At 39.5% G+C, this 144,179-nt stretch overlaps 1 protein-coding gene and 1 long non-coding RNA gene across 4 annotated transcripts; one reads left to right on the forward strand and one right to left on the reverse strand.

Moving 5' to 3' along the window:
* Nucleotides 1–29,814: 29,814 nt before the first annotated feature.
* KCNN1 (potassium calcium-activated channel subfamily N member 1) lies at nt 29,815–113,046 on the forward strand. Of its 3 annotated transcripts, none has more exons than XM_075206852.1 (9): nt 29,815–30,002; nt 40,737–41,189; nt 44,778–44,873; nt 53,994–54,412; nt 85,540–85,681; nt 85,883–85,993; nt 88,429–88,556; nt 96,064–96,133; nt 109,406–113,046. In XM_075206852.1, the coding sequence occupies exons 2-9, from the start codon at nt 40,818–40,820 to the stop codon at nt 109,688–109,690; spliced, it is 1,623 nt and encodes a 540-aa protein (XP_075062953.1). In that variant the 5' UTR covers nt 29,815–30,002; nt 40,737–40,817; the 3' UTR covers nt 109,691–113,046. The 3 variants fall into 3 exon arrangements, with proteins under 3 accessions (XP_075062953.1, XP_075062962.1, XP_075062946.1); XM_075206845.1 differs by lacking the exon at nt 29,815–30,002 and adding an exon at nt 30,272–30,847; XM_075206861.1 differs by lacking the exons at nt 29,815–30,002; nt 85,883–85,993 and adding an exon at nt 30,271–30,847.
* LOC142151337 (uncharacterized) lies at nt 84,803–88,434 on the reverse strand. The gene is made up of 3 exons (XR_012691181.1): nt 88,288–88,434; nt 86,126–86,235; nt 84,803–85,943 (listed from the first exon to the last, which is right to left on the reverse strand). It is a non-coding gene; the product is annotated as an uncharacterized LOC142151337 (long non-coding RNA).
* Nucleotides 113,047–144,179: the final 31,133 nt, after the last annotated feature.

A 144,179-nucleotide genomic window follows, 5' to 3' on the forward strand; every position in this document is an offset into this window, starting at 1 on the left:
CGACACGTTCTGGTTTTGAGGTAGATACTAACTCCTGCAATGGTAATGCCAGAATAGAAAAACCCGGGATCCAGGATCTACAGTATCCACACATCCCCAAGAAAGTACGGATTTGCTTCTGGCTCTGCGGCAGAGTCATGTGTTGTATGACCTCAATTCTGTCCGTTGTCAAGTGTCTTAGCCCCTGGGTGAGACAGTGTCCTAAGTATTTGACCTTAGTCTGACATGGCTGTAACTTGTCCTTTGCCACCTTGTGCCCTGTTTGCAAGAGATGGAGCAACAACAATTTAGTATCATGTAAACATGACATAAAAGAATCAGAGCACAACAACAAATCGTCGACATATTGAATCAGAACAGAGTCATTGCTTTGTTGAAAGGATTGTAAACAGTCATATAAGGCTTGGGAGAAAATACTGGGACTGTCAATGAACCGCTGGGGAAGTCTAGTCCATGTGTATTGCACCCCCCTATAGGAGAATGCAAAAATGTATTGGCAGTCAGGGTGAAGAGGGACTGAGAAGAAAGCAGAACACAGATCAATGACAGTAAAATGACTAGCAGACGGTGGAATATGCATGAGGATGACAGCTGGATTGGGCACTACGGGGAATTGGCTGTCAACAACTTTATTAATTCCCCTTAAGTCCTGGACTAATCTATAGCCCCCCCCCCCCCACCCCCACTCTTCTTCACAGGGAAAATGGGACTATTTGCTGTGCTGGATGTACAAATTAAAATCCCTTGTTGCAACAGCCTCTCAATAACAGAATATACCCTTAATTCCACCTCCGGTTTTAATGGATACTGTGGGATTTTTGGAGCTATACTAGCACTTTTTAGATTTACCATCACAGGAGCTACATTTGCACGGGCAGGTGTGAGTTTTCTATCCTATGTGAATTTCTATTGATGGGTATCTATGTGACCCTCCTCTAGAATTGTGTCTTTCCTTTCTACAATCCTTCCTAACATGTCCTTCTTCATTGCAATTGTAACATCTCAATATCCTAGGTTTCCTGTTATGTAGGTTATATGCTGGTGGTCATGTATGTATTCCCTCTAGAGCTTGTATACTTACCTATCACTTTTCTCTTCCTTCTTCCTAAAAAATATTTTTGTCATGCTCCACAGCAGACTCCCTAAGGGAATCTACTGTGATGCCTCTCCAGTTAGGTAATGAGGTTTGTACCCTTGTCTTCAAATTTTCCCTGAGACCATCCATTAATACCCCTACAGCCACCTCCCTGTGATGTGGATCCTCACTTATGTTTGATATCCCAATTAACCGTGTTATCGCTGCCAGACCTCTAGTGAAGTAATCCGATGCAGTTTCACTATGTTTTTGTTTAATGGTGAAAATTTTACTCCAATTTACTACTACTGGAAAACAGATGGCTAAATGTGAGACAATTTGCTGAATATTTTCTTGATTATCCTCATCTGTCAAAGTGTTGTCTTCCTTCAACAAACAATCTTTAATACATTTTTGTATGTTAGTATTGGGAGGAAGGCATGCCCTCAACACTACCTGCCAATCCTTATTGGTTGGTTCGTGTGCGTTTCCTAAGTCTTTAACAAATTTCTGACACTTAGCCAACTCTTTTCTAGGATCTGGGAATTCAGTCATAATGGAACGTAGTTCTGATCTAGTCCAGGGACAATGCATTGAAACATTTCTTATAGGGACTATACCATCCTTATCCGCTTTCCCATTAGGAACTGCTATTGTGCGGACAGGATAAGTACCAACTGGTTCACTACCTTCAGGATTAGTCACAGGAATTGTTGCTTCAGTATCTTGGATGTTTTCCCTCCTAGTGGTCACCCCACTACTCTGACCTATCTCAGCCACTGCCCCTGCTGCTCCCTTTCCATACTTACGCTGAACCTCTAGCATGTTAACAGCATGAGCAATGGCTGAAATTACAGTGGGTTCATCCTCGTCTTCAGAAATACTTGCTTTAATCTGACTTAAAACATTTCATAATATCATTTTTAATAACGGCTGTACTTACGCCCCCTACCACATAGGGCGGCGGGGGCACGCTTGCGCTAAGTTCTCCACGCTTCTCAACGGCTACTTCCGTTGTGCGCACGCTTTTCACCACGCCTACTTCCGCTGTGCACTCGCTGCTCTGCCATGTGTTGCCTTCCATTGGCCACAGATTCAAACAATCATCATGTTTAGTTCTCACTTTTGTTGACTTAATCAACCACACCTTATCTTTAACATTATTCAGTACCTCTGAATTAAAACTCCCTATTGTTGGGAAAGGCCTAACACAATCCTTCGTCATCTTGACCCATGTGTGGTGTGTATGCACCATATTTCTTACACATAAGAAATCTCGCTGAACCAATAGGCCCTTCCTTAGGCAGTACATTGACCATCTCTAGCGTATGCTTGGCACCCATGTTGAACAATTATCAAACCTCAGGAATACCGCAATACCCTATTTATCCAGCCACTACTTTCAACACTCTGCCACCCGCAATCTACCGCTAGAGATCTTTACTGGTCATGGATGTATTTGCTCAAGCCACGTCCACTCGCTTCTTCTTGAACTAAACAAGGACCTCCTAACACAGGAATATCACTGTGAACCACAGGAATACCGCAATACCCTGTCTCTTTCACAAATCTGCTGAGTTTATTATCACTGGTAGCACAAAGTCAATACAATCAACCAGCCTTTCCAATATAATTCCTCCCCGCGGCTCTCCCAAGTCACAATCACGGCCTTACCGTGCCGGTCCGATTACACCGTTTAAAGATACTAAATATCAGTAAACATTGCGATTACTATTGGGCGCGCGTGCGAAAAAGCTCCCTTGTTTTCGTTCCCGGTATACCTGCCCCATATACCGTCCTTCAGTTGGGCAACCTGCCTCGTCAGACAGCAACTGAGACCAATCAACAATAAAACAGTGTATCTACGTCATAAAATCACACAATATACACCTTTTCTGTGCAGAAAATCAAATTCCAACAATAGTAACAACGTTTCAGAGGCTTTAACTAGTGATTATACCATGCATGTATAACAAACTATCAAAACGATTGTTTAAACATGTGGAAAATCTACCGGAAGTTCACATACGCAATGCAGGAAGTACACATACGCTAAACAATGCAATACAGTAAAAACGCAAAATGACAATAAAAAGAAACAGTTTTCTCTTTTGTCCCCTAGATTTAAATTAGCGCTCCTTAGAAAATGTAAAAACGGACATTCGGTTTCACAACACAGAATGAAAAACAGGTTTTGAACACATTGCGTTCTTACCCGTATATGATGCGTCAGTCCACCCTTTGTTGGGGAACCGAAATTCGTAAGTCTTGCGTATTGTCCGGTAGCGTAACTTCCGCCGCGAGCTCACAAATTGTTATGCACATTTTGTCGCTATCCAATAACGATTGTCGTCTCTCGATTTGTGTTTTCAAAGCACAAAATAATTTATTAACCGAAAGTAGCAGAATAATTCAAGCGAAAATAATAAGCCGTTACTTTTCGCAGGCGCTCTGGATCCAGTGAACAGTCATTCAGGTCTGAAGGCTGTGGTCAAGGAAGACTGGTCACTAAGCTCAGAGCTCCTGCTTATATGCAGTCAGAAATACAATAAAACAATGTAGATGATGTGGCTTGCTTCTATTGGTTCAGGCTTCAGGAAGGTCCAGTGTACTGCAGGTCATAGTCCAGTTCAAACCAAAATATCCAAAGGTGGGGGTCATCTCTCCAGAGGATGTGCTCCGACTTTCACGCCAAGAATCCAGTTTCAACTAGTCTATTAGCATTTTACAGTTGGTATCACTTTAATCATTTCTTCCCTAACATCAATAACCAGAGTATGCAATGTGTGATCTCTTCGGCGAATGAATCGGACAGCTGCTGATGAATAGCGGATTAAAATGATACTAAACATGACACAGTTCCTGCAACCTGAACCTTGAGTTTCACTGACATGCATATAACGTATAATCTTAAATATAAATACTGCTATATTTTGACATAAATAACTATGTGTTGCAACTACAATTAATGTGTACTAATTACAAATGTGTGTGTTCGTGTGAATATGTATAAAAGTGTAAAAACTGTTTTTGCCATGTGTTGCGGCTGGATATGCCCTTCCACGCCGTAGCATTCTCCACGCATATTTTCAGACAAAGACAACCAAGTTTGCTCGATATTAATTGAAATGACTTTATCCAATTTGCTGACTTCGACAGGACATTAACTTTCCAATTGGAGAAAATGGCTTGCATTTAGAAAGATTGTATTGTACTTCTGGAAAAGGATTCATGTACAGTGTCCACCACATATGTATGCCCAGTTTTCAATGGCCTTCTGTAGTTCTTTACACATTCTTTTGGACTTTTCCTCAGCATTTCATCCCCAATCTAATGACCAAACAGAATTGTTAACCAATGCCTGGAACAGGACCTTTGAATATACACCAGTTTTCAACAAGATATTTGGGCCGAGCTGCTGTCTCTAGCAGAATTTGCCTATTAACAATATGGCCTATTCTTTAATTCAGCTAAGTAAGTTCTTTGTTAACTTCTGATATCATCCCTAATTCATTCCAGCTGCTGTCTCTGGGAGTAATTTACCTATAGTCAAAGACCTTCACAAGAAATTAAAGGAAATGTATAAATAATTATCCATGAATCAGCCAGAAGTAATAAATTCAAGCAGACAACATTGGTGACATGCTCAAGCTTTTTCTGTATGTGACACAGTTTGGCTGTCTACTAAGAATATTAATCTGAAATGTCCATCACACAAATCACCTGATTTTTATATTGGACCATTTGCCATATTGGCTACAGTCCCGAGGAACATTTGTGGGAACCAAATAAAAATGTTCATGCTCCAAAGCTTATTTCTATCTCCAATACCGTGGGCAGCATGGTGGCTTAGTGGTTAGCACTTCTGCCTCACAGTACTGGGGGTCATGAGTTTGATTCCCGACCATGGTCTTATCTGTGTGGAGTTTGTATGTTCTCCCTGTGTTTGCGTGGTGTATAAGTTATCTTTAAGTAGGTAATAAATAGATGAGCAAGTTTCCAATAATAGTTTGTTTTATTATATTAATAATGAAATATAATGAACTGAACGGAGCAGGTACGTTCAGTATATATCAAGCCAATCTGAACAGGTATATTTAGTGTTCACATTTTTATAGGGTAAAATAGTCACTTTTTCCAAAAACGTTAATTATCATTTGCCAAACCAAACCTCCTGGCTCATAATAAGACTGACATCATAAAATGTCATGCCCTTGGAAGGGCTCTTGGATGGGTAATCTCAACCTTTTTTTTTTTTTAAGTAACAATGTCCTTGGCTTTGTTCGGCAATTGTGAAATAATGGAAATTTACTAAAAACCTGTTTCTTGTTATTTTGTTCTATTGTGTAATATATAGAGTTAAGCTCAGTTCTTTTCCTTCTTAAAAGTACAGGCACTAATCTTAGATTATTTCGATATATTAGTAGTATATGAGTTTATATGTATTTTTGTTAATTTTGTTAATTATTACTTTGACAGTTTCAGCCCTTTTCATATACACATAAAAACTTTTTTTTTTTCATGTGAATATAATTAATTAAATGGGTGCATAGATTTCTGTCAGCATTATGTTTTCAGGCCCTGGTTTGGCTTTCGTAAATCTTTGACTACAGCATAAACCACATTTAAAGCATGCATAAAGAATCAATATTCCCATTATTATGACTAGAATAAATTTCATGCATGAATACAATATACTGGATAACCATTTTCCAAGTCCAGAGAACCATGTGCTTGGATTTAGCCATGACCATGATGAGTTCTTTATCAGAATTTTGATGGCGGAACTCCTCCTTCATATTGTGGGCCTCATTCATATGATTAGCAATTACAGTTTCTAGATCAGAGTTGTTGGTCAGGTAATTACAACAATAGACAACAAGTTCAGTTCTGCATCCTTTGGTTCCTTTAAGCTTGGGTCTTTGAGCTGTTTGCAATGAGAACTGTGGATCCAAGTGTCTTTTTTGACAACCTTTTCAGCCGTATCAGTTGTTAAAAAATGTGCCACATCCCATCGATCTGTAAGGGAACCAGAGCATAAGAAATTTCTAAACATAACATAGTCCCCAGGTTGTATCTTGTGTGCAGGCCAAAGAGCTCATTCCGGTTCAATGTCCTTCTGGGCCTGCCGAAACTTCTGCAACAGTTTAGACAACTGTATGACATATTGAACAGTTAGATAATGATGCAGAGTTAAATCAGTATGTGGATAAGTAACATATCTTGGCTGAAGTCCAAATAACAGTTCATATGGAGAGAGATTGAGTGAAGGCTTAGATGTGATTCTAATACTATGAAGCACTAAAGGAAGCGCTTCCACCCATGCCATTCCTGTTTCTTTGGTAAGCTTGGCCAACCTATTTTTAATTACTCCATTATTAAAGTAATTTTACGGTTTTCCAATAAGCATTGTCTAAGAGATTTCTTTTGTTTCCAAAGCACAAACAATTTATTTACTAAATGCAAAAGTTTTAGCAGTTCAATACATAATTATAATACAGTACAGCCAATACCAAATGCATACATACCGCCGCGCCCAATGCGCTCCGCTGGTACCAGCTACAGTACTTCACTCCAGAAGACTGTGGTCAGAGAATGACTGCCATAGCTGGTCCCAGGGAGCTTGTATATATACACACTCAGTGCTACAGAGAAAACAATACAGATGACATGGCTTGCTTCTATAGGTCCAGGCTTCAGGAGGGTCCAGTGTAATGCAGGTCATAGGCCAGTTCAAACAACCCCCTTTAAGGGTGAGGGTCAACATTCCAGATGATTCTCCCACCCAGAAACCAGTTTAAGCTAGTCTATTCATAATACACAGTCAGTAACATTTTAAACATTTATTCCCTAACATCGCTAACTAGAGTATGCAATGTGCGATTCCTTCGGTGAATGAACCGGACAACTGCAGTCACATTGGGGATTAAAATGATACTAAACATGACATGTTTCCGGTAACCTGAACTTTAAATATCACTAAAGTGTATATATATATATATAACCTTATAATATATATATAACTATAAACCAAATATCATCTGCTCATAAACGACTGTAGAATGGAACCATTATAAATATGAAATATATAAATAAATGAATGTGGGAGTGGGAGTGTACGTGTGCGTGTTTTATCGTGCGATCGCGCTGTGCACGTGTTACGTAGCGTACTGATCACAATCGATAAAACAATATTAACCAATATACTTTCGTTCATCCAATTATACGACTTCGACACCATTTATTCTCTTAACCTATCCTGATGCCTGGGGATGATATGGGGTGTGAAGTTTTGACTCTATTCCCATCATGTCACATATTCTTTGAAACACTTTTCCTGTAAAATGAGTTCCCCTGTCACTCTCAATGACTCTGGGTAAACCATATCTACATACAAATTCTTGCATAATCTTTTTAGCAGTGAACTGCGCTGTGTCTGAGGCCATTGGCCAAGCCTCAACCCAACCAGAAAACATGTCTGTACAAACCTACACATACTGTAAACCTCTTATTTTTTTCAGTAGCCTTTTCCTGACATTGTCATAAGCGGTGGTACTCATTACCACGGCACTGTCAACAATACCTTGACCTCACGTCTGTATAATCTGGGTATTGCCGCTTTAAAACCAGCATTTTCAGTCTCTCCACAGTAAAACACGTCATTTGATAGTGTACATGTTTAGGCCAATCAGATTACACACTGGATGGCGATTTGAAAAGCCAAACAAAATGCAGGTCTGACATTTGGTAAGTATTCATTTCAGTAGTGTAGGAGTTATAGAAATCGCGATTCCCCTGTCGTTTTAAATCTTGTCGGGGTTCACAGTGACAGATTCACGTACCCCACCCGTCGTAAGTACTCAAATGTGATATCATGAAAAATCATCAATTGGGTGTGTGGCTGCCTTTCTAACGCTGCTTCTCAAGCTGCTGAGTCTGCTAGTTTGTTTCCTAGTGAGACTTCATCTGTCTGTTTTGTATGTGCCTGGCACTTAATGACTGCAACCTCTTTTGGCAACTGTATAGCCTCTATCAGTTGTTTGACTGTTTGTGCATGTGATATACAGTTAAGTCTATAAATATTGGGACATCAACACAATTCTCATATTTTGGGCTCTATACACCACCACAATGGATTTGAAATGAAGCAAACAAGATGCGCTTTAACTGCAGACTTTCATCTTTAATTTGAGGGAATTTACATCCAAATCAGGTGAACAGTGTAGGAATTACAACGGTTTCTATATGTGCCTCCCACTTTTTAAGGGACCAAAAGTAATGGGACAAACTAAACAATCCTACATCAAACTTTCACTTTTTAATACTTTATTGCAAATCCTTTGCAGACAATTACAGCCTGAAGTCTGGAACGCATAGACATCACCAGACGCTGGGTTTCATCCCTGGTAATGCTCTGCCAGGCCTCTACTGCAAATGTCTTCAGTTCCTGCTTGTTCTTGGGGCATTTTCCCTTCAGTTTTGTCTTCATCAAGTGAAATGCATGCTCAATCGGACTCAGGTCGGGTGACTGAATTGGCCATTGCATAACATTCCACTTGTTAGCCTTAAAACTCTTTGGTTGCTTTTGCAGTATGCTTCGGGTCATTGTCCATCTGCACTATGAAGCGCCATCCAATGAGTTCTGAAGCATTTGACTGAATATGAGCAGATAATATTGCCCGAAACACTTCAGAATTTATCCTGCTGATTTTGTCAGCAGTAACATCATCAATAAATACAAGGGAACCAGTTCCATTGGCAGCCATACATGCCCACGCCATGACACTTCCACCACCATGCTTCACTGATGAGGTGGTATGTTTTTGATCATGAGCAGTTCCTTTCCTTATCCATACTCTTCTCTTCCCATCACTCTGGTACAAGTTGATCTTTGTCTCATCTGTCCATAGGATGTTGTTCCAGAAATGTAATGGCTTTTTTAGATATTGTTTGCCAAACTCTAATCTGGTCTTCCTGTTTTTGTGGCTCACAAATGGTTTACATCTTGTGGTGAACCACACCACTATATTCACTCTTGTGAAGTCTTCTCTTGATTGTTGACTTTGACACATATACACCTACCTCCTGGAGAGTGTTCTTGATTTGGCGAACTGTTGTGAAGGGGTTTTTTTTCACCAGGGAAAAAATTCTTCTGTCATCCACCACAGTTGTTTTTCGTGGTCTTCCGGGTCTTTTGGTGTTGCTAAGCTCTCCGGTGCATTCTCTCTTTTTAAGGATGTTCCAAACAGTTGATTTGGCCACACCTAATGTTTTTGCTATCTCTCTGATGGGTTTGTTTTGATTTTTCAGCCTAATGATGGCTTGCTTCACTGATAGTGACAGCTCTTTGAATCTCATATTGAGAGTCAACAGCAACAGATTCGAAATGCAAATGTCACACCTAGAATCAACTCCAGACCTTTTACCTGCTTAATTGATGATGAAATAATGAGGGAATAGCCCACACATGTCCATGAAATAGCTTTTGAGTCGATTGTCCCATTACTTTTGGTCCCTTAAAATGTGGGAGGCACATATAGAAACCGTTGTAATTCCTACACAGTTCACCTGATTTGGATGTAAATACCCTCAAATTAATGCTGAAAGTCTGCAGTTAAAGCACATCTTGTTAATTTAATTTCAAATACATTGTGGTGGTGTATAGAGCCCAAAATATGAGAAATGTGTCGATGTCCCAATATTTATGTACTTGACTGTAGGTGTTCCTGATGATGTTAGATAACCCCTATGTTTCCAAATAGCTCCAAAATCATAAACTATGCCGAACGTGTAACATGAATCTGTGTAAATGTTAACTCGTTTTCCTTCAGCTAGCTGACATGCTCTGATAAGTGCTGTAAATTCAGCTATCTGAGCTGAGTGAGGTGAACCTAATGGTTTAGCTTTAATTACCTCATCTGGTGTAGTGACTGCATATCCTGCTACTAGTGACCCATCATGTGTTTGTCTGTGACAACTTCCATCAGTGAAGTAAATCAAATCTGGATTCTCCAATGGAGTCTCAGAAATGTCTGGTCTTACAGAAAAATTTTGACTCATGTACTTCATACAATCATGATCATTATTTTCCTCTTCCTCGTCTTGTGAGGTGTTGGAGGGCAACAATGTAGCAGGATTGAGATTTGGACATTTGTGTATTATAATGTTAGTAGGTGTTAGTAATGCGATTTCCGATCGTGAGAACCTTGCGGAAGACACATGTCTTGTCTGTGCATTATTCAGGAGTTGAGCGACAGCATGTGGGACAAACAAATATAGCTCATGCTGCAACACAATATCCTGTGTCATTTTCACTAAAACGGATGCTGCAGCCATAGACCTTAAGCATAAGGTAATGCTTTTGATACTGTGTCTAATTGGGCACTGAAATAGTCCACGGGCAGGGCCGGGCATGTCAGGGGGCCCGGCCCGGGCCCTAGCGCCGACAATTTTTTTTTGGGGGGGGGGGGTTCGGTCATTGGTGGGGGGAGCAGGGTAATTAAAATAAAAAAAAAACATACTCACGTGATCGCGGCGCGGGCATCCCTCCTCTCTGTTACTCTGTGCTCCATTGCTCCAGACTGACTGAATGCCGGGTGTGACATCATCATTTCAGACCCAGCATTCAGTCAGTCTGGAGCAATGGAGCACAGAGCAGCAGAGAAGACCAAGAAAGAAGGGAGAACAAAAGGTAAGTGCAGGGAGGAAAACGGGGGGGGGGGGGGCAGAGGGGTTAAAAAATGAGGGGGGCTCTGATGGGTTAAAAAACGAGGGGGGCTCAGATGGGTTAAAAAACGAGGGGGGGCTCAGATGGGTTAAAAAATGAGGGGGCTCTGATGGGTTAAAAAACGAGGGGGGCTCTGATGGGTTAAAAAATGAGGGGGGCTCAGATGGGTTAAAAAATGAGGGGGGCTCAGATGGGTTAAAAAATGAGGGGGGCTTTGATGGGTCAAAACACGAGGGGGGCTCTGATGGGTTAAAAAATGAGGGGGGCTCAGAGGGGTTAAAAAACGAGGGGGGGCTCTGATGGGTTAAAAAATGAGAGGGGCTCAGAGGGGTTAAAAAATGAGGGGGGCTCTGATGGGTTAAAAAATGAGGGGGGCCCAGAGGGGTTAAAAAATGAGGGGGGCTCAGAGGGGTTAAAAAATGAGGGGGGCTCAGATGGGTTAAAAATGAGGGGGGGCTCAGAGGGGTTAAAAAATGAGGTGGGCACAGAGGTGTTAAAAAACGAGCAACAAGCAGCATGGCACAGGGGGTTAAAGAAAAGAGGGACAAGCAGCATGGCACAGGGGGTTAAAGAAAGGAGGGACAAGCAGCATGGAGGGCGCAGTGTGATTATAAGGGGGCATAGCGTGGTGATGATAAAGGGGTACAGTAATGTGTGTGTGATGGCACAGAGCTTTTGGCAACGTAGTGTGTGTGAGGTAGATGGTGGCTAATTAATGGCTGCTATTTTGTTTGCGGGGTAATGGGAATACTATTTTAATGTTGGGGCTGGAGGAAGGCCTAATTATCAATCATGGATGCTATTGATTTAACGGTGGGACTGGCTGTAATTTTCTAAATGTAGCCATTTTTTTTTCCAAATAGGTTCTCCAACATTCCAGGATCCAGACAAGCCACAACTAAAGAAACCAGCAGCCACATGTGGTAAAAGTGAGAAGAACAGGTAGGACAGAGTAGCATAGTGTGTGAAATGTTGTGATTCTAGTAGGGATAATGCCAATGTTTGGTGAGTGTTTGGTGAGCCCAGTGGGCGCAGGCCAAGACTAAACTCTTTCTGTACACACTGCATTCTTCCTATACTACACAAGGGTGCTAGATGTCCTGAAAGTCGGGAGTGCTTGGACAAATGTCTTTCCTTACTCAACTATAAGGGGGGGCCCCATCAATTTGTTGTACCGGGGCCCTGAATTCCTCTTGGCAGCCCTGTCCACGGGTCTATGGTTTCCTCCATGAATTTGCGTAAGGACTTCTAAAGCAGTGTTTACATCATCAGTGCAATACAGCTGAAATTATTTCTTGTAATTAGGAATGCCTAATGCAGGGGCAGAGGCCAAGAGTCTCTTAATCTTTTCAAATGCCTCAATGGATTCAGGAGTATGCTCAACTTTGATCAGGCATGTTTTGTAAAATTAATTGTTGAAGTGGGAAAGCTATAGCTGAAATTCCTGGTATCCACTGGTGACAAAAATGGGAAATACCAAGGAATGAGCGTACTGCTCTCTGATTTTTAGGTAATGGGTGTTTAAGAATAAGGGCCACCCTTTGGGGATCTAAGTGTCTCTGGCCAGGATTCAAACAATGGCCTAGGTATTTAACCTTATCAGTGCATAACTGAATTTTCTCCTTGGACACTTTGTGGCCTGCTTCTGCAAGGAAGCACAATAGCTGTTTAGTATCTTCCAGTGAAGCCTGGTAAGCTGTGAAACACAGCAAGAGATCATCAACATATTGAACCAAGACAGATTCATCTGTGGGTACAAAAGATTGCAAATTATTCTGCAAACATTGTGATGAATAATTTGGACTGTCTATATAGCCCTGGGTGAGTCGAGTCCAGGTGTATTGAACTACCATGTAGGTAAAATCAAAAAGATACTGTGAGTCAGGATGTATTGGTAATGAAAAGAATGCACTGCACAAATCTATGACAGTGAAATATTTTATGTCTGCAGGAATCTGCACCAAAATTGTTGCAGGATTAGGTACTATTGGAAAGTGTGACTTCACCACTTTTTTTAGGGCCCTTAGATCCTGAACTAGTCTCCAAGAATTTCGGGTACTCTCGGGTTCCCTCTCTTGGGAATGGGAAAGATGGGTGTATTTGCGAGACTCATGCATTTCTTTAATATCCCTTGCTTCAATAGTGCCTGAATAACAGGGCATATTCCTTGTTCTGCTTCTAATTTGAGTGGATATTGAGGTATGCGAGGTGGAGACAGTCCTGGCTGTAATTCAATGTGGATGGGTACTACGTCATTCATTAGACCTACATCCCGTGAGTCTTTTTGTCCATAATCGGTCAGGGACTTCATCTAACATGTCCGCTATATCTGAGGAAACAAACATTGAGTATTCAGGCATCAGTATGTGAGCTGTGTCTAAATGAGCCTGCACTTCCTCTCTGTTAAGTTCTGGAACATGTAAAAATACATGTACAGAACAGAGTACATAAAAGTTGCATAACAGGTCTCTCCCTAACAAATTTGATGGAGTTACAGCTGACAAAACAATAGCATGTGATGTAGAAATTGGACCAAGGGTTACATTCTGGCAAGTAGATATAGGAATTGTTAAGACCTGCCCCGTTATTCCCAAAGCCTGAACTGTTTGTGAAGTTTTAGGAATATTACCCCTATTCTTTAAGACATATCTGGCCGCGCCTGTATCCGGTGGTAGTCAGTTTCACGGTACTAACTACCCTGACAGATGACAGCACGACATGAAGAGTCCGACTGAAGGTAAGCGCGCCGGACCGCGGGCGGGGAGCCCGGATGTCCGGCATGTGACACAATTTCCGCATCTTGGAATATTACAGAAACAATACTCTTAATTGTTGTGTCTTAAAAGTTGCTCCCACGTATAGTACTTGAGGATGTCATGTATTAAAGTCCACATGCCAGATCACCAGGTTCTGAAGATGAATCACTCCCACGTTTATTTAGTCTCTCCTAAAGAAGCACAATTAATTAATTATTTAGGGTGACAGTTTGGCTATCTCACCTGTATGAATCACGGTGGGGGTTTTTGTTTTTGTTTTGTTTTTTAATAAAAAACTGCAGTATGCTTTGCGGTATGGAAAACTGCCACTTAATACATGGTACAGTTTGTATAAACAAGGATGCAAAATTTTGAAATCACTAAGAAATGTATTGGGTTTTGAAAGAATTCATACCATTAAATCGATTTAAAAATATAGTTAAGACATTACTAATGCTGTAAATGACTATTACTGCTTTAAATGACTTACTTATCATTTAGCATTCACATATGACGGCAAAGCCCCATTCCAGCAGCCATTACTCCAGTGTACTAATTCTGGGTTGAAAAAGGGGCAAAACAAATCAACTTTCGCGTCATAAATATTGTTTTGAGAGGGCTATGCCATGTGTCATATTGCTAAGAAATTGAAGATTTCATACTGTATTGTGTCCACAACTGTAGAAAATAAAAGTACAAAATAGAAAAATAAAGGTTAAAATGGATAAATAGCATTGGATGGTGGATAACTGGAAAAGAATATTAAGGACAGATGAGTGGTGGCTCGCACTGTTCCTGTCCTGTCTGTTGCCTAGCAGCCAGGACACTGTTCTCTGTGGACTTCATCTTTTGTCCCAGCTGGCTGTCACAGCTGGGACCTGCTGTTCTGTGATTTCAGTCACTTGACTGCAATCACAAATCTCTGTCTGGGGGGTCACTCCTATGGAGCATTCCTATAGGCCCCAATGAGTTTAAATGGCAGGGAGGGCTTAACCTACCTGTTGGTTATAGCATTTTTGCCCTGCATTATGTTTGCCTGTTGTGTTGCTGAAATCCTATATTGCTGATTGTCTACCTGTTGCTTGACCTTGCTTGTTCCTCGATTCTCCTAGTCTGCTGCCTGTCTTGGTCCCTTGGCTCGTTCTTTGGACCTTGTTCGCTGCCTGACCTTCTGGCTTGACCTTTAACTTCCTGTTCGCTGACTGTCCTCGACCATTTGCATCATTTCTGGCTACCATGTGTCCTCTGTGCAGCCCTTGAAGAACATGAGGTTGTCCATTACTGTTCTAGAATGTACTAGATAAATTATAGCTAGAATCTGATTGGTTGCCATGGGCAACACTTTTATTTTTAGAAGTTTTAGCAGATCTATCCCCAAGTGTCATTCAGGTGCCAAGATTATACAACATAGATTTAAGGTAACAGTGGTTAAAACTCTCAAATGTCAACTCCAAACATACAAATCCTAGTGAAGGTTTGTGTAACTAGTCATTACAGAAAGGGGAGGGCAGATTACTGTGAAATAACATATTTTGTATAGTTAAGATTAACCTGCTTCTAAAATAAAAAAATATTTCCCATTCATTTCAATGTTATTTCCACACTAATAACTCTATTGAAATGCTTTTTAAATTAATGTGAAAAGCTCAAGTATATTAAAGTAAAAATAAAACAATCTAAATGCTTAATCAGCCCGAATGCTATTCAGTTTTCCACTATAATTGAGAGACCCCCCTCCTATATTGGAAACCAGCCCCAAGCTTGTCATTGAACAGCTCTGTAGCACTGTACAAAATCGAGACACTCAAGGGGTCCACTGACTATTATACCTGTTAATAAACACACTGACACATTTTTAAAATAAAGTTTAATTTAACAAAACACTTCATAAAACCCCTATTTCATCACTTATAAAAATATATTATTTATAAAATAAAATCTTATGTCTTCATCAATCATATTCAATATGGGGGGCAAACAACTAAAAATTCCAATAAAATAGTACACCTGCACACTAGTGCAAATGAACAAAACTGTGAGTAAATTACTGAACCTAATTAATTAATGTAATTTGCAATGTCCTTAAAGCTTCCAATCATGGTATTGCAAGGCAAACCTTTTAATGATTTGTTAAGTGTAATAGTATAGTAAGGCAAAGCAAAATCATTATATTTTAACAGCATGATGCGATATAATCTTGGTACATAAAATATTTGTTTAAAGCTTGTACAGCTGTTTGTTGACCTTCTGAATTGAAGGATAGCTACTGTCTTGTTTGTATCTAGGTGTTTAGGGTGTTGAAGGTAAGAATGTGCACTGCTCTTCCTTTAAGGTGTCCCAAATAGTGATCACTAGTCTCAAAGTGTTCTGCACTTTGGTACGCCAATTGATAATACTTAGTTAACATAGTAACCCTAATGGTACTGCTCAGTGTCATCCAAGGGAGGGTGTTCAGGAATCCGGTGACTGATAAAATGACAGCAGTAAAAAAGATACAGGCTGTAGACTGGGACTCACACCAAAATAAGAACAGCCCTCATGTAGCAGAATCTTTCAAGGATGCTAACAGTTCAGGTACCTCACAATCAAAGATATTTTATTACTAAATGTCTTGGTTTGTTGGGATGAAGGTTGGACTCTGTTCATTCATGCTGATAAGAGTATTCTATCCTGCCAATAGTAAGGGCAAAACTGCCTTTCAGGGAAGGTTCTGTGTCAGCCCAAACCTGTGTAATACTCTAAGAACCCAGTAGGTAAAATATTGACGAAAAGGACTGCCATGTAAATGAAATTACTCAGAATCTTATTTCTCTGCTACGGATCAATGCTACTAATCAATTATGCTATTAGGACATTGGGAGAATAAAGTGGATTAAAGCAGTGACCGTACAAATATTTATTGGTATGAAATATGGTTTCAAATATTGTTGAGCTATCATCACCATTAAGAAATCTATCTATAGGCTAATGTATGATTGATATACTTATATGTGTGTCATCTGTCCAAGTGCATGAGACAATTACCACCCACTCTCCCAAAATCAATATGTTCGCAGATATGAGCACTGCACACCCGTGATGATGCGTGTTTATTAGTTAGTTGCAGATACACATGTTCAGCCACATGCTCATGATGCCATGAGGGCTATTTTAGCAACTCTGCCCTTTCACCAGTGCCTTAACAATAGGTTATGTACCATAAATATCTGGACTTCTCTACCTTCTACTGAATTACTGTTTACTGACCAGACTTGTTTGACTTTGGCATTTGTTTTCTTGTGACTCTGATCATCTGCATTGTTATTCCATTTTGCAACTGTACTGCCTAATACTAACCTCAGCTCAGATTAGGATCTTGAATATGAGATGTTTGTCCTTACATCAACCTGTATATATCTTTCTTCTCTCTGTCAGCAGGCACCTAGCAAGACGGATTGTAAAGGTGAAAGGCTGCTGAAGGGAAGGCTTTGATACTTCATAAGTGAGAATGGTGAAGAAGGGACACATTTTGGTAATGTTGTAGGACTGCGAGAAGGAATGTGAGTAGAGAAGCTGAACGTGGAGTCAATGATTACATCAAAGCAGGGGGCGTGGGTATGAGGGAGGATCTTCATGAGGGAGATGGGGAAGGGTAGTGACATTAGTAGTGGTAAAAATAAGGACCTTAGTTTCGGACAAGTTAAATTTGAAGAGTAGTTGGGTTATCCAGGTAGAGATGGCAGAGAGACAATTAGACAATTTGCAGAGAGATAGTAGTGGAGGTCAAATGAGTGTAGGAGTTCACCTAGAGTGGAGGTGTAGAGGGAGAAGATCAGAGGCCCAAGAACAGTGCCCTGAGAGAGGAAGAGGAAGGGAACAAGATTCAGCGGATACACTGAAGGAAAAACTTAAGGCGAACAAGGTGAAGGCAGCATCACGAAAGCAAAAGGAGCGAAAAGTGTCAAGGAGAAGAGAGTGATCAAAAAGTGTCAAAAGCAGCAGAGAGGTTGAGGAGTATGAGAAAGGAGAAGTGGCCCTTTGACCGAGCTAGGCCATTGGTCACTTCAGTGAGTATTTTGGTTGTGTATTGATTGCAGAAGCCTCAGTAACATCACCATGAGATCAGTCCCTCAACCTTTATATCTGAGTTACTTGATTGGATCCTTGGAGCTAAGGTGTTTACAACACTTGATTTAAATGTAGTCTATAATTTAGAAAAAAAAGGGTGATGAATGAAAAATACCTTTTGTAAAGCTCCAACAGTTGTTCAAATATTTGTTAATTAAATTTTTTGGGACATTCCTTATCATTTCATGATTATCTACTTATACAAAATTGTAATAGTATCTACTTTTTTGTCTTCTAACAGATTACATTTCAAGTATGGAGGCATCTGCTGGAAAAAGCACTGGTTTCTATTACTATATTTACTGATCAGCAAAAGTTTCAGTATCTTTTCCTGAATTGACTGCCTCTTGACTAGTTCAAAAGATGTGGATACCAACACCCTTTCACGTTCAATTGATTCCATCCTTGGATGACAATTCTTGAATCCTTGCTTCCACAACCATTTCTTCATTAAAGATTTCTAGAATTAAATTTGTTGTAGCAAAGAATCTTTAATTTAAACTTAAGGTACACCATTTCAACAAAAAATACATTGGAAGGTGTAAATTGGAGTCTCCAAAAGGTTGTCTTGGATGTTTTGTCATTTTGGTCATCAGTTAACCATTTTTCTTTTTTATTCATTTAGATGGTCTTTTTATTGCAATCCTCCTTCATTAAGGAATTATATGGTCTCTTGCATGAAACTGTCCCAGACCATGGAGAAGTTTGTGTCCACATTTTGGACACATTCTGGGAATCAATTTGAGCTTCACCGTTTCCTCTGACATTCCACCCTCAGTCCAAAGGTCAGACCGAAAGAATGAATCAAATCTTGAAATATTATGTGAGGTCTGATATGTCACTATCTTAAGGCGACAGGAGAGACTTAAGACTTTGGGTGAAGCTAGCTAATAATAATCATAATAATAACTCCACTGACAATATCCACATTTCCACTGTTCAAGGTATCCATTGTAGACTCCCAGATCCTCTCCCTCTTTCTTATGGATTCCCTATTACTAATTTCCTTCAAAACTAATTTACTAAACATCTGGGGGTAAATATATCAAGCTAAGAGTTTTCCGGCTGGTTTGAAAAGTGGAGATGTTGCCTATAGCAACCAATCAGAATCTATCTATCATTTTAGAATGTACTAAATAAATGATAGCTAGAATCTGATTGGTTTTTCAAACCCGCTGGAAAACGCTCAGCTTGATACATTTACGGTCCAGGGGGGTCTCAAGTCCGAGAAGCCATAGACTAAGATCTGCTCCACAACTAAAAACAATAGGAAAAGATCTGCTCCACAACTAAAATCTGGATATAAAATCTGTCTTGCTACTTATAACATCAGATTAAAAGTGCTTTTTTATGAAAAGTGTGTTATGAAATAATTAAGTAAGTTAACACCACTGATTTCCATCATATCCCCAATGTTTTGTATGTTTCCTTACTAAAATGTTTGGCAATTAATTGCAGCAAAATTCATTACTTTTTTTCGGGGGTCCTTGGGGAAGACTACACTCTGTAGCTTGCACCAATAATTAGTGGCATAGTAGAGCTATATCTTGGACGCACCAGGACTGTCACACGTGTGTGTGTCTGTGTGTGTGTGTGTCATTCAACCCTCATTTTATTATTAAGCTACTTAAGGAAGTAATGGAGCAAAGGCACAAAAACAGCTTTTGCACTATACTGCTCTCCATTTGCTCATCATAAATGACACATTTATTATTCTGTATGATTTGTTATTTACAATAAAGTAATCCTACCATATATTAACGTGATCTCCACTTGTTCTGTCACTTCTCTCCTGCTTATTTCCTACAGCCTTGGCAGCTGCTTTGCTGCCTGCTCCCCAGATGGGAGGTGAGGGATCAGTAAATTATTTAGGTGTCCCAACAGATAGTATGTGGAGCTGATACAGTGCACTCTGTCTGCACCCCCTCTCCTCTTACCTGCACTTCTAATGTTACTCCAAAAGTATGTGAGAGATGGGTACCCCCTAACCAGAATGAGCAAGCAGCCTCTTTACTGCTGTATGTTTAAGCATTTATTATTGAGTGCACATATATTAAACCTTAAATTACAATAGAATATGACTGAAAGTTGTAAATAGTATTGCAGCTTTGAAAACACTGTGTTTAAAACAGATCTTCTCTTATGCAAAACAAGGACTCTGACAAGTTTGGTTATAAAGGTTGTCTAACATTTAAAGCTACACTACCATGCTTAAATGCATTGTTATGTATTGAAATATGGGAAGCCATCACACTGACGATTATGGATCAACCGCCAAAGGGAATGCATCATACTAATAAGCAGGGTTTACTCTTTTTTATTATTTTTATTTGTTTTTATATTTTGCTACGGGGAAAAATATTTTAATGGTATACAGATGGACAGATATATGAGAGGTAGGGGATATAGAAAATTGATACAGGGAAGTCAATGGGGAGGGAGGGGTGAATAGAGATGGGATAACGTCAAGGCAGTATATATTTTACACAGAGTTTTCAGCTTAGCAGAAATAGCCACATACGTTTTTCACATCATACAGAAAAGTAAATTACACTTTAAAGTATTACTTTATTTTGTTTCTATATGTCCATTAAATGCCAGAGAACAAAGTACCTTTTCCTTCTGTGCATTGTTATTTATTAACAAATGGCAGTCACCATACTGTTTTTTGACTGATGTAAAATGACATTTCATCCACAGTTTCTATTAAGACATTGCCACTAGTGACCAAATTATCATGAAAAATTGTACAATACTTGTCTTTACAAAGCAATAACTTTTCATCATACCATCTGTTAGCGCTGTGTACCCCTACCATAACATAACACTGTTAGGCCCCTATTTCACATAATTTTCCCATTAACTATCATCTCTTATCATCGCTTTTCACGGCGTTAAGAGATGAATTGCAGGATCAATTTGTCAATTCGTCAATTTGTCAATTCTTGCAGTGACAGCACCTCCAATAAGTTGCTGTCCTGGCAGACAGATTATCAAGGAGATATATTTTGCCCAGATATATTTTGCCCAGCAGCGATTGACTACTTTTCCAGTTTCTGTCCCGATATATTTATTGCTCATGGCTGGCCATCAGTCAGTGCATGCCCCATAACAATTAGTGACAAAAAGGAGGTGAGGAGAGTGCAGCCTGCTGTGGAGGGCTCAAATGATCCCTTTCCAGCAGGGCTATAACTATAAGTAAGAGCTGCTAACTGCATCATCAGATAGCGTTACAATTGGAGACAAACTGCAAAAAACCCCTGAACCAATGGCTTGGCATGGCTTAGAAAAACAGTCTCCAAATTTTAATTTATTTTCAAACACAACAATTTTTTCATGCCTTGAAACGGGACTTAATATAAATAATTTGTGACATTGTGACATCTACTTTTTTCTTATATGTTGAAGTGGTAATAGTTGAATTCTCTATAGCCACTGTAAGATCCAAAAAATCCATCACAGTGGGATTATAATGGTGAACACATTTTAAATGATGCTTATGTTCGTTAAATGATTGAACAAAAGATTGATCATGCTTTTCCATCACCCCAAATGATAAAAAGATCATCTATATAACGGACTATTAAGCCCCCAGCCCCACACACACAAGCCACTCTATAGCTATTAGATTTTTATCATTTGTTTTATTTTTACTTTCATTGTTATTTGAAAGATTATCATTTGTTTTAACAAGTTATTATGGTATAATAAACTTTAAGGTCAGCTATGTTTTAGATTATTGTTTAGATTCTTTTTAGATTTTGACTACAGCTGCAAGTGATTGATAACTAACCACGATGGTGTATAAATATCCCCGGGTTTTCAATTACAGGTCATTATCCATTTCGGTTTTCCCTGCAAAAACTTCTTTATCTTCTGACCAAATCGCTGAGTGGTGATGAAAAGCTTCAGAAAAGATTTGTAATTGTTTGCCTAACTGGTGCACCACAAACGATATTTGGGACAATGTGTAGTGTTTGAGCTGTGTCTAAGTTATAAGATAGTGACCACAAACATTCTGTCCGAGTGGTGATTTCTACTCAACTACATGATGATTCTCTACACAGGAGAGGGCTGCTGCCAGACCTGGATTGAAAACTAAAAAAGGACACATGAAGAAAAGTGCAAGCATTTGCTAATTAGTGTCTACAGCTCTTTATTTCTGAGTGACTGTGTACCTCTGAGTCCTAGACTGCAAGAAATAGACTGCTTGATACTAGGTGCTCACTGTCTGTATTTCAGACCTTTCTGTGTTGGATTTTACAGAAGTGGTATTTTTGTCCTACACATGCAGGCATGAACTAGAAGGAGAGAGCTGCATCCTTATATATAGCCGGTTTAGGTACAAAATGTTTTGATTGGGACAAATGTATCTTTACTTATATGAATAAAGAGGCGTCATGTATTTGATCAAGGCTGCCAAGAGATATATTGGGTCCAGGTACATAACCTTCTTGGCAGGGCTGTCTTTCCCATTGGGCACACTGCTCGGGGGCCCCTCGGGCAAGAGGGCCCCATAGGCAGGGCTTTGAAGTAATAAAAATAAAGAAAAACCTTAGAAAAGAAAAAGAAAAGAAGAGACATCTTCGATAGAAAGGTAAGTGAAGGGGGACAAATAGAAGAATAATGAAGGGCACATGCACAGTATCTGATACATAGGCAATGGGGCAGACCATATGTATGATGAAGGGGGACAAACAGGAGCATAATGGAGGGCACAGTGTGTTGAACATTTTGATAATTAATTATTAATAGTTTATAATAATTTTGTTTATGTTGAACACTTGATTAATAATAAATAATTCATAGTTTATAATTATTTTGTTTATAATAAAAAAAAAAATGTGGATTAGTACAGCATGTTTTTTTTTAATGTTTAAACCTTTACTTTTTTTGCAGGTAACAATAAATATAAACTTAATTTTATCGATAATTTACATTTTGTATTCCTGTGAGTGGTTGTGTAGATAGGGGCCCCAGTGCACTACTTTGCCCTGGGGCCAATAATGTTGTTAAGCTGGCCCTGCTTCTTGGAGCCCCTGGTGTGACTGCACCAGGTTGTTGGCTCCTCACAGGCAGTCCTGACACAGGCAGTCCAGGGCTCTCAGGCAGGCCCAGGTCCTGGCACTTTGTACTTGCTCTCCCCCAAATTAGCACATTTGATGCTCTAATTTGGCATTTATATTGGTATGTATTTAGATGTTTTCATGGTTGGAAAATAAACATTGGTTTTAACTATATGAATAGTATGGTAATCTGGATGTTTCAATCAAATTGGCTGGTCTATTCCCAGTGCTGTACATATATATATATATATATATATATATATATATATATATATATTTATTTTTTTCTTGTAGATTTCTTTTACTTTAGGAAAGCAACAGCTGTGAGACTAGACCCACTGATTGTTTTGTGAAGGCCAATATAACAGAGGGACATAAAGAGTTTTTTTCTTTTTGTGTCCTTAAAATACATTATTTAAAGTATTATAATTATTATATTTTAATGATATTACACAAATATTTTCTGTAGTGCTGTACAATCAGAGAACTGCATTCTGGCACATCTCTCCCAATGGAGTTTGTAAACTAATTTAACAATAACACAGGAACAACAAACAGGCCAATTTAGTAAGTAAAGCCAGTTAAGCTAGCTCATTGTCTTTTATAATGTCTTGTTGAGTAAGATAAAAAAGATATTCTTGTGTAACAAAGTACGGGATAATCTCAATTATCTACACTAATTGAGTGTAAGATGTTTATTATTAACCAAAATATATAACATTGAGATTTTTTTCTTTCAAGTGTAGTGCCATTAAATATTATTATTGTTGTTTATTTATATCGCTCCAATCATAGTACACAGCTCTGCACAGAGGATATTTAGTTATTCTAGTCAATCCCTTCCTATTGAAGCTTACAATCTAAATTTCCTACCACACACATTCATTTTGTCAGAATGCAATTAACCTACCGACATGTTTTTGGACTGTGGGAGGAAACCAGAACACCCTAAGGAATCTCACGCAAACATGGGGGAACATATTAACTACAAGTTAACCCGTGCATGATACTTATGCATTCTAGTCAAATCAAGCTACTTAAGGTGTTAAAAAGGTTCTTGTCATGCATTTGGGCCTAGCCCAGGCCTCCTCAGGGGAAGAGCGTTACTTCCCGATGCAAGCGCCCTTTTTTAACGTGGTTTTGTCCACATGTCACCACCTCATCATTTTTCTCCATCACCTCATCCTTCATCTTCATCGCCACATCCTTCATCAAGCTACTTAAGGTGTTAAAAACTCCCCACTGTCACCCCCGGCAACCACCAACCACTCCCAACTGTCACTTCTCCTTCAAGAAATATATAGGTCAGTGTATAACTCTGCCCAGCAGGTGGCGCTGCAGCTTGGTTTTTTTTTCCACACACGCCACTAGGCATTTATATAGTAGATAGGGCCCTGGTCAGAATTAAACTCATGACTCCAGTGAGGTAGCAATGCTAACCACTGCACCAGCATATTTCAGAGTCCTGTGGCCTGGATAAAAGCACTAGACCTTCGGCCTCTTACTTTTATATTAATATTGTTCAATCATATTGCACAAGGGGCTCCATAGTCATGCGCACAATAACATATAAATATGGCTCACACTCTACTACACAGAATTCCCTTGAGCAGTTCTTATACTATTTGTGTTCATAAAAGATGAATAAAATAATAATCTGATAGATTAATAGATAAATCGGTTGATGACTTGGGTATACAGACAAGGTGTCTCCAATATCTTTCTGCAGAAATATAGGAAAAAAAACAGAACACCTGGGCAGAAATAGTAAAAAACACTCTATTAATTCAACTCACCAAATTATGCACTCACAATGTTACAATGGTGAATTCACATTTTCTCAATATCTAATGCTAGCTAACACAGTCTGTGTGGCCCCAAAATGATGGTGATGCCCTTAAATGATCTTATTGCAGTTGATAAATATAGATGGTAGATGACTACTTCCGGCCCCTGTATGCATTCATTATCTAGCCACACTAACAGGCACAAGTGACATAAGAAGTGATCCAGCCATTCTCCTAGATCTTGTGAAATTTGGCCTATTATGTGTGGAGCTAAATTGGACAGAGGTTCTGTTGCTCAGGTCAAGTGGAATGATCGCAACTTGTGTAGCTGCTATAAGGCTAACATCATTTTCAAAAAGAATACCAGAAAAAATATGTAAATGTCTATAATTACTATATATTGCTTACTTCTCTGTGCCATATACAATAAGACAGTTATAGTATTCCATTCCTTCCCCCATGCATACATATATAGTCTGATTTTTAGAAACAATCTTAAAAATTTCCAGATGCATAAAAACAGTGGCTGACCAGGGTATAGAAAGGTGGTGGCAGACAAGTCAAAGTTCCACTCTCAGGCCAGCTTTCATTTTACTAATATTTTTCAAGAAGACCTGAGTGAAATCATAGAACTGCTTTTGTACCTTGTTTTATTCATTTTGCTACAAGTTGCCAAATTGAATTTTTTTTGTTATAGATGATGATTGGCTCAAGCTTTGTATGCATAGTAATGTACTGCCAATTTGGTGCTAAGCACAGCACAGTGATGTTTTGATTGTAACCATCAACCACCATAATGTACCATGGTCACAGATAAGGTTGGTCAGGAATTGAACTCATGACCCCAATGCTGTAAGGCAGAAGTGCTATCCACTTAGCCACTGTGCTGCCCAAAGATTGGGCTGATAGGCAGGCGCCATATCTAACTGGCAAAGTTCAATGAGCTTATATGGATCTGCATAAGGACTGGCCTCTGATTGTCTTGTTTAAAATAACAGATATTGGCTGGCATTGGGGTTTCGAGGGCAGGCCAAGCCCAGTGCTATCACGAGTGGTGCTATGACCAAGAAAAAACGTTCAGAGCACAATTGTCTAAGCTTTCCAAAAATTTTTTTTCAAAAAGACTGCAGCCAGACGTGAATTAGCTTATGCAGATTATTGAAATTTTGACTATAGATCTCTGCATCCAAGGGCTAGACAGCAGTCTGCAAAGTTGGGTGCTGCAGTCGAACCCACAGACTTATGAAAAACTTGCCACTGGGGTTGAGAGGTTTGTTGCATTACAGCAAATGACCACAGCACTTGCAATCGTGCCAAAACCAATGCCACGTCAAAAACCAGGCATGACAATCGTTGCCACTGGGTACAATGGTAAAGTTGCTATTGACACAGGGCCGGTTTCAAAGGTGTCTAATCTGAAGTGCTTCAAATTTGGGGAGCCAGGTCACTTCCGGGCTAAATGTTCTACACTACTAGAAACTATGGACTGTTCTTTCATGCATGTTGGGCCTGCATATCCAAGCTGTTGTACGATGAGTTCTGCATTAGGAAGTCCTTGTTTGTTCCGACTGAATCTGCTTATCAACCAAAATCTTGTCCTGACTTCGGTTGACTCTGGGAGTGGGCTTACGTTAGTGTCCAGCTCTGCTCTGCCCGAATTCATAACTACATGATTGTCTAAGGTGAAAGTCTATTGTATCATTGGACGACTGAGGTGTATGTATGGTTCTGCTAGTAACCCTTAACAACCAAACCGTTATGGTGGCGACTGCCATAGTGCCTAAGCTGGTGTATCCGCTTATTCAGAAGAGAGAATTCCCACAGTTTATAGAGGTTCTCCGTGAGCAAGTCTGGCCGGAGATACCGGCAACTATATTCAATGGTTGGAAGCCCGGTCTTAAAGGATCTGCCCAAGAACTCACAGTGTCAGGACCTTAATCTTTGGGAACAGCCCATATGGATTGCTATCCTGGGGGTTACGGCAATGAAGGTGTCAATGTTCAGGGAAGTCTGGACAGTTGGATGCAGTACTGGCTGGTGACATTGCAGATGAGCCCTCCCCGCCTGTCGGTGAGGATAAGGACTGGTAAGCAATAACTTTATTTAATTTGCAGGACTTTTCTCGCAATCAGCTTAATGATGCAACCTTGGAACATGCATTCAAAAATGTGACTGAGGTACATGGTGTAATAAAAATCACACAGCCTGCAAAAGGTATACCATATATTGTTGATAAAAATTATTTTCAGGATAGAATTTGAGTTGCACAAGGGGAAAAGTTAGAACAATTAATGGAACCTCAGGTTTATGTACCTTGTTGTTTGCTACTCAGGAGGTACCTCAAGCCTCAACAGGATTTTTTTTTTTTTTAGTTACTGTTCGTGAGACAGCCAAGGGTTATCTTGAATATGTTGAAAAAAGGGTTGGAACAACAAGAACCCAGAAAGCCAATTCTGGTACAATTTGTGGCCCAAATGTATGAGTGGTTGGGAAAGATATGGCCCATTGTACAACAACATGTAAAAGCGGTTTAGGAACGGCAAAGTAGAAGTTATGATAAAACTGTTGTAGCTTGATCCTTCAATCCTGGGAACAAGGTCCTGGTCCTGGTCCCAACCCAGGAAAGCCCACTGACAGCGTCACTATAAAGTCAATTACAGGGTTGATCAATTGGAGAGGAGAAGGGAGGAACAAATATACCACGTCAATCTCCTTAAACCTTGATATAATGAGGACTCCTCTACTTGGGTAGTGAGTACTGTCATTGAAAAGCCTAAAGTTCCCATAGAGCCAGCTCTATCTGTTAGGCACAAAAAGCAGACGGAGGAAATGATACACTGGAACAGGGATGTCTTCTCTCCCATTGCTGGGCCCACTACTTTAATTGAACACGACCTTGCCACTCCGGTGGGTGTTGTCTTGAAGCAGAAGCTGTACCACATTCCTGAAGCCACATGGGCTGCGGTGAGAAAAGGGATCTAGAAAATGCTCCTGCTGGAACGTAATCGAGGAATCCTCTAGTGAGTAGAACAGTCCTATTGTGCTTGTCCCAAAGCCCAATGGGAGAATTTGGTTCTGCAACGACTTTAGGACTTTAGGCGGTTAAAGAGTGTATCCCAGTGTGATACCTACCCTATGCCACTGATTTACAAACTAATAGAAAATGTATCTGGTAGCAACTATCTGACTACTCTCGATTTAACAAAGAGGTATTGGCAAGTTCCCTTTACTTCCTCAGCCAAGCCAAAGACCGCATTTTCCATCCCTGATGGTCTCTTTCAGGATACGGTTTTACCCTTTGCATGGGGTACCTGCCACCTTTCAAGGGCCATGGATAATTTGCTACGACCCCATACAGCCTATGCAGCTCATTACTTAGATGACATAGTGCTTTATTCCCCAGACTGGAAGTCACATCTGTCCAAATTCGAGTGGTGTAAGCTTCATTGAGGTCCATGATTTGACAGCTAATCCAGAAAAATGTGCCATAGCTATAAGAGAATTCAACTATTTGGGGTAGATTGTCAGACAAGGGCAAGTGAAGCCCCAACTAGACTAAGTTGAAGCAGTAAAAAACTGGACAAGATCAGAAAAGAAACTGGAGTTAAAGACCTTTCTAGGTCTTGTAGGTTACTACAGACCATTCATAAGCCATTTTGCCACTAGAGCTGCTCCACTTTCGGACATGCTAAAGAAAGCTGTCCAGATCGGTTAGCCTGGTCTGATTCTGCAGAGGCTACTTGGTCAGATCTTCGCTTAACCCTCTTTTCCTCTCCAGTACTACAAGCACCTGACTGTACCCGGAGGTTCTTCCTCCATGATATCTACTGCATTAGGTTTTTCTTACATGATTTTATAATTCATTATGTTATAAGTCAAAGCTGCCATTTATAAATAATCAACAGTTGTTAATAACAACCAATACCATGATGGATTTTAATTGACTAGTCCTGTTTCTGTTTTCATACATATACTTCCTTTTTTCTGACACAAAATGTATTGTATTGAATGTAAATAAGTTGATCAGTGTAAGACAATATACATCTAATATTTTGTGCAATTCAAAACCATTTAACTGCAGGTTACATTGAAGAAAATGCTTAGTACTTGTTGCTTTATTTTCCAGAATTATTTTAAAGAACATTTTTTTAACAAAGATTTATTGAGTCATACTTATTTCCTCTTGCATGCGCAAAATTATTCTCAGGACATCCACCACTCATTATTAAGTTATGTTTTTATTTATACATACTCTACACAACATTGTTGATGTAGTATTTTCGTTATGGTGTTTATATATTACTTCCATTAGTAAACACACATTTATTTGATACATGGTGTCATAAATTATAATACTTAGACACACAAGTCCCATAAATCATTTATTAGGCTTCTATTTAAATCACTTATTGTAAATCAAAATTCCACAAAAACCACATTACACAGACGCTAATAGAATCAAATGCTATTTTATTTTGCAGCCACAGAAATTGATATTTCACTATACAATCAGTAACAATAGAGTTACATATTTAGCAGTCTACAGGGGTTCTTTGAGGCCACAGTTATACAGAGAACCTCCATGCACTGTAGTGTATGACACAATTTTTTTGGGTGGTATCCATCCCCAGGAAGTGAATTTAATAGTATACTGTTAGCCCTTCCATGAAAACTTAACAGCACTGACAAACACAAAAACAGTTTTTCACAAAAGTTAACTGAATTACATGTAAGCCAGGTGATACATATCAAAATAAACAGTCTTTGTTTCAAATAAAACCCTTTATAAGCTTAAGATTTTTATGCAATAAGTTTTCAATATAACTTTATATATATATATATACATTTACATGTACTGAAATTATTAGCAATGTCATCATCCATTACAACTTGTACTAGCTTACAATATCACACATTCTTTTACAGGACCATTTACAGATTCACATGCATAAATGCAAATAAGCCGGGGTATGCAATATTCTCCTCAACACAAACATGCAGTTACACAGGAATCCCACACCAGTTGGGCATTTTGTGCATTGTAAACAGTACACAGAGCTGTCTGCAGCTAAAGCCATTACACGAGTGAGGGTATTTTGGTTAGTTGCAAAACCTATATATTTTTATTGTGCAGATTTTAACCCTCAACTGGAAAAAGAGATCTGAATGCGCGAGGCTGCTTACTCGCTGTACTGCTGCAGAATGTGTGTGTAGGGGGAGTGTTAACGACCATTCATGTTCTTATGCGACTATTTCCCCTTTAAAAATGGGTGGAGCATGTAGTACACAGAAGACATCATGAGGGCAGTTGTGGTGTAAACAGCCAATGAGAGCGGGCCCATTGGAATCCAACGTACCCCAAGAGGAGCAGAGCCAGCAGCAGAGCAGAGAGGGGATGCTGCAGCAGCACAGGGCTGTCCCACTGCAGAGCAGCTGCAGAGCACAGGGAGCTGGAACTAGCCCTTCATCAGGACCAGTTGACAGGTAAAGGGATCGGAGAACTGGCCTCTATCCCTATGGAAGGAGAGTTGTCCTTCACGACCACAAATTGTATGGAAATGTCACTTCTTGACTGTTTTGTTCATAGCTCTGCGGGTACAGGGAACTGTCCTTCAGCACCACACAGCATTCCTAAGTAGCTATGTCTTGCCTATCCACTTCCCCAGCCGATAGAAGAGTTAGCCTTCACAATAGCATATCACAAACAAATGGCACAGACATATACACAAATCAGCTAGTAAAAAATGAGCCGTCCTTCATGTCAAATAGAGCTGTATTCCCCTTCATCTGCGCATTGTAGACAGCTAATCTATAACGTTTCACATAACAGCAACGTGCTATATTACCTGCAGTATCAAATCTGCAGGAATAGGGGGTGTCTACCAAAACCCTCACATGACACTCAAGTAGCAGACCATAGCCAGCCAAAACCTCAACTCCCCACCCATGCCAGGCACGGCATGTCTGCAGCCAGGTCACCCTTTGCTGCCTTGCCACCCAGCCGCAGAATATAAAGCTTTCCTGTCTGGCCCGCTGGTACGCTCTCCTGAGCAGTGTTACCCGTGTGAACAGGGGAGGAGGGAGGGCTGGAGAGAGGAGACATTGCAGCATTGACCAATCTACAAGACCAGGGTGGGCTCCTCGGCTGCGGCAGTGCGGCGAACGCCACGGAAACTTCTCCGATCTCCCCGCCACACTCCACCCAAAATGAGGCACCAGAAAGAGATATTGTAAGACAATTAACATCCCATGTCCTGGAGAAGTGTGTCTCGATACTGCTATGCCAGAAGATTAACCCTATGTGGCTTGGTTTCCAGTTCGCAGCATGGGTGAGTGGGTGGATAATGGGGTAATTTACTGCAAAATGGGGGTTCACGTATTAACTGGCTTTAACCCTTAACTTTGCTCCTGGGCCCTGTATAGCTTTACCGAACACTATTTGTCCTATTGCCAGCAATTTGTGTCAATGGCAGGTTGTGACTTTCTTTCTCTCCAAAATCATAAACATCATTGTGTAGGAGCATTGAGGCTCTGCTGTAGCGGGGTGCAATTGAGTAATTATATTTTGTGCTGTGAGAAATTAACGTTTTATTGTAGAGTGCAGAGGTTGAGAATAGTGTGATGCTAGATTGGTGGTAGTATTGGGTAGTAGTAATATATATATATATATATATATATATATAGCATTGTCGTAGAGGTAACATTCTGCCGCTATATTTCTACTGATTAACAGGTTCGGCGATTGCATGTGTATGTTTGTCTGCAGAAAGTTGCAACTTGATGATTCCCAAGATAGGGAGATATGTCCATACATGCAATGTTACCTTGTGCAGACCTGGGATGAATTGCTTCTCCTCTGCAGCAAGTACGTGTTACGGCGCTGCATGAAACTGTCAGGTTTGGGGTTTGACTAGGGCTCTAAATAATTAGATAAGAAATTTGAGGACAAGAATTAAACTCAGTTCCGAGATGCAGATGGCATGAATAATGCATGGATTACAAGTAAGAAAAGATAGTATTACTGTGAGGGAGATTGTCTAGCCGAGTGGAAGGAAGGTGCTTTACATTGAGGACGAGGGACAGAAAAAGTGGATGGAAAGGAAAATGTAGTAATGTGTTAAATGTACGTAATTTATTTCCTTTTGTGTCATGTAGCACTGGTGCATAATTAAACAATTGTATATCTGTGCTTCAATGAGAAATGAATTTGTGGCAATGCAGTTTAATGCAGAACATGAATGCGTGTGTTTGCCTTGTAACATGCCTGTGCCATTCCATTTGCGTTTGTGACATGCGTTTCTATATGTCTGTGGTCTGTCTGGTTTTGTAATGTATAACACTATCGTTTGTGTATAGTGTATTTCAACCAAATGTTATCCCTGGCCCTACACTCCCACAGTGACCTTTATAGTGTAAATCTTCAGCTTAAAATACGGTTGTGCACCCAGAGGTTGTCATCAAGAGTTACAGGTGCCACACCAAGCAGGTTGCTGTTCAATGCTCAGGGCTCTAGAAGAGATGACGAGATTACAGTGTGATTGTACTGAGAGGACAAACCATCAATAGATAAGCATCTGTGTCTGTAGTCTGTAGAGAGCCATTTGAAGGACATGTTATGCTGTGAAGGAAAACTGCCTTACAATAATCTTCTCAACTTATTTCTACCTCTAGTTCTAATTCTAGTTCTCTTGCATCTAATTCTACCTGTTCTATGTACTTAGTTATCCCATGTTATTCAATTCTACATTCAGTTCCCTGTCCTCTTCCATTCATATCCTATGACTTCTTCACCTTGAATTTTCTCCTTTCACTTGTAGTTTTTTTTATACCCAATTGATTTCCCTATCTAGTCATTCTCACAATTTATCTCAGTTGAACTCCTGCTTCTTCTTTCCCTTGAGCCTTTATCTTCAGCTATATGCTTTTTTTGCCCCAGCCTTGTGACAGACTGTTCATCCTAATTCCTTTAAATGTGTTCTTCTATCCCTGTCTCCCTCTTTCTTGTTATTCTAAATAGCCCTATCATGAAGCTCGTTCTCAAATTTAGGTTATCCACCTAGACAGATAGAGGCAAATCAATCATTCCCATTAAGGCAGTTTGGTATGAAGGGATCTGACACCTTTCTAGTTATAAAAGCACTGTTAATTACCTTTAGTACTCCTTATCTACAGATCACTGCCATTGATATGTATACCTGTTCTATGTATAAAATCTTAATATACTTATTTGGGGCAATATATATATATATATATATATATATATATATATATATATATTTATATTTAAAGTTTGTCTGTTTGTTTGTTGGTGAATATCTTCCATAGCTCTCAAGGTAGATCTGCCGAATCTTACATAGTTATTTAGTATCGAAAAAGTAACCTATTAGACCAAGTAGTGGCAATGCGACAAATATTGAAAACATATTTTTTGGGTTGTAAACAATTGTTTAACTGCTGGAAGTTATTAAACGCCACATCAGGACATTGTGACAAATCAACAAATCTTATTTTCTAAATAGTATTTTCGGTCTATTTACCAAATAATTTGCTAATATATAAAGAACTGCCACACATTACAAATCAAACTCGCGCAACAGCGAGTAACTGAGCTAGTATTATACATATCTGTGAACTTCTCTGTAACATTTGTCCATTATTTCCAGTTCTCTGACTTCCAGACAACCAGTTCTATAAACCAGAATGCTTATTTCAATTTAAGGTTAATGGCTTGTTCCAGCAAGGTTTAATATGGGGACACTGTTGTTAAATGTGCTTGTTTCCTTGAACACCATAGACATACATACATACATAGTAGAATAACTTAGTGTGAAGATGGGAGAAAATAGGGAGACACATTTTTAGACAGTGGAAGAAAGGTACAGTGGTACACATTGGGTAACTGTGGACAGAAGGATATTACCTCTCATGTGGGGCTTGGTCCCTCATACTTGTATACTTGTAACTACACTATAACTGACACTTATGAAAAGCGTGAAACAGCCAACTTAAAACACCCCAGCATAAGTGAAATGGTTTCAGGCAACCCAAGCAGCAGACTAATGTATAATTGTCTGGGTAAGTCAGGAATTACCCAGCTGTAAATGCGGTCACTATGACGCAGGAAATTATTCCTAGTCAGGGATTCCTCGGAACACTCTATGCAGACAGAGGACATTACAATAACCTTACATGGCCACAACTAAATCTCTCTCTCTCTCTCTCTCTATCTTTTTAAAACTTTATATTGCTGCAATTATAATGAAGAATGTTAAGGATGGTGTTGCATGGTGCTTTTCAGAGTCAAGTTTTTTCTAAATCCCAATTTTTTATAAAAATATTGAAATCCAATATAGCGACATAATAATAATAATTGAAAACCCTGTTTTCTGTAAAGTTGAGTTTAATCAAAAAAAAATATAATTTTATTTTTGCAAAGTAGCTTTTTAACCTCAGGAGACAATCTAAATCTGTTGGAATGTCACCTTGTATGTAATGTGTCATTGTGAAGTTTTTAGAGAGAGCTGGAGAAAAAAGAGGTTGCAGCATTGACCATTCTACTGGTCCATGGTAGGCTGCTGAGCTGTGGTGGTGCTATGATAGTCACAGAAATTCCTTCTGGGATTTCCCCATCACACTCCACCCAAAAGGATAATGTTGCCACCATTAGCTGATTACACTTGTGCAATGTGGCTCTAATCATATCCTCCAGTGCAGAGCGGAACTAGCGAGCAGTGGTCCCCAGTGCAGGGAGATGGGAAAGGGGGAATCAGGGCCCCCGATCCTCTGTATCTGCCATGCAGGGAGCCCCATTATCTCCATGGGCCCCGATGCACTGCACTTGCTGCACCAATGGTAGTTCTGCCACTGCTCCAGTGTCCCTTTGCTAGCAGAAAACTGAGAAGATTGACACTCCAACATGTGTGCCCTGTTGGAGGCTAAAGAATCAGTACTGACCTATTCAGTACCTGTCCATTTACAGTTATTCATATTAAAATAGTGGGTTATATAGGAAACTAAGATACACACTGTATTTAGTGTGCTCTGATGCAGTATTCGGTAAAGCAGGGGAAAAATCTACAGAACAGTGTAGAGAGAGGAAAGTCTGGTGCTGACAAAAGAAGGGTAGTTATTTGTTGTAAACTCTGTGTTGTATATTTTCTCTTATGCAAATACTCTGCATTCTGTATACCCACATAAATGTTTATCATGTTTTCTCTGTACCTCAATACCTGTAAACATAGATATGTGTATGACCAGCTGTTTGCTGTGCATTTTATTACCTTTCAGTACACAGAGCTGTAATACTCTGTAACAATGCTGGACCAATTCCAGTATTCAAGTGGCCAATGTGCCTAACATATTACTACTGATGGTTGTGAGAGTTATTTCAAATTATGACAATGAATGCACATGTCACAGGCTCCTTAAAATATCAATTTGGCTCCTTGATTGATCTGACTGGCTTCTGAATTACATTATTTTTTTCACATCTGCTTTTTAATATCAATACCTGTATATATTCTGAACTATTAGAATTTGCATCTTGATAAAGGCAATACTACTGTTTAAGCAGCCTTATTCCCCATGAGCAGTAGAAAATGAAGAGTTACAATTTGAATTTCGCATAGCAGACTTGCATGAGGTTCTACAACCCTGCTTTCTCTAAATTAATTTAATTTTCAGGGCACATGACACAAGGAGGAATATAAAAAGGCTGTTTAGACTGGGGGGACTAATGCCCAGGGTGGTTTGGGGGGGGGGGGGGGGCAGACCTTCTCCAAACTGAAAATGATGAATATTTACATGTAAAATGCTCTGCCAGGGATGTATTCATGCACATGCTATTCACCTAAACTATATGGACAAAAGTATTTGGCCACACCTGTTAATTATTGAATTGAGGTGTTTCAATCAGACCCGTTTCCAGAGGTGTATAAAATCAAGCACCTGCAGTCTCCATTTGCAAACATTTGTGATACAAAATGGGTCGTTCTGAAGAGCTCGGTGACTTCAAGTGTGGTCTGTGATAGGATGCCACTTTTGCAATAACACAGTTCATGCAATTTCATCCCTGCTGGATATTCCACGGTCAACTGTAAGTGATATTATTAGAAAGTGGAAGTATTTAGGAACAACAGCAACTCGGCCACGAAGCGGAAGCCCACGTAAGATCACAGAGCAGGGTCAACGACTGCTAAGGCGCATGGTGTGTAAAAGTCGCCAACGCTCCATAGCTGAAGAGTTCCGAAATTCTATTGGCATTAATGTAAGCACAAAAACTGTGGGGCAGGAGCTTAATGGAATGAGTTTTCATGGCCGAGCAGCTGCATGCAAGCCTCACATCACCAAGACCAATGCCAAGCATCGGATGGAGTGGTGTAAAGCACACTGACACTTGACTGTGGAGCAGTGGAAACATGTTCTGCGGCGTGACGAATCACTCTTCTCTGTTTGGCTGTCAGATAGGCGAGTTTGGGTTTGGCGGATGCCGGGAGAACATTACTTGCCTGGCTGCATTATGCCAACTGTGAAGTTTGGCGTAGGAGGCATAATGGCATGAGGCTGTTTTTCAGGGTTTGGGCTAGGCCCTTTTCTCCAATGAAGGGTGATCTTAATGCTTCAGCATACTAAATCATTTTGGACAATGCTATTCTTTTAACTTTGTGGCAACAGTTTGGGGAAGGCCCTTTTCTATTCCATCATGACTATGCCCCAGGGCACAAAGCAAGGACTACAAGACATAGTTTAATGAGTTTGGTGTTGAAAAACTTGACTGGCTCGCACAGAGCCCTGACTTCAACCCCATTGAACAACTTTGGGATGAACTGGAACAGAGATTGTAAGCCAGGCCCTCTCATCTAACATCAGTGCCTGACCTCATAAATGCTCTGCAGAATGAATGGGCACAAATTCCCACAGAAACACTCCAGCAACTTGTGGAAAGCCTTCCAAGAAGAGTGGAAGCTGTTATCACTGCAAAAGGGGGACCAACTCCATATTAAAGTATATGTATTTGAATACAATGTCATACATCCCTGTTGTAATGGTCAAGCGTCCAAATACTTTTGTCCATATAGTGTATATTGAGATGCTGACATTTACATTTTAGTTATTGTTAATGGTAGCCTGGAGTTGAAAATGCCATGATTGTCTTTTCAGAAATCTTTGCATTTTATCGTTAATGGCTAGTTTCCTGCAAAAAAACATATTAACAATTGCTTGTCTTTCTTTACTAAAAAAAACAAGACCCATTGTTAGGAATAAATAAGTTTTTGACATGATCTTTTCTGGAAATTAAGTGAATTTATTGAGAAGCAACCATTGGCTCTTGTTAGTATCAAGACCTGGATACTACTACCTAACTGTGACAGTGTTTACTTTTGCAATTTATGGAGAGTTAATAGTCATAACTTACAAATTATTACCCCAATAAGTATATCACCCACTTATATTTCATGCTATGGAGTGTCATTTAGGGAAAAAAAACCACATTATTTACAATGATTTGTTCTACAAAAGTTTCTCTTTAGTTGAAATGCATGTCTCATGGAACTTGGTGTAACAATGGTGTATCGGTAGTGTTTACAAATGGTTCCCAAGTTCAGCCTGTCCCAACAGAAGTGTCTGAAAAGGGACACATCACTGCCATTGATTTTCTCCTACCAGCCCTAATTCATTCCTTTTTAGGATATGTACATTGTCATAAATGTGAATTGACTGAATACAAGAGATGTACATTCAGGCCTGGATATGTGAAATGGCCATTGGGTGCATTTCAAGTTTCCAGTGACAATTTATACATATATTTTTTTTATATCTACATAGCCCTATGTACTTGCTGAGGGTATGGAATGAGGTGCTGGGAACTCATGCTGACCTGTACTAGAATAATTTTAAATACTTGTGGAATACATTTAATTATTTTAAACAGTAGCGATGAGGCAGAGATTTAGGTACAAAACCGTGCAGCGATTAGGTGTTGCTAAGGTGACTTTGGGGCAGGATCATTTTAATAAAAGGTCGGTTGCCCTGGACCCACCAGTTAAAGGGGATCACAATTTTTAGCAGGTGAATCTGGATTGGAGAGGGGCTAAGAGTAACTCACGTTTCAAAAAAATGTAAAGTTATTAGTTCAAGAAATAAAACCACAGTACAATAGTCTCAGTCTTATAGTCTAATTGCTGACACATTGCCCTTATATTTACCTAAGTCCTAAATCAAGTTTTAACCATGGACCATGCCCTAATTCTGGTTTAACCATAAACCTAGCTCAAGCTCTAATGCTGTCCTTGGTAGACATTTATATGTAAAGTGCTCTATGAGAGATGTATTTATATACATGTGATTCATCTAAATTGAGATACTGCCATTTACATTCCAGTTATCCTTAGTCCTAAAATATCTCTGATAAAAATTCTAAAAATGTAATAATCCTTATTCACACAGAATAATTTGTACCAGTGTACCTTTTTCTTCTCAAGACTACTTGCTACATACTACTTTTGGGATACAACTGCAAGTTTTCCATCCATGTTTTGCATGTTTTATAACCAGAACTTTATACAGCTACTCTTAGCATAGCAACTGTTATGATTGTTTCTCTGATCACTATTTTCCAACCAGGAGGAAACTCATATGCAACAAAGGCTCTCAGCTCTACAGTAATTCCTATATTTTAAGAGCCCTGAAAAGTACACAATCTATTCCTAATTGTCAGCGTCTCATAGTGCCACGTATAATGATACAGATTTGTAAGGCGCCACAGTGCTTCGCAAACAAAACAAACATAAAACAGGGACATACAATGTAGGCAAAATAAACGTGGACATGAAAACAAAGGGTATGAAGGACCCTCCTCATTAGAGAGCTAGAATTCTAAGTGCAAGAGGCCATAGCTGAAACAAGACAAGCGATGTGGCTTAGAGTAGGGATTGGGACAGCTATGAGGATGTATTAGTGGGAATAGTGTTATCGGGGATAAGGTCGCCTCTTAAAAAGAGATGGGTTTTTTAAGAGCATCTAAAGATTTGAAGGCTGTTGGAAAGACTGACTGAGCGTTGTAGGAAATTTCATAAGTGGGGAGAAGCACGGTCAGAGGAAGATCTAAGAGGGCGAGAGGAAGAGTATTTTGATATGAGATTTGAGATGTATGCAGGGGTAATGTTGTTGAGGGTTTTGTATTTAAGGGTAAGTAATTTGAATTTGATTCTGCAGGACACAGGGAGCCAGTGTAGGGATTTGTAAAGTGGTGCAGCAGATGTGGAGCAGTGAGAGAGGAAGATCAGTCTTGCAGCAGCATTTAGGATGGATTGAAGTGTGGATATATGGGTGTCAGGAATGCCAGATAGCAGGAGGTTGCAGTAGTCAAGACAGGAGATGATGAGAGAATGTATAAGAGTTTTGGTAGCATGTTGACTAAGGAAAGGGCATATTCTGGCAATGTTTTTAAGGTGGAGTCAACAGGACTGGGAGAGAATCTGGATGTGAGGTATAATACAGAGGAAGGAGTCAAGTGTGACACCAAGGCAGCGGGCTTGGGAGACTGAGGAAATTGTGGTGTTAGTGACAATGAGGAAGATTTAAGGGCTGGTGATGACTTTGGCATTAGGGAAGATAATAAGCTCTGTTTTGGACATGTTGAGCTTTAGGTAGCATTGGGGCATGCATGTGGAGATAGCAAAAAGACAGTTGGTTAGTTGAGATAGTACAGAAGGAAAGAGGTCAGGGGAAGAGATATAGATTTGGGTGTCATCAGCGTAGAGGTGGTATTGGAGGTCATATGAACGAATTGGTGCCCCAAGAGAAGAGGTGTACAATGAAAAAAGTAAAGGGCCAAGAACAAAGGGACCACAACAGATAGGTGAGGGTGGAGGGGATAATGTGCCAGAGGTAGAAAACACTGAAGGAGAGCGGTTCATTGGGTAGGAAGTAAACCAGGAGGCCAATGAACTGTGTCACAAAGGCCAATGGAGTGATGGCTATGTAGGAGAAGAGGGTGATCAACAGCAGCAGAGAGGTCCAGGAGAATGGATATGGAGATATGACCCTTAGATTTTGTAGTAAGTAGATCACTTTTGTGAGAGCAGTTTCAGTGGAATGTTTAAGGCGGAAGTCTGACTGCAGAGAGTCTGGAATGGTGTGAGAGGAGAGAAAGTGAGACAGGCGTTTGTACACTAATCACTCAAGTAGTTTGGAGGTAAAGGAGAGGAGAGAAATAGGGCGGTAATTGGAAAGAGAGGCTGGATCGAGAGATACAAATCATAACATATACCTATAAACATCTTCTTCATTTCAATTATGTTATTATCACACATAATACTTGGGGAAACTGCCCAATATCATCAGTAAATATCACATAATCTGTAACCACCTAAAGTTATGCTTCTAATATAATAATAATTATAATTAATGAATTTCTATTTTTTTCTCAGGCACTATAAAATAAAATGAAATTGGGCATATAAAGCAAACTGAATAAAATTGGCACTGCTATATAAAATAAAAATAATAACAAACATGTATAACATTAAATGTACACTTTTTAAATAAAAAGGCTTGTGTGTCTGCATATGATCTTTGGTACGCTTGTATGCATAGTAGCACTTTTTAAACAATGTGATATAGACAAGTATCTGGCTATACATACTTGTCCAGCTGATACAAACTACCGTCTATAGATATACATTGGTTACATGTTCAATTAATGTGCTTATGTATTATAATGTATGTATTGTGTGCAGCTACACTACTGTGGTTTGCCACATGTTTTATGTCTCATATATAATTTACTGGTTTACTCAGGCAATAAGTACAAAATAAATCAGGTAGGTAATATCATACCAAGAATCTAGGAACACAAAGGCAGCCAAAGGGCAAAAATAATAACAAAGTTAAATCAGGAATGTGTGTGTGTGTGTGGGGGGGGGGGGGGGGGCACAAATGCATTACTGTTGTCTATAGTTTTGTGAATAAATGTTTGCACTCCTGTACAATCGTATCAATATGCAAATGAGGCATGCAAATTACAGTACCTTTCCTTTCCATAGTTAGGCTATAACCTATACACAGGGATCTAGTTCTAAAAGATAATGCAAGTTTAAAAACATAATAATGCCCAACAGTCTTGATATACAAGGACTGCTGAATGCTAAATACAACCCAAAAATTAAAAATGATTCACCACTGCACCAATCTGTATAATTGTTATTTATTCCATAGGGGAACGTTGACCTACAGCCCATCAGTCATGATGGTCCAGGAGCATCCTTCAGAGAGTCCAACCCTTTTTCGGACATAGCCATGAACAGCTGCAGATACAACGGGGGGATCCCAAGACCCCTCAGCAGCCTGAGCTCCTCCAGGAGAAACCTTCACGAGCCAGACCCGGAGACCCAACCCTTGCAGACACTACACAGCCCAGGAATTGAAGTGGTAGTAAGCAAAAACGATCCCATCAAGTCATCACACCGCAGCCTACGAGGAGGGGACGAAGTTAGCCACGGATCTCACCGGGGCCAAAAGAAGAACCAAAACGTGGGCTACAAACTGGGTCATCGAAGAGCCCTTTTTGAGAAGAGGAAAAGGCTCAGTGATTACGCACTCATATTTGGGATGTTTGGTATTGTGGTCATGGTCACCGAAACAGAGCTGTCCTGGGGGGTCTACACTAAGGTAATGATGGAAATGTTAAGTAGCTAGTACGTCATTGGATGAGTTACCCTAAAATATACTGTGTAGATACATTAAGGAGTTTCAACACAAAGAAGTTAGCTCAGACAAAAACTCAAATGGGCCAAAACCTTTACTTTGATTACAGTTCAATGTTTTAAACTGTTAAAAACAAAATTGTGTTATTTAAGTAATTTATATGTCACTAAATCTAATGAATGTTGTTAAGAATATGAACTTGAATCGTACAGATTGATGGCTGGCTACAAGCATTATTATTTAGCAGTGTAATCCACTCTTAAATTAGGGAGCCCAGGAATTGAATACATTTGTATACATGCTTTCTGGAGGTTTGACCAACATTGTAATAAGAGAGAAGTTTTGAAATACATAATGCTGTGCTCCAAGTCTAACAGAAATACTTATGTAGGAAAATAAGTATGAAAATCAGTTTAATTACTTCATAATGTCAAACAAAATACATAAATTTCAAATTTGACATTACGTTAAACGGGATGGCCAGGATTTGTGGAAAGGCCACATAAGCCCAGGTCTAGGATGTCAGGGTTGTAAGATCAGCGCTCACTCACTTTGCATTTAATTTGGTGTATTTATAATTTACTTCTTACATACTATATAGAGACTGAACCATTCACTCAGTTCTGGCTGATATTCTCCCATGTGTTAATCTTATACAGATGGTGTGCGGTTGTGGTTGGAACTATTAAGCATTACGAACAGAAAAAATGGCCTAGGGCAGCTAAAAAAATGTAAATTCAGGCATGGGGATTGTCAGCCAAAATATACAATTAATAAAAGAAAAAGCAGCAACACATTTTAGCAGTTAATTTAGTGTTCTAATTTACTGTGGTTTCCTTCATACTGTTTTTATAGTAAATTACTATTTAAAATACCTGGGATCTCTGATGCTATACTTCCCAGTTTCCCATGAGACTCCTTTTTATTCCGCCAGTAATATTTAACTCGCTATGCTCATTTTCCCATCGTTTAGACATCATATTGCATCTATATTAACAGGATATTAGGTTTCTATAACTGTTTTATTGTCTTTGGGACCTAAACAAGCTTTAGAGTGGATCGTATGCCCTGAGCATGGGTGCCTGTTATGCGTTTAAAAATGATAGAAGCCATAGAATGGATGCTTGTGACAAGGGGAGGCTGCATTTGTCAGACGTGATGTGTGACACACATGATGAGTGACGCAAAATGTGAGTAAGGAGTGACGATGCAGAGGGGTGTGCTGTTTTCCACGACACAAAGAAAGCTCTGAGAGTCTACAAATGCTTCGGTGAGAGGCAGAAAACTCTTTGCGCATGAGAATTTGCAATATTTCCTGCATGGGAAGATTTACGTGTACTAGAAATTACAAATTATGAATGATTATGAGGAGAGACATGTGACAATATTTCACCCCATTATGCTTCGCTCATGAATTTAGTTTTTTTTAGAAGCATATGGGCCACCAAAGGGAGCTTCTCACTACTGGTATTTCCACCATGTAAAATACATTTCCCATGATTTATAGTCCAGCCAATCACACAACAGCTATAACTCATTGCTCATCCTTCATCACTTGTCCCTCATCACTCATTGCTCATCCCTCCTTGCTCATCACTCATCACGTCAATTGTAACAAATCATATGTCTTTTCTCATGCTCACTCTTCACACATCACAGAATTGTTTGATTTTGACAAATGATTATATCATGTCTGATCCTGATATTTTACTCTGACTAAAATGGACACTATACATACTGATGGCAGTAGGGTCCTGAAATTCTTCTTTTATTATACTTTATATTTCTACTTATCTTATGTGCTTGGAAAAATATTTCCTCTTACTATCTCTCCTTGCACTAGAAGACCAAGCTCTGCCCAAGAGGAAATACTACAAAATCAGATGTACAAACGGCTTCTCCGTCTCTGTATACTCAGATTCTCAGTTATTGTGTTGGAGAGGAGTACCACTCCGCATCTTTATCTTCTCTGCAGAAGCCCACGGAATTAGCTCTATGCAAGACTATTGCTTACATTGCATTTCTCGCTGCTGCACAAGTGGCTGCTGCAAAAGTCTCTGCTAAGAAAAACTGTCTGAATGAACATATCTTTTGGTGTGTAAATACAGGATAGGGAACGATTAAAAAAGAGTAGTAGCTGCCTTGGAAGAATGAAACAGTTTTACAATCTGATTATACGTAAGGATACAAGCAGGAAAGGTAATGACAGATATATATATATCTAATATATATAAGCCTAGCGGCGTGTGTTAGTGTGTGTGTGTGTGTGTGTGTGTGTGTAAAAAACTATTTTATTAGAAAGGGCTCATCCAGTTGACCTGAAATTTGGTATACTGACATTATTTGACAAAAAAATTATAATAGTGAAGTCAGTTAACTTCCATCATCCCCCCTTCCCCTCGTGGGAGGGGTAGTAAAGGCTAAATTTACCAGTTGATGGCTCAAACTCTTGACCGTATGGGTATTTATTTACCAGAGCCTGTGTTTGGTCATGGACAATTGTATGTCGCATTTTCACGAGTACGGAGAAGCAGTGATGTGAAAGTGCAGGTTATGAATACTGCCCTTCAAGGAAGACTGATTGAGCACAGCGATAAGGTGTTTAGCAGAAACGTTGTGTATCGAGAGGTTTTAGAACAGTAAGACGATGGAGATTAAGGATGTGGCGATGAAGATGAAGGATGAGGTGATGGAGAAGAATGATGAGGTGGTGACATGTGGACAAAACCACGTTAAAAAGGGCGCTTACGTCGGGAAGTAACGCTCTTCCCCTCAGGAGGCCTGGCCTAGCCCCAAATGCATGACAAGAACCTTTTTAACACCTTAAGTAGCTTGATTTGACTAGAATGCATGAGTATCATGCACGGGTTAACTTGTGTATATATATATATATATATATATATATATAGATATAGATATAGATAGATAGATAGATAGATAGATAGATAGATAGATAGATATAAATATATATCAATATATTTATAGGATTGATGTTTAGGGAATAAATTAACTATGTATAGGTCACATAGAGCCACAAAAGAGGTTACATTTAGACATTATGAAAATCACATATTTACCAACTGATTTCCAGGAATATCCTCACATTTTGGTCCTGGAAGCTTTTGTCTGACAGTATTTTAACACTTATCTGTACAGTGCTAATTTTCCTGTATGCAGTTCTTGATATAGAATTTTAGACTTTATGGGTGGAGGCGCATCTATCAAATTGAAGGTAGTAGAGAGCAGTGGTTAATTGTCCTTAAAAGAGAGGTAAATTAACTGTATATCCTTTAAAACACACTTTCTCTCTGTTCCACTTTTATATAATTCCGACCCATATGTTTTAATGATGGAAAATATTAAAAATACAGTGGAAATTGCATATTGATTGTGTTGAATGAGTTAGATATAGTGCCCTATTTCCACCTAGTGAACAGTAATTGGTGTGATGCCCATAGATATACCTGCATAGCAGAATATTTTCCCAGGAAATGGCTTGCAGATGTTGGCAGTGTTGTTGTGTTGACTTTGCCTCTCTCACTCTTTTTATAGGAATCCTCGTACTCATTTGCACTGAAATGCCTTATCAGCCTCTCAACTGCTATCCTGCTTGGACTCATTGTCATGTACCACGCCAGAGAGATTCAGGTACTAGTTTTGAACATGTTAATGTGTGAATGCATGACCGTCCCAGCTTTCAGTCCCCACACCCCCATTTCAGCAACAAGAATCAAGGTACAACAAGTGTAGTTAGCTGCTATTGATAATATAAAACATTAGGTAAAACAAGCACACTGCTCAATTTAAAAAATAACTTTTCTGAATTTGACAATATTCAATTGTGTGAGCACTAAATTAGCAAGAGGTACGACCCTGATATTGCATCTGTAACTCATTTTGTAAGTTACCAGAAAACTCCTAGGTATGTTTTACCATAGAACCCAACTATCATGGAAATAGGTGAATTAACTAAATCTGATAACTGTATATATTATACATAACTAACTTTTGATAACTGTATCAGCAGTTATTCGCTGCAGCAAATAGAATTTACATGAAATTGATTTTAGTATGGCTATTCTTAACTCAAATTTAATAGTTGCCATTGGAACGTTGCAGACTTTTTTATATTAAGCTACTCACACATGCAAATTTGATAGGCCAATATGATAATATTTTGCTAAATTGGCCAGATATTGTTTTGCATGTTGTCCAATCATGCAACTGGACTTAAGCCAGTAGTCTGGTTAATTCGATCCCCTTTTGACCTTTTACATGTGTAAAGTCATGAGCTGACCTCGAAGTGAAAGGCAGTGCAGAGTGGATAGATGCACATTGCTGGTGCCTGAATGGCCTGATCTTTGCTATTTGACTTTTATGTTTTTTGACATTTGGATATTTCATCTGAATCATTTATTTAACATACTGCATACAGCTGAAACTGATCGTTAGTAATTGGAAACTTTTCTCATCAAACTTGGAGATGTAGGCAGATTGGTGGTGGTGATATATATATATGGTTGGAGGTGCCTAATGCACCTGACATAATGTCATTCATCTAGTGTTTTTAATGTCATTACGGCACCTGCACACTGAGCGTGGGCCATTGACATAAAGGAGAAGTAGCCGGTAGCTTCTTACCTGTGAAGCTCCCAGCTGCTGCTTCTCCATGTTTGTGATAGGCTGGGAGTATAGTGCTTGGCTACGGTGTCGCAGCCAAACACCACATTCCCACTCTGAGGAGTACTGGCCCAACTCCCCGTCTGCTAAGGTAAGAAGCAGCAGGGATGGGGGTGCTAGCTCCAAGGTGGGGCACCGTTTCAGAGGATTGGAAGGGCATCGCGTAGGGTGCCCATAGAGCTAGCATCGGCCCTGTGTGACCCTCTTTGTGTTAGGTAACAGGTGGTTACCAAAGCAACGATGCTAGTTACCACAGTAACAATTAAAAGCTACATATTAGGCACAAAGGCTAAAGCACATTCTGTTTAATTAAAATAAAAAGCAAAAAGAACAAAAAGGATAAAACAAAAGGTGCTGACAATGAAAAACAAGAGATCAATCAAGAGATATGAGGTATAGTGTACAATCACTATACCAAATATAGATGTACAGTCTTTACATTACAAGACAATAAGACAAAAGTAGCACCAAAACCATATATAACTTGAAAAAAAAAGAATACAGGAACATACTTACAAATGATTACTACGTAATGAAAACATCCCAACCTCCTTGCTGGTCATCCACTCATGTGAATGAGTATGCATAAAACAGACATACTACACTTGATATCTGTATTATAACAATAAACTAATATAATGTTTGTGATGTGATGAGTTTACTAGACAACCCACATACATCCCCCCGTCCAGCTGCAGCCAGAAACCAGAGGCTCAGTATCCTCTTGGCACTACTTAATGTAGGTTGGGAAATCCCATCTTTAGATCTACCACTCAAAATTACTTCCAGGGCTTTGTTACTTTGGTTTGAGCCAGATCCTATGGATGTATCTCAGAAGCATTGAGAGCTCCATAAATCACTGAGGTCTAATGTGGTGCTTGACTTCCTGGGATTGTTAAAATACAGGATAAAAATGCAGCTGTAAACTTTAACCACTAAAGGCATACTATTCACAGTAACAAACATTTGTGTATTAGACTCTGTAATATTAATATACAATTTAATTGAAGGAAATAGAGAGCAGTGGTAGATTGTCCTTAATATGAAGGTAAATTAACTGTATATCCTCTAAAAAAAAACACTTTCTCTCTGTTCCACTTTTATATAATTCTGATTTATATTTTTTAATGATGGAAAATATTAAAAATGCAGTGGAAATTGCCTATTGATTGTGTTGAATGAAAAAAGGTGTTATGTCCCTTATGATAAACCGTGTTTAACTTATGGATCCAGGCCATACTCAAAAAAGGATTACTTAACTAGTCACTCAGCAGCAGTGATAGTGAGAAGTGCAACAATAGAAATATTTCATGTAGGTCAGGTTAAATGCTGACCGTACAGAGGGATTTTGTATCAGAAGATAAGTAAGGTGACATGAGTCTTACACACTGAAAGGTGACACATTCAAACAGGAAACACAAGAAACCTATCTATGGACCTATGTGACCTAGTCATTCGATACCCCATCTACTGTATGCTTCCCTGATTGCTTCCCCATCTGCCATGCCTCTGTCCAGACTGAAAACAGCAGAACATAACATTTACTTATGATCGTTCTACTTTACACTTTTCTGCAAACTTGTAAAGGAAGTGGATAATGCATAGTCAAACTATATTTATTAAAGTTCCCTTTGGCTGTGCTAATATCACTACAAAGTGGTGGAAGTTGAATAAACCATTCGGTTGTATGCTTTGTAACTGTCCTGCGGGTTACACAATTACTTTCTATAGGATCAATCTAGTAATAGAAAACATCAAAACTGAATATTGCTCTTACACAAATTATTCATGCTAAACATTTTCATCTTTTGTCCCCTCTCTCGCCTATATGTATCTCTAAAATGGCAAAAAAAAAAAAAATACAATTATACAAAAAACTTATACATGTTTCAAGCTATTATAATGTAAACTAATTGAATATATGCTTATTCAAATGATAAATGGAAATAATAATAATATATAATCACTCAGCCCTTACAAACTAGTTTGGGATAACTTTTGTTCTGATTCTGCACATGTCATGGCATGCCTATAAACCAATGTAAATAAAATACATCTCCTATGCCCCCTTACTGTCATGAGTTATGACATAAATACTGAACCAACAAACATTATTTAAGATTAAATTGATTAAAAGGTTGGTTTAATTGTGCTAGTCAAAGACATTTTTATATTTTGTTGGCATGTGCATTTCTGACATGTTCATTAAGACCTCAAAATGAAGATCAAACATCAAAAAGCTGAATATGGGCATGCTCCAATGTACATGCTTGAGGGACGTGTAGGTGATTTTATGCATAAGAGTATGCACACCATCTGCAAAAAAACTTTTATATTGTAAATGACACACGCTAATTTACACCATTTCTATGATTTCAGCCTTTGCTCTATGGGAGCTGCCATGAAGATGAATTTAGCACTGTACTCGATTTTCTGAGAGAGAAAATAAATGATTCTTTAATTTTGTAACAGTGCAGTTTATAAAGGTATTTGGTGATATGATCAGCAATATGACAACATGCCAACAAGATATAGCAAAAAAAATACATTTCATACAGTTAGTTCCACATTTCTCCGTCAATGCCCCCTACTCATCTAATCTTGATTATAACTTTTAACACTGCAGGTTTAGTACACATATATGTCATTTCTACATAATTGTGTTTGTATCTCTAATGTGTTTAGGTGCAAAATTTGCATTGATCCACATAAGCCAATCCGCAATTAGATTATTTTCTAGTGTCATTTCATCTACCAAAGCAAGGGTTTGATTGGTTGTTATGGTTTAGTACACTTTTTTTTACCTAATTGCCTTACTAGTAAATAGACCCCTCTGTCTTATTGTTTTGTTCCAATGAATTTGTACCTATTTGTAGTTCTGTGTACACTGCAGGGAACTGTATAAATATACACACAAAGTAATTTTTAATGCTGCAATAATGCGGGCCCATAGCTGAAACGCCATGTTATGATACTATATGCCTATGTTTGCTCAATTATACCTGTTTGCATGGAAAACACACGGGTTAGCTCTTCAAAATTGTGTTGTTGACATTTTTTTTTAAATGATTGCCCGGGACACATTTTGGATAGGGCTATGTGCACATGGGCAGTTTATCACCCAGTAATGTGTGTTCTAGAGACTGGTCACATATAGTTGTCAACAATGTAAAATCTTTTCCAGGAACAGTTGCTGCAGGTGCATCTATGCCTGTCACATATCATTCTATCCAGGTGAAATATGATCCACTGCAATCCTACTTAGTGATAATATAGGTGTTTGCATAGGTTTGCAGAGGAGCAGCATGCATAGGCAGTGGGAGGAGTGAACGGGTACCTAGCAAGTACAAAGTAGGTCTATTGGTGCTCCTCATTTTAGTGTGTAGTAGTGCAGAATTTACATTTCATTGGTGTTCCTTGCTATGTGCAGGGATGCAAGGCCACTTGCAAGCTACAAAAGAACTTTATTTTTGTAGCTGGTGGAGATTGGGCCAAGTTATATACTTTAAATGAAACAAAACAATGCAATGTTTAATGAACATAATAATTAAAAAAATAGGCAATGTTTTCCCCCATAAACAATAACCATCCCCAGCACTGGTTTCTACTATAACAATTAGACCACGAATGTAGGGTCCCCTTATAATAGTGAAAGCAAGCCAATGGGCTAGATAGCAATGGCTAGTTCCCTCTAACACAGGGAAGCCATGAGCATAGGTTCCCCTTACTTTGATGAAAACCACCCCGGACTGATCAAGGCAGGGCTAGTGCTTCTATGGTGGACAGTGGGGGAATCGGAAATGAAAGCACCCCCCACCCCCTGCAGAAGCTATCAGCCTTGTGTTGGAAGTTGTGTATGTGTTTTTAATTTAGGGATCCCTGTCCATTATAGTGAGACCACTGGGGCGGTAAAGTTTCCCCTCCAGGCATCCCTATATCATTAATTACTACCAAATCAGCATAGGGCTGATAGCTTCAGAAAGGGTGTACTCAGTGTTTTGGAACACCTTCCCTCCATAGTGACAGCAGGCCTGCCTTAACCAGGGGCTAGTTTTCACTATAGCAGGAAAATAACAAAGGCTGTCATTGTGCACTCTTTATGGGTATTGTCTTTATTGCAAGTGGTGAATGCACCTGCAAATGAGCTTCTCAGTCGAACGGCTTACAAACATCTAGAACGGCTTACAAACATCTAGAACGGCTTACAAACATCTAGGCCTTTGGCAAAGAAGTGCATTTATAGGCACACTTCGAGCAATGATTTATTTAAGCCATAAATAAGACTAAATCAAGCAGTATTTTAGGTGAAAAACTTTTTTCAACTGAAAGAAGTTGTTCTAAAAAATTGAAAGTTGAACTTTATGGGCCTGATTCATCTTCCAACGCAAAGTGAACGCAAATTGCGTTTAAAAAACCACACATGCCATCATATTCAAATACAAGCTGATCTCAAGATACATTTCCATTGGAATCTGGGTATAAGTAAGCTATGGCTATACCTTTATTGCCATATGTAGGCAGACAGAACGCAGTGCAGAATATGCACATGATATGTGCAACATATAGTCCTATCAGAGCACATGCAATGAAAACAAATTATAAAAGAAATTACCAACTCATGGTAATCATCAACATTATTTATTTAGCAGCAACAAATTCCATAGCACTTATAATAATATAATTATTAATAAAAAAATGTGTGTTTAAAACAAAAAAATGTTTTTCCATTTTATTTTACATTGTTCTTAATACGTACTTTACATACATTTCGCTTTTATAGTTTCTGTTCCTTATTCTGGGCTATCTAGTTGCATGCATACGTGTAGTCATCACTATCAGTCGGCACTTACACCTGCCCTGTAGCTGGTACAAATGATATGGCTAAAACACACATACGCACAAGATGCCCTGAGCTTTACTCTGCCGAATCCACATTGGCACGTTCTTACTGTATATTGCGTTCATCCGCCCCTTTCCTCCCTCTTTCTGCCCCCTTTCTGCCTTTCAATTCTTGGCAGTAGTTGTTGTCATTTGCGTTTACACATGAATTGCGTGCAATTGCATTCATTGGCATAAGGCCCATTTCTAAGCATGCGCAGGGGAATTGCACACAAGATCAGGCACGCAAAGAGACTTACGCCTGAAGACGAATCAGGCCCTAAGACTTTGTACACATCAAAGTACACTTTTATAAGAGGAGTGTACCTTGATGTGCAATGGGTGGAAAATACTGAAACCTAATTGTATTTCCAGGGACAAAAAATTTGAAAGAAACATCTTAAAAACCCAGGATTCTCCCTGAAAATTAAGGAAAGTTGATAATTATGAGAGGCATTGATTGCAATGGTTTAAAATGTATTTCCAGCAGATGTGAGGTGCTAGGCTAGCTTACAGGATGAGACATTTAAATGATCTTTAAGGGATGAAGATTGTAGGGGATATAGTTAAGCTGGTAGCTCCCCTGCAAAATGATCTGATTTTTACAGTAACCCACAAGACATAGCTTTAGCCAGTACTTTCATTGGAACATGTTTTGCACCAAGCAGATGCAATTATATGGGAAATATAAGTACAAATTTATGACACATGAAATGAAGACAGCACCAGTGCAGTCTCCAACAATCTTTATTTTAGGAGAAAAAGTGTAATTTATAAGGAGGGTGGTCCAAAGGTAACAGAACTTTGATGCAACATTTTTTGTTCTTTTTCCAACATGTACATGCCAACTTGGGAGTGCAATCGCTCAAATGGTTGGGCAAAGTATCTGCACAGAAGCATTTCCCAATGGCAGAAAGTGGGCACAATGCAAATAGGTGTGCTTGGGCAAAAATAAACAAGCTGTACTTCAATATATTTTTCATTTAGTAATTTATCCTTAGTTGGTAGAAAAGGGAAAATATGAAATATTAAGTATGTTTGCTCATGGGTGGATCTTTGTTCACAGGGAACCTCATTTTTATGAATAAATGTATTACCATGCATCTGCTATACTTTTATATACATATATTTACTACCATATACCTGCTATAAGGTTATTGAAGAAGGCAATAGCTGCTATCTGTAATAGAAATAAAAATGGAAAAGTGGAATAGTTCCTTTCTGTGCCCAAGTGCTCATGGAAATGACAATATATTTGTATTTTGCAAAAGACTCTTACATCGGTGTTTCTTATTTAACAAAGGATTAACACCGGAGAAATCAGAGAGTTTTCTGGCCTTATCCTATTTGTAGACCTCTATGGGGACAGTGGTATTAGTCAATTTATTAAACTTTGGCAGTAAATTAACATCATCCCAGGATAGCATTACTTGACTGTAAAATGGGATCCAGCTGAAGCTTCTCTGGTTTAATTGGTTCCCTCAAGGGTCAAAGTGCTATGCGCATGTGCCAGCATTAGACGCGCATATGCCAGCATTAGGCACGCATGTGCCAGCATTAGACGCGCATATGCCAGCATTAGGCGCGCATGTGCCAGCATTAGACGCGCATATGCCAGCATTAGGCGCGCACGTGCCAGCACTAGATGCGCATGTGCGTAGCACTTCCTCTTTTTGCCAGTAGTGTTAGGCTACCGGTGAATAGGAAATAATTATATTGGAGGAGGAGGTCTTTGCTGGGGATTCCCAGAACAGCCCTGGCATGGTAAATAGCGGTGGACTTCATTATGTATTTGCAGTGATTTGATTTGCAGTGATATATAATGACAGTTACTGCCCCCAATGGTAAATAGTCCCCATAGTTTCCTTGGGCAAAACACTAGCAGAGGGACCTCAGAACAAATTTCAGCACAGCACAGTGCTGAAAGGAACAAATTACTGTATTTGTTCATTTTAGGCATTATATTATATAGGATTTTTGGTTTCTTAAATTGAATTTTGAGGACCTCAGCTTGTCTTCTGCCTTGAATAGCACTAATTATATTTATGCATGAAAAGACACTTCTTTCCTTCAGGCAGTATACATACAATTTAATGCTTTTATAAAAATAATGTTGCAGAATGGCATCCCTTCCACTGTAGCATTTGTTTTTACAGGTTAGGTAGGTGTATCTACTTAAAGTGCTGAGAAAAGAGTGTGATATTATAATTATCTGCATACCTCCATTAATTTGATCTTAAATGTGACCTGATCTTCATTTAAATACTAATAATAGATCAAGTGAATCCACCATTCAATATCAATTGATCAGAAATGAAGATAAAAGATATTTAAGGTAAGGGTTTAATCATAGCCGAGACATTTTCACTGTGCATATCAGACTTCCTGTTAACCTGCTCGCTCATGTATGCAGTGATTTTGTTCCCCATTTTGGAAATTGTTGCTGCATGATTGGAATCTATTCAAATGCTAATCAGGAGTAATGTAAAATCCAGTTGTCTGATGACCACAATCTGCTTGTATGTGTGGCCATTGGTTGATCTTACTTATCCCATTTTGATCTGTTTGCTTGGTTTCAGTGACCAGATATGTCTAAATTGGCCACACATGTATTTGGCCTAATTGGGTATAAATCCTGTTGCATGCCACTTTAGCTGAGCAAATGAAGCCGTCTATTTATGGAAAACTCCAGTAGACCCATAGAAGGACCCTATAGGTAGCCCATCAAATGTTTAGAGGGCGATATCAGAGAACAGCATCTTACAGTGAGGTAGATATTACGATTATATATAGTTTCAAACTCTTAACTATTAGTATAGGAACATTTGTGCACATTGCTGACACCTCTTTATTTCAGATCCACTTATCTTAAATGTTTAGAGGTCCTTTGACAGCCACAAGATGCTTGCCAGATGGAATACATAAATATATCAAGTGAAAGAGTCAATTAAGCCTATCAATTACAGTAATGCATAGTTTTCTGGATGCAAATATATTGACATTTCAACTTTTCTAGATGGTGTCAAGTGGTCAGTATATTGTACTTTGAATTTCACTGATTTAATCTGTTGACTTTGGCAACAGTGTTATGTTTGTAAATGCTTCCATATCCCTTTATTACTTTTTATTATCTGTGCCACAATAGGTATCTTTTTATTACATCTCCTATGTATCCTAATTTTCTATGGCCTAAACTCTTCTTTGTCTTAGCTTTTCATGGTGGACAATGGAGCTGATGATTGGAGAATAGCCATGACCTACGAACGGATATTTTTCATCACCCTAGAGTTGACTGTGTGTGCCATCCATCCCATCCCTGGACAGTACTCCTTTACCTGGACAGCCCGCCTGGCCTTCTACTATACCACCTCTGTAGCCAATGCTGACATAGACATCATCTTATCCATCCCCATGTTCTTGAGGCTATACCTAATTGGACGAGTTATGCTCCTCCATAGCAAGCTCTTCACTGATGCATCTTCAAGGAGCATCGGTGCCCTCAATAAGATCAATTTCAATACTCGCTTTGTAATGAAGACACTTATGACCATCTGTCCGGGCACTGTTCTTCTGGTTTTCAGTATCTCGTCCTGGATCATTGCAGCATGGACAGTTCGAGTGTGTGAGAGGTAAGTGCCTCTCCTACTTTGGCCACTCACTGCTGGATTTCTTACTGAAAAGCAAAACCCCTCTTGTGTTCAGCATGAGTTTGGCATGCTTTATTCCCTTTAAATTTGCCTACATTTCATTTAAGAAAATACTTCAGGGTGAGTTTATATAAACACAAAAATATCGTTTTGGAAGATGGATTTAATATTTATCCGGATTTAATATTTATCCATGGAAATACAACAGCTGATCCTTTTCTGTATGCTACTCTATAGTGTAACTGTTGTCTGTTTTTGCCTGTGTTTTTATATATGGCTACAAGAAAGGACTCATTTGGCAGTGGTATGAAATTTGTTCACCTTTATTTTTCCTCCCACAAGTACTGTAATTTTTAGCAATGGTAGCTCATGAAGCTGAAATGTTTCTTTGGTCATAACTTCCAATATGCTTTATTTCAGCTAGTGCACAATGATCTGCCTCCGATTTAACAGTGTATTCCTGTAGTAATGACCTGTTGTCCCCTTTTGAACATCCCCTACTATTTAGGAACATTCAGTCCATGTACCCCTTTAGTGGTTTACCTAAGTACCACCTTTTGCCAGCATTGATACGAAGGATGGAGCTGGATAAGAGTTGTGTGGCTCCCAGTACTGTCAATTCTATTTTCTTCAGGACATTAGCGCTGGAGGTGAACGCTTGCACTGTTGTAGTGGTGAAAGTTCAGCTGGGGAAGATCCCCACCAGAATGATACATGGAGGATGTGTTCCTAAATAGCAGCACCTCTCCAAATGCCCCTGTAATTAGAAAATAAGTGGGAAAAACAGGGAGAGCTAAATAAGCAGACAAATGACAGGATGTCATTTTTTGAAACCACATCTCTTCTATAACAAGCAGAAATGTAATATTCCTAGGAGAGCATTTATTCAGGAAATATGTTGTTTCATAACTAAAAAGCAGATCTTTTAAACAGAAGAGCATAACTGCAGCCCTCAAGAGCCCTTGTCAAGTTAGTTTTCAATAAATTTCTGCCACAGAACAGGTGATTCAGTTTAAATCACAGTCACTAAATTGCACAACTGTTACTAGGAGCTAAAGGTGACAGTGTAAGCAGATTGCTCACAAAATGGATACAAATATAAAATAATTAACAATTTCCCTTCAATACAGGATTTAGGAACATACACCGTGTTTTTTTTTAAGGAGCTGTACACTCTCCTTCTCTGCAAATGGTGATTTCTGCTTTTGACAAGAGTCATTGAAAGATCTTTGAAAAGAGGAGGGGGCGAACAATGATGTAGAATTCAACATATGATTGGTTGTGAGCCATTTACAACCAATCCTCTACAACAATGAATGTCCCCTAATATTTAAAATTTTTGCCAAAATCCCTGTCAAAAGCAAGGCCTGTCATTTAAAGAGAGGAAGAGTGTATAATGCCTTTAAAACTTTACACTATGTCAATATATGATATAGTGGCTTTCAATTATATGCAATAGATTATGCATGGGGAATGTAAAAAATATTGTCACTATAATATTAACATTTTATTACATTTGCATTTGTATATAAAGCTAAGGATGATTTCTCTCTAAGTAAATGTATTTACCTATCTTTATACTATTTACTGTTTGACTACCTATGACTATCACTTCTTACTATTACATTTTGACAAATACCCTGTATTGAACGGAAGGCCTACTTAAAGTACATATGCAACAAAGTGTGTAAAAAATCATTTAATATCTATCAAATAAACCATCCTCAGTGCGAATGTCAGTTTACTACAATGAGCCATAGATGTGTCTAAGACTAAACTGGAAGTATCACACAAATGTTGAAAATAATGTATAAAAGCCTGCAAATCTTTTTGGTGGTCATCCATATCCCCAGGCTGGTCTAAGGTCAGCTGTGGCATATAGTAGTTTTAATGACCATACATCTGCACTTCTTCCATTAGTTCACAATATTCATACACCCCACCTTGAACTGCTATTTAATGAACACCATTAATACTTCTTTAAACATTGTCCTTAAGATTTGATTTGAGGTAAATAAAAATCACTTATGAACTATGTTGCTCCAATATATATCGATAAAAGAAAAAAATATTAATTTTATAAATCATTTTAAAAAACAATTACTCGGTAATAAAGAGTTCAGGTTTAATAAAGCATAAATATGGTTTAATTTTGGACCATTACTTAATCACATTTATGCAGCTTTATCACCAATCTAATGTGAAATCATCCCTCTGCTTCACTTCTCCTACATACGAATAGACCTGTTCTAATCAGTGGCCTCATCGATGCAGTTAGGAAGGAAGCCTAATGGAAGACCTGAACTCTGTCAGGATACAGTCGTATCTTTATCAGTCAGCATCAGTAGATGTATAGGGTGTCACCAGTCAAATCCTAAATTGAGTTTAGCTACCAAAACATTAACATTTTAGCTGCTTTTGTCACAAATCCTATTATCAAATATTTATCTTGTTACCTGCAGAAGTTCGACAGACTGCATTATTGTATTTTCCGTAACACTGAATTTTTTTTTTGTCCCTTTCATGTCACTGCCTATACTTCATTCTGTCAAGCACTGCATTGTTCTACATCATATCATCTGCACCTCTGGTCTTGGCTTGGTTTTGCTGATCTGGTATACTCAGTGTAGAGTTTCCTAACTTTCTCCCAAATACCCTCAACAGGCCATATTTTAAAAATCTGTAAGTGCAAGTGCCTTATATCCTTAAAGGTGGCATTCTCTTTAAGGAAGTTTTTCTAAAGGTTCCTGTAACATAAATAAATGACTACATAAACTCTATAGAAGAATGGTACAGCCCTTATGGGGGCAACAAAAGCGACAACTGTTTTGTGCAGCACAAACCTGGTTATCATATTGGGTAAATATCATCTGTGAAATAGAACACAAGTGGAACATAGTTAAAAACCTCCCACATTAGAACATACTGTACATTTTCACATATTTAAAATCCAAAATAATAATGGCAAAGCACATTATTAAATAAAACAGTGCCAAATTGAATACATTTTTTCGATTCCGTTTTCGAGGGATTATAGCAAAATTAAGTATCAGGGTTATTTATGAAGACTCACAACACAATTACTACAGCATAATTACTACAGCATCATAGTTGGCAACAGTTTATTATCAATAGAAGCGAAGGAGGTGGTGGTGTACCCATGCTATTATTGGGCACTGGAGCTCAAACTGGTTGCAGTTCAATTCTCAAACTGGATCAGTGAAATGGTTATAAAATTGTAATTTTAAAAACAGTTAAAGTGGAACAGATTCAAACGTGTTCAAGCCGGTTTGACTATGTTTGAATTTGTTCGTCAGTGTTCAAGCCCATTCATCCACGTTTCGACTTAACAGTAGGTCATTTTGGTGTTTTTCTTGATTGAGAATGGCAAACCTTGTACAGCTAACTGTGAATACAGTAGTGTTCACAAATCAAATTAAAGAACAATGGTAAACTACTCACATATTAGAAATACTATTTTGATTGTTTAACATTTTCTTAAAAAACACTAATCTTGGCGCTACTGCAAACGCAATGGGTGAACCTAAAAAGGTGAATTCGGACTGCAAATACGAGCAGCAAATTTCAAACTGCAATTTAGAATCAGGTTCTGTAGCCAATTGTACAGCTAACACATTCAGGTGCATCAAAATGGTTAGAAATTTTTAAGCATTTTTATTGGACACCAATGTTCTATATGAATTATGGAATGCTGTGACCCAGATCCTTTCTTGAAGGCTTCACCTGTACATCAGCATGTTAGGAGTTACTACTTAGATTAAACTTAAACTTTAACTGTTCTCCATTAGTCACTGGGAAGTGCTGTGTCCAATATTAGCGTTTAGCACTATTTTTACTACATTGTGGTGGCCCAAGTTCTAATAAGTCCTTATATATATAGAAATAGAGTCTGAGACTGAATGATCCTTGAGCTGAGTTACAGCTGCGACTGTAACAACCCAATCTTTGTTGTCTTGTTCCTATTGGTAAACTTGACATGCATAACTAGATAATGCTATATCACATACAACAGTGAAGGAAGGGACTATTGCATAAGAACATTTCTTTCCCTGCCCTAGTGCCGGGGACTTTGCAGAGCTATGCTACGCCCAATGAGTATTGTCAGTGACATGAAAGGAATAAGAAAAAATGAGTTATGCAGTCTGTCCCTCCCGCTGCCGGGAGATTGTGGGAATTGCTAACAAAGTTTAAAAAGAATAAAAGTACAATAACCCATAACAACCACAATATATATTGTATTAGTATAATGGAAAGTAGACTCATGAAACCAATTATCTGATTGGATGCACATTTGCACTTATGTTTGTAAATATCCATATGATTCTGTACTTTAGTAGGTAGTGACCTAGGGATGCACAGAGAACAGAAATGATCATAGTATACAGCAGAGGTGCCCAAACTCAGTCCTCAAGAGCTACTAACAGTTCACATTTTCATGATTTTTTAATCATGCACAGGTAAGTTAATCTATTTTCCTGGGTGAGTAAATATTCCACCTGTTTCTACAGACACAAATCCTGAAAACATGACTTGGTAGCTCTTGAAGATTGGGTTTGAGCTCCTCTGATGCATCAATTATTACATTAATCTGATATTTAAAATGTTTTTCTTTCATTAAGGCAATGGCCATATTTATTAATTGCTGCAGCACTATAAGACAGTAGGGTGCAATGTAAGTCCAAACTTTCCACAATGGAAAATAATTGAAAATGACTTTAAATGTAAAATCAATTTGTAAATGTGCACTGGTCCATGTCTGCTAAGCAATGCTACTTTTGAACTGTGTATCCTTATATTTTTTCTATAGCGACTTATCAATATGCTCCATCCTGCGAACCCTCAATTAAATTTGTCACTACTGCAGAGGACAGAAACTACTAGTAGATGTTCCTATCTCGCTCTTTCCAAATATTTTCAGAGCCATGCTGCTTTCAAAGAGAATGTCTCAATTTCTGATTCCACTAAGCCTTGCAATTTGAAAATAGCAGAGCTTAGAAAACACATTCAGCAAGGCTGCATTATGTGGGAGATTCACAATGCAGCACAATATGGATTATGTTGTTTCACCTTTTTTAATTGTTTCATGTTGAGAGTGATAAAATGAAATGGGACATTGATCTCCCAATATGATAACCCTATAGAAAAGTTGCAATTGCTACATGCATAGATAGCTCTCCAGACAGCAATAGAGGTATGGTGGCTCTAAAAATGCAACTCAGTTGCCCATCTAAAATGTTTCAATGCTTGTCCCTTTATAACACCCCTGTTAATCCTCCTTCTGCTCTGCTTATCTTTCCACCTGTCAATGTCTAGCTCATTTACCAGCTAACACCTACATTATTCTCCTAATTTCTCCATCTGTTATCTTTATCCAACATCTCTCCCCACTGTCTTCTCACCAACTACCCTAGTCTTTTACATTTTCCCTAACCTGCCGTTGTCTCCCCTCTTTCTAATGACAAATGCTGCTCCTAGGGAGAAACTGTGAGTTTGACAATAAATGAATGCCAGGCTCTTTTTCTAAATGCACGACCGCTCCAAACCCTACTAAAGATTTAGGGCTTGCTGCAGCTGTTTGGGTACTTTACATAAGTGGGAGGTAATTGTGAAAAATCTCTGATAAAATGTATGAGATTCTTTCTGATTATTTGGAATAGTTGCTGTTTGAAATGTTCTGGCAGAGTTCTGACTGCAGATCAACACTTCTTCGTTGTAAAAACTAATTGCTATGGTATTCTTACCTGATTTAGTGGTAGAAAATATACCATGTTACACACTAATGAAACAGGATTGAATAAATACAGTAAAATGTAACTAGAAACTGAGCACAATGTTCCCTCTAAGTTGAGTGATCAAGAAATAGCAAGAGTTAAAATTGTAATATGAAATGGGAGCTGCATTAAGAACGTGCTTTTCCGAGAAACCCCGTACAATATATTTATTTTTCTTTTCCTAAGTTCAGTTTTTCAGATTTTCAGTAGCTCATTTTAATTTACAGATCACTCACCTTACAGAGAATAGTGATTTGCAATTAAATGAAAATGGGGTACCAAGATGGATATTTGCAGGAGATTGTTTATTTGCTGTTTCACCAGAAACAGTCATGGGCACTGAGAGAGGGCAAAGTACCCAGGCTCAGGCCTCCTGTGAGGGCTTGGTTGTGGCAGATTGTGGTCCATCAATCCGCGTCCCCAGCTAAGCAATATTAGGCTAGGCAAGCCCAAGATGCGGCAGCACCAGAGCCTATGATTACTTTTGGCAGTCCACTGTATACAGTTGATATAAAGTATCAAAATAAAGGGAATTTTTCTGACGGATAAGCGGTATATGTTGAATTAGGTCTGTGAATGTCTCTATAACAAGAGTCTTATAAGTTTCAGGTGGCCTGTATAGCCTAAAAGTACAGATATACACTAAAATCATAGCAACCAACATTTGCTTTCCTAATTTGCACTAGATTGAGCAACGCTAATTGATGATTGATTGATGTTGTTTCAGGGGCGTTTTGAAACTTTGAGCAATGATAGTAAATATATTTTTGTTAATGTTTGTGGGTATGTGAACTGCTGGCTTGAAATATGTGTATTAGCTAGGGCTGGAGTGAATCCCTTTTTTTTCCCCTGAGAATTATATTTGGGAGGCCTGCCAACTTTTCTCCTGGAGGTCCCATTATATTGTCACACCACCACTATATGTTTCCAATAATAGACTGATAAGAGAAAGAATACAGAGTAGCCTAACTTCCAATTCTTGCATTCAGCAAATTTGGACCTAGGGTTTGCACCCCCATGAAAAGGAACATGCTTACAATATGATTGCTTCCTGGAGCCATCCCGTTGTGGTGTGTCGTGTACCCCAGTGGTGCCCCATCCTCTTTCCCTTCCTCTACCCTAAGATCACACATACATTGCTGAGCACATCAGTAGTAACTGCCCTTGGGGTATACCTCCCAACAGTTCCTCATAGCAAGACTGCCCTGCCTAAATTGGGACAGTCACAATGTATGGAGTAGCAACTCACTTTCTGCAGTATGATCACAGCTATACCTATTGTCTTTAATGAAACTTTGCAGGACAATCTTTTGTATTTAATGCTTAATTGGGCTAGCGATGCACAGTAAACATCCGTACATCCAACCACATAGAAATGAGCAAAATAATTTGTCCAGTCTAGTGGAAATCTATGCTCTTACTCTACTGCTTGTCCTTAACTGCTTGTTCTTAACTCAAACCAACATTGTTTCCAAAAAAATGTGAAACGCAATTTGACAAAACCACATATTTAGCAACTAGTACTGTATGGTCTATATACTGTATATCATTTATCTGCAATGACCTGTAGTGGAAATAAATGTCACAATATGGGGATAATTATAGAAGTAAGCAAAATGACCCTCAATGTAAAAAACACAAATAAATAAATAATTGGCTAATCAATAAATAACACAAATGTATTCCTGACAATGAAGAAGAAGGTCAAGGTTTTATTATGTCAATAAATGCTGTAATATGACAGAAAATAAAGAGCATGTCTGTTAGTTCTCTAAAATAGGATGAAATAAATCAGATAATCATAGTAACTGATCGCTGAAACAAATAAAGTTATTATGTGGCTTAAGAAAGCTGTTGATGACAATATAGATAATTAATGTGGCATGTAATATTCAATGTGTTCCACACTCTAACATACATTGATCAACCACAACATTAAAACTGACAAGTGAAGTGAATAACATGGATTATCACATTTCACCACATCTGTCAAGGGCTGATGAACAGTAACTTATTAAAGTTGATGTTTTGGAAGCAGGAACAATGGGCAAGTGTAAGGATCTGAGCGACTGGATCAAAGCATCTCCAATACGGAAAGTCTTGTGGGGTGTACCCAGTGTGCAGTGGTTAGTACCTTCAAAAAGTGGTCCAAGGTAGGACAACCAGTGAACCGGCAACAGGGTCGTGGGCGCCCAGGGCTCATTGATGTGTGTGGGAGTGAAGGCTAGCCCGTCTCATCCAATCCCACAGAAGAGCTACTGTAGCACAAATAGCTGAAAAAGATAATGCTGGCTATGATAGAAAGGTGTGAGAACACACAGTGCATTGCAGCTTGTTGCATATTGGGCTTTGTAGCCGCAGACCAGTCAGTGTGCCCATGCTGACCCCTGTTGACCAGTGAAAGTGCTTACAATGGACACATGAGCACAAGAACTGGAACATGGAGCAATTGAAGAAGGTGACCTGGTCTGATGAATCATATTGATGGCCGAATTTGTGTGCATCGTTTACCTGGGGAAGAGATGGCACCAGGATGCACTATGGGAAGAAGGCAAGCCGGCTGAGGCAGGGTGATGCGCTGGGCAATGTTCTGCTGGGAAACCTTGGGTCATGGCATTCATATGGATGTTACTTTGACATGTACCACCTACCTAAACATTGTTGCAGACCAAATACACCCCTTTATGGCAATGGTATTCTCTGATGGCAGTGGCCTTTTTCAGCAGCACAATTTGCCCTGCCACACTGCAAAAATTGTTCAGGAATAGTTTGAGGAACATGACAAAGAGTTCAAGGTGTTGACATGGCCACCAAATTCCTCAGATCTCAATCAACCATCTCAAATATGTGGTATTTACTGGACCCACCTCACAACTTACAGGACTTGAAGGATCTGTTGCTAATGTCTTAGTGCCAAATAAAACTGGACACCTTCAGAGGTCTTCAGAGGTCTTGTGGAATACATGCCTCGATGAGTCAAAGATGTTTTGTTGGCTTTAATATTGTGGCTAATTGGTGTATAAGTGACATTTATAAAAATCATAGTGTTTTGCACATGTTTTTTTTTTTATATGTTTTATGTACAAAAATAAAATCCAAATATGGATAGCTGAAAATATGTTATTCAATTCATGGTGTTGAGTAGACACATAAAGGTGATCCTATTCTGAACACTGTGTACCTGATGCAGAGCTTGCAAAATGGTTGTAAATTCTCAATTTCAAGATGCGTCAAGCTCCACATTGGCAGCATATGTGCCATGTTTATGTCAATGGAAAAAAATAGCATGTTTACATCCATATACTGACCTCAAAAGATGAGTTTGGCTCTCTGCATTTGTAGCATATTTTCCACGTATAAGGGAAGTACACACTTATTACAAAAGAAAGACTACTTGCAAATAACAATTACCTTATATTAACGCATACCTCATATCCTACAGGAAGATACACGTTACATTAACACTACATATTTATGGTGTACTGTCAAATCCCCATAACAAACTATTTAGGTTTATTTGGAATATTATTATTACTACATTATGTATTTATGTATGTATGTATTCTTGGTCTATGTATTGGCCATGGACAATGTTATGTGACTGCCCGATTTGTAGCCAATACAATTTTTTTCACCTTCACTATTAACGCCTTATTAGGTAGATGAATATTGTACTATCGCTGCAACACTACGAGTTCACATTAATCAAACTGTTTAATAATAATGCATTCACATCATTGAAGGAAACCTTACAAATTATTTTCAAGGATTTTTTTTTTGATGATGCAAACTTTTTACATTTTCCTCCAGCAGATCCAAATACTGAAGGATGTTGCCCAGGCAAGCCTTTATTGTTCTTATTTCTTGGCACAGGCCCTCCACATATGCCCTGTAATGAAAATAAATAACATGTACACACCTCTACAATAGCGCTATCTGGCTGAGAAAAGTCCCACAAATAAGCGTCTGCTCCATATGTAATATAGCTGCATGCAATGAAGGAAGTGGTATTAGCTGAAAACGAGATACCACGATCATCCAATCAAAAACAATAGATAATGTTGCCAGCCATCAACATCATCATAAGCATGTATTTGCACCTGCCCTCTAGCAGGTGTAAAATACACACATCCTAATAGGCGTATATATATCTAAATGCTGGTCTGTATGAGCCACATTTGTATTGGCCGTTCTTGTACTTGGCCTACTTCAGACTGCCGCCTTTCCAGTCTTTAGGATTTGCAAATGCTAGGTACATGCAAGTTTACATTGTTTGTAGTCATGTGCAGATTTTGCACACTGAAAGTACAGCTCAGCATCAAAACCACACATAATGGCTGATTTATAGTTGGATACAAAAATGCGTACAGAGGGCCTGAATCATTAAGAAATGTAAATTCAGAAATATACCGTATTTTGAATACAACCATTCTGCACATGCCGAGAGACAGAACCTACAACAGTGAATGCAGCAATGTCCAATTCATCTTTGAGTGCAAAGGACCCTTACTACCGCCTATGATTTCATGGGCAGAATGGGGAGGGGACTGGGCATATGCATGTAGTCACTGTACACTAAGGTCATGACTAGCTAAAGGATAAGTCTGATTCAGACTTTGGCATCTCAAAGATACATGTTTTCTGTTGTATCACTTGCCCCAGCTACAGGTCGGGTGTAAGTGCTGATTACCAGTGATGACAGTTGTGTATGCAGGCAAGAGCATGTGTTTACAATCAGGAGCAACTGTAAAGAATGCATTTTAAGTATAGTAGACATTCATAACATCCTAATTAATGTGTGTGCGTGGGGGGTTCTTTATCAATGTTTTTTCATTAATAACCATTTTATTAACAGGTGCCAATCATTGAATAGTTTTTTGGGGGGTTTTATCTGGGCGTTCTTTTGAGGCTTTATATTCCACATAGATATAGGAGTATCTTGCAGTGTATTGTCTGTCAGAGCAGAGCGCACCTAGGGGTATATTTGCTAAATTGTGGTTTTGAAAAAGTGGAGATGTTGCCTATAGCAACCAATCAGATTCTAGCTGATCTAGAATTAGAATCTGATTGGTTGCTATAAGCAACAACTCCACTTTTTCAAACCAGCAGTTTAGTAAATATACCCCCTAGACTCCTTTTTGAATACGAATGTGCGTATACCATATGTCTTTACATTTTTTGAAAATGCACATTACATTCGTTTTGCGTTCTTTGATGAATCCCATCACATGTCTTTCTACATCTGTATTTTGAGTGGCAACTACTTTTTTTTTTTTAAATGATTATTTGCCTTTATAAGATTTATATTATATGCGATTAATATTTAAATTAAGTTCTATATTAACCATCAAAGCTGTTTAAAAAAATAGAGAAAGAAAGAAAGAAGAAAAACATTTATGAAAGAGGCGAAAAATTATATAAAAAAAAAACCTCTTAAATTATTTACACCATTTTTGTCACATTCTATTCATATAATTTTATTTTATTCAGTTGCAAATTAACTAAAATGTATTTATTCCCATGTGGTAAGTCGACAAAGTTGTCTTTTCTTAGTTCTCTCTATTTACACTCATTAAATAGATCGCAGACTATTAACCTCTTGTGTGTTGTTTTGCTACATAATATTCGTTTAATAAAAAAACAAAAAAAATAACCATTTGATTCCAATTACCTTCAAGATGAAAAGGAGTAGCTGATTTATCAGGTGTACAAAACAACAAATCAATTATTTATTGAAGAAGAACGAGAAATTTCATCCAATTATTCATGTATTTAAATCTCGACTAGGCTGCTCATTACCATTACGGCTTGAAAAAGAGGCACGGTCCCAAAACACATCACAGACACTCTGTAATTTCAAGACGTTGGAGCTAATCTTATCTTAAACGTCAGTTCTAGGAAGATCCAGGTTAACTGGCTTTCACTATACACCACACAATTTGAATGCAGACTTTCTGTATCCTCATTGGCCTTCAAGACAATTTAATAATAATAAGTCACTGTGACCATGTTAACTGCAGGAATGCAGCAGCAAACTGTTTTTTCTTCTACTCCAGATCCTTGGAATGAATTTACGTGTTTATAGCAGACCAGCAATGCACAAAGGGTCTAACACTGCAGTTTGCTTAAAACATTGCATCCAATCAAATGACAATATGGTTTAAAGACTAAACTCCTCTATCGATAAGGATGCTCCTCAGTGCATTCCTTATTGATCTAAATCCTATGTTTTTATGTATTGTTACATACTGCAAACATATATTGTATAATCTGTGCATACGAATACCATGGATTGGTTAACATACATTTTTTTTATTTTAAAGCACAAAATAAAAAACACATTTTTTTGTGATTTATAGAAGTGTTACATATATTTTATAGTGTGAAATAAATCCAATATTATTATAACACATTAATTTAGTCTATCTATATTGCCCAGCTTTTTTACATGACACAATTACTTTTTGTGTCTATGATTATCCTATTACTTCATCCTGTTATGGAGAACTAGAAAACATTTAATTCTATTTTCTGTGTTATGACACATCCATCATTTGTTGACTTACTAAAACATTTTCCTCTACTTTATGTCTCAATACAAATTCATCATTTATTGACATAATATTACATTATTATGCTTATTTTCTTCTCCTTCCCACTGGTGCCTACAGTCACCTTCTTAATTGTCAGTAATGAAAATGTGTTGTTTATCAATTAGCCATTAATCTGTTTATTTCTGTTTCTGACACTATTACATACTCGAGCAATGATGGGAGTGTTAATGACACTTGTATTCCTTTTTGTCTGTATTTGTTATATAATTTGTATTCTTTTGCTACTGTTATAAAATGTCAAAATATCTCTAATTTGTGATCTGCAAAATGTCCAAGCAGCAGAGTAAAATACTCAATAATCTAAATTTGCACAGGTGACTGAGATTCGCACCTATAGCCATGCATTTGCCAAGTACGGATTAGGCACACTGGCACCCCAAATTTTGTGGAGCAGCGTACAAAGAAGATGTTATTTTGCGGAGCCTGATCATTGAAATGAGATACAGGAGTGAAAATGGTGCATTATTAGGAGCGTTCCTTGCTTTGCAGGAAGACGCACATCCATTATCACTCTACAAATCACTTGTATTTTGTACCGGCTCTGACATGCTGGAGATTGGTCTCAACTTATTATTTTAATAGCATTTATTTTGCATCTTCCAGTTGCATGTCAGCGTGCAGAAGAAATTTCTTTGCTCAATGTAAGTAAAACCCTTTAAATTTATAACAAAGACAGTTCTGATGCCCCGCTCAAGCTGGAAACAAGGCTAAACCAAGACAACTTCTAGGAGAAAAGCTGGAAGAATTTAATGTAAGGTAATTTGTGCTTCTAAAGAGTTTGGACATTGATGGGATGTTTACACATTTACACATTCAGTCACTTCAGATTTTTGCATCTAGATAATGCAAATTGTGTCCCATTGAAGGTACTGGCTGGCACCTGATCCCCATTGCATCAGAGGAAATAGGAATCACATTGTTTTGTGGGATTGAAAAACTCTGGATACCCTCTAAATTGGGAACACGCACCTGAAAGCAGAGTCTCATCTTTCCCATAACACATATTTTTTTTCGAATTTGAGCTCAAAAGATGTTGCATTATTGCAGCTGAACCATGCGAAGCAACGAACGCCATCATCCAACAAGCTTTTCCCATCAAAAGGAGCAAAGTTGTACACCACTGAAGATGACGTCATGCATTTATGCGCAAAGACATCACAAAAGAAGAGAGAACAACAGGGGTTGTTTCTCCTGACTCTTTGCCTCCTCTCTGTCACACTAGCAATCTTCTCTGAATGTAGATACCTCCTCCAGTGACTTCATACTGCTTTCTACATTATGTCAAGCTATTTTATTGCCGCACCTCAATAAGACTGGCAGGAGAGCATTGACACAAGATAAAGGGATTGTGTGGAACAGTTAAGATACAATAGTAGTTCTATTGAATCATGAGCTTGACGAACATATTTATTACCACTTCATTCAGACTTACCAGCACCCCAATAAGTCTCTTTCACAGAAAGCAGATAAAGTCTGAAAAAAGTGTATTTTATATTTTGAGCTCTCTGTATCCATAAATATATTCATGTCCATTCATGATTGGGAGTTGTGTTGTGTTACACATTGCACACTGTTGAGTGACAAAAAACATAAAAACATTAACAGAAGACCAGAGGAAAGTCTTTGGTGACAAATAGCACATATATGTATCTGATTTATTAATTTGTCTCGTTCTGTTTTGTTGATAATCCCAACCATACATAAGATGGTTGGGGGTGAAGCTCATTTTTTCTATAGGCAATTACACATATACCCCCAACCCTCAAAATAAAACAAATATTCAATTATAGTATTATAAATATGTTGTATGTGGTAGTATTGAAGGAACCAGTATTGTATAAAAATGTACATGTGCAAAGTGTAATAGCATTAACACAGACATAATTGTTGCTCACTCAGTTTTATGAAGCTAACGATCCATCCATGGAGTTGGAACCTTGTCGTGTGGAGTCATGGCAGGTCGGAAATATTTTTATGTGGAATTCATGGGTGTAGGTCAGATCCCATGTATGTCTTTAAATCTCATTTGGGACTTGATTTGTGAGAAGGTCCAAAAAAAACAAGTTGTATATTGAATACATTTTTTAATTGCTTATTTAGTGTCTGATGGAAGGATTTGAATAAATTTCCTGCACCGTTGGAATAGGGCTAGAGTTAGAATCTCTTTGTTGAGTATTGTCTTAAATTAATTCTAAAGAAATATAAAAGCGTAGCATGGATTGATTCCTTGATTCCAGACTTGGCTTAGTGTTTTTGTTCTAAAACTGACATAAAAGCCAGGTGTAAGATTTTATCTGTCATGTTTTGATAGTAACTCTCCAAGAGCAGTTTCAATGTAAGATGAAAAATCTCTAGAATGAGCACATCCATTGTAGGAAAATGATGCTTACACTTTTTGTTTCCTATCAATCAATCTCTGGTCTGATTTTTGAAGCCGTAGTTCAACAAAATCTCATCGTGTGTGAAAGGCTTGTAAGAAGCATCTGAAAGGTCTCAAAATTTGTCAAGTCTTACTTATGCCCATTGAGTAAAGGGGTACTGTGCTCTTCCATCTTGTACCTCAAACTTACCCAGTAAAGGTAGAAACAGGGAAAGTGTGTGATGTAGATTTTTGGACCTCATAGCTAACTTCCCGGCTCTGCACTTGGTACTAATAAGACTAATAGTCTTTATGTTTGTTTCAGGGGTGCATGTAGCATGGAATTGACAAATGAGTGCATATTTTGAAGTCTAGAACAGTATTCTTGAATGTGTTCTTATATCTAATCCAGTCAATTGGTTTATCTAAGCTGGGAGGCAGTAATACAAAATGTAAGACTGGATAGTTTGACTCCATTTCTGTGGGCCATTTGTTGGTGTTGATTCTAATTCTTGATCTTTTGTGTTGCACATGAATTTTGCAATACTTTTGTTAAGTGCTAATTTAGCTTTTCGCAGAAAGAAAGTAATAATGATGTAAAGTAATTTTGGGGCGCTAAACATTTTGGCCATATTGCATCGGTCAAAGAAGTTTAGGTTCAGATAAGACCAGGTATTTAGCTTTTTTTATGACTTGCAACATAACTACTTTTCTGTTGATGTTGATGTTTATGTTGACCCAGATATTAAGTATTTATGGAATATAGTGAAAGGTGCGCCATAGGACTAGTAAATTAACATTGAGGAATACCGGCCAGCATAAATAGTGAGGAATCCATATTACCATAGGTAAATTCTATTTATTAAAACATCAGTTGGCAAAAATGCAGACAATAAATAACAGATATCAAAAAGATTTGCTTCCCTTCTCTGGTAATTATAATCACAATATGTGCATGTCATGATTATCCTGATGTTGCTGGTCTCCCAAAGAGCAGGCAGATCTTGTATTAAATAGTATAAATACTCAGTACTTCAGACACAGAGTATCAAATAATTGTGCAGTGTCAAATCTCTTATATAGCACTGTCATAAAATCTTGGTATATACTCCATAGTGAATGGCCAGTTCACTTTTGGATACAATCTGTGTAGCTAATCTATATGTGCTTCCTATTGTAATGCTGACGTTGTGTGGGACTTGATCAGAGGCATAAATTACAGTCATTTTTAAACTTGAGAGCAATTTGGAATAATCTCTTTGACAAAGTCATATTTTTATTGACGAAACGCGTCAGAACTCTATATCGTGTACCTGTGGGTAGGACCAACGAGCAGGCATTCGTTAAGCTTTATTTGTGCAGATTAAACTACTGCATATGCGAAGAAAGGAACTGTTTTATAATACACAAAAGGTGTGCTGATTCAGCGTATGGATTACTGTGGACAGACCTTGATCGTGAACTATCTCTGGCTGTGTGGATAATACAAATAGGAGTTCTTCCCTAACAGCTACTATATCAGATCAGGTGAGACTGCTCCAAATTGCCCTCAAGTGAGTGCATACACTCTACAGGATTGGAAGGAAATTGTTCCATAACGGATCCAGATTTATCGTTCTGCTGAACAATCATATCAAACGATGATCTGTGCTTTGGAATGTTCCTCGTTCATCGCTGCAGTGTACACACTACTGCAATATCAGGCCAAATGGTCATTTATCGTTTGATTGACCCAATATTCAGCTGAAAACACTGTAGTGTATATCTACTGTGTTCATTCCTTATTGTCCTGTACTGCTGTGTAGAGTTGTATAATATTGCATGTTCCTGGTTTTTGGAGAGGACCCAGGTTTTCTTCTGGGAGTCTTTCATTAAGCTTGTAAATACTTTATCTGATTTATTACCCCACCATTACAATTTGTTTCTTGAAAAGTTGTGACATCTCTGTTCGTTTTCAATAACAAATATATATTATATATTTGTTTTGCTTGTAAATAGTTGGCCTTACTAGCTGTGTTAGTTTGTGAATTTACCTTTTTCTTGTTTTCTGGGATTCTTCTGTCCTTCTACATTCCAAATCAAATCAGAAATCCAGATAGATAGCCTTAACTTGACATAGTACAGAGGCAGCTCAAATGAATGAAGTACTATCAGTTGAAAGGGTCAATACGCATGCTGGTATCTTCATCATTACATATCTGTACACAAGGCATTCAGTAGTGGCAAATGGTCCCTCTTCTAAGAAGCACATCTGGTGATTCGTCCAAGTCTCATTAGGTTGCATCTGCAGGGGTGTGTTACACTTATGTGTACATGCCCTTACTGTACTTAACTTACACTTGAGAGCCTCCTTCCCCCCTCTCCAGGCATAAGGGACCACAAGTATAAGGTACACACAAGCCTAGATATGGATGCATTTTTGGTGCACATTCACACTATGGAAATGCATATTACACCACAAATATGGGTGTTAGTTAGACTAGCAGAAACCTTGTCAGAATTTCAGCCATTACCTAGCTCAGTCGTCTGGAAGTCCAGCTGCACCTATATTTACCAACACACCACATGTGTATATAAGTACATGCCGACATTATGCATTTTTGTGATCCGTGTGAGCAGTTACTTTAGCAATATTTATAGATTTGTTATGTCTGCTGTATAAGCCTCACCTGAAAGTACTGCCATGGTAATTCTGCTTTCCTTATTTCTCCTGATTAAAGTGGAACACTTAAGATTTGTTATACAAAAAAAGATGTGTTCCCAAGAGATGTGAAATGCATGCACTATTGTATCACACGCAGTGGTTATAAGAGTATTTTCAGTGCAGCATGTGGCACTCGGTTTCTGTGACTGCAGGATACACTTTTATAATGCATTTGAAGATGTGTTTTCAAAGGAATACATTAAATTTAACACCACATGAATGTGCCAGGAATACACCTTAATTATTACGTGTGTCTCAGATGCGTTCTGGTACATTCTATTTATTACAGTTATTGATGAATCGTCAACAATATAATTTAATGTAGTGCTTTAGTGCTTAGCCATGGTTCTTCGGTTTCTTATCATTGTTATACATTTTATGTAGACTTTGCAGCCTGCCCCAATGAGTTGGTCTTATAGTCTTCAATCTTACTTTCTTTTTCGTCCTTTTCATACCAGTATAACCATTTGCATTGCCATACCCATGAAGGAAGGAGAACATGTTCAAACAAATCAAGTTTCACCAGCACCTATGAGGCATCCTGATTCTCTCATCACAACAGATCTATGTTGAAGAGGCAGGATGCACACAGGGCCCAGTCTGTGAGCTTAGCTAGCTTACCCTCCTTACCTCTGGTTTTCTCTACACCATTGACCAGATGAAGAGGTGAAAAAGTGAGTGATGTACTCCCTATTCTCAGCTGGAGCCTTGAAGTATGGATGAGATGCTGGTGGGAGTGGCCTTAGCCATGATCCTTAGATTAAGTTAAATTTATGCATCCGGCATGTTTGGTGAGTCCCTTCTTCCCTCATATATGGATTTTAAGAGCCGCAAGAGCAGAATAGCTAAACATATTTTATACATGTACTTAGTACATACACAATAGTAAAATCTAACCCTTTTCTAACCCAAATATCACAACAAATGCCACAAGTTGAATCTCCTACCACTTTAGCACCACCTCTAAAATAAACTTTTCTGTTTTTCTACTAAACTGTCTTTATTACAAGTGGCAATTTTCAGCTTTTAAAGTTTTTTTATTCAAAGTGTTCCTAGAAATTTGCTTCTTCTTCATTAAAGTGCAAAATAGAGGTGCAAAAGTAGTAACTTTAACAGAACAGGATGAGACCAGAAAAATGCAAGACCTTTTGCGGAGTTGTGTGATGTCACAACAGCGTAAAACAGTTTTTACACTCCTTAGCACTATGTCACTTATTTCTGTATGCACAGAGAGCCTAATTCATTAAGGCACACAAAATGAACGTATTGTGCGTTGTCTTAGAAACGCACATAATTCGGGCATACGCATGTCCGTATTCAACTACAAATGGATTTGAAGAACCGTCTCTTGTTGAATACGTGGACAGGTACAGTCTGCATATACAGCACTTCTTGTTTGAAGACAGACACAATACACTGCAGGATATGTACAATACATCGTTGGAGTATAAAGTCTAAGGAAACTCACAGAAAAAAAAACTATTCAGTTATTGTAACCTGTTCAGAATATAGTCATTGATTATAAAACATAGGAAAAAATTTTGCTTTTGGTTTTAAAAATTTCCCCCCAATACATTTATGAGGATGCTATTAATGTATACTGTACATAAAATGCATTTTTAAAGGTGCTCCCAATTACAAGTTGTAGCATGCATACGCAACTGTTATCACTAGTAATCATAGTTGCCTACTTTTTAAATCTGTACAGATCATGTGACAGAGGGTAGGAGGGGATGTGACGATGTCATACGTCACTATAGCCCCGCCCCTACCATTAAATACAGAAATTCGAGGTATTGAATTGTGGGGGGCGGGGTTTAATGACGCAATTAAGCCCCCCTCCCCCTCTATTCAATGCCGTGAATTTTGGCATTTTACAGGGTCCGGGAGGTTTCCTACTCTTCCGGGAGTCCGGGAGGACTCTCCGAAATTCGGGAGCCTCCCGGAAATTCCAGGAGAGTAGGCAAGTATGCTAGTAATTTGGCACTTATACCTGACCTGAGGCAAGGGCAAGTGATACAACTGAAGAACACGTACCTTACAGATGCCCAAAGCTTCATTCGGGCACTGCTTGCGCTCGTCCCTGGCACTCGCTTACCATACATTAAATATGTGCATACACACATTCCCCTCCCCATTCCATCCATGAAAACGTAGGCTGTAGTAAGTGTCATTTGCATTCAAAGATGAATTGGATGTTCTTGTGTTCACTGGCGTATAGTCTGCTTCTGTTCATGCGCTGTGCAAGTTAACGCAAAATGCAGCATGTATAGGCATTTACATTTATTAATGATTCAGGCCCAGAGTCTGCAGTGATTACAATGCTAGTATTCTCCTTCGATGTCTTCACTGTTGTGCCAGAGGCTGTGGAGATATTTATTTGTTTTGCTTGTAGCTTTCAGTATTTGCTAGAGACGGTCACTGACCCCCGTGTTTTGGTTTTGGATTCGGTTCTGGATCTGGATTACCGTCGTGTTTTGGTTTTGGTTTTGCAAAAACCCCATTGCGTGTTTTGGTTTTGGTTTTGTTTGGTTTTGTTTTGCTATTTTGTTGGAAAATCAATGTTTTTAAAATAACCCAATTTAGTGCTCCAACTGTTTCATAGAAAAGTAATCTAATTGTAGAGGTAATAAATCATCCAAAAAACAGTTTAATTCCTGGTAGGTAGGCCTTCATTTATTCTACACACAAAACAGATTGTCTTCCTCTCCATCTATGCATATTGGCAATGCAGCCATCGTCTTTGGATGTATATTACACCCTACACTTATAGTTAAATATGTAAAGAAATGGAAAAAGGCATTTTGCTTTCTGTCTCTATAGGCCCCCCTCCACTTGTTTAAAAAAACCAAAAAATTCAGCTGTTATAGACTGTACAATATTAATTGAAATGGACAAAGCCGGTTTGGTTTCTGGCTCTCTAGGCCCCCTCCACTTGTCGAAAAAAAAATAATAATTCAGCAGTTATAGACTGTACAATATTAATTGAAATGGACAAAGCCAGTTTGGGGTCACTCTGTCTATGACACCCTACCCTTAAGGATAAATTGCCCAAACAGCAGCCTTTCAAGACGGTACGTGATATGGAAATGCCACAAGTCCCTTTCCTCTTTGGGGGTAGATTGCACCCTACACTTACATAGAAAGTTTTAAAAATATGTTATCGTCATCATCTTCAGCTTCATCCTCACCCTCATCAGTGTGTACGTCATCATCACAGACTATCAATTCATCGCCGCTTGAATACGCCATTAGAGAACAGTCAGTGCTTGGATGTCTTTGATGGTGAAGGCCTTCCTCGTGGAAGATGTAGCTCATTTTTATAAACATCATTTTCTCCACATTTTTGGGAAGTAACCTTCTACGGCGATCATTGACTAAGTTCCTTGCTGTGCTCAACACTCGTTCAGAGTACACACTGGAGGGTGGGCAGCTTAAGAATTGCAAAGCAAGTTTGTACATGGGTTTCCAAATGGCCTGCTTTTCTTCCCAGTAAGGAAAGGGACTGTCTGACATTTCCATATCAACTACCTCTTGAAAGTAATCCTCCACCATCCTTTGCATGTTTATACTCGTATTGGATGGAGTTATGGGCAAAGTGACAAATTTTTTTGAAAAATCCTTCAAACCAGCCCAGATGGTAAATTGTTCTGGTCTGCCCCCTGCGTCTTCCCTGCTTCTTTTTGGGAAATTAAATTTTTTACAAGCAGCAGCAGCTTGAGAAAGTGAAGGAGGACACGTCGTCAAGCCAAGGCCCAGTTCAGCGGACAACTTGCTGAGCAATAGCTCCTTGCAAAAGTTCACATCTCGCTCATTTACAAGTAAAGACTCAATGTAGGTCTTAAACCTTGGATCAAGCACAGTGGCCAAAACGCACTGATCCGAGTTCAAGATCTTAATAACTCGAGGATCATTGTGAAGCGAATGAAGTACTTGATCGACAAGGCCAACATACTTTGCTGAATTGCTTCCTTTCAGCTCCTCCTTCATTTTCTCAAGCTGCTTTTCCAATAGTCTAATTAAAGGAATGACTTGGCTCAAACTAGCAGAGTCTGCACTCACCTCACACGTCACAACTTCAAATGGTTTCAGCACCTTGCACAGCACTGAAAGGATTCCCCACTGTGCAAGAGTGAAATACATCCCCCCTCCTTTCCCAATGTCATGGCTTGTGCAATATGCTTGGATGGCTTTGCGCTGTTCCTCCATCCTCTGAAGCATGTACAGGGTGGAATTCCACCTAGTTACCACCTCTTGCTTAAGTTGGTGGCAGGGCAAGTTAAACTGCTCTTGGAGCTGCTGTAATCTCCTACATGCTGTGGCTGAATGCCTGAAATGGCATGAAATTTTACGGGCCACCGAAAGCATCTCCTGCACCTCACGGTTATTTCGTAGGAAGCTCTGCACCACCAAGTTGATGGTGTGAGCAAAACAGGGAATGTGTTGGAAATCACCCAGCTGTAATGCTCGCACTATATTGTTGGCGTTATCAGAAATGACATACCCTGGGGAGAGTCCAAGTGGTATAAGCCATGCATCAATCACATTTCTCAGTTTGTGTAACAAATTGTCAGCTGTATGCCTGTTAGTGAAGCCGGTGATACAAAGAGTGGCCTGCCTGTGACAAATGTTACGTAGTGGTGTACATGCTGCTGTTGTTCCTGCTGGTGAAGGTGAATGACCAACCCAGTGGGCTGTCACAGTCATATAGTCTTTGGTTTGGCCACTTCCACTTGTCCACATATCTGTGGTTAAGTGGACAGTGGGTAGAATGGCATTTTTCAGCGCAATCTCTACATTTTTACACACTTTTTGGTATAGCTGTGTAATTGCTTTACGGGAGAAATGGTGTCGCGATGGAATTCTGTAATGCGGACACAAAACCTCAATTAACTGTGAAAAACCAGCTGCATTTATTGTGGATATTGGACGCAGATCTAACACTAACATTGGAGCCATGGCGTCTGTGATTCGCTTGGCGACTGGGTGACTGCTGTCATATTTGCTTCCCCTCGCAAATGATTGTTTCACAGTTAATTGCTGAAATGTAGGACTGCTCATTTTCTTGACCTGCCTCTGGGATGACGATTCACCCCAGCAGCAGCAACAGCAGCAGCAGTGGGACTAACGCTTTCTTCAGAAGAATCAATAATAGTGCAGGAGTCATCCAGCCTTAAGTGGGATGCCGGGCTAACTCCGAGCGCTACTGAGGATATTGATGAGGATGGTGTGGTGAGTGTATTTTGTAGCCGTCAGGATGTCGGTGAGCGAAGGGTCTTAGCTGATGATGGAGTGCTTGTAATTTTTTGGGAAGAACTTTCAGCTTTTCCCAACACTTTGCCATGAACTCTCGTTAAATGGCGTAACATAGACGAGGTTCCAAGATGGTTAAGGTCCCTCCCTCACTGACTGTGGCTTGACATACACTACAAATGGCTATACAATCGTTGTCTGGATTTGGGTAGAAATAATTCCACACATAAGAAGTGGATTTTTTTGTTTTATGGCCAGGCATGACAATGGCCTTTTTCTTGTCACGTGCCAGAACTGCTGCCACTGGTGCAGGACTTACACAAACAACCTCATCCTCATCAACATCCTCATTAGCGCCCTCGTCGCCTACACAAATCTCCCTCTCATCCTCTTCTAATTCCAAAGTGGCATCCTCAATTTGTGTATCACCGGCTACACTCGGGCTATTAAGGCACACATTAGCAGAATGCTCACGAATAGACATCCCACTGTTGGATGGACTCTCCACAGGGATTTGTGTCATTTGTGAATCAGAGCAAACATTATCCTCTAATGCCTTACTGTTATCTTGCAGCTCGGCTTTGACGCGTAACAGTAGTTGTGCACCAATTGTAGGCTCGGTAACTTTTTGGGATCTGCCACTAATAGCCAAAGGTGAAGGCCTCATTCTCTCTTTGCCACTGCTTGTGTAGAATGGCATGTTGGCAATTTTTTTTTTATCGGCACTTAACTTTTGCTCAGTAACACTTCTTTTTCGCTTCAGCACAGTAAAAAAAAATTGTTTGGTTTTTTGGACTTATTTCGAAACACTGTGTAGTTTGACATCGCCTTGCCCAGATGACGTACTGAGAACACTAACATCAGGACTGGTGACAGAACCTGGTTGCTCATTCTGCTCATATGTGGACTGCTTTGAATCCATTCTCAGCCCAAAGCACTTGTAGTGCTAAAAATTATTTGGTAAGATACTGCTGACAGATAGTAATTTTGACAGCCAGAAATATTTATGCACAATTATGGGGGACACCCCAAAAGCACTGTGGAGTGCTAAAAATTATTTGGTAAGATACTGCTGACAGATAGTAATTTTGACAGCCAGAAATATTTATGCACAATTATGGGGGACACCTCAAAAGCACTGGGGAGTGCTAAAAAGTATTTGGTAGGTACTGCTGACAGATAGTAATTTTGACAGCCAGAAATATTTATGCACAATTATGGGGGACACCCCAAAAGCACTGGGGAGTGCTAAAAAATATTTGGTAGATACTGCTGGCAGATAGTAATTTTGACAACCAGAAATATTTATGCACAATTATGGGGGACACCCCAAAAGCACTGGGGAGTGCTAAAAAATATTTGGTAGATACTGCTGGCAGATAGTAATTTTGACAGCCAGAAAGATTTATGCACAATTATGGGGGACACCCGAAAAGCACTGGGGAGTGCCAAATATTGAAAAAAAAAATCCTCTATCCTCCTCTCTTCTCTAGCGATTTTTGATAACTCAATTGGAATAAGAATATTGTATTCTCTGTCCCTGCTCTAATCAGCCTGTGACTACACCCTGCTCTCTCCCTCTGTCAAATGGCGATAGATTGCTGTGGAGGCGTGTATTTATAATCTTCAAGTATCGTGAGAACCGAGCCCCGAGATCCGACGACGTCACGATGACGTTCGGCCTCGATTTGGATTCCGAGCGGGTGGGAGAGTACCGGCTCGGTACTCGGATACCCAAAGTTCGGGTGGGTTCGGTTCTCGGGGAACCGGACCTGCCCATCTCTAGTATTTGTACATATTGCTCTGCTACTGGTGTCTCACTTGTTTACTAGCATCTATGACACACACCTGATTTATTTGCCTGCAGCCCTAAGCTTCCACTAGTAATGCTCTGATAGTGGTATTACATTTACTGTATAGAGGTCTATGTTTCTGCTACTTACCTGTAGAATAATTTCCAGATTAAAGATAACCTTTATTATACAGTCTTAGCTGCTCTTTGCTCTGTCTGCTGTTATAGAGACTTTGGTCTGCCTGTTGTCATAGAGTCTTTGCTCTTCCTACTGTCATAGAGTGTGGCCTTTGCTCTGCCTACTGTCATAGAGTCTCTACCCTTTACTTTGCCTACTGTCATAAAGTCTGTGGTCTTTTCTCTGCCTACTGTCATAAAGTCTGTGGTCTTTGCGCTATCTGTTGTCATAGAGGATTTGCCCTCTCCTCTGCATGTTGGCGCAGAGCCTGTGTTTTTTGCTGTACCTATTTTTACAAGGCTTGGAATATTTGTCCTGACCACTAGGACAGCCTGTGGTTTGTGCTTTTGTCTCGTGACATAGAGCCTGACACTGTTGCTTAGCCTATTGGGACCGAGCCTGTCACTTTTATATTAGTTGTTCATGCAAAGCCTGTAGCTTTTCCTTTGCCCTCTGGCACAGAGCCTCTAGCTATTGCTCTGCTAATTGGCTCTGAGCCTGATTTTTTTACTTTGTATCTTGAGTCAAAGCCTGTACTTTTTGTACTTACAGCAGAACCTATTGCTTTGCACCTACAGGTATATGATTGTAGTTTGTAGCTTTGCTCGTCCTTTTGATGCACAGTCTCTACTTGCCTGTTGTTACCATTTTGAATGCAGTATGTGTCCACTCTTTAGCACTGCTCTTTTTGTAGTAACAGAACTGCTGTAATAAAGCCTAAATTTTGTCCTTCTGGACAGAGGTTTTTATGCAGCTTGTAGTCTCAAACATTTAGATCTCTAAAGACTATGCTGGTGATTTGACACTTACCTTGATTTTGTCAAATTCTATTTATTTTGCTGTACAGCATCGTCTGTGGTTTATGCCTTTTTTGAACATATTGCTTTTATTTAGCAATTGCCTCTGTGCTTGATGACCTTTGTCTTCTTTTTAGCATATTCTGATATTATTTTAAACAATTTGCTTTCTATATCTGTTTGTGTCTTGTTGGATCTAAAATATTAATAATGCTAACCGTAGTCATTGATATTATTTGGATTAAGTTTGACAGTGAAACTACAAGTACAAACAATCTAGTTGTATATTGTTTTGAATGATGTATCCTTTGGTTTACTCTCATGTGATTATTCAGGCCCTTTTTAAACCTTTTTGAGCCTTATACACGGTGGCTGGCTGGGCTGGGGGATAGGCTGCTGAGTCAAGTCCCCTCAACCACCCGCACCCCCACCACCCACCTTCAGCCAGCCCCTGCTTATAGGTATTAGTTTCTTTAAAACATATCAAGTTTTGCAATCTATGAGGCATTAGATTTAAGATGGCATTGGTAGGGAACATATTGGGTTATTAATATTGTGAGTTTGTGATGTTGCGATTAATGTATGTGGGGTATTAAAGAGCATATTAATTAAAATTTATTGACATGTGGATTTCGAAGGACAGCAAATGTAATCTGCGAAATGCGTGGGGTTGTTAACAATAAAAACATACCGCGTGCGGAAAAGAAGAGCAGAACATAGCACAATGCAGTGTATAAAGAGAATTTAGTTTAATTGGGGAATGGACAAGAAATGAAGAGTGTGCAGCACATTATAACCCTTCCCCCAACTTGTAATCAGTGGCTTAATAATTCTTTTCATCAAAGCTGGAATTTCTTTCAGAGTGTTAATTCAACCGGTTTGTCCAACTGGTTCTAAAGTTAACGAGTTTGTGATACATTCTTGTTCTTTAGATAAGCCAACAAACAATAGCTAAATCCCAGCAAATTAACTGATTCAACCATGCTCATGCCAGTTAGCTTGGTCGAGCATAAATGGCTACAATGCTTAGTTTTCTTTTTTTAACATTTTTCCATGCAAACAGAAAATTTGATTTTCAAACACAGTTATCTTCACTATTCAAAGAAAATAAAAGTTAAAACTACTGTAAAATGTATCCATTTAAGGTTAAAGCTTAAATATGTTCTAAACATCTCAAAATATGGTCGAACCCATACATTTTATAGTTTAGTTTAATGTATTGAATTGTGAGCTAAAAACGCGAACTTCAAACTCAAAGTTTGAAAATATATTTTTGAGATTACCTTGACCTACATTTCAAATTTGTTAAGTCAGTTGATTTGATCAATTTTCGAACTGTCTCTTCTATTTTATGCATCTTATGCTCTCTCCACTGCGTGGAGAATCTGCTGTTAAATGCAATCCTGTACAATGGGATTTCCTAACAAGCTCAATATTTAACACTGTCATTTCCAGATTGCTGATCTTAGAAGGAACAGTTGCTTTAGAAGCCACCTAGGAGGAGCAGCATACAAATATACAGAACATGTATGTTGGCTCAAACAGCTAGGTAACAATGTTGATTTTGCTTAGTGAACCATCACATGCAACCACAGGTCAAAAATTGTGTGCATTCTATTGTCTGAAATGAAACTGCTGGGAACCTATGCAGGATGTAGTATATTGTGTCTCCTCCCCAATCGTTTGGAGTGATATGTTGCAGTCCCATATTGCAGGACCTAGATTTTTTTAGTCAATAGGACAAATGAGATTTTTGACTTGCAATCACATGCGACCAATTACAGTTTAAACATGTCAGTATAACTGATATTTAAAATGTATTGTTCCCACACTCCACAAACATACTGATAGGTTAATTGTCTGCTATTAAATTTCCCTTAGTCTCTCTCAGTCTATGTGTGTGTGTGTGTGTGTGTTAGGGGATTTAGACTGTAAGCTTCAATGGGGCAGGGACTGATGTGAATGGGTTCTCTGTACAGCGTTGCAGAATTAGTGGCGCTACATAATTAAATTGATGATGATGATTGTTGAATTGTGTTTGATCAAATTTAAAGTATTTAAAGTATTCTTCTTCAATAATTCAAGTATAACAAGATTATATAGCATATATTGACTTTTTTCCAAAAAGATCAGTTTCATCAGTATTTAACTGATGTTTTTCCCAAAAATTATATTCATATATTTATGTTTGCTATAGGATTAGTATTAATTAGATCACTTTTGTTTTGGGGAGTATTTTAAAGGCAGTGCTAGCTATGCTTAGTGGTGCATTACTAGGCTTTTTGCATTACCGGCAATACTTTGAGACTTTGGGATTTTTCCTTATGTTTGCGAGATACACAAGGATATATGACGTTTTTAAAAAGAGAACAACTGCAGCAACCCCTAAAGTACTTCTTATTTCTTCCCTAACCCTTGCCCCCAACTCCTTCCACTGCTTGGTTTTCATGTCAGCGGTTAGGAATCTCCATTTTAATCCATTACTGACATTACAAAGAGTTCGGGGGTTTCTTCATTCCCAGCATGCACTTGCTTTGTGCTCTATCTCCACAAAAGCATGATAACCCCTTTGCTAGCAGAGGGAATCAACATATGACCTCTGAGAATAGAAGTCCTAATAAACTTATGTAGAGTAAGATTTCACTTTTTCTGCGATTGTGATATTGTAAAATACAATTTATTATGGAATTCTGTTTATGAATTCCTCCACTATAGTACTCAAATGATATTGCTTAAAGTGACGCACTCTACATATTGAGACTCTACAGGAATTACGATGTGCTATCTGCAAGAATAGGATGTGTAGATTTGTGGGGTCACAGTCTTTGCAATAGAATATGTGTATTCTATTGAAAGTGTCCCGCTGAGACCTTAGTTGTAGGGATTTGTTACTGTGTAACTCCACCTGAATCAGTGGAAAATAATCTGTGCTGTGGCTAAAAATATCCCTGTCACCTTGCCACAGACGGTAACTAAACCTACCTTGTACCATTTTGTAGTAACAACAAGGTCACCCATGTAGTGTAGACAAAAGGTGGAAGATCTGAGCAGATTAGGAGCTATGCAAAGAGATTAAGTGGCAGGATTATAAACAAAATATGAGGGTATAATTTTACCAAAGCATTTATCACCCCCCAAAAAATATTTCATTTAGTATGTCAATAAAAATGCACTTAAAATATTAATTTGAATTTAAATGTGCAAAATAACTGTTACATTTTGTATAATCAGGCACTGGTTTGCACATAGTTGTCAGTGGTGCAACATTGATGCATATAACTGTTTAGAAGATCCTGTGTTTAGTATTTCACTTCAGTCTTCTCAGTCTTCCTGTGCAGCCAACAACTGCACTGTGATGGGGATGACTGAGCTGAATGAAGAAATAGAAGTGCCATTACTGTATATGGCTTTAATGGCATTCTCTTTAGGAAAACAAATTTGAAGGGTGATAAATGTTTTGGCAAAATGTTATTGAGGATGGACATTGCATTGAAACTTAGTGAAAAATTATATGTTGACTTGTTTGAAGGGAGCAATGGGGGATGTTAGAAATAGAGGTCATGTGGATCTCTGATTGGTTTCATTGTAAGCAGCTTTGAAAGTCAGATTATGGGGTATGTCTAAGGAGTAACAAAATATTAAAGGCAGTTTATTAGCTAACAAAGCTGGGACAACATTATGGTGAGTTTTTGGTATTTTCACCAGCTTTGCCCCAGAATTGTACTTAAGGTTTTAATAAATCACTTTCTCAGAGAGCGAATGGAGGAATTATTTAGGTCTAGATGAAATATAATAAGTTGTCTTCCTTGCCTCTCCCATTCTGTTTGTGTGGATAAGCAGACCCTGCAAGTCTGTAGCCAGTATCAACATGGCCAAAGTTTGCCTTCATGAAAGTAATAGTGATGTGGATTCAGAATCCATATCTTATTAGATGGAAACATTATAAGATCCCAACAACTCAACTAACAATGCCAGCTGACTTCATCTCACATGGACCCATTCTGAAGGGATGAGGCAAGCAAGAAAATTCCTGGGTGATTACAGCATGCAGTTTAGCCAATCATTCATGTGCTTAAGCATGTCCCTTACATGCCACATGCCTGTGGCATGCATGTAAGGGGTTTGGTGAAAGTACCTTTGCCCATTTTGCTCATGGCTCATGCCATTTAGATCAGTGGGAGAAATTCATTTAAAAAAGCATGCAGACAGCATGGTCATGTTTAAAGGCTCAGTCCTATATGCCAAAGATTCAGTCTGTAATGGATTTATCTGTGAAGTCCTATTGTGCTAGGAGGGCATGTTGACTGTTTGAGGGTCAGTTTCTCCAAAACATAAAATGGATTGAAGAAAGTGATATATTTAAGAAGCCTGTCTATCCTAGGACCAAAGTGTACTAATTCTAATGACATGTTTAACAGGCCAGTCCTATGATACGTATAGGGTTTATCCCTCTGAGGACCTAAGCACACTATTTTCCCTTTTTACTATGACTTTGGTAAAATTATTTAGTCAGTCTAATCTAGGGTTTGTGTAGATAGCAGATTATAACGATACATTTAATGAGTTTTTTCCCCCCAGGGTGTATCAGTGCATGCTTCAAATATATAAATGTTTAGTAACAGTTAGTCCACGCTAGGCTCACAGTGTTCTATCATATACATTCATAGAACATGTCCTGTTTAATTCACTATTTTAAATCAGTTTGTGAACTGAAAAATAATTGGTTTATCAATTGGTCTAGTACAAGAAACAAATTGAACACAACAAAAGTAGCTTTTTTTTTTACATCAGAGCACTTTTACTCCTGCCTAAACTCATTTATTTTTTAAAACACACATTGTAAACTATGCACAATTATTATAAATATGGGTAAACATTATCATTAGTGTTAAATGCATATGTGAAAATGCAATATAATGTAAAAAGTTTTTTAACGTGTGTACTTGTAAATGTAGGATTTGGGCACTTACTAAATCAGATTATAAAAAATGTGCATAGAGCTGAAAATATGCACGTTAACCTATTCACACGTCCATCATATCTATTTATAAAAACAGAATTTAGGTTAAATATGTCTTTTAATGCAGGTGCCATAGGCTCTCAGTATTAGGGAATATTCTAACAAACCATCTGGATATTTGTGTGTAACATAGTGTAAGAAACCACTAATATTATAATGATAACAAGCTAAATAGGAAAACATGAGAAAGCCCCAATGTACTTGCATTTAAAAATTCATTTCTAAAAAGATATTTTTGAATGACTACATACCATTATAATGAATTAATACATTTGAACGTAATTGACTCTCCTTGGCCATTGATATATCATAAATAAAATATAATGTGAGGAATATTAGTTCACTTGGGTCCTAAGCATAACAACTCCTTTGCACAAGCAAGCCTTCAGGATTGGGTCTTTAAACTCTTCTGTTGTCAGGATTTGATATGCTGTACCTGGCATTGAAGAAGGTTGGGTAGGTTTTTGAGTTTTATTTACTTGCTCCCAATCTAAAGTTGCATTCATCTAAAATTGCTGCATGAGAAGAATTGTAGGGTTTAGCAAACCCCCTTGCCAGGCTCGCTCACTCTCATCTTCCTCTCTTTGCTCTCCCCGACAGGTACCATGACAAACAGGAGGTGACCAGTAACTTCCTGGGTGCCATGTGGCTCATTTCAATAACGTTCCTGTCCATTGGTTATGGAGACATGGTGCCCAATACATATTGTGGAAAGGGAGTCTGTCTGCTGACTGGCATCATGGTAAGACTATGATCAATTGAGTTGCGCTCTCTCGTCCTTCACCCCCCTTTGTCTCGCTGCTTCTCTTTGCCCTACATCCTTCCTCTTCATCCCTTTTCCTTCTAAGTCCTGCCTCATGTTTCTTTTTTGATCCCTTCCTGTCTTTATCCTTTTTCCTTCTTGTTCCATGCTCTGCAGTGAGTCTGTCCTTTCCTTCCACAGGGTGCAGGCTGCACAGCTCTGGTTGTTGCTGTTGTTGCAAGAAAGTTGGAACTCACCAAAGCTGAGAAACACGTACACAACTTTATGATGGACACACAACTTTCAAAGCGGGTACAGAGTGACTGGGAGAGATGGGAATGGGGTGGCATCTGGAGGAAATAATACTATGGGAGTGAAAAGAAAGTCTAGTGGAGGAAAGAGAAAGCATGGTACAGTACATTGTAGGGGTTAGAAAAAACTTACATGGCATAATATTGCCTCTGTGTTTGTCTTCATCCTTTGTCTTCCTAAAGGTCTTATTTTATTTCTTCTAAGCTTGCTCTCATATAATGTCATTTGCACTTCCCTTTGATCTGGAGTAGACACAGAATCAAGGAAACTCTTGCACATTAACCAACATCAAACTCCGTTACTTACGTTACATTTACCTTATTTAAACTATGCACAAAGTTATAAGTACAAAACAAGTAAACAACCTGTTTCTGAAAAAGCTGCACAAAGTCACAAAAAGTATTAAAGTTTTATCCAACTGTTATAATAGCAACATTGCAATACTGTATTATTTGTGCATTTTATTTTATGTTTTACATTTGTGTTATAGCACAATATGTAATGTTATTGAGTTATAATAATTTCATATATCAAAAAATGAATGTGTAAGGAATACCTTTGATTATCACATATTATCAGAATAACATTTTATGATTCAGATAACTACAAGTTTCATGGCTAATTTTGGATGAAACATCACCTTTATTCATTAATAAATAGGCATTTCCTTTGCTTGACATCTTCTACAAGATTATGAAATATCAACATCCTCCCTTAGCAAATACAACCTAAAACAGTCTTTAAATGCTATTTAATATAATCTAAAAGTATACAGCGGTCTCTTTATGACATTGGTCATTAGTTCTTTTAATCACTCTGCACATCTTGGGCCTGATTCATTAAGGAAAGTAAGGCAAAAAATTGAGTAAGTTTTCTCCTGGACAAACCATGTTACAGTTCAAGAGGTGCATATTAGTTTATTATTTTGCACATTAACAAGTTAAAAACTGATAGCTTATGTGTACGCTGAAATTTAAAGTTGATCTAGGACATGTCCTACCCCAACTAAATTGTAAATTTACCCCTCCAATGCAACATGGTTTTGTCCAGGTGAAAATTTACTCTTTTTTTTTGCTTTACTTTCCTTAATAAATCAGGCCCCTTCTGTACATCTCTGCACACTTTCATCCATAACGTGGAATGTATCTCTTACTTTAGCTTATAAAGTACTTTGACTATTCCAATTGAGATCGAAATAGATAAGTTAATTAGTTATCGGCATATTGACAAAATTGACATATTTATTTGCACCTCAGCATAGGTGCTTCTGTAGTATACCTACAAGCATATAATATCCTGCCTGTTTCTTGTCTGACATGGTGTTGGTGTTTCCTTGTATAATATGTGTAAGCCAAGTAATGACTAAGCATTGCCTACCTGTGCCCATTTGCCCATGCCTGTCATTAAATCACTATTACATTAATAAGGAAGATGTACTGCTCATTTTATCACAATATGCAAAATTAGGGAAGATGATGAGCTAAATTCATGTGTCTGGTATTTGAGAAGTGTCATGCTTTTCCAAGCACACATTTGCAGAAAATTCATTATGCACCATCTCAAGTACACCTCTGAATAAGGCATATAAAAGCTATGTGCCCCCTTTCATATGAAGGGAACAGCTCCATGTATGCACTGCACCATTCTTTATCCAGCAAGCAAATCCACCACTTTGGTTTTGTGCTGCACCAACCCCAAAGCATGTGTATCCTACTGATCACTTCAGAGCCTTCTTGTCTGCATGTGTGATTCCCCTCTGTGTGCATCCAAAGATAGGTAGCCAGCAGTAAAAAGAGAAATAGAATTAGTTAGCAGTTAGTGCTAGTTAGTATGAGTTAATATGTATATAAGATCTGTCATTGAGCTTGCTTAGCACATCAGGCTTGGTCTGAAGACTAAATATTATCACTGGGGAATAACTGTGTATTATGATAGACTTCTTGTTTAAAGTAGCTGTGTAAGATAAATTATCCATGTCCTTCATATCTATGTAATATGCCCTTTACACTACAATATTGTGTTCTTTCAATGTTTGCCATTATGCAAGGTACCAGTTGTGCCCAATTCATATTACACACAATTTATATCAAATCAAATAGAGACAGTATAAAGTATTGTATAGAAATGATATGGTTCCACAGCCATGTATACATGGGTAAACTGTAGTGTTGCTCAGGTATTTTATCAGGCATTGGGAAAGTTGGAAGGCAGGTGGGTGGTTTTGTGGATATAAATTTGTAATCACTTCTTCACTATCTTCTACCCTGCCCCTTCAAACCTCTCATGCTAAACACCTCCTCACTGTAGTCTTCCTTTCCATCTTTCCTTTGCTCCTATCCTGTCTCACTCCATTCCTCTTTCTTTCTGTCTTGTTGTCTGCCAGTCACTAGACCTTCCTGACTTGCTGGGTTTTTTTTCCTTTGCTTTTTTTATAGGTGAAAAATGCAGCTGCCAATGTGCTCAGGGAAACGTGGCTCATTTATAAACACACAAAACTCGTGAGGAAAATCGACCATGCTAAAGTACGCAAACATCAGCGCAAGTTCCTGCAAGCAATTCACCTGTAAGTGAGAATAGAATGGAAAGAAAGATGTCAAAGTCAATCAAGGGGAATCAGGGGTAACAGATTGGAAAACGAGGGAGATAGACAAATGGATGGGGGAAAAGACCAGCAAGAGAAAAAGGAGAGGTATTAGAAAATACACTATGTTAACATATGTGTAATAGCAGGAGTAGCTAGCAATAGTGAATTTAAGTACATCAGCACTCAGGCCAGGATCTCTCAATGAGCGTCATTTTTTCCGTTAAGAGGTACATTATAAAGCTGCTTGCCTCACTTAGTTTTGTAGCGTGTGCTATTGATCTTTGCATACGCTTAGATTCCCACCTCACCGTGGAGTGGAATTTACCATTTATCCAGACATTGTGGTCTGTGATTCCCTGTAAAGGGGGTACAAAAATGAAAAAGTCAGTTGAAATGCTGTCTACTTTATCTTTTTATCTGTTGGACCACCCCAGTTATTTTTTATTTGGTTTATTCCTAATAACGTCTTGTATCACATTCAGTAAAGTTTAAACATATTAGCGCTACACTGTGGGCTAGGTGCATCTCATGAATCTAAAATTCGCAGACTGCTCCCCACTGATTGTAGTGGTTCATCCACCTCCAAGCTGATATTAAAAACAAGGCCTTTTGCACTGTCTTAAAGTTTGGTGATGGCATACAGAGTGAGGGGATACTTTCAAGATTACCCCTTGTCCAATCCCTATAGCTTAGTTTATTTAAATATGAGATTGCCATTGTGTTTTTATGCCAACAGGGTGCATAGGCCAGTATGCATAGGTAACACACTTATCCACATATGATCAAGAGAAATCCCCATTGAAATTGTTTTCACCATCCTCAACAAACCTGCCTCTTGCTTTCAAAAACTTGCTGACAAAACACTGGGCCAGGCCAGTCACGCACATTAGGCTTGTGCAGTAGAACTGGAACTGGGCTTTTACTTTCACTTAGTAAAAATAAATAAATATATAAAATAGTTTAAAATAGATATTAAAAATATAAAAGAATATATATATATATTTATATATATATATAGTAAAATATAGTCTATAGTAAAGTGATTGCGATTGCATTCACTTTACTATAGACTATTCGCTGGGACAGGATCCTGCCGAAGCCACTGTCGAGGCTAAACAATTGCAATAAATAGGCACGTTAAATTCTTTCTTATTGATTAGAAAATAAAAATGAATGTGAAGAAAATACGATGGGTCATAAATAGAACCTTAATACTCCTGTATTTTTTTTTTTTATCAAAGATGGTCTTCTCACACAAATATCACCACATATTTAGATTGCGTGTTGTGCTAGAAGTACAGATTATGGGTTTCCACAGCAATAATAGTGTATTGGGCAGGGGCGGATCTAGAAAATACTTCTACCCGGGTCGATGTAGGGGGGGGGCGATTTAGGCCCCGCCCCCTTTTTGACATCTGAGGCTGCCAGCGGCTGCACATTATGTGCAGGTCCGTTCAGCAGTGACAGGTAGGGACAGTGTGCTGCCCAGATGCTCTTATTGTGTTTAAAACACAATCAGAGCGGCCGCCCCCCTGGATCCGCCACTGGTATTGGGAGAGTTCAAAATGGGAATTTAAAAAGAACTGCACTGAGCAGTATAATGTCATGCAGTCTAAGTATAAAAATATTACATGGGAGACAAGACTAGCCCAATTACTAGCCCTTTAAATAGCCTCAGAAGCAATGCTCTTGCCCAATGTGGGGAACAGGCATAAACAACAGTGCAGCAAATGCTAATTATACAGATTTTCATTGTAAATATGTGTTCCTGGATGTCCAGTTTTTCGGTTTTGTAAATTTTACCACTAACTGCTGACATGATGTTGCCTGTCAGCATAATAAAGATACACAATAATATCCATAGTGTTTAAAATAAAAAAAATGTAGGGCAGTCCCTGGCTCAAATACCATACCAATATATTAACTAAATAAGCATATATAAGCATTCAGGAAAAGAGTTGGCAATTCAACTCTTGTACAATAGATAGATACAACAGATGCATACAGTGGACATATTGTCTGCCACTGTTAGAAACAATAGCTCCACTTGGAGAAATGTTCGGTGTGTAAGCTGCACCTTAAAAAAATATGAAGAAACATTGCCAGTATATATACATCAAAGGAAAAGATGAGAGGTTTTTCATAGTATAGTTCACTAAAGCATATAATCAGACTGTAAAACAAATTTGTAGTAATAATTAAATTTGCATGTGGTCAGAAAAAGTGTATACTTTCACTGACTTACCGCACGACCATTTCAGATGCTACAGTACTATCTAGATCAAATATCCCTAAATTAGTAGTGATATCTACCTATTGTTTATCTCCTCTAAGCTAGTAGCCTCCTTTCCTAAAGCTAGGTACACACTGAAGAATTTTCCGACCGACGTGTTATCTCAAACGATTGTACCTACAACTGAAGGTCCGATCAGTCTGGCGATTCATCCATACACATACACACTGACACAATTTACCTTCAGGTCTGTGCTTTTCATTCAGTCCTTCATCTGGTCCTTTAGTCTTCAGAGAATGACAGCACAATATTCATTCATTATTGTCACATTGATTACACTGATTTTAAAACCGCCTTGTTATAGCTATCCACATGTCCTAACGAATGTCGTTAGCTTCTGTGACTCTGAAACGAAACATTCTGACTCAGAACAAACAAATGAATTATTCCTTCTACAGCACTCTCTACATTTATTCATCGGGACATTCATCGCTAGCATCGGCTGAAAAGAACACGACTCTGTAAACTCTATGGAGATCGTGAGCATGAGTGTATACACACTACGGGGTAAATGTATTAATGTCCGGATTCTTCAACTCTGGCGTGTTCAGCATCTTCGGCGATTAAATTTAAAGTGGCGCTGCATTGTAAAGGGAAGTTTCCCTTTACAATGCAGCGCCGCTTTAAATTTAATCGCCGAAGACGCTGAACATGCTGGAGTTGAAGAATCCGGACATTAATACATTTACCCCTACATGGTGATTAGGTCATTGGTCGGAAAAAATTAAACAGTATGACCAACCAAATGAAACGATGATCAGCATTTTTGGATGACTTTTGACCATTGTGTCACTATACACACTAACGGTCGTATGTCGGCTGATTTTCCTGATTATTCGACGAAAATGCTCCAGTGTGTACCCAGCCTTACCTTACAATGCTGCTTGGACAGAAGGAGGAGCTGCTATCTTTTGATCTGATTGTCAATGTGAAATGTAAGCTCAAAGCAGGACCTGATTGGATGCATGGACGGGGTTTCATATAGAGGTGCATAACATATAGAGTGCCTATATATGCAACAAATCATAGAGATAGTAATGAGCAACACCATTCAGTTCAATGACTGGAAAATTATTGAGGGCATCAAGAATGCACAATGCCTTATGCTTTTTTCTTGCATTGACAATGATTGAGTTGAATGGAATCAGGTTCAATGTCCCTAGGCATATACAGTTCAAAGGTGGGCACAGACAGGCATCATTGACATGAAAACCAATATAATAGGTACTGACACCTTAGTGTAATACATGTAAAAATGTTGAAGCTTTATTAAGTGCAAATATTGATCACTAAGCTTTTGGTATTTTTTTTCAGTTTTAGAATGCTTTTTCTAACAAATCTGCAAATTGTTTATCTGTTCCTTTGGTATAAATGCCATCCTTTGTGTTAATAAATGTATGCAGACAAATAAATATGGACAAAATGAATAGAAGCTTGCACACATCTGGTTTCTCTGAGATTTGTTTAGCTAATGCTTGAAATGGCTACCATGGAAACACTAAAATACAGCAGCAATGCAGAAATATGTAACCAAACAGGTGGCAGATTAAAGAGAGACAAGAGAGGTGGGCCTATCTCAAAACAGTATTACAGGTTATAGCTAAATGAGAATTACAATATAAATGCAGACATAGAACTAACCATATTTCTGCATGAAACATTTTCTAAACTGGTGTCTGCCTTCATGATTCTCATACACTTCAAGTTTTGTTTCATATGAATTTGCATATGTGTGTTACCCTTACCATAGAAAGTGACAATTCCTCCTGAGAACACAGATATTATTTTGAAGTATTTCAGTATATAATAAAAACACCATAGTAGTCCCTGGTCTTTAGATTGGTGTACTCTGCCAAATAAACATGATATGGCCATGTAAATTTGGCATTAATGCATAAGGTCTGTTGTGAAGTACATGCTAAGGTCTCACACCATACATAGGACCTCATTTAGAGTTGGACAAAGTCCGTTTAAGAAGTGTAGGAGTGGGAGTGTGCCACAGTTTAGTAGGGTATTACGAGTGGCATGCAACCCCAGTGCTGTCCCACTCGTAATACCCTATCGAGCTTACAGCAGTTCCTGCAGCTAGCTAACCGCTTGCGCCACCTAATTCCTGCCGCACAGCTTTAGCCCTTTTTTGACGTGTGTTGCGCCTGCGCCTCACTGCGACTAGGATTTATTTACACAAAAGAAAACTATGTTCCTTCCGTCAGTGGATTCACAGTTCCGCGTTCCGCCCATTCTCTTGTAGTAAGCCGCAAGCTGCCGCAAGTGTTAATTGCGTCCAAGATGCAGGCGGATATGGTGCTTTCTGCACATGCGTGGTAGTGTTTTTTTGTTTAATGCGCCTAAAACAGACTTTGCATCCAACTCTAAATGAGGTCCATACTGTACATATGCATCAGGAGCTGAAATCTGGTAATATAAACATTGCACTCTAACAGATTTGCAGTGCCAAAACCATTGAACCGTCCTGAGAAATCTGTGAAAGGTCGATCTATCCATCAACTGATGCATGATGTCAGAAACATATTTAAAAGTTCTTCTAAAAACTTAAGATTAACTTTATCTTTAGGAATGATGCCATCATAGAGGTATATAGCAATGCATTACATGTTTGTCATTTTCCAGGCAATTTCCCAAGTGTATATACCCTCTGGATTGTTTACTCTGTCCTGTAAACCAGTTGTGTTGCATTGTGTGTTTAGTGTCCTGTTTGTTAACAACAACAACAAAATTATGTTGTGTTTTGTCTTTGTTTTGCTAAATCATCCCCTACCAGAGCTCAGAAGTAAGTTTCTCTCTCCATACCCCACCCCACGTCTCCAACGAGTAACTTCTCCAGATGTATTGGTGCTTGCCTGCATGGGAATTGAAACAACTGCAAAGTCGTGGTCTTCATCTCTAAGATCCTGTTGAGGTTTTTCATTCACTGATGAATGAGAAAACCTGGCTTTTCTTTTTATTTTCCTTTCTCTGAGCTGTGAGCATGCTGCTTTCTATGATGAATCTGAGTTTTATAATAACCATACTGCCTGAGAGAACTGAAAGAGACATTGCACGAGATAGTCACCTAGGGGTAAATGCAGAGGCGAAACTAGGGAACTGTGGGCCCCAGTGCGGGGAGGAGGGTTCCAGGATCCCCGACCCTATACATATGTCATGCAGCGGGCCCCAATATCTCCATGGGCCCTGGTGCACTGCACCTGCTGCACCAATGGTAGCTCCGCCACTGGGTAAATGTATCAAGCTGCGAGCTTCCGGTGGGTTTGAAAAGTGAATATGTTGCCTATAGCAGCCAATCAGATTCTAGTTGTCATTTTATATTATCAACTAAATAAATGATAACTAGGATGTGATTGGTTGCTATAGGCAACATTTCCACTTTTCAAACCGGCCGGAAGCTCACAGCTTGATACATTTACACCCTAGAGTAACTTAAGAAAAACCTAATCCTGTCCTGGGGCCTGTTTCATTAAGGATATTAAATGAAGAGGTATCTTATTTCAGTCTCCTGGACAAAACCATGTTACAATGCAAGGGGTGCAAACTAGTTTTCTGTTTTGCACATAAGTTAAATACTGACTGTTTTTTCAAATATCAACTTTAAATTTCAGTGTACAAATAAGCTATCAAGTATTTGTGTGCTACATGAAAAAAACAGTCAGTTTATGTGCAAAACAGAAAACTAGTTTGCACCCCTTGCATTGTAACATGGTTTTGTCCAGGAGACTGAAATAAGATACCTCTTCATTCAAGATCCTTAATGAATCAGGCCCCTGATGATCAAGCTGTCATGCATACTATAAAGCTGCACTGCCACCTATGTAAAAGGTTTATACTGAGATGCCTATCCCCTTAGCTGGAGTCCCAATTAGTTTCGTTTACCAACTTTAAGTGGCGCTGGAGGCAATAATTACTGTTAGGGGCACTTTCGTAAAATATTTTCTTGGGTGGTAGTGAAGCTTTAAATGCAAAACTATCACTGCCTGGTCTTCTCCTCCCAAGTTTGAGTTATGCTTATACATACATTACTCATTTACTAACATAGCATTTAGGTGAAAAATGTTCATTGAACTAAAGCATCCAATAAGCAATGAGCTTTAGTATCTGCTCTGTCAGCACTGGTCCTCATTATATGGAGCTTCATATAGCTAGGCAGTAATATCTGATCCCGTCCTGGTAATCTGACGATCACTGTACTAGGAAACTAGACTAGATGACCAATTAATGAATTGCAGTGACAGCATTGTGTGTATATATTGTGTGACTATATATTAGATAAGACAACGAGGATTGCTGTGAAATAACCCATAGCAAACGATCAACATTTGCTTTTAGTGTCTTAAATTTGACACAAGACTCTATCTTGTTCTTTGGTCCTAGTGCTGAGCAACAGAATCCATTTTCTAATTTAGCCAAATTGGACTAATTAGATCGTTCAGTTGTAAGGCCAAGCACCCAGATCACATGGCGGACGGTTAGTGTGATTGATTGATGACTACACAGGCCTACAAAGAACATCAGCTGTCCAGATTTACAGGCATGCTTAAGAGTGATCTCATACACTTCAATGAAATCATTCTCAGGCATTTCTGATTGGTTAATATTGATTACTGTACATCTGGACTTAGTAAATAACACCTGGTTAAGATATCATTTATAAATTCAGTTCTGCAACTTAAGGTAAAGATGTCTGTCGGGCACCATGGTCTAGAATTGCTCGTCATCATAATAGGAAGCAGCATACTCTCCTTCAGAAAGGGATGCAGTGGCTGCTCCAGTTTCACACAAACTTCAGCTTTCTGTCAGAGGCAGTGATAATAAAAAGGATAATTCATACTGACGCATGCAAAGATGCTTAACGTACTTCCAATCTCTATCCCATCACAACAGTGTATAGGCCTCTGTTACATAAAAAGGTCCTGAGCTACGCTATGCAGATTTTAACTTTTTGCTCGCTCATCTTCAAGTGACTTTGCATGAACTAATACATAAAGATTATTAACCCTGACAGCACAGAACAGTCCCACAATTTGGAGAAGTTTTAGTGCTGGAAGGGATAATGTTATTTACTCAGCTTCAATTTTTTTGTGGGGGAAGGAAAGATGTCGGTTGCTTTGCATGTGTCATGTGACTGGCTGTTTGGGAAGTAGGTCTGCCGTATGAACCTAACTGTTCTGTCACTTACAGGTTACGCAGTGTGAAAATGGAGCAGAGGAAGCTCAATGATCAGGCCAACACTCTGGTGGATTTAGCAAAGGTGAGCTTTGCTTATATGATTAACAGTCACTGGGACTGGAAATGTTCATGGATTGAGTTAAAATCTGCAATCCTCTGGCTTCCAGGCTACATTTACCAGTATAAAAAGCTCTTCCCTTCCTCAGTAGTGGAGATTCCATCACTTGATCAAGAAAAATCCAGGGCTTGATGTCACTGACTGAAGGAACATAGCTTTCTTTAGTGGTTGAATATTTCCAAAAAGCAAGCAAATTACAGCAAGGGGAAGGAAGACTTGTTCTATATCTTGGTTTGAGGGACATAGTAGGTGTCCTTAGGCACTCATTAGAGTTTTCACATAAGATACACATCTCCATTCTGCGCATTTGCACCAAAAAGACTGATTCACACATATATATAGATATTTGTGTATCGTTGACTTGCGTCCCGTTATGCCTAGAGAGGCGGAATGTGTATGGGAATGAACAGACAAGCATGAGCTGAGTACAGAAAATGTGTCATGAAATTGTGACACAATTAGACATGTATGCCCAGATATACCTTTTAGAAGGCAGAGACTGGTGCAATATTACACAATGATGATGATAATTAACAGCAGCACTATCTAGCCGTTTCTGCTGATCGCATGTTGACCCCTTCAGCTGATAGTACTTATATCCTTAGTGTTGGGGCTGTATTATATGAGCTTGCGGTCATCTATTTGCATCAAGTAATTGATTGTTGTTTTGTAACAGTAATGCTCAATAATAAACCACAAGTAGTAGAAAAGTTCAAATAAATGTCAACAATGCTTGTAGAGACCAGTAATATTTAAGTTGAACTTAAGTGAGGATTATCTACTACCCTTGAGCAGTGAAGAAAACTAAAATGCTAAGGAAAAAGCAATCTTCCTATAATTATAAGTGTTACCACTAAAAACATAATTGTTGAGTGCACAAGTAGCAGGTCCCCCTGCTTGTAGTCATCTGCCAGAACTAATTTACATGCTGAAAATAATAAAGGCAGAGGTTTAAGCTGCATAGTTTGGCAAACATATGTAGCCATCTACCAGCTTCAAAGTGCCAATTGGATGGTCTGAACACTAATCAATGAACAACTTTGAATAGCTTTGATCAACATTGGATCACATATACATTAATGTTCCCTAAATATATATTTTTATATTTGGCGAGTACTGATGTCACTTGTGTTATATGATATGATTCTGAAAGTGTTTTGTGATGGATGGATGACAAATTTATAACGATCACCCCAAGCAACAGGCTCTATTTCAAATTAGAATATTATAGACCCTATTTATTCATCTGCGGCAAATACATTACATAGTGAATCTGTTATCACCATAATTTATTATTAGAATGTTGCTGGCGCAGCCAAGTGATACTGCCGGGCGGTACTAGCCCGAAGTAGTAAGGGTTCACTTACCGCTCTCCAGGCCCATCTTGGGGCATATGTTCATGCATGACTTGAGACTTAGGAGCATATTTATCAAGTGATGGTTGTGAAAAACCTTGACAGTTTACCATCATTTTTTAAAATGCAAATTTTATTAAAGACAAAGCCCATCAGGTAAAATTGATGATTTAAAAAATTAATGCAAACAGTCAAGAAATAGCGCTTTTCCGGAACTGCCTCTTGATAGATATATCTCGTGGGCTTTAATGTATGAAAATTCTATAAAAAAAAATAATTATTTTAAAATATTTCCCATTGGAGGAAATGCTTTATTTAAATAAAATAAGTAGATTGACAGATAAAGAAAGAAAAAGTGATTCTGATTGGGGCACTCTTTGTTACGTACCAGATTATATTAAAATAATTATTCAATTCATTAAAATATTCTTATTTCTGTGTTCTGACCTATTTTTGAAAACTGAGACAAATACCCCCAGCACACTGCTATAGCCAGCAACAGATCTGCTATTTCTACTGTAGATAAAAATGCAAAAGTCTCAGTTGCACACATTTGCAAATGTATGTTGAAGCCACCCACAACGCCAAGGTGCTTTTGCTAATAGGGTGGTCCTACTCTAAACAATGAGAGTCCCATATATTTGGGCCATACATATGTGTTTTTAAATTGAGAGATAACTTACCAAAGAGGTACCCCAGAGACCTCCAAATAGCAATCCAATGTCAGTACTCCCCCTCAGCTACTGACAACAACATGCCTCTCAGACAAATAAAGAAAATGGAAGTTGCTCAACTTCCATTTTCTCAATTTTTGAAAACTTTTAGCGAAATATAAAATTGTAGCGTGAAAGGTGAAGTGTGTTTGTGCTCTGTGCTCTCTAAAATATACTAAAATAAACTTGCACAAAACTCCACTTGTCACTTTATTCTATTATCGCCTTTAAATTTATATAACAGTGTTTTTTCCCCACTTTTTATGATGAAGTCTATGTTTACTGGTTACTGTTTCTGAAGCATAATATGATCATATAGTTCTTATAATACATAGCAGATATAATATATATATTTTTATTGGGGTAATATATGATATTTTGAGAGCTGCGTATTATTATAGGTTAGTTGGTATAATAAAGATTTATTGTCATTACTAGACAGTCAATTAGTGCCATGTAAGATTTGTATTACCTTTTTCCACCACTTGAGGGCAATGTACTTTCAAATATGCTTCAGCACACTATATTAGTAGAAACAGCTTCACACATAATACACTCGTGTATGATCATATGGTCCTCATAATATTTAGCAGATACAGTATCCCCATATACATTTCTTATTGTGTTAATATGATATCTTGAAGAGTGTGTTTTAATATAGCTTAGTTAGTAAAAATTCCTTTTATTTGACAGTCGATACTCAAAACCGAGTTGAATTTATATTATCCTCTTCCACTACTTGAGGGCAGTGTACTTTCAAAAGTACCTGCATATAATGAGGTACCCTTGATGCTGGCATGCAGGCTTAAAAGTTTTGATCAAAATATGAACCAATATCTAATGTTTTCATTTTGCACACATATATACAGTGTTAAGGACAAGCACTGACAACTGTCTTTTTGTTTTGCATATCAAAAAGTATCCAGTATCCCCTAGATACATTTATTATTTTTAGTATATATTTATTGTATCAACTAAACTGTGATAACACACACCCCTCAAGATATCATATATTGCCCCAACAAAAAATATATATTATATCTGCTATCTAAGTATCTCCTCCTCTGATCTCCTTTAAGGTTGCAGGTGTTGCCCTCTCCCCTGTTCCCCATGCATGCTACCTGGGAGTCATCATTGACTCCGCCCTCAATTTCACCATATCCAGTCCCTTGCCCATTTTCATCTCCTTCAGTACAATATACTAGTAAAAACAGCTGTCCCTATACATAGATTTTTCTATTTTCAACTTCACACATTATACACTCGTGTATGATCATATGGTCCTCATAATATTTAGCAGATTCAGTATCCCCCATATACATTTCTTATTGATTTATTATGATATCTTGAGGGGTGTGTTTTAATAAAGGTTAATTAATAAAAATTCCTCTTATTTGATAGTCGATACTCACAACAGAGTTGAATTTACATTATCAGCTTCCACTACTTGGGGCAATGTACTTTCAAAAGTACCTGCATACAATGAAGTACCTTTGGCGTTGGGATGCAGGCTTAAAAGTTTGGATCAAAATATGAACCAATATCTAATGTTTTCATTTTGCACACATATATACAGTGTTAAGGACAAGCACTGACAACTGTCTTTTTGTTTTGCATCTCAAAAAATATTTAGTATCCCCTAGATACTTTTATTATTTTTATTATATCTTTATTTTACTAACTAACACACACTCCTCAAGATATCATATATTGCGCCAACAAAAAATATGTATTATATCTGCTAACTAAATATATCCTCCTCTGATCTCCTTTAAGGTTGCAGGTGTTGCCTTCTCCCCTGTTCCCCGTGCATGCTGCCTGGGAGTCATCAATGACTCCGCCCTCAATTTCACCATACCCAGCCCCTTGCCCATTTTTGTCTCCTGTATCTTTGCAACATTGCCAAGATTTACTCTTTCCTCTCCCTGGATGCCAAATGATTGCTGAATGTGGCACTGCAACTAATCTTCCTCTTCCGATGTTCCTCTTCCGCTATGCCTCTCTGCAAAACCCTCCATTGGCTCACTACACAGTTGATCACCCTCACTTATAAAGCACTCTTTAGTGCCTCCCACTCCTACATCTCCAACTTGTCAAGAAACAGCCCCTTAAATGCCCATTATGTTTCATCAATGATCTTCACCTTTCCTCATCAGCTATCACCACCTCACATTCCTGCTTAAAGTACTTTGTCCACACTGCTGCGCACACATTTTGATCTCCCTGCCCCACACAATCAGATTCACCCACAATCTTGAATGTTCGAAACGGTCCCTCAAAACTCACCTTTTCCAACTTGTCTATCTGACAATTCCCTACTCACGCTCCACCTGCATATTTCACTCCACCTCTATTTGTTTCCCTTTACTACCCTAATCCTTTTAATGTTAACTCTCACAAGTTTGGTCTCTACCTCCTGTCTCCTCATCCTCTTTGTAATGTTTTCATTGTTCTAATTATGTCTTCGTATGTAGTTGCTTTCTCTATAATGGTTTTGTATTTATTTTTACTGATTCTATTGTTTCTCTTGTCCTTTACTTATCTGTATTTTTTAGTCTATTGTTTACTGATCGCATTGTGGATTCTGTTGCACCATATAAGTAAAGATGATGATGATCTAGCCCTGTACCAGTAGCATATATGCCAGGTTTACTTTATGCATAAATCAGAAACCCTTACACACTACTCAACTCATTTGTGCTTTGTGAATGTTCTGCGATTGCCCCATTTGTACGTTTGGTTTGATAACGAAACATGCTTTCACTATTAGATTTGATTTCAATTTAAAGAACAACCTCTATACTATAGCAGGTATAATCTTCCTTCTAGTGTACCAATGAAAGTAGAAAAAAATAATAGTAAAATATGCCCACAAAATCAAATAATATAAGTACGAGCAATGAAGAAATAGAAACTATTAGCTTCAAAGGTCAATCCTCAGCCAGCAGCAGCAGCCGAAGCAGCAGCTACCTAGTGCTGGTGACCGTCCTCATCAGTGTGTATCTGTATCATCCCTCCGGCACCCGCAAGCAAAAGTCGTGTTTACTTCTCCATTCGGGACTGCCTCAGTTGAAAGTAGAGATTCTCACTGACCCCCGTGTTTTGGTTTTGGATCTGGATTACCGTCGTGTTTTGGTTTTGCGAAACCGCCATTGCGTGTTTTGGTTTTGGTTTTGGTTTTGGTTTTGTTTGGTTTTGTTTTGCTATTTTGTTTAAAAATCAATGTTTTTGGGCATAAAATAACCAAATTTAGTGCTCCACCTGTTTCTTGGATAAGTAATGTAATTGTAAAGCTAATAAATAATCAAAAAAACAGTTTAATTCCTGGTAGGTCTTCATTAATTCTACACACAAACCAGATTGTCTTCCTCTCCATCTATGCATATTGGCAATGCAGCCATCGTCTTTGGATGTATATTACACCTTACACTTTTAGTTAAATATGTAAAGAAATGGACAATGGCAGTTTGGTTTCTGTCTCTCTAGGCCCCCCTCCACTTGTAGAAAATACTCAAAAATTCAGCCGTTGTAGACTGTACAATATAAATTGAATTGGACAAAGGCAGTTTGGTTTCTGTCACTCTAGGCTCCCCTCCACTTGTAGAAAATACTCAAAAATTCAGCCGTTATAGACTGTACAATATTAATTGAAATGGACAAAGCCAGTTTGGGGTCAGTCTGTGTATGACACCCTACCCTTAATGAGAAATTGCCCAAACAGCAGCCTTTCAAGACGGTACGTGATATAGAAATGCCCCAAGTCCCTTTCCTCTTTGGGGGTAGATTGCACCCTACACTTAAATAGAAAGTTTTAAAAAGATGTTATCGTCATCATCTTCAGCTTCATCCTCACCCTCATCAGTGTGTACGTCATCATCACAGACTATCAATTCATCGCCGCTTGAATCCACCATTAGAGAGCAGTCAGTGCTTGGATGTCTTGGATGGTGAAGGCCTTCCTCGTGGAAAATGTAGTTCATTTTTATAAACATAATTTTCTCCACATTTTTGGGAAGTAACCGTCTACGGCGATCACTGACTAAGTTCCCGGCTGCTCTGAACACTCGTTCAGAGTACACACTGGAGGGTGGGCAGCTTAGGTATTGCAAAGCAAGTTTGCACATGGGTTTCCAAATGGCCTGCTTTTCTTCCAAGGAAGGAAAGGGACTGTCTGACATTTCCATATCAACTACCTCTTGAAAATAATCCTCCACCATCCTTTGCATGTTATTACTCATATTGGATGGAGTTATGGGCAAGGTGACACATTTTTTGGAAAACTCCTTCAAACCAGCCCAGATGTTAAACTGGTCTGGTCTGCCCTCTGCATCTTACCTGCTTCTTTTTTGAAAACTTAATTTTTTACGAGCAGCAGCTGCTTGAGAAAGTGAAGGAGGACACGTTGTCAAGCCAAGGCCCAGTTCAGCGGACAACTTGCTGAGCAATAGCTCCTTGCAAAAGTTCACATCTCGTTCATTTTGAAGCAAAAACTCAATGTAGGTCTTAAACCTTGGATCAAGCACAGTGGCCAAAACGTACTGATCCAAGTTCAAGATCTTAATAACTCAAGGATGATTGTAAAGCAAATGAAGTACTTGATCTACAAGGCCAACATACTTTGCGGAATTGCTCGCTTTCATCTCCTCCTTCAGTTTCTCAAGCTGCTTTTCCAATAGTCTAGTTAAAGGAATGATTGTTTCACAGTTAATTGTTGAAATGTAGGACTGCTCTTTTTCTTGGCCTTCCTCTGGGCTGACGATTCACCCCCAGCAGCAGCAACAGCAGCAGCAGTGGGACTAACGCTTTCTTCAGAGGAATCAATTATAGTGCAGGAGTCATCCAGCCTTAATAAGTGGGATGCAGGGCTAACTTTGAGCGCTACTGAGGATATTGATGAGGATGGTGTTGTGGGTGTATTTTGTAGCTGTTGGGATGTCGGTGACTGGAGGGTCCTAGCTGATGATGGAGTGCTTGTAATTTTTCTGGAAGAACTTTCAGCTTTTCCCAACACTTTGCCATGAACTCTCGTTAAATGGCGTAAGATGGTTAAGGTCCCTCCCTCGACTGACTGTGGCTTGACATACACGACAAATAGCTATACAATTGTTGTCTGGATTTGGCCTCATTCTTTATTTGCCACTGCGTGTGTAGAATGGCATGTTGGCAATTTTTTTTTTATCGGCACTTAACTTTTCCTCAGTTACACTTCTTTTTCGCTTCAACACTGTAATTTTTTTTGGGGTGTGTGTTTTTTTCCCTGATTTAAAAAGACTATGTACTTTTACATCGCCTTTCCCAGATGACGTACTGGGAACACTACCATCAGGACTGGTGACAGAACCTGGTTGCTGATTTTGCTCATATGTGGACTGCTTTGAATCCATGTTAATGAGCCCAAAGCACTTGTAGTGCCAAAAATTGTATTAGATAGATACTGCTGACAAATATAACTTTTTTTTGACAGCCAGAAAAATGAATGTTTCACACTGGGGAATACGGGACACCCCAAAGCACTTGTAGTGCCAAAAATTTTTAGACATACTGCTGACAAATATAACTTTTGACAGCCATAAAAATTAATGTTTCACACTGGGGAATATGGGACACCCCAAAGCACTTGTAGGGCCAAAATTTTTTAGAAATACTGCTGACAAATATCACTTTTGACATCCAGAAAAATTAATGTTTCACACTGGGGAATATGGGACACTCCAAAGCACTTGTAGTCCAAAAAATGTTTAGAAATACTTTTAGAATCACTTTTGACAGCCAGAAAAATTAGTGTTTCACACTGGGGAATATGGGACACCCCAAAGCACTTGTAGAGTAATTTTTGTTTTAGAAATACTGCTGACAAACATCACTTTTGACAGCCAGAAAAATCAGTCTAAAACACTGGGGAATATGGGAGACCCCAAAGCGCTTGTAGTGCAAAACATTGAAAAAATAAAAGCCTCCTCTCTTCCTGCTCTAACAATTGCTAATAGAATTGGTATTAATAATAATAGAATTGTACAGAATAGAATTTAAACAATAATGTGTACAATTATTGCTCTGTCTCTGCGCTAATATAGCCTGTGACCTAACCCTGCTCTCTCCCTCTGTCAAATGGCGATTGATTGCTGTGGAGGCTGGTATTTATGCTTTTCAAATCTCGCGAGAACCGAGCTCAGAAATACGAATACGTCATGATGACGTTTTGCCTTGATTTTGATTCCGAATGGGCGGAAGAGTACCGAGCCTGCTCTGCTCGGTACTCGGATAGGCGAAATTCGGATGGATTCGGATCTCGGGGAACCGAGCCTGCCCATCTCTAGTTGAAAGTAAATGAAAACGCCCTTACTATACTAAGTCTGCATTTGCCTATCCCTTTCCTCCATTGTCCTGCCTCTCCAGTCATAAAGAGTCACAAGTCTAAGATGCAATCAGATCTGCACATGAAAGTAGGCTTACGTTTGTTTTTTGTGGACAAGCAGAGTACCAATGTGTATATGTTACTTTATACATACATTTGTGTTTCCAACTCGGCTTCAGACTTATTTCTTTATTAAATGTGTCACTGTTGTGTTTTTCAATATTTATTTTATATTGTTGTGTGCATATAATAACAATTACCACTACCTCCTGAGTAACTGTAAAAAACAATCTTTTCGTGTGGAGAAAGAGGATGTGCAGCAACCTGCTATAAAGGGAATTCCTCCATATACGCACCCTCTCTACTCCTTGCATCTCAATTAAATATCTTGTCCCACAAACCTAAATTTTGTTTTTGCATGTGGGTACAATACATAGTGTATGTGTGCATCCACATAGATAGGAATGCCGTGATCTGCTTGGCTCCTCCCATCAGAAGACACAAAATTTTGCAACACCTTAGACACCACCACCTTGACTTGCAGAGTAATGCACTTCCCATAAACCAGATGTATTGACATAAAAATAGGTGCAAGACAATGTAAAACAGCATGTGCGCTACATTTTGCACCTTCATAAATGACCCTTAAGGACTACTAGTTGGTTAATCTATTCAGGTCAGGGTCCATTCCAGCATTCACTGTAAAATGTGTAGCATTCCATAGAGAGGAATCTGTGGAGTGGTCTGTCCAGTTCAGGCTAGACAGACTACAGATGCATCACAAGCACCTCGTGCATGCAGCCTAAAGGTCACTGTAATGACCAAAATATGTTCTAATTAGAGATGTTCACTGACCCCCATGTTCTGGTTTTGGTTTTGTATCTGGATTAACTTTGTGTTTTGGTTTTAGTTTTGGATATGTATTTTTCAGAAAAATTGCTAAAATATGCTAAAAAAAAATCACATAATTTTGCTCATTTTTTGCTCCTACATTATTATTAACCTTAATAACACTAATTTCAAGTCATTTGCAGTCAATTTTGACCACCTCACAGGTCACAATATTATTTTCATACAGTTTCAAACAAAGACTGCAGCAGTTCTTGCCAGTGATAAGAAGAAGGCCATTGTCATGCCTGGGCATAAGACCAACAAATCCACCTCCTATGTGTGGAATTATTTTTACCCAAATTCTGACAACAGTTGTCTAGCCATTTGTAGCATTGTAAAGCCACAGTCAGTAGAGGTAGGGACCTTAACCATCTAGGAGCCTCATCCATGTTACACCAATTGAAGCGTGTTCATGGAAAGCTCTTGGGAAAATCAGAAACTTATGCTAAAAAATAACAACAAGCAGTCCAGCATCAGCTACCTCCCTTCTCTCATCTAGATCCCAGCACCTGCAATCTACACCCCCAACACCTTCATCATCAATATCCTCACAAGTGATCGGAGTAAGTCTTGCATCCAAGTTGCTAATGCAAGATAACTCCTCCCCTATCCAGAACTCCTCAGGAGAATTCTTGAGCATTAGGCCCACTGCTGCTGCTCCTGCTACTGGAGGTGGATATTCAACACAGAAGCAGGCCAACAAGAAGACTACTAGTAGTTTACAACAATTGACTGTTAAACAATCCTTAGCAAATATATAAGATGTCACCCAGTCGCAAAGCGAATCACAAACGCCATGGCGACTATGCTAGTATTAGATCTGTGTCCAATATCCACTATTAATGCAGCTGGTTTTAGACAATTACTTGTGGTCTTGTGTCCCCATTACCAAATTCCATCACGACAGAATTTTACTAGAAAAGCTATTCCTCACCTCTACCAGAAGGTTCGTAAAAATGTCATTATTGGGATACAAAATGCCATTCTACCCACTGTACACTTAACCACATAAATGTGGACAAGCGGAACTTTGCAAACTAAAGATTATATGACTGTGACAACCCACCAGCAGGAATAGCAGCAGCATGTACCCAAGTACATCACATTTTTCAGAGGCAGGCTTCTCTGTCTATCATCTGCTTCACTAAGAGGCATATTATTATTATTATTAGTAGTAGTAGTAGTAGTAGTAGTAGTAGTAGTAGTAGTATTATCGTAGATTTGTAAGGCACCACAGTGCTCCACAGCGCCGTACAGAAGGGAAGACAAGGACATACATAAAACAAGACATATGTAAAACAAGAACAGACAAGGCAGACAAAATGAATGGAGACATGAAAACAAAGGGTATGGAGGACCCTGCTCATTAGAAAGCTTACATTCTAAAGGGAAGAGGGCACAGCTGCAACAAGAGGAGCGAGTGTGGCTCAGAGTGGAGATTGAGATAGTTGGGAGGGTGCATTAGTGTGAATAGTGTTATCGAGGATAAGGTCACCTCTAAAAAAGAGATGGGTTTTCAAAGAGCATCTAAAGATTTGAAGGCTGTGGGAAAGTCTGATTGAGCGTGGTAGGGAATTCCATAAGTGGGGAGCAGCACGGGAGAAGTCTTGAAGGCGGGAGTGAGAGGTGGTTATCAGAGACGAGACAAGGCGCAGGTCAGAGGTAATACCGCTGACAGTTTGAAAAACTAAGGGATGTCATTGGCTTATGCTGCTTGGACGCTCCTGAGGATATGTGATTTCTGATAACGCCACCAATATTGTTAGAGCATTACAGTGGGGAGAATTCCATCACATTCCCTGTTTTGCTCACACAATCAACTTGGTGGTACAGAACTTTAGAAAAAATTACAATGACATTCAGGTGATGCTGTCTGTGTCCCGAAATATTTAGTGTCATTTTCAGGATTCTGAAACAGCATGTAGGAGAATGCAGCAGCTGCAAGAAAAATAGCATTTAAGTGGAATGTACTTTAGTCCAGCACAGTGGAGAATTCTTTCCATGTTGTGCAATGTGCTGAAACCACTCGAAGTAGTCACCTGTGAAGAGAGTGCAGACACTATTAGCTTGAGTCAAGTGATTTCTCTAATTAGACTTTTTGAAAAGCAGCAAGAGAAATTGAAGGAGGAAATTAAACAAAGCAATTCCGCTAATTATGTTGGACTTGTAGATTAAGTACTTTATTTGCTTCACCAGGATCCAAGAGTTATCAACATCTTGAAATCAGATCATTACATTTTGGTAACTGTGCTTGATCCTAGGTTTAAGAGCTATGTCTTTTCTTTCTTTCCAGCTGACCCAGATCTCATGAGATGCAATGAGCTCTGGTCAGCAAGCTGACAGCTCAAGTGGTAGATGACACAATGACGTCTCCTCCTTCAGTTTCTCTGGAAATTTCTGCTAGGAAAAAACGTAGCTTTCCTAAGACACCCAGGGGTAAATGTATGAATCTCCGGATTCTTCATCTCCGGCGTGTTCAGCCTCTTCAGCGCTTAAATTTAAAGCGGCACTGCATTGTAAAGGGAAACTTCCCTTTACAATGCAGTGCCGCTTTAAATTTAAGCGCTGAAGAAGCTGAACACGCCGGAGATGAAGAATCCGGAGATTCATACATTTACCCCCCAGTGTTGATGCAGATGAGTCTGCACAACATTTTGACATTTGGTCTGGTCTAAAAGAATTGCCCAAAAATCATGACAGCTCTTCTGTAAAATGAACTACAAATTCCATGAGGAAGGCCATTACCAACAATTACATCACTTACCATCACTTCTGTGATGGTGGATTCCAGCGAGGATGAATTAGTATTGTTTGAGGATGATGTACACACTGATGAGGGTGAATATGATGACAGTGTAGATTGCAGGTGCTGAGATCTAGCTGAGAGAAGGGAGCTAGCTGATGCTGGTTTGCTTGGTAATATTTTGGGTAGAATGGCATGTTGGCAATTTTATGTTTTCTACAGTAAACTTTCACCTTTATTAGAGAGGTGTTTTTTTCTTTAAAAAGGTACAAGCTTTATATTTACATTTTTGTTTCCCTGACTTAAAACCACTATGCCCTTGAATATAGACTTTAGCACATGAGGTAGAGGGATTAGTATCATCATGACTGAGACTGGAGAGTGACAAGAACAATGCCACCCCTCCTGATTCTGTATGAGCTATGGCACAGTAGAATGTCACTGGAGACTTTTAAGAATATTGACAGCCTTATTATTACAATTTCTGTTTCAGCACTGAACCCTGCCACCTCTCCCGTTTCTTAGTGAGCTATGGTACAGTAAAATGTAAATGCAGATTTATACCAAGACTGCCAGCCCTATTATTTCTATTTCAGCAATGACAATTAGCAATGGAGCTCTCCTCTTTGTGTTTTACCTATATAACACAGTACAATGTGACTGCATTGGTAATTTGCATTAAAAACTCATGTGTCAGTAGATGGTGCACTCTCCCATGTGACAGACCTCTTTGCACACCCCAATGGTATCTCGGACATGCACAGGGAATTTAATGAGTTCTCTGAAGGTTCAACATTTGGAATACACAGTCCAAGTGTGATTTATTCCATTGGAAAAGCACTGATAAGAATGACTCAATTCATTGAAGTTCTCAAAGTCCTTCAAGTGCTCATCTCCATCCCTCTTTGCTTGCCATATGAACTTGCATATTTTGGTCAATGTGTGTAAGAGCCTCTATGTAAAATTCCTTTTTATGCACACCCCTTTAAATAAATTATTTTCAAAGGATTAAATGTTGTATTTATTAAATGATATTGAAATTACTAGATAAAAACACTGAAATAGTATCCTTTCTATGTCCATGTGATAAAAAAAATTCTGTAGCTGTTAAATGTACTTATCTAAACTAATACTGTTACTGTATACAATTATTAACATAACTCTTTTACTCTCACACAGACACAGAATGTGATGTATGACCTAATGTCTGAGCTTCAAGAACGTAATGATGACCTCGAGAAGAGAATTATAACCCTGGAAACCAAGATTGACACTCTAAATGGCTCCCTTCATGCTCTTCCGGGGCTGATTGCTCAGGCACTGCTTCGAGAGCAGGGAGAACTCTTCCTCTTGCGTTCCCATAGACCCTTTCCCCCTTCTAACAGCTCGGACAATTCATGGAGCCCCCCACGGAGACGTACCTCTCCTTCCACTGCCCCGCACACTTCTTCAGACAGCGGCTGAGGAGGGAAGAGGACAGATGGAGACCAGGGTGGGAGTGGTGGAGTGAAGACTTAACAAGCTCACCTTTTATCCATAGCCACTATGTGGTTTGATTATGTCAGCTTTTTTTCTTAAAAGCCTTGGATATTTGTTAACCCCTGAGGGTTCTTTGAAAATGCTGGAGTGAAAGTTCTATCAAAAACTAAAAAATATCTATATAAAAATGTTTGTGTAAACACGCACACGAGAGTACGCGCAGTGGCGCGATTATCCCTCTCTCTGCCACAGGCTAACCCTGTGCATTGATGGGGAGTAGTCCAGTCTAGATAGGTTTCTAAATCAGTCTGCTAAAAACTTTCCCAAATTGTATTTATTTTCTTTAATAGAGTTAAGGCTGTCTGCCATGTGTTGTGTTTTTAATAAGACAAACACCTCTGTTCTGAGCCTTGCAACTTCGTGTATCAAATAGTGATGGGCAGTCAGCCATATTTTTTTAAGAAGCCCCGCCAAAAGAAAATAAATATTAATTAATATATTTTGAAGAGCCACATATGAATGGGGTGAGACTGTATGTAACCTTACTGTTGTCAGAGGGATTTGCAACATTCATCTGGCAAGAAGGGGTTAAGTTGTAAGTGGGCCATAAGTTGGTCTTAATGTACGTGTGTGTGTTTACATATGTTATGTATATATAAATATATTCAGATATATTTATATATATAGAAGTATACAAGAGAGAAAAAGCTCTGTATTTTTTTAAACATGCGTTACTGGAGTGGTGTAATATGTAATATACCAGTGTTACTGCCCCACTGGGTGGCAAACATTTTTGTAGAGGGGCCAAGGTGTATGGTGTATGAGATTGGCATCTGGTTCTTAAAGAAAACTATGGCCCATAAAGCAGAATCATATATACTCTATAGTTATTCTATTGATTTCAAGACATTTCTGTCTAAGCGTTAGAAGTGCAGGGCAGGTGATATCATTACATTAAATGCAGGGATGGTCCCCATATTGTTGACGGACACAGAAAAGCCAGTTGGACAGCCCTATCCTAAGACAAACCACAGTTTGTTTAGATGTAGTGCAGTGATTTTCTTCTAAAACAGAGCCTGGTATCCCAATTGGTGAAATCTACTCCTTCCTGTAGTAAATCTACAACCAAGTTCAAGATTCTGGATTTACCCGTATGCATGTGCAATCCAAACAATATTCCATACCTTTGTTTATTATGGCCTAGGATCTACAAGTAGATGCTGTTCCATAACATCAATTCCAATTAAACATGGTAATATGTTTAAATTAAGTTTAGCCTTTAGGATGTTATGAAGTGTTACTGACTTTTTTCCTAAGTAAAAATGTGAACAGTATTATTTAGAACCAGATCCAATCACAACCTGACACCCAGCCCACATATCCCCCTATTGCACCCATAGGGCAGTGTAGGGCTCTATGATGCCCCCTTAGGAGGGTTGTAGTCTTCCCAAGGACACTGTTGGCTTCTGCAATGGTTTAGTCCTATCTTAGGCCATTCAACTTTAAAGAATAATTACATCCAAAACTAATAAATTGGTTTTAGGTGGAATTCAATAATGATATGATAAAATAATTCTACTTACCTTTCATCAAGCATTACCCTGATGGCTTCAATGGTCCAGTTCTGCAATCCTCTATCCTAGATGAGCAACATGTTCAAAACTGATCCCCAGAATATTATCCTCATTCCACATTTGGGCATGGAGTTATGCACATTATACCAATGGAATTTGTCCTTAAGTGTTTTGTGAAGAATGCCCCTTAAATTATTGTTCTTACTGGAATACCCCTGTCATTGTTGTTCAACACAGACTTCTGCCCCAACCATACCACTGTATTCATTCCAGCTCGTATTATAGACTATGATTACGGAAAGTGAAATATACAATACAGAATGGCCCCTCTGTGAAATGGCTAAGTGAAAACACGATTACGATTGTATTTCTGGATCTTCTTCGCTACTCTCACTAATCTCTTCTACTAAGGAATACCAAACCAACTACAGTGTTTTACATGTCCTTCTCCCATAAATTTCCCATGCACATAAATGGGAAATTCAAGGAAAAGGGGTATTGAAAACCCCACTGCTTATAGGCATCAGTCAAAATGTAGTGTGCAATGGGATCTCAGTGCTGGACCATTGGAGCCTTCAGCAGAACTGCCGAATAGCACTGGACAAAGGTATGTAGAATTTGTCATTTTACCTTATCTCAAATCACCCAAAATTATGTTTTTTTTGTTTTGGGTGGAATTCTTCTTTAAGTGGGAAATGTTTTATGGATTAATAAGGTTATAGGTCAGTCAATTGAAAATACATATATATTTCATTTTTAAAGGTAGCATTTCAGTGCACATGAATAGTAAATATTTGTGACGGTAGCTGCCATTGGCATTGGTAATGGAATTGGCATGGCAACTACAGGATTGACTTGGGTGTGTTATAATGTAATGTTATACAAGTAGGGGTAAATATGTTATTGACATTGCTAGAATGGTATTTTCTAGATTGATGAAAGATATCATAAAATGTAAACAAATCCAAAACAACAGCTTTGTGTTTTAGATTTGGTATGATTATATGAGAAAAAAATGTGTGGAAAATATAATTAAATAAAAAAAAGACTATTAATATACCAATAAATAGAAAAAAAAATATAAAGAGATTAGGGAAAATTGTATCCACTATTAATTTTCTTAGGTTATTCTATGTAGTCTGAAAGTTGGGAGATGGAATATGTAGCATGATATATTTAAATGACCTATACATACATGAAAATACAATTTGTAAACCTTAAAGAGTTATTTTCCTGGTCATATTTTAACTGTTTAAAATATGACCAGCTTTAAAAAATGAGGCATTGTTGGGTCAGTTCAATAGCGTGTAATGCCATTTATTCCATCTGTCACAGCATCATTATTCTGAGGGAAAATGTTGCTGTTGTATAAATGTTGAGTTTTTTTAATGGATAATACCAGGGCAAACAGGGTAAGCATGTATGTTTTATCTGAATATATATATAATGGGGGCAATGACTACCATCCGGAACCTAGTCTGCTTCCGACTTCACTCCAAAGCAGGGATTATCACTGTGCAAGATTAACCACTTCTCAACTCTAAATTGTGTTCACAGTCCATTCAGCATTGAAGAGGTTAAAATAACCCCTGCATTTTAGGAAGGGTTGGTAATGTTAGGTACCCAGCTCTCACTAGTAATATCTAATTTCTAGGTTTTTATTTTAAAGGAGGTAAAAAGGGACACTTAGAATCTATAACCAGTTTTCTAGAAAAGATCAGAATGCCACAGATCTAGAAAAAGAAATAAATTCTGTTGGAGACTTTTTATGGCTTTGTGTCATTGTGTGAATGTTCAATTTTGTGCTATACGTTTAACCTGTGCTTAATTTGTGCTGGAACACAGCAGAACGCTGTCCTGCAGCCCCAACTCTGAAGTACATTTCGCTTATATGGTCTTTGGGCAGCCTGAGCCCACTGGGGACAGTACAGCCCTTCTCCACATCACACTCCAAGGCTGCTGCCAGCGTGAACTGAGCAAAGCCACAGTATGGATGAAAGATCTGTATTGGTATCCTGCTATAAGGTAACACTGGTGATTTTTCATGCCTGACAATCAAAGTATATATTTGTAAATAATTCTGTATAATTCCCACACTGACAAGACATAAATGGATTTTTGGTATCACTAAGAGAACTTATTTGCAAGGCTTAAACGCAGAAGAGTTAGTAAGGTGTTACACTTGTTGCCTGCAGACCCGACTCTGACACCAGAATTTAATGGGGGAGCTGGAGCCTACCTTCCCTGAGGCTGCACAAGACAGGTGCCAGTTACCCCACAGAGTAGAAAAGATATATGCATGGGAGAGCAGGAAGATTTTTGTGAGTCAGTCTTGCTGTCCAAACCAACCACAGCCGTTTTTGTCAGGTCACAAACAAAAGTGTGACTAGAACTTGGGGGCACATAGCAAAATTTTGAAGGTGCTCCCAAAGCTTCTAGGGCCCTACCCTAACCTTAAGTATGTATAATTATTATTTCTTTATATAGCACCACCAAAATACACAGCACTTTACAGAGACTATTTTAATCACTCACATCAGTCCCTGCCCTATTGGAACTTACAGTCTAAATTCTCTATCATACAAACACATGCTAGGGTCCATTTTCCAGCAGGCAACTAGTATGTTTTTGCCCTGTGGGAGGGAGCCCAAGCACCAAGTGGAAACCCATACAAACATAAACACATCCATACAGATAGTGTCCTAGCTATAATCAAACCTATAGCAACACACTTTTAGGCAATGTTAACTAATGTTCCACTGTACTACCACATGGAAAATGGCAAGATGTAAGTTAGTGCCAGGGGAGAGGAAGATTACTGTTTTCATTGTCATAAATGACCTCTGTTGTGCCAACACCTGAAAATACATTTTACTGAAAATTTTATAAAAAATGTAGTAAAGATTATACTGACCTAACCTTTTTTTTTGTGGATGAAAACGTTACTTCTTTTTTACATTGGCAGACAGTAAATGTACTGATGGTTGGCACCCCCATCATTGTACTGAAGTTTACATTTGTTCACATTTCATGGCAAGTGAGAATAATTTAGGAATGCAGGTGATCCCACAGCAGCATTGTTACCTATTAATACTGAACTTTATCTAAACATTGTTTCCCAAAGGAACAGTGTTCAAGAATGCAAATGTGTCAAACATTAATATGCAATATGAACAAATATATATTCATAACAAACTAGTAACATTTCTACTTTACAGCGTCAATGTAGACTCTACATCATACAGTCTACACCACACATTAAAAGGGTGTTTTAAAGGAAATGTCAGAAGCCGTCCCCGCACGCACAGTAGGTGCCAGGGACGGCTGCCTTCTCTGCCCCCACTCGTGCGCCCCATTGCTAGGCAACGGGACGTTACTTCTGGTTTTCGGTCCGGCAGCATGGGCGCATATACAGACTATCGCGTCTCTGTTGCCAGGCAGCCTCTTCCTATCGGCTGTCAGCTGTTCTGGCCACCGATTTCATTGCCACCAATGAGAGAGCTCTTTCCTCTATTTATATCTGGCTCTGGAGCCATTAGGGTGCAAGAGTATCTAGGTCACCCCTATGTTGCAACATCCTTGTCAGTTTACAAGACTTCTGCCTGTTTCCCTGGATTCTGACCCGGTTCTGCCTGACTTTCCTTTTGGATCACCCTTTGTTTATACTGATCTGCTGGTTCTGACCCCTGGCTTCCTGACTCTGCTTCTGATTGGTCCTTCGGTACCTGTATTGCCCACACGGATTGACCTCGGACTGCACAACTATGTTGATTCACCTAACACTTCGCTGGTAGCTATCTGGGAGGGCCGTGACCTCCACGTCTTTTGCAGCGAATCCCAAACTCCCTTGCGGGGGTCCCTGGTGAAGACCGCAAACATGTTAGACTTCACACCTCTCGATTTAGCAGCTCCAATACCGGCAGGTAAGACCTTCAGAGTTTATTTATTCAGTGACAGTATACTCATGTCTTCTGAAGGTCCTGGGGAACCGTTGTCCCTAGATTTATTTTTCCATCTGGTCCACAAGGTCGAACAAAATAACTCAGAGTTGTTATGATTCTGTTCAAAAATTAAATCCTTATAATTATAGCCACAGAGCCAGAAATGTGATACAAACATTAAACTGTTTATTACAGCAAAAAAACACAGTCCAGGTTAAAAATAAAGAGAGACCAGTTCAGGCTTGATAAATCAACAGACTTCCGGGTATAGCAAAATAGCAGGTAAATGATACTGAAAGTACAGCTGAAGCCAGATGACAGCAATAACCAGGAGTTCTCAGGAATTATTAGCCAGTAGTGTGTCCAGGTATGAGACAGACATCAGGTAGGTTTCCAGGAGAAAAGGTTCAAGTGAGTATCAGGAGCTGGCTAAAACAAGGATCTCCACAGAAAGAGCAAATAACAAAGCAGGTAATCCAGGGACAAACAAACATTAGCAGGCTCAGGAACATCAATGACCAGCAAGGAAGGCTGGAAGAAGCAGGTATATTAACTAGCTGTGCTAGTTAACCCCTGATAGTGGGAAAAGACAACACAGTGGCACCTCTGGTGTTCCACAGTTAAGGCAGGATAACATAACAGAGCCCAAAATATTCCCAGAGGCAGATCATAACACGAGCAGGCCTAACTACTACTGTACTCAGTGGGTTCTTTCTCGTCTGGATTCACTTCAGGCCTCTTTAGCTGCCTCTCAGGCTGTGGCTGTTACCACTTCCAGAACTAGTCCATCCGCTTCAGCTACTGCGGCAGTCTTGTTTTCCTCATTGCGACTCCCGCTATTGGAAAAATTTGATGGAGATCCCAAAAGAGGCAAGAATTTTTGAACCAATGTTCTATGTAGAGATGGGCGGGCTCGGTTCCCTGAGATCCGAAATCAACCGAATTTAGGGTATCTGAGTACCGATCCGAGTACGCTCGGTACTCTCCCGCCCATTCGGTTTCGAAATCGAGGCAAAATATCATCGTGACGTATTCGTTTTTCTGAGCTCGAATCTCGCGAGATTTAAAAAGCATAAATACCCACCTCCACAGCAATCCATCGCCATTTGACAGGGAGAGAGCAGGGTTAGGTCACACTGGCTATATCAGCGCAGGGACAGTGATTGATTGTATTCAATAGCATTGTAATCAGTTGTAACAGCAGTAAGAGGAGAAGAGAGGAGGGTTTTTTGTTCAGTTTCTGGCACTCCAAGTGCTATTGGTGTGTCCCCCATTGTTTTGCAGAAATTTATCTGGCTGTGAAAAAAGAACTATATAGCAGCACATTAATAAAGAAATATATTTATATATTTAGCACTTCCATTTGCTATTGGGGTGTCCCCCATTGTTTTACAGAAATGTATCTGGCTGTGAAAAAAGAACTATATAGCAGCAGTGTCAAAAATAATTTGTAGCACTACAAGTGCTTTGGGCTCAGAATGGATTCAAAGCAGTCCACATATGAGCAACCAGGTTCTGTCACCTGTCCTGAAGGTAGTGTTCCCAGTACGTCATCTGGGAAAGGCGATGTCAAACTACACCGTCTTTTTAAATCTCCAAAAAAAAACACACAAAAATTTACGGTGTTGAAGCGAAAACAAAGTCTAACTGAGGAAAAGTTAACTGCCGATAAAAAAAAATTGCCAACATGCCATTCTACACACGTAGTGGCAAAGAGAGAATGAGGCCTTTGCCTTTCTCTATTAGTGGCAGATCCAAAAATGTTACCGAGCCTACAAGTGGTGCACAACTACTGTTACGCGTCAAAGCCGAGCTGCAAGATAACAGTAAGGCATTAGAGGATAATGTTTGCTCTGAATCAGAAATGACACCAATCCCTGTGGAGAGTCCATCCAACAGTGGTATGTCTAATCGTGAGCATTCTGTTAGTGTACCCGTAAAGAAGGGCACTTTCAGCAGTTCTGCTGATGTGTGCCTGAACAGCCTGAGTGTAGCCGGTGATACACCAATTGAGGATACCACTTTGGAATTAGATGAGGGGGAGATTTGTGTAGGCAACGAGGGCACTAATGAGGATGTTGATGAGGTTGTTTGTGTAAGTCCTGCACCAGTGGCAGCAGTTCTTGCACGTGACAAGAAAAAGGCCATTGTCATGCCTGGCCATAAAACAAAAAAATCCACTTCTTATGTGTGGAATTATTTCTACCCAAATTCAGACAACACTTGTCTAGCCATTTGTAGTGTATGTCAAGCCACAGTCAGTCGAGGGAGGGACCTTAACCATCTTGGAACCTCGTCTATGTTACGCCATTTAACTAGAGTTCATGGCAAAGTGTTGGGAAAAGCTGAAACTTCTTCCAAGAAAAAAAACAGCACTCCATCATCAGCTAAGACCATCCGGTCACCGACATCCCGACGGCTACAAAATACACCCACCACACCATCCTCATCAATCTCCTCAGTAGCGCTCGGAGTTAGCCCTGCATCCCACTTATTAAGGCTGGATGACTCCTGCACTCTCATTGATTCCTCTGAAGAAAGCGTTAGTCCCACTGCTGCTGCTGTTGTTGCTGCTGGGGGTGAAACGTCAGCCCAGAGGCAGGTCAAGAAAATGAGCAGTCCTACATTTCAGCAATTAACTGTGAAACAATCATTTGCGAGGGGAAGCAAATATGACAGCAGTCACCCAGTCGCCAAGCGAATCACAGACGCCATGGCTGCAATGTTAGTGTTAGATCTGCGTCCAATCTCCACAATAAACGCAGCTGGTTTTTCACAGTTAATTGAGGTTTCGTGTCCACGTTACAGAATTCCATCGCAACACCATTTTTCTCGTAAAGCTATTCCACAACTATACCAAAAAGTGTGTAAAAATGTAGAGATTGCGCGGAAAAATGCCATTTTGCCCACTGTCCACTTAACCACAGATATGTGGACAAGTGGAAGTGGCCAAACCAAAGACTATATGACTGTGACAGCCCACTGGGTTGGTCATTCACCTTCAACAGCAGGAACAGGAGCAGCATGTACACCACTACGTAACATTTGTCACAGGCAGGCCACTCTTGGTATCACCAGCTTCACTAACAGGCATACAGCTGACAATTTGTTACGCAAACTTAGAGATGTGATTGATACATGGCTTATACCAATTGGACTCTCCCCAGGATATGTAATTTCTGATAACGCCAACAATATAGTGCGAGCATTACAGCTGGGTGATTTCTAGCACATTCCCTGTTTTGCTCACACCATTAATTTGGTGGTGCAGAGCTTCCTACGAAATAACCGTGAGGTGCAGGAGATGCTTTCGGTTGCCCGTAAAATTTCAGGCCATTTCAGGCATTCAGCCACAGCATGTAGGAGATTACAGCAGCTCCAAGAGCAGTTTAACTTGCCCTGCCACCAACTTAAGTAAGAGGTGGTAACTAGGTGGAATTCCACCCTGTACATGCTTCAGAGGATGGAGGAACAGCGCAAAGCCATCCAAGCATATTGCACAAGCCATGACATTGGGAAAGGAGGGGGGATGTATTTCACTCTTGCACAGTGGGGAATCCTTTCAATGCTGTGCAAGGTGCTGAAACCATTTGAAGTTGTGACTTGTGAGGTGAGTGCAGACTCTGCTAGTTTGAGCCAAGTCATTCCTTTAATTAGACTATTGGAAAAGCAGCTTGAGAAACTGAAGGAGGAGCTGAAAGCAAGCAATTCAGCAAAGTATGTTGGCCTTGTCGATCAAGTACTTCATTCGCTTCACAATGATCCTCGAGTTATTAAGATCTTGAACTCGGATCAGTATGTTTTGGCCACTGTGCTTGATCCAAGGTTTAAGACCTACATTGAGTCTTTACTTGTAAATGAGCGAGATGTGAACTGTTGCAAGGAGCTATTGCTCAGCAAGTTGGCCGCTGAACTGGGCCTCGGCTTGACTACGTGTCCTCCTTCACTTTCTCAAGCAGCTGCTGCTCGTAAAAAATTTAATTTCCCAAAAAGAAGCAGGGAAGACGCAGGGGGCAGAACAGAACAATTTAACATCTGGGCTGGTTTGAAGGATTTTTCTAAAAAATGTGTCACCTTGCCCATAACTCCATCCAATACGAGTATAAACATGCAAAGGATGGTGGAGGATTACTTTCAAGAGGTAATTGATATGGAAATGTCAGACAGTCCCTTTCCTTACTGGGAAGAAAAGCAGGCCATTTGGAAACCCATGTAGAAACTTGCTTTGCAATACCTAAGTTGCCCACCCTCCAGTGTGTACACTGAACGAGTATTCAGTACAGCCGGGAACTTAGTCAGTGATCGCCGTAGAAGGTTACTTCCAAAAAATGCGGCGACAATGATGTTTATAAAAATGAACTACATCTTCCACGAGGAAGGCCTTCACCATCAAAGACATCCAAGCACTGACTGTTTTCTAATGGCGGATTCAAGCGGCGATGAATTGATTGTCTGTGATGATGACGTACACACTGATGAGGGTGAGGATGAAGATCCAGATGATGACGATAACATATTTTTAAAATTTTCTATTTAAGTCTAGGGTTCAATCTACCCCCAAAGAGGAAAGGGACTTGGGGCATTTCCATATCACGTACCATCTTGAAAGGTTGCTGTTTTGGCAATATTCTCATTATGGGTAGGGTGTCATACACAGACTGACCCCAAACTGCCTTTGTCCATTTCAAACAATATTGTACAGTCTATAACGGCTGACTTTTTTTTGTGTTTTCTACAACTGGAGGGGGGCCTATAGAGACAGAAACCAAACTGCCTTTGTCCATTTATTTACATATTTAACTATAAGTGTAGGTTGTAATATACACCCAAAGACGATGGCTGCATTGCCAATATGCATTGATGGAGAGGAAGACAATCTGGTTTGTATGTAGAATTAATGAAGGCCTACCTACCAGGAATTAAACAGTTTTTTTTATAATTTATTAGCTTTTCAATTACATTATTCATTCAAGAAACAGGTGGAGCACTAAATTTGGTTATTTTAGGCCCAAAAATATTGATTTTCCAACAAAATAGCAAAACAAAACCAAACAAAACCAAAACCAAAACACTCAATGGCGGTTTTGCAAAACCAAAACCAAAACCAAAACATGACGGTAATCCAGATCCAAAACCGAATACAAAACCAAAACACGGGGGTCAGTGACCATCTCTAGTTCTATGCAACTTTGAATGTAATTCCAGGTCTTTTCCCTTTGAGCACACTAAATTTTCTTACATAATTTCCCTGCTAGGGCCTCTCCCTTATGGGAACGGGACGATCCTCTACTACAGAACGCCTCATCCTTCATTGAAGCCTTCCGTTAAATATTTGACGAACTTGGCTGGGTTTCTTCTGCAGCGTCAAGCCTTCTGTCCCTGCATCAAAGTAACCAAACTGTTGGACAATATGCAATTCAGTTCCATACTTTGGCATCCGAGCTTAAATGGAACAATAAGGCACTTGTGGCAACCTTCTGCAAAGTCTGGCAGACCGTATTAAGGATGAATTGGTCTCTCGCGAACTCCCTGCCATTTTGGACACCCTCATTTCCTTTTTCTTTTGATCTCCGTTTCCAGGAAATTAATCAAGAAAAGTTTTCTAGGCGTTTTGTTCCTCACCTTGCTCCTCGTTTTCAAAACCCGAATCTGGTTCCTCCTGATGAACCCATGTAAATAGGATGATCCAGGCTGCCCCAGAAGTAAGAGAGAAAAGTTTTAAGCAGAACCTCTGTTTATACTGTGGGGAGCCTGCCCATCTTTTGTCCACTTGTCCTAAGAGGCCGGGAAACGCTCCTTCTAGTCTGTGACATGGAGGCCGTTCTAGGAGTCAAACTTTCCACTCCCTACTCTACCTTGAAACCAGACTTCATGATGTCGATTTCTCTGGACACTCCTTGCAGCCCCTATGTGACCTCTGCCTTTGTGGACTCCAGCGTCGCCGGAAATTTCATCTCACCTGAAATTTGCCTCAACCGTTGTTTCTCAATGCTGTAGATGGAAATCATGTCATTAACAGTTCCATCTCCAGGGTCTCTTCTTCTGTTTCGGTTGAAGGTAGGAGTTTTGCATTCGGATTGAATTTCTGGTATTACCCCAGTCCATCAATTCAGTCATCCTGGGCCTCCTATGGCTCAAATTACATGCACATTAGTTTGATTGGAGTTCTGCACAGGTCACTTCTTAGGGTCCTCAGTGTTTCAAGAATTGTCTCCTTGCTGTAAAACCTAACAAACTGGCTACGTCCACCATCCCTTGCCATGTGCTCTCTTCACAACTGGAGCTTCCAGCACCCTATGCCTCCTTTCGGGACGTTTTCTGCATATAATCTAATCCGGATCTGCGAGGGGGATGAATGGAAGACTGCTGTTAGTACTCGCGATGGGCACAATGAGTACCTCATCATGCCTTTTGGGCTCTGTAATGCTCCAGCAGTGTTTCAATCTTTTGTTAACGAGATCTTTCGAGATCTGTTCTACAAATCGGTGGTAGTATATCTGGATGATATATTAATTTTTTTACCCATCCTTCTCATGTGAGGGAAGTTCTGTCTCGCCTTCGTCAGAACAGTATTTTTTGTAAACTCTAGAAATGTGTTTTTGAGGTTTCTCAGATTCAGTTCCTCGGATACCTAGTCTCCGGTTCAGGATTGCAAATGGACCCAGAAAAGGTTTCTGCAATCATTAATTGGCCTCGACCCCTAGGCTTGAAGGCTATACAACGTATTATTGGGTTCACTAATTATTATAGACAATTTGTTAACAATTTTCCACTCTGATTGCTCCCATCACAGCTTTCACTCGAAAATCAGCAAACCCGAGGAATTGGTCTCCTGAAGCTATTGCAGCATTTTTCTCTTTCTGGAAGTTGATTCCTCTGCGGTTGGCGTAGTAGCAGTCCTTTCGCAAGAATCTTCTTCTGGTGACCTTTGTCCTTGTGGATTCTTTTCTAAAAAAAATTCCACCTTTGAACATGATTATGGGATTTGTGGCAAGGAGTTACTTGCCTTTAAGTCAGCTCTAGAAGAATGGAGCCACCTTCTTGATGGAGCCCTTCACCCGGTCACAGTCTTCACTGACCACAAGAATCTAATCTATCTCCGGGGTGCCTGCTGCTTGAACCCTCATCAGGAGAGGTGGTCTTCCTTCTTTGATCGATTCGACATCTGTCTAGCACAGATAACTACTACCAGAATTAGACACACAGTTCTATTACAGCTATTTTAACTCTATAAACACATAGCACGGAAATACATTAGGAATTCAGGCAAATACATGTAACTATGCAGTCCATTAGGTAGTGTCAACACAATTCTCTGCTTTTCTTTCTTAATTTGATCAGGCATTTAGCAACCAGTTGGAACAAAGCACGTCCCGTTCCCCCCAGGCTCCTCGTTGTATCGTTCTCCTCAAACAACACTTGGTTCCAGTAGACTGTTAATACTCTACAATAAAGGTGGCCTATACATTACACAATGTGGTATATTAGTCTGTCTAATCAATAGTGATATTTAGACAATCTCTCCCTCGATTCCTGACACTTGTTTCTCAGTTTATATAGCAGATTGGTAGCATCTTCAGATGTGCCAAATTCTCTCTCCAACGCAAATACATGCAATTTCCATCGTTGTGCCCCACGGACTCTCCATTAGTCTTTGTTTCTTGGACGTTTTTAGGACAGTGCCACTACTCTTAATATAAGAAGACAGTATCTTTCCATGTCTCACAGGTTGGATAACCGAGAAAGGTCTTAATCATCTATATCCACCATTATGCTGAGATTTCCGCAAATGCTCTATGATTTTATTCACACAACATCTGTCTAGCAAAGATAACTAATACCAGAATTGCACACACAGTTCTATCAAAGCTACTTTAATTTTATAAACACATAGCATGGAAATACAATTTGAAGTCAGGCAAATACAGGTAATTATGCAGTTTCTGCTACAGGGTAGTGTCAACACAATTCTCTCTATCTCTTTCTTAATTGGACCAGGCATTTAGCAACCAGATAGAGCAAAGCACCGCCCCGTTCCCCTTAGGCTCCTCATTATATCGCTCTCCTCAAACAACACTTGGTTCTTGTAGACTGGCATTACTCCACAATAAAGGCGGCCTGGTATGACTGAATCACTATTAAATAACTTTTGGTATAAATTCATTTAAAGCAAATAGCGCAGGCCACTGATTTATATAATTGCACATGCACTTATTTTTGATATTGTGTATATTGTGAGATAGGAAATCGTTATTTCTGAGACCAGGGGGTAAATGTATGAACATGCGGGTTCTTCAACAATCGCGTGTTCAGCGTGTTCGGCGATTAAATTTCAAGCGGCGCTGCATTGTAAAGGGAAGTTTCCCTTTACAATGCAGCGCCGCTTGAAATTTAATCGCCGAACACGCTGAACACGCGGGTGTTGAAGAACCCGCATGTTCATACATTTACCCCCAGGTTAGAAAATTTGATTTTCCTGTTATGACATTTCAAAAGCAAACACCTTATTTCTGATGTATATCTGATACAATAAGTCTTTGTTTTGAAAGCCTTTTGCATATCTTGGTGCGAGGAAATACTTTGTTGTACCTGTCTAAGCTAAATGTTTGATTTCTGATAAGCATTTGTAAGTCTGTTGTGTAGTGTAGAGGATGTGTCCTTATTAAGGCTAATTAAGTCTATTCAATGTGAGTGACCAACACTTGAATGCACAACAGGGGGGCCTGTTACCTGAGTGCAGATCCTGTTAGACAGACAGGAACTCTAAACAATGGAGACAGAACATCTGAAGGGGGAATGTGGAAGTTAAATTGTGTTGAATGCAAAACTAGATTACATCCTGAGATCTGATGGAAATCAAGTTGATATGGAAGTTCAATTATTAGATGCAAAATTAGATTACATCCTGAGGGAATATTCTAGACGGGTTGGAGCCAGCTAGGTCCAAGGGGCTGGCTTACCTCTTCTAGGAGTTATGTCAGAACTGTATAAAAGGTGAGCTGTGTCAGCATGTAATGTATCATTCTGATGTTCCATCTGACCTGACTACTGATACCTCTAATCAGTGGAACTGTCCATGTCAGGACACTTGAGCAATAAACATCACTCTGCTTCAAAGACCTGCTTCAAAGAACTTCTTCAATACTGCTGTAATCCTGTGACCTGTCGATTAGAACCTAAATCTAATCTGTTCTCCGGCTGTCTGAGGTTTGGACCCAAGATTTTCCATTACCATTGCCCTGCCTGCTCAGGGCCGGATTTACCGCTAGGCAACCTAGGCAACTGCCTAGGGCCTAGCGGTACCCAGAGGGCCCAGTCAGGACTGGCGGTGAGTGGGGTAGGCAAGGCTCCCCTCCGCCTGCCATCCCTCTCTGTCCGCCGATATCCTAAAATAAGCTGCGGCCGGAAACAGAGTAAAAGAAAAACCAGTCATGTGATCGCTTGCGCGACTCCCGGTAGTCTCTCCTCCTCTCTGCTCCCACTGAATGAGGAGGAGAGACTGCCGGGACCTGTCGCGCGATCACGTGACTGGTTTTTTTTTTTAGTCTGTTTCCGGCCACTGTGAGGAGGACTAACACCGAGGATCTGCGCGGGAGAAGATAGAAGACAAGAAGACCAGAAGACAGAAAAGAGGAATTCAAAAGAGAAAAAGACAGGTAAATAAAATGGAGGCACATAGACAGAGGTGACATAATGAAGGGGCACAGGGGTAATACAATGAAGGGGCACAGCGGTAATACAATGAAGGGGCACAGCGGTAATACAATGAAGGGGCACAGGGTTTAATACAATGAAGGGGCATAGGGGTAATACAATGAAGGGGCACAGGGGTAATACAATAAAGGGGCACAGAGGTGATACAATGAAGGGGCACAGGGGTAATATAATGAAGGGGCAAAAGTGGCAATAAATGGGCATAGTTTGATGATTGATGGACAAAAGTGACAAGGGCACATCCTTGGATTAATGTGTATTATTTTTGCAAACATCTTAATAAGTATTTCTGTCTTAAATACTTATTAGGTTGTTTTGACCCAACTACTTAAAAACCGGGACTGCTCGGTTATTATCGGGTGCCTTTTTCTGTAGTCTTGCTCTTTTCACATGTTAGGTACGCCCCCAAAGATGCAAGCCACGCCCCCACCACCTTTGGCGGCGGCACATACTTTCACTTCTACTTAACTATAGGGGTATATGGTAGGCTACAAAAATATAGTGCTATGGATTGTTTCAGGGAGGGGGCCCAAAACCAGTATCCTGCCTAGGGCCCCATGAGGTCTAAATCCGGCTCTGTGCCTGCTACCCATGCAGCTCTGGTCAGTGTGATAGGCCAGGGAGGATCCATCCACAGCAACCCGGATCCATAGTAAGAGGTCCGAGCCCAAATGTACCAGCACAGGAGTACACTAGCAGTGACAGTTACCCAGAAGGAACGTGGTTTTGAGCGCTATAAAGCAACCCGGATCCATAGTAAGAGGTCCGAGCCCAAGTGTACCAGCACAGGAGTACACTAGCAGTGACAGTTACCCAGAAGGAACATGGTTCTGAGCGCCATAAAGTGATGGCAGTATTGTACCATAAAGTGAACCATAAAGTGGTTCAGTGGTGGCAGCATTGTAAGCCCCTCCTACTGCGGAAAGAGGGCGCATTTGGGATAACGAAAGGGAACGGTGGCAAAGTAAGCCCAGCCGGTTCCCAGCAACAACAGACAGGGTGGCATAGGCGCTCCATCCTGTCACACCTATACTTTACACTTTTGTTATATCCTCTCTTCCCTGTACAAGACCATGTAGTCACTTTGATAACACAGGTTCCTCACCATCTGGAAACATGGGCTTTTTCACGTTCAGTAGAAATTAGAGAAGAAATTTATGCAGCTACTCACCAATATAACTCAGTCTCTTTCTCCTAGCTGATTGTCCCTGCTCTTCACCCTTGTTATTATATCTCAGTCCAGCAAAAGGGCAGAACACAATATTCTTCAGGTTTCCCCAGCTGTTCCCTCCCTTAATAAAGAATGGCTCAGTCCAGTCACATCAAAAGTGAAAAAATCATGGGTTACTTATGAGTATTGCTCCCAGCCTCTGGATCCCAAAATGACTCTTCTTGCAGACATCCAGTAATGCTTTATATCTCTCTTTCACAGCTCTCCTCCGCTCTCCTCCAGACCTATCAGACTCCCCAAGGTCTCCGCTGTGGCTGACATACAAGGGGTCTCTCCTTGACCTACTTGCCTCTCCTTGTTTCTCCTTTCCTCTCCCAGGATGTCTGTCGCTTTAGGCCCCCCTTAGAATTTCAACTGCTGTTTGTAACTGCTTCTTCACAAGCTCCTCCTATCCACTGTATGCTGGAATATGTAGTTCTCTGCCTGCAAAGGTGGCATCCAAAGCACATGTGTGGCATGCTCGGGTCGCCAGCGCCACATTTGTGTGGTAAGGAATTTAAAGTGTAAGCTCCTATAGAGCAAGGACTGATGTGAATGAATGAATATTCTCTGTACAGCGCTGCATAATATAAAGATATTATTCAAATAAACAATAATAGTAGCCTTCAGTGTAACCAAAGCTTGCACTCCTATGTGACATAATAACCATTATATCACTGGGGTCGAAGATGAAAATACTATTGTACACATTCTTTCAGTGTACAAATATAATATTATCATTAAAGTTTTTAGGTGTTTCTATATCCCATTATGCAGTGCTTCTATGTTTTTCATAGAAAGTGCTGTTCATGTTACAAAATTCAAGTTTGCATTGCAATCTAGAGATCTTTTTATAAGCTTTAGATGACCACATCTAGCTCACAAGTTGCCAATTAAACAATTCTGCCTGTGGATGTACTCTTTACTTTGTTTTTAACAAGTTCATGTTGGCAATTAACAATTATATTATGTACTAAGACTGGCAGGAGAGTATAACATTTTCTTCCATCATAAGCAGTCTACTCTTAGTTTGAAAGTGTTGTAAAGAGGTAATTGTATGTGTAATATTTAGCATTACTCATTAAGGTTCATTTATAAACCACAAAAACCCTGCTTTATTTCTGCAAAAGTGCCTACCTGTCCTACTTTCAAGGTGCATGCCCACTTCATGGTCTTTGGAAGTAATTTGTAAAAGCAATTTGTGCCTACACAGCACTGCTCCTTGACACATACCTGACTCTCTCAAGCTATAATTGACTGCTGAAATCCAGTAATGTAGGCTGATTGAAACAGGAATGCCAGATTTTGAGACTAGACAGGATGGCAGCTTTTAGGCCTCTTCTCTGAATTCTAGCAATATACACATTATGGTAACAGCTCTAGTGCCCAAATAAATATATTAGGAAATAATTCACCCCATTCTCAGCCATATTGTGAAGTTATATTGCGCAGTCATGTTGACAGTTCCACTGTAAGCTACATGGCAGGCCACTTTGCTCAGATATATTGACAAGTATTTTGGTACATCGCTAGCTACTTATCCCAAAGATTTTGCCAGTCACTTAACTAGTTCCAATGCCAGCCCATTTACCCAGTTACTGTATTATTTTTTACATGTTATCCTTGGGTACTCCACTGTAAAAACACAAATGGCCGAGCTAGTGTTCCCTTCACCTCTAGTAGCTTACTTTTCATTAAAGCTAGATGCCTTTGCAATTTAAAGGCAGATGTCCTTTTCATTGATCCTTTTGATAAAGTTGCTAATGGAGCGTTGAAATGGAATAGATTTATGAATGTGTATATATTTATCTAAACACATATATATCATTATTGTAAAGCAGTTCTGTAGAGAATAGTCAGCTACAATAGTTTGCTGATCAATTGCTTTTAATTTCAATCTCAATACACTTTTCACAGACTAGTGGCTACTTGTTGTTGTTAATGCATTGTATTGCATATATCCAATAGTACTTGACAGTATATACAGACTGAGTTAGAAAGATATAATTCTGAACTAACTAGTATATTCTTTGAAAAAGAATATACTAGCAGTCTGACAGCAAAAGCTGTCAGACTGCTGCTAATAGTCTGACAGCTTTGGCTGTCAGACTATTAGCAGAAGAATCCAAAAAACAAGCAGATTTCTTTCTTTTAAAATTGAACCATTTTCTAGTGAAAGTAATGTTGGGCCTGATTCATTAAATTCATTAAGGACCCCTAAAAAAACACTATATATTCTAATTTGCTGCCGCTATATAAATAAATGAGGATGCTGAGAGATGAATGTGGCCTGCACCCCTACTACAAAAATTAAAAGAGTAGGTACACTATACATTGCCAGTGTAGTCATCGGTTGTCAAGAGCATGGCTTTCATTACCTTGTCGCTATATAAATAAAGGAGGATGCTGAGAGATGAATGTGGCTTGCATCCCTACTGCAAAAATTAGCACACAATACATTGCCAGAGTATTCATCGTTTGCCAAGAGTATAGCTTTCAGTACCTTTCCGCTATATATATATATATTAGGATGCAGAAAAATTAATGTGGCCTGTGCACCCCTACTACAAAAATTAGGCACACAATACATTGTCAGAGTATTCATCAGTTGCCAAGAGAATGGTGTCAGGATTCCCAATATGAAAATCACTGAGAGAATGTAAGTGGAAAGAAGTGGTGTATTATTACACAGGTTACACAGGTTACACAGGTTACGGATGCAATAATTGGTAAGGCATCAAATACTAGTCAGCAGAGTATGGCAGTTATAGCATGGATTATTTAGGAAGTCACAGATGAAGAGGATGGTCAATGGTAATATAGTTCAAAGAGGCAGTGCTGAGAAGCCGGAAAAAACACGGGTGTCAGGAAACCTGATTTACACTGGAGGTGTCACATGCCGGGCCATCGGTTTGTATAACCGTGGCCCGACACACTTACCTGCTCCCTGCTGACCGCCGCGCTCTGTCCAGCTGTCCGGCATCTTCTTCTTGGGTCTGCACATGCGCAGACTCAATCCTCTTATGTCCTCTGCCTCTCTCGCATTGGCTACTCAATTTTGGCTCAAAAGTTTAAAACGCACTTCCCGCTGCAGCTCAGTGCCTGTTTATCAAGTTACCTGCTAGGTACTAGACGTGGCTCCAGTTCTCCTGCTGTATACCTGTTGTCCGCAGAGCTGACGCTTCATCTGCTGTAACCTGTTGTCTGCAGAGCTGACACTTCATCGTGCACTTTGCCACTATCCCTGTGGTAACCAGTTGCCCGCAGAGCTGACACTTCACTACTCCTGTTGTAACCTTTCATCTGCAGAGTTTCTCCTATCTAAATTCCCCTATAGGTCTCGCCTGACACTTCCAGTAAGGGCCAGGACCTGCGGTGCGGACACAGCTAAGACCAAACCACCTTGCAGCGGTTACTGGTGAATACCGCCCATCCGTTAGACTCCGCGCCTTGCTGGAAGTAGTGCTAAATTAGGCAGATCTAGGATACAACCCTTCTGAACTGTGACAGGAGGCAGGAGGCACCAAATGAGTCACAGGTGACAGGAATTGCAGATTACTCAGGAGGCACGAGTCACCGGGTGAGTCACAGGTATCTGGACTGCGGGTTACTTGGGGGCCCGAGGCACCGGATGCGTCACAGGTAGGCAGCCAGCCAGGAGACTGGATCAGATACAGTGGTGTAACAACTGCAGACACAGGATCTGGATATGCCACAGACTGTAGATGCTGGATTGCTTGTGGTGCAATAGAATGCAGACACAGGAGCAGGATATACCACAGAGTGTAGGTGCATAATTGCTAGTGGTGCAATGGAATGCAAACACAGCAAAGCAGGAGGGTCAAAGCCACATGGTCCACCACAATACCAGGGAGAAGGCAGAAGAGAAGTCACAACAAAGCCAGGTCTGGGTCATAAGATGAGGTGCAAAACGAGAAGCCAAGCAGAGGTCAAAACCAGGAAATCAGTCAGCATTCATACACAGAAAAACCGGCAGCACTAAAGGCAACAGATGAACTGGCAAGAGCTGCTGGGATAGGTAGGATTTTATAGGCCAGGGACAGGTGTTAGGCATCCTGGAGAAACAAGCTTAGCTCTGGTAGGTAGGAGAGCAGTCCAAGTACCACAGTGGCTCATTTGGTGGAACAGTGGTACTACAAGCTGGATAAATATAAAGGCAAAAGTGCAACATAGTACTTGGCAGACAGGAGCTACAGGAGGCAGATCGTGACACATGGCTTTCAATACCTTGTTTTACTTATATGCTCTGTGCCATAATGCTGTCCTTCTGAATCAAACCAGGGGACTTGTATATATTTATGGGGAGGGAGGGAAAAAAAATCATTCCCCCGGGGTAAGTTTGATCCAACCCTGTGGTAAAGGGGACTGCCTGAGACTTGCAGCGGAGATGACCCCAAGACCCACGTACATAAATATGAAATGTATATAAATTGTAGTTATATGTTCTATTAGTGACATGTTATAAATATGTAAAAGAGACAGTTCAGATCGCCCTTCCCACACTTGCAAGTATGTATAATACTTACATTGATGCAGATTTTTTTGCCCAAAACATGTCTTGACAATGCAATTGAAAGTCCACATTCTGAGAAATTAACAGGACAGATTTTGGAGCTGGCAAATAATACATGTATAGATGGAGATATGATATATGGTGATTTATGCTATGTGATGGAGTTATGAAACCATAAAGTATGGTTAATTATTTTTAGAATTCAAATGGAGAAAGCAAATGCACTGGTGGCAGATTTACAAAATCCTTCATTAAGAGAACAGTGGACAACTACGGACAATGGCATTAGTAGATATTTAAAAATGATGAGACGGCATAGTGTTAAATGGTACAAGTAAAAATGGCATTGTCCTTGGAGTGAGGTACATCTGTGCCTTAATGCTGCCCTTCTGAATTAAACTAGGAGACTTGTAAACATTTATGTGGTAAGGAGGGCAGAAAAATAATTTTCCCGGGGTAAGCTTCAGCCAACCCCGGGGTAAGGGGGACTGCCCGAGACTTGCGGCAGAGGCAAGTCTCTGGAAATGAATGTTAATGCTATAAATAGTAATTTTCAATTAAATCCAGACCCAAAACCGAACCTTTTCATGTTTGACACAACTGGTAGCAAAGCCAAAACATGAAGTTGGGTTAGAACCGACACTGGTTTTTAAATCGAAACATGAGGGTCGGCGCACATCTCTAAATCTAGGCACTGGAGCTCAATCTGGCAAGTATATCAATCACAGGACCACTTTATATAAAGGAGGGGATAAGGTTTGTGTGGGAGATTTGTGCCCCAATTCAGATACAGGTGCATTGCTAGTTTGTTTGCATTCCACTACGGTACACATGTAAAGATGACAATTACAAGATTGTTTGCTATCCAACTTTAGACACATACCCATATTTTGGTTGCTACATCGCCCTGTATCCAAGAGTCAATATGAACGTAACTGGGGGTACAACCCCTCCGGCAAATGCGACTATGTCATCTACACCTCAAATTTTGCGCCATTTTAGCAAAACTTTAGGATCTTAACAACCGCACCAGAACAGGATATCTATGTGTGATATGATATCTATGAGTGCAGAGGATACATAAGTGGGAATCTAGCAGATGAAATCCTGCTATGCAAGGTAAGGGTTGTGACTGTCACTTTTCTCAGACATAACATCAGTTACTTTATCAGTTTCATTGCAGGCAATTTTGCCACACACAGACAGTCACTTTGTCAACACTCATTGGCAACCATTATGCCAGTTCATTTACCAACTGCTTTTCCAAACGTCTTCAAGCAAAACTCCAGCAGTGGTTGGTATGCTGAACTTCCTCTCAAAGCCTTCACATGATCACGTATATATTGTGTATGTGGAAGTTCAGAGGATATCCTGTATTGTAAATGCTTCTCTCTTTGACTTCAATATAAAACGTTAAATGAATTTAAGGGTTCTCTACAACCTGTCATATAAATGTAATGCTCAATCTACAGGTATTGCCAAATAGATCTTAGAGAAAGCAACAAATGTGACTTTAAGGAAGTATAATCCACCAATTGTTAAATAAGATGTATTGCACATAATTCCCCCAATGTATGCAGATTAGTCTGAGGAGTCTTGTGGATTTAGTATGCAAGAGAGATGCTTGTCTGCCCCCCCCCATATATAACCAGAGAATAATGGTGCGGGAACATATGCCCTTCCCACTCTACAATTGTCACATATGCTTCCTCACTATTCTCCTTTTGCCACATAATCTCTACCTATAGATTACTACCTGCTGAGATATCCAGTGGAGAGCTGCTCTGAACTTCACAGCAGCTCCCACCACTGCTACACCATGTGGAAGGAACTCAGAGTGTCCCACATAATGGGGCAGCAGTGTGACCCTCCTCCTATGGACAATGCAGCAGGGTAAGAGCTCATGGCAGGGGTGGACTGGGAGAGCTGCATAAACAGGACATACCCCCTGACTATACCTGCAGTTAGGACACTGTGTGGAAAAGTTTCCTAAAATTGCAATACATTTAACTCTGTTTTGTGTTTATATATATTATAATGATTTGTGAGGATATATACATATAAAAAAACGAAGGCATGAGAACTCAGAAGGTGTATGTTCTGTACCTCACTTCTAGAGCCATGTCTTGGAGTGTCTCAGATTTCTCTAACATCTCTTCTTTAGACCAAACAAGTTTGTTGCTGCAAAGCCAAAATCGCCTATTTCAGGTGCCAGCTCTTTATCTGTTTGTATTGCAATATCGATGTTCTGTCCACTTCCCACTAATGTCTGGAGTGTCTGTGTTGCAACATGTCATGGCTCTGTTGTCATTGGATGGGCTGCTTCGATATCTCTGCTGTTTATGTACTCTGCTTGTAAGCTTTTTCTCATAGCCAGGTACTCTCAATACTCATGTGTTTATCCGTGGTAGAGCAGAAAAAGATGGAAACATAGGTGGTACCATAGCAGAGTGACCATGACAAGAGATAGGGTGCCCGTTACAGAGGAAAGGAGCAATGGCACCAGCATTTAAGTTTTTTTTTTTTAAATATCTGATGGAAGAAGCGCAAAGGTGGTTTAACATACAGAAAACAATTTACCCTTAGTTACCATTCTAATAACTATAAAATAAAATTTCTTTCTTCTGTGTTGTGCAAAGTCACAATAACATTTAATAATTAGGATTTTCCGTATGTATATAAAGCAGTTTAAAAAAACATTTGAAATTAGTTACGTTTGTGATATTTATTTATTGTTCTAATATATTTGTACATTTTCAATATATCATATAGTGATGTAATATAGAGCTAATAATGTATAAATTCATTGAACTTTCTGGGTGAAATATTTTCCAGTTTGCCTAGCAGACGCGGGCTGACGGACGTCAGCCCGGGGGGCACACGCTGCACAGGCGACCGCATCATATGACACGTGATGCGGCCACGTCATCAATGCGCGGCCGCATCACATTTATATTACTTCCGGGGGGGGGCGGGCGGCCCTAGCAGCCGTGATTCTGAGCGGCCCGGGGGGCCGATGCCCCCCTGCCCCCCGGCCCAGCCCGCCCCTGTTGCCTAGCCTGATTCAAGTTACCTGCTAGGTACTAGACGTGGCTCCAGTTCTCCTGCTGTATAGCCCGTGGAGTAGCAACAAATTAGAGGCAGGTGCAGCTTGAGCTGTATAGTCCGTGGAGTAGCATACAGCAGAGGCACTGACGATCCAGGTAAGAGCTCATAGAATAGGTAGGAACCTAACCAGACAGGTAACTTGATCAACAGGCCCAGAGGAAAGGGAGGAAGTGCCTTTTCAAGTCTGGAGCCAAAACAGGAACCAATAGGAATCTTAATTAGAAGTAGACAGATAATCACACCCCATGCCATAAATTACCATGCCTCAACTGGCAAGATTGGAATAATATGTGTGGGATGCCACTGCTGGCATACTGTTTGGAGGATGTCATTGATGATATATTTGAGAAGCACTAGACATATTTGCTAGGCTCAGAGGGGATGGTTGTGGGGGGTGCATAAAGGAGTCAAGATGATCCATTCCTAATTGCTCCACTGGAGCCTTCTACTGTCTTTGACTTCCTCTGACACTGGGGTTATACCTCACTGAATATTTTTGTACACCAGTCTCACAATGGAGAGTTAGAGATTCCTCTTCCTTTTCCTTATTGGCAGAGCTCTATGGTGACTGAGACAATTGTCGATAATGGGGTTAACACCTGATAAATCAGTGATTTCTCTGGAGTTAAACTTTTGATAAATTTGGTGAAGCGAATATAATGCCTTTCTCTGGCAAAAATGTCTGTTTAACTTAAGGCTTCTCACCTAATAATAAACAGACACAAAAGTCTTCTTCGTTACCATGATCCCTGCAGCTCAATAGGGTAAAAAGAGCCCTAATGACTTTTAGTAGGAGGCTGGTATGCTATTTTTTGCAGTCTGTCCGCCATAGAGGCATCGGTCCTCCTCTGAACACCCTAGAGCTGGTAGTCACTATGGCAGGGATGTTGTAAAGTTGGAGATGCTATTTAAGCTACAAAATAAAATGGGGAGACTCCCATGTAAAGAAAGGAAGAGTCCTCAGAGGGGAAAAGACCCTATTTTAAGAAACCCTGGTGCAGAAGGCAAAATTCACTACCTTCCAACTAGACTTATTATTAAATTATTAGCCCACAAATTATTTACAGGGACCCTACATTTCATTATTAGCCTCTATAATATATAGAACCCCCATTAACACCACATTGCATTGATAGCTCCCATATTTAATATAAACCCCATATTAAATTTATAAATCCCAACTACATAAATATCCACCACCAGTCCTCACATTTCATAAATAGCCCTCATATTGCCTTAATAATCCCACTGTGCGACCTTAAAAGCCTCCCAATACATTAAACACTCAGACACAAACAATACTATCTGTCACGGTTTGGTATTCTGGACTCTGGATCCGTTCAGTAGATGTTATAGAAACGGGTCCTCGGGGAGTGATAGTAGTACCCGGAAGGTAAATAGATAACAAATGCAGAATAAAAGTACAAACAGTGGCTTAATGATGACTTGGATAAGTAACAGGAAAGTCTCAATATATATATATATATATACACTAGGAACGTAGTATAAGGTGAGCGGAGTCACCAGCAGTATAGTATGCAAAAAAATACAGTATAGATATAATTCAATATGGCAATGGAATGAACAGTCCCATAACAAGGTGGAGATAATAATAATGCAGCAGGTATATGGTAACACAATTAGGCAGCACACATTGGTGGAGAGAGTAACAGTCCAGGTAACATTATAGTCACAAACAGATGCGACCAGAGGAAGGAACCATACAATGCCTTAATATACTTTGATAGATACAGGAACAGTTCAGCCAGAAAGAGAATGTAACAAACATGCAGCTTGATGATACAACCTGTAGTGCCACTGAGCCACCGAGGCAAATGCGGAGTAGACGAAGCTTGAACAGGATAGCCCAGGTAGATGACTTGGTAGGTTCAGATGTCAGTTGAACAGCACAGCCCATGTAATAGCAATGCCACGAAGGCAAGTGTAGATTAAGCGATCCATCCCATGGAATAGGAATACAATGGAGGCAAGTGCAGCTTGAGAAGTGTAGACAGTGGGACAGCAGCTTGACGAAGTCAGGTGCATTTTAAGCAGTCCAGACCATGGATCGGAAATACAGCGGAGACAGGTGCAACTTGAGCGGTATAATCCTTGGAGTAGCAACACAACTTAGACAGGTGTAGCTTGAGCAGTATAGTCCATGGAGCAGCAACACAGCAGAGGAAGGTGCAGCTTGAGCTGTATAGCCTGTGGAGTAGCAACACAGCAGAGGCAGGTGCAGCTTGAGCGGTATAGCCAGTGGAGTAGCAACACAGCAGAGGAAGGTGCAGTTTGAGCTGTATAGTCCGTGGAGTAGCACACAGCAGAGGCAGGTGCAGCTTGAGCTGTATAGCCCGTGCAGTAGCAACATAGCAGAGGCAGGTGCAGCTTGAGCTGTATAGTCTATGGAGTAGCACACAGCAGAGGCAGGTGCAGCTTGAACTGTATAGCCCGTGGAGTAGCAACACAGCAGAGGCAGGTGCAGCTTGAGCTGTATAGTCCGTGGAGTAGCAACACAGCAGAGGCAAGTGCAGCTTGAGTGGTATAGCCCGTGGAGTAGCACACAGCAGAGATGGTTGCAGCTTGAGTGGTATAGCCCGCGGAGTAGCAACACAGCAGAGGCAGGTGCAGCTTGAGCGGTATAGCCCGTGGAGTAGCAACACAGCAGAGGAAGGTGCAGCTTGAGCTGTATAGACCGTGGAGTAGCACAAAGCAGAGGCACTGACGATCCAGGTAAGAGCTCATAGAATAGGTAGGAACCTAACCAGACAGGTAACTTGATCAACAGGCCCAGAGGAAAGGGAGGAAGTGCCTTTTCAAGTCTGGAGCCAAAACAGGAACCAATAGAAATCTTAATTAGAAGTAGACAGGTAATCAGTCTGCACTTGCGCAGATCAGAACTTAGAGGTTTGAGGTCTGCTAATGAGACACAGGTGAATGTCTCAGTCTTTGTCTATGGAAGCCGAATGAGCAACGTATGACACTATCTCTCCACACACAATATATTAATACCATTCCACACACACATTATATTAATAGAATCTCCAACATGCGCCCGCACACACACACACACACACTCTCTCTAAAATATTGCCATATTACATATATTAATAGCATCCCACACACAGAATATATTAATATCATATCTCTCCCCACCAACACATACACCTAACACTATTACAATCCACTGAAACACATATTATATTAATACAATCCCCGACACATTACATTAATACCATTCCACCCACACTGATTACATCAATACCCCACCACATCAGCAGACGATAGGCATACCGATGACAACCTGTTTGAAAAACTAAGGGATGTCATTGCAACATAGCTTATCCCACTTGTACTCTCCTGAGGCTAAGTCTTTTCTGGATAACGCCACCAATAGTGTGAGAGCTGCAACTGCTTCTAGGAAAAAACTTAGCTTTCCCAAAACACCCAGTGGTGATGCAGATGAGTCAGCACAACATTTTAAAATTGGTCTGGTCTAAAAGACTTGCCCAAAAATCGTTACAGCTCTGTCATAAAATGAACTACAAAATCCACGAGGAAGGCCATTACATCCAAGTACAGAAACTTCTGTAATGGTGGATTCCAGCGGGGATGAATTAGTATTATTATTTTTATTATCCTTTATTTGTTTGGCGCCACAAGGGTTCCGCAGCGCCGTACACTGTACAAACAGTAGACTATACAGGGTAAGACATTACTGAACAATAAACAATAAATACCAAACTTCAGAGGCTCCAGGCAGGCTAATGCAGTAAGTACGGAGCAGAAGAACAGGTATGGATACAGGAGGGAAGAGGGCCCTGCTCAAGTGAGCTTACATCCTAAGGGAGGGTGAATAAGACTCAGGCACAAAGGGAGTCAGTTGACGCATATGGGAGGGAGAAGGGAACGGGAGGAGAGAGGGGATAATGGGTTAGGTGGAAGGATGGTAGGCTTTAAGAAAGAGGTGAGTTTTAAGTGCTCGTTTGAAGGAGCTTAGATTGGGAGAGTGACGGATGGAGCGAGGGAGGTCGTTCCAGTGAAGGGGGGCTGCACTAGTATTGTGTGAGGATGATGTACACACTGATGAGGGTGAGGATGAGGGTGAAGATGATGACAGTGTAGATTTCAGGTGCTGGGATCTAACTGAGAGAAGGGAGCTAGCAAATGCTGGTATGCTTGTTAATATTTTGGGTAGAATGGCATGTTGGCAATTTTATGGTTTTCTACAGTAAACTTTCACCTTTATTAGAGAGGTGTTTTTTTCTTTAAAAAGGTAAAAAACCACTATGCACTTGAACATAGGCTTTAGCAGATGACATAGAGGGATTAGTATCATCATGACTGGTGCCAGCAACTGCTTTGTGCTCCTGGTCTTCTATGAACTGATGCGAATCCATATCGATGGCACAAAGCAATGTGACTGGAGATTGGAGAGTGACAAGAACACTGCTACCCCTGTTTCTGTGTGACCAACAGCACTGAGACTAGAGAGTGACAAGAACAATGTGACTGGAGAGTGACAAGAACACTGTCACCTCACCTGTTTCTGTGAGAGCAATGGCACAGAGCAATGTGACTGGAGACTTTTCAGTACACTGCCACCACTATTGTTTCTGTTTAAGCAATGACAATGATCAATGGCACTGACTGGTAGACTGCTAAGAACCATGCTACCCCTTCTGTGTCTGTGAAAGGGCGCTAGATCTCTGTGCAGGGCGGTACTTATAGAATCCAAACAATGCAACAATAATGTTTTGCCTCGTTTTCAGTACCGAGGGAGTGCAAAAGTATCGGCCTGGTACTTGGATCTGCTAAGTTCTTGTGGGCTCGGTTTTCAGAAAAGTGAGCCCCGAGCATCTCTAGTTAATAAGTGTGGTCTGGATCAGGTGTGATAGAATTCCTGGCCACTCCCATGCCTTAGGAATTGTTTTTAGAAATGTTAGAAAATTGTGCTATGGTGCGATGTTTAGTGCGGCTTGACAACCGGGATTCCACCCTGAAATGTTGCTTTCTGTGTAATAAAATTTGGTACTGTAAATTAACATTTTGGACTTCTGCAGCTTTATTTTTGAATTTCCATCTGATATGAGCACCCTATTATGCATTAGAAGCCTTTAAGAGGTAGATCTCTAACGTATTTGTGATGTTGACAGATGAGCAGAAAGAAGGTGAGAACATTCCACATTGGAGCCGAAACTTCCTTGTGGGGGCCTCTAGTGAAAGCCAAAGTGACCATAAAACATTGCATCTTAGTGGAACTTGCTCCAAGGTCACTGGAGGCTTAGAGGATCTAATCTTCCTGACTGGTTTGATAGATGCTGCTAAATAGCATTAAAATCAACAGCACATAATCAAGGTCCATATTATATTAGTTGATCTCAATTTTAATGGATCCTGTTACATATTTACCTGCTGTACAACAATTCAGGAAATGTCACTGTTATATGCGTAAGCATCTTAACTCTCATTATTAATGTGCCACACATGCTCCATAAGAACAACTCCATAGGTGGCCTAACTCCATCATCACAATAATCTTATATTACACTCTGCTGGTCACAGATGAAATTAACACTAGAAGATTCTGTAAACTTGTATCTGGTTATATTTATAGTATAAAACCTTAACCTTGAATACTTGCAAGGCTCAGATAAATCTTTATATAATCTTAAAATCTAATCCTTACTTTTATATTTATTTGGATACAGTTGCATACAAATAATTTACATTTTGTTTTAACTAAAAAAATGTCAAATTAAAAAAGCCCTAAAGTTAGATGTTATAAAACTAATAGAGAAGATTAATAAACTGAGAAGTTTATTGGGGCTGCAATTTTGTGTTATTACACTTTAAGAACAATAGATGCAATATTGATACAATATGTTCTATATACAGTTATAGTTGTATTTTAAGCACTTAGACAATTGCATATTATTTAACCAGATATTGCAATATCATCAAGCCAGTTAATACACTTTTAAACTTAATTAAACAACCAGGGACAGTAAGGGAATTTGACCTTATAAAAAGTGTATTCTACACATGATATATTATTTTTGCATGTCTTTGAATGCACTATGCTCTGAATACAATTTGGATGCATCAATATTCAAATAGGAAAATCCTGTTACCTGAACCTCAGATCCAGGTGGGAAATATCACCCTGCCAGTATCTGTGGAAGCACTGTGGACATATGCAAGTGAAAGAAACACCTACAACTTTATCTCATTTTGTTAATGTAACACCTCCCTAGTGGTGTTCTAGTAAAACCCTGCACTTCAGTCAATACAGGAGGGGTCACCTAGAGGGTAAGCTAGAAGTTTATGAAAAGTTACATAAACTGGCTACCATGGTGATAACCCAGCCCAGCTTGTGAGACTGAGTGAAAGGAAGGAGGGGCTGTCATTTAGGGGGGAAAAAGAGAGACACAGGAGTAGAGAACCCAAGAGAGAGGGGACACTTCGCATGGAAGAGGCCCTGGAGTGAGGGCTGCTACAAGAGGCATGGAAGCTGTAGTGTCAGATCCTGAGGCTGAGTGTACACAGAGTGAAGTGTCAGAGCACAGGAGACATTATCCCCGCAGAGGAGGGATGAGCTGCAGTTGAGAGGTACACAGAGTGTGTCAGAGCTGCATGGAGGAGAGGCTGCCTGCCTATTAGCATCCATGTGAGTGCCCTTGCAGAGGAGGGTGATCTGCAGTGAGTATGGAGTGCAAGAGACATGTAAATTATGTTATTTAACATCTGGATAACATTAAGAACTGTGCTGGAGAGAGTAAGGAGATGTATATATTTTTCTTTATTGCTGCAACCATTATGATTATCGTTCTGGAGGAAGAGGAGTGTAAATAAAAGTTCAGTTTGTTATAGAGATGGTCTGGCGCCCAAATTATTGTGACTTCTATTACACTGCACCAAAGTGACATCCCCTGTGTCCCACTAACTACAGAGAAACACCTGCATGTGCAGGGACCCCCTGATCATTTACACCCATGCCCATCAGCTAGCCAGGGCTTGAGAAGGAGGTGCACTGTGTACCCTTTGCACACCACACTACACACAGTGACAAGGGGTTACATTAATTTGAACATAGTTGAGCTAATACCCATACTGACATTGCACACATTTATGCAGTATAGAACTGCATAATTACAACTGATTAATTACATCCAAAAATATTATGTCAAGCAGAAATGCAGAATGTTACTGATCTGGGGGGAATTATCTATTAATATAAGTTACACCCTTATTTACAACAAACATGTACATTTCCAAACTTGCACGTCACATTTAGCTCCATTGCACCTACAATATGCTCACACTAGCATCATCTTCCCACGTTCAAGAAAATTACATGCAACCCCCTGTCACTGTGTGTAGGGTGGGGTGCAAAGGTTACACAGTGCACCTCCTTCTCAAGCCCTGGCTAGCTGAGCGGCATGGGTGTAAATGTCTTTGCACATGCAGGTGTTTCTTTGTAAGTAGTGGGACACAGGGGAAGTCACTCTGTGGTGCAGTGCAATAAAATTCACAATAATTTGGGCACCAGACCATCTTTATTACAAACTGAACTCTTTATTTACACTCCTCTTCCTCCAGCACGATAATCATAATGGTTGCAGCAATAAAGAAGTATATATATATATATATATATATATATATATATATAGCTCCTTACTCTCTCCAGCACAGTTCTTAAAGAGCTATTAGAATACGGTTACAAGTACATCTCTTTACTCCTTCTGCGCACATCTTACACTGCTGGTGTTATCACAGTAGATACCAGGTTCTCCTGGTCACAGTAGTTCCACAGCTACTCACAGTTCAGCCTCTGTTTCCAGTACACACATGCAGGAATCACAGGTTAGTTTACCTTCAGCACACACTTGTAGCTTTGACCCTTTTTCTGTGTAGCTCACAACTCTGCAAGCAGGGTAAAATCCCTTGGGCTATAATAGTCTTTACTAGTGTTCTCTCTGCCCCTCTCTGGGTTTCCCACAAATAGGCGCGGGCTGGCCCGGGGGGCATCGGTCCCCCGGGCCGCTCATTTTATGCATTGTTAGGGCCGGCCGACCCAGATCCCCCTCCCCCTGGCTGCACTATAATCAAATGTCATGTGACGCGCCCGCCTCAGCGCACAGGTGGGCGCGTCACATGACACGCGATGCAGGCGCGTCATTGAGGACGCGGCCGCATCACGTGTCATGTGACGCGGCCGCCTGTGCGCCCCCACCCCCCGGGCTGCATCTTGCCAGCCCGCGCCTGCCCAAAACTCCACAACTGCCCCTCTTTGCTACAACCCTCTCTTCAGGGTCTCTGCTCTTACTTCCCTTAGTGTCTGCATTTTGCAAATTGCAGCTATCCCCCCTTTTCTCCAGGGGTCTCTGCTCTGGGGACTCTTTCCCTATTCTGGGCACACATTCCTTGCCCTGGCACAGTCACTGCGCTCACGCTTCCAGGCAATGCCGGGGAGCCTGGGAGGTCCCCAGATTCCTACATCATCCTTTTCTCTCTCTCTGGGGCATAGTTAACAAGCACCGCAGAAAATAAAAAATAGTTTTCAATCCTTATCGCATTGATAAGGATTGAACTATTTCTCATATTAATTTAAAAAAAAGCTCCACAGGAACAGCCGTTCCGAAAAACGGCTGTTCCTGTGAAGTGTAACACATACCTTTACACTGGCTTTTCATTTACAGTCTTGATTGTGATCTGGTTTCCTGCTTTGAATCCCTGTGCGCATGCACCGATCGAAAAATTGGGCAACCCTACTGTGCAGTGTGAAGAGCAAACAGTTGTCATGTGACATAGAGGGATCACATGATCCCTCTGTACATGTGCGGTCCAGCTCTGCTCTTCGGAACTTGTTAGATTGCATTACATACTATTTTATGGTGACTGCTCAGAAAAATGAAATGGAATGCAAAGCAGCAGATATTCATGTGATGCAACAATCATAAATTTGAAGAATCCTCTAAATTGCGTCTGAATCACGGTAAGTGTCCTTAAATTACACTAATTAATAAATAGGCCCCCTCTGTCTGTCTCCTCCTTATCTTTTACCCCGTTTTTTACAGCATCCCCCTCCTTCTGACTCTGTCTCTAGCAGACTGGCCTTGGTTGTCCCCATAGCAACCAGTCGGCATCACAGCTCTTTCCACAAACACCTATCTCGCCACTATTGGGCGTTGCAGACATCTACTTAGATAGTTTTGTGCACCCATTGCTTATTAATTGCTACAGTTCTCTTGTGCATGGGAATGGATACAAATATGCAAATGAAAGGTTAGAGCCTCCATGTCTGCACTTTTCCATTAAAATTTTACTTACTTATCCCAACTGCTAGTTTAACACACCATGGAAGTATTTTCAAAAATCAGAGGATATCAAAACTTCTTTATTTGAAGAACATTTTTAATTGCTGTGAACTGTATGCCCAGTTTATCATGAGCAGCTAGGTGTGCAAATATTTGTCAAAACCTGCTCCCAGATGGTGTTAAAAACAAAGCCTTGTGCTTGCTGCAAAAGCCATGCATACCATTTCAAGTAAGAAATGCTTCAAAGCTCGCCATTTATCTATGCTACTAACTAATTTAAATATCCTAAGTGCATATCAAAATCTTGTTATTCTCTATAAAACTAGGACACAAAAGGAAGATTCCAAGTTTTGGAAGTTTTCATGCTTGCAGAGCACTAGTGACAGAGAAAGCACAAAGCTAGTCCCAAAATGACTGTCCAAAATAGCCACTCTGCAATCTATTCGTATTTACGTATGTGCTTATCTTATTTATAGTATAAGCTATCATGGCTGCATGCAGGGTGACAATCATGGTATGATGGCAAACACTGGTAGTGTCATCTACAGGGTAGAATTCACAAATGTTGCATTATTTTTGTTGTTTAAAAGTCAAAGAAAATTTGTCTTACTATTACTTTTAGTCACAAAAGAAGAAATATGCATTTGTGAATATCTCATTAATAAAAACAGATCAAAATATTAAATTACTAGCACCCATTTTTTCTTTTTGTTATTCCTTTAATTAGATTTATATATTTGTAAAAATTAGAGATGCTCACTGACCCCCGTGTTTTGTTTTTGTTTTTGGTTTTGGATCTGGATTACCTTCGTGCTTTGGTTTTGGTTTTGGTTTTGCAAAACTGCCCTTGCGTGTTTTGGTTTTGGTTTTGTTTTGCTATTTTCATTAAAAATCAATGTTTTTGGCCCTAAAATAACCAAATTTAGTGCTCCACCTGTTTCTAGGATAAGTAATGTAATTGTAAAGCTAATAAATTATCCAAAAAACAGTTTAATTCCTGGTAGGCCTTCATTAATTCTACATACAAACCAGATTGTCTTCCTCTCCATCTATGAATATTGGCAATGCAGCCA

Source organism: Mixophyes fleayi, chromosome 1 (assembly GCF_038048845.1).
Source record: "Mixophyes fleayi isolate aMixFle1 chromosome 1, aMixFle1.hap1, whole genome shotgun sequence".
Lineage (NCBI taxonomy): Eukaryota > Metazoa > Chordata > Amphibia > Anura > Limnodynastidae > Mixophyes > Mixophyes fleayi.

Excerpts from the sequence above, each read along its gene's own strand:
- KCNN1 (XM_075206845.1), top strand. The coding sequence starts at position 30,818 with ATGTGGCTTGGTTTCCAGTTCGCAGCATGG. Across the intron at positions 41,190-44,777 it reads CCTGGGGGGTCTACACTAAG|GAATCCTCGTACTCATTTGC; the intron begins GTAATGATGGAA and ends CTCTTTTTATAG. Across the intron at positions 85,994-88,428 it reads ACACACAACTTTCAAAGCGG|GTGAAAAATGCAGCTGCCAA; the intron begins GTACAGAGTGAC and ends CTTTTTTTATAG.